Source organism: Lynx rufus, unplaced genomic scaffold, assembly GCF_022079265.1.
Source record: "Lynx rufus isolate CCGP_SWC_20201006 ecotype Redwood Valley unplaced genomic scaffold, mLynRuf1.p SCAF_8, whole genome shotgun sequence".
NCBI lineage: Eukaryota > Metazoa > Chordata > Mammalia > Carnivora > Felidae > Lynx > Lynx rufus.
The window spans coordinates 91,279,081-91,423,259 of record NW_025814896.1 but is presented as its reverse complement, the minus strand read 5'-3'; the positions used below and the strand labels follow the sequence as shown (position 1 = coordinate 91,423,259).

The window sequence follows — 144,179 nt, the reverse complement described above, 5'->3', positions numbered from 1 at the left end:
CTGGTACAGCCACTCTGGAAAACAATGTGGAGCTTCTTCAAAAAATTAAAAATAACTACCCTACAATCCAGCAACTGCACTACTAGGTATTTATCCAAAGGATACAGGAGTGCTGATTCGAAGGGGCACATGCATCCCAATGTTTATAGCAGCACTATCTACAATAGTCAAAGTATGGAAAGAGCCCAAACGTCCATCAACTAATGAATGGACAAAGAAGATGTGGTATATATACACAATGGAATACTACTCAGCAATGAAAAAGAATGAAATCCTGCCATCTGAAACAAGATGGATGGAACTGGAGGGTATTTTATGCTAAGCGAAGTAAGTCAGAAAAAGACAGATATATGATTTCACTCATATGTGGAATTTTAGATAATCATGGGGACGGGAAGGAAAAATAAGATACAGAAAGGGAGGCAAACCATAAGAGTCTCTTAAATACAGAGAACAAACTGAAGGTTATGGGGGTGGGGGGTTGTGGGGATGGTGAAAATGGGTGATGAGCATTGAGGAGGGCACTTGTTGGGATGAGCACTGGCTATGGTATGAAAGTGATGAATCACGAAAATCTATTCCTGAAGCCCAGACTACACTGTATGTTAGCTAACTTGACAATACATACATACATAATAAAAACTTAAATAAATTAAAAATTAATTAAATTAAAAATTTAGTTCCTCAGTCACGCTAACCACATGTGTGGTAGCCACATGTTGCTGGTAGGTGGCTACAGCATGGGTACAGAACGTTTCCATCATTACAGAAAGTTCTCTTGGACAGTACAACATAGAAGGGACTGACAAAGCAATTGGATGGAAGGAGCCTAGATCCCACAATGACCCCATGGACATTGGATATGACTACAGTGTTTGAAGGCACCTGAATGGGACAGGATGACACAGTTGGTCAACAGCTCGGAGCACTAAGGTTCAAGCTACCCTACCTAGTGGAGAATGAGCCCTATCAATTTGTCTCTGGGACTCCTTCTTGTTGTTCATAACTAACCAGTGCCCTCTACTGACTGGCAGATTCTTCTTGATATATTTGATCAGGTGTGAGTCTGGGAGCCATTTAGCCTCTGAAAAGCCTTAGAGGTTCCACTTTCAAAAGGTAATCCTCCTAGCTTATTTCCAAATTCCTGGGGAGATCTACCATCACTCACATACTGGAGCGTATTATTATGAGCAAACGGCTTTGATCATGCACTTCTGAGCAGAGCCTCATACTTGTTTCCTTTGCATTTCACCAGATCTTGCATACAGGGACAACACATGCCTGAGGTTCAGGTAGCTTGCAGTGAAAGAGCAGCAAGAATTCTATATTACAATTGATACACTATTTAGCGTCTGGAGGCTTCTGGACCAGAATCCAGAGGAAAAGTGTAACTGTCATTTCTCAGGAAACTCCAAGGAAAATTCCTAAAACTGTCACAACCTTAACCTCATCTGGCAGAAGAGAACACATCTACCAAATGGTGGTCTAATGGTGGCTGCCTTTACCAAGGGCTCAGGGAGTCAGCCTCCTCCTACTGGTTATGGCCCAGGAATGTAGGAGCCTCTGAATTCCTAGGTCACCTGCAGGCTTTATGGCAGCATTCCAAGACCACTTCTTACCATGACACTGGCTATTTTATAAATGATGAATCAGTTCAAAAGATATGCATGCAGGACTCATGGGCCAGGTATTGCGCATCATGAGTACTGTATAGACAAGAAGTGTCGATATACTAGAGATCACCAATACATTAAATAGATTCAACAAACAGCTTTGCAGACTGTCTCACTGGGGCCCTCCTTTGGTTTGAATCTTTCTCTGCACCTTTGTGTGCCCAGTCCTTTCCGTGATACAGGACCTTCACCGGTGACCTACAATATCTGGTGTTCCCCTCTCACTTTTTGTTTTGTTTTTTTTTGGGGGGGGGGGAGAGAGGTAGCACGAGCTGGGGAGGGACGGAAAAGGGAGAGAACCTCAAGCAGGGTCCACATCCAGCAAGGAGTCCAACACCGCAGGCCTTGATCTCACAACCTTGAGATCACGACCTGAGCCGAAACCAAGTTAGAGGCATAAGAGACTAAGCCATCCAGGTCCCCCCTACCCCTTACTTCTTAAAGAGTGGTGGTTGTTTTCCTTCACTTCCTCTCTATTCTAGACATTCTACATACTTCATCTCCCCCTGCCCTTAGGAGGGAGATTTACATTTTCCTGTAGACTAGTCTGTGAACCAGTGGTGGGAAGAAAATTTCTTGGGGAATTTGTTTGAAAAAAAATAGTAAGAGAGATTCTTGGAGCTCCACCCCCTGAGATTCTAATTTATTAGGCCTAGGGGTCCTAGAAATGGGCATTTTAAACAAATGCCACAGATGAATCTGAAAAACGATCAAGTGTTTAAATCAGCTTCCTGCTGCTCTCTTTAACCACTATTCTCCAAGTACTTTGCCTCCTTCCTGCTAGATCACCCAAGCCTTCCCTTAAAAAACAAAATTTAGCAGGACCTAAGGGAGGGGAGAATGAGCAGTTATTATTTAATGGCTACAGTTGCAGTTTCAGAGTATGAAAAATGTTTTGAAAATGGATGGTGGTGATAGTTGCACTACAGTGTGAATATACTTAATGCCACAAAACTGTACACTTAAAAATAGTTAAAACAATAAATGTCACGTGATGTGTATTTTGCCACAATTTAAAAAATAAAAAAAGGAATGGGTACTGATACATACTATAATATAAACAAACCCTGAAAACATTATCTAAGTGAAAGATGCCAGACACAAAATACCATAAATCATATGATTCCATCAGTATGAAGATATTTTAAAATTGAGTGTGGTGATAGCTGCACATATCTGTGAATGTACTAAAAACTACTAAAATGTACACTTTAAATGGGTGAATGGTACAGTATGTACATTATATCTCAATAAAGCTGTTAAAATTTTAACTGATTTCAAAACTATGATCACATTTATTTAAACTTCTGAAGAACTTAAGTGGCATCCCATAAATCCTGGAATCACATTCTGGTGACATACTGGGGGAAAAAGAAGCAAATAAATCAAAGGAATGAGGTGTAGAACAGCTGGCAAGGAAGATCAGAAAGATCTGTAACTGGGCATGGTGGTCCTCTGGTCACAGCGACAAGGACAAAGGCAAGATTATAAAACACACTATGTTGAAATTGATCAGAAACCTTTATTATGTTCCTCATCATTCATTAAGCAACCTACACAAATCATTTTCTTTTTCTCTGCCTCAAACAGCATAGGCTGCATCCAAGCCTAAATGGAAGACACAGTAGGTGGAAGACCTTGTAGAGAAAAGCTAACATGTGAGATCTCTGCTTATCTCGGCTTAGGTGAAGGTAGGACAGGAAAAGCATATAAGTACAATATTCCAAATACTCCGTTCTTCAAAGATGAGGCCTGCAGGAGAGGGGCTGTCCGAAGGACGCAGGTGAAGGCTCACAAAACTGCCCAGCTCAGCAATCAATCCAAAGGCTCACAAAACTGCCCAGCTCAGCAATCAATCCAAAGTTCCTTTAAAACAAAAACAAAAACAAAAACAAAGAGCAACATGTAAAGCAAGGTGCCTCAAGAACTGGATGAGTGTCACAAACTGGGCAAAGTTAGAGTAGAAGCTGCTCTGGTACTGGCAATTCTCTAAGATCAAATTACTCATTTGGGGGAATATCCATCCAAAAGATCTCAGAGAAAGAACATGTCACTACAGAAAGTGGGCAGCTGAGAGTTAAGCACACAGGTCTAGAGAGTTAGAATGAGATGTGGGGAACAGAGCAAAGAAGTTGTTGTGTTAGTTAATGAGCATTTGGGGATTCCATACAAAGTGTGATCAATACAGAATAAAGGAGAAAAGTTTTCTAAGCAAAAAGTTCATAACCTTTTGAGAAACTTCCAGTTCAAGATGGGAGACTGAGCTCACAAATTTGTATGCCCTCCCTTCCAAGATTCCATTCAAAAGAAATAAAAGGTTTTAAAAAGGTATAAATCCACAATAAAGAATGGGGCCCATCAGCAGTTAAGAGATTTCAACAAAAAGCTGAATAGAAATCTGATTAAAGTATGTTTATAAATAGAAAAACAAATCAGCCTAGAATGAATAGAGGGGGGCAACAGAGGTGGGAGCCCATCGCCTAGGAGACCCTTGGGGAAGTTCCAGCCAGACTCAGACACCAGAAATGACAGAGAAAGAAACAGGTCAGAAAGGGTTAGTGACCTGAGGGTCTACATAAGAAACAGCTGGCCCCATCTCCCTACAACCCTTCCAGCATGGAGCATTACCAGAAAACAAAATGGGAAAAAATCAGGGGTTCTCTTCTAATAAACTAAATGAATTACCTGAAGAACTACAGGAGCCTCTGAAAATGCCAGCTCCCCAAAGTAAGGCTTTCCGGACCCCAGCTTAACATCTGGTCCCACCCCAGCCCACCCTAAAGTAAAAGTGCCAGGCAAAAACCACCTTCCCATACACACACACACAGCTTCCAAACAGACTTCTTAACTACCTCATTCCTAAACGGAATGGAAATTACTGGGCAGACTAGAGAGAAAGGAAAAATTAAAATTTATTAAAAAAAAAAACCCTAGAATAAAACAGATAATTCAGAAAAGAACACAAGAAAACCAAGCAAAAATACCTCTAAGTTAAAAAAGAAAAAAAGAAATAGCCTCTGTGATCAAGGCAAATTCCTGCTGAGATCAACTGATAAACCTGATTGAAATATTTTTAAAAAGAAAATCCTTCAAGCACTGAAGAGGCACCAATAAAAGTGAAATCTAAAATCTAGAGAAGGCAAGAACACAAAGTAAACCCAGCCTCCAAACCTGTTTTTGCCCTAAGATCATTTGCCGTCCAAAAGATAGAGCTGAGAAATTTTGGCTGAGCAAATCAAGAGTCAAATCTAAGAGTGTGCCCAAGAGAGAAGGTCTGATTTTTTAAAAAGCTACAGTCCCAAAAAGTGGCACCCTCAGAGTAACACTGCACTAGAATTAAATCAGCCCCTTCGCAGACTTGCCATCAGGGTTCACATAGATTACCACAGAGAACCAAGAATCCTCAAGTCTTGGATCTGGATTAAGGAGATTAATACATTCCCCTAGGTGCCTTGCGGCAGCAAATGAAAATCTTCTTTGGAGAAAGGTTTCATCATACAAGCCTCAAAATTATCCAAAAAATAATTTATTCAAGTACATTGACCAATACATCAAGAAAGCTAGGCATAAAGAGGAAAAAAGACTATGAAACAATATCAACAGAAACAAGTCAGGAAAAAAAATAAAATAAATCGGCCTCAAAAATGCTTTGGATATTAATTAGACTGGAGACTATAAAACAACTACACTTACTTTGTTTAAACAAATAAAAGACTAGCTTCAAAACACCTGGAGCAAATACAAATAACAAACAAGCAAATGGAATTCACAGAACTGAAAATACAAAAACAAACTAAAAAATTAACAGAAAAGTTTAAAGGAGACAATTCACTGGAGAGAGAATTAATAAACTGGGAGATCAGAAAAAAACTACACAGAATGCAGCACAGAGAGGCAAAATTATGACTGAGGTTTAACACACAGTTAATGGAAATCTTAATGAGAAAGGAGAAAGAACAAAGCAGAGCCATTATCTGAAAAGATACAAGCTGAGATTTCTCCAGGACTGATAAAAGACACCAATCCCTAGATTTAAGAAGCCTAAGCAGCAGATACATAGAGGGAAATCAGCACCCAGATACATCCAAGTAAAACTACAAAAATATCAAAGACAAATATAAAAATCTTAAAAGTATCCAAAACAGGGACAAATTAGCTTCAAACAATTAACAGATTAACAGTGATTTCTAAACAGAAACAATGGAAATCAAAACACAGAATGAGATCTTCAACACTATAAAATTAACTTTCCACCTAAAATTCTATATTCAGCAAGATGCCTTTAAAAACCAAAGTAAAATATAGGAATGCAGGCACTCTGGAAAACACTATGAAGGTTCCTCAAAAAATTAAAAATAGAACTACCCTACGACCCAGCAATTGCACTATTAGGCATTACCAAGGAATACGGGTGTGCTGTTTCAAAGGGGCATATGCATCCCAATGTTTATAGCAGCACTATTGACAATAGCCTAAGTATGGAAAGAGCCCAAATGTCCATCGACTGATGAATGGATAAAGAAGATGTGGTATATATACACAATGGAGTATTACTCAGTGATGAAAAAGAATAAAATCTTGTCATTTGCAACAATGTGGAATTGAACTAGAGGAATTCAAACCCCAAATCTGGCTCTAGGTCTCGCTCTGGCTCTGCGCTGACAGGGCAGAGCCTGCTGGGAATTCTCTCCCTCTCTCTCTGCCTCTCCCGGCGCTATGCTCACCTGCTCTTTCTCTCTCTCTCTCAAAAAAAAATAAATAACTTTAAAAAAAAAAGAGAGAGTATATACTTTCCGGATAGAGGGAAAAATGAAATAACAAATTATACTTAAAACAAGGGCAAAAAACTGAAAAAAAAAAAAACCATAAAATAGGACAAATGGGAAACACAAAATAATATGGTAGATTTAAACCCATATATATATATATATATCACTAATTGCATTAAACATAAATGAACTAAGTGCTGCAAAGACTGTCAGCCTAAAGTTTTAAAAATAATCCAATTATACCGTTTATAAATACAGAAAGGTAAAAATTTTTTAAACGAGAAAAATACACACCATTCAAATACTAACAAAAGAAAGCTTGTAAGTTTTAAAAATATTAAACAAAATAATCTTTAAGGCAAAAAGCACAAACAAAAGTAACAATGATCAATTTATAAATATAAAATGTTCAAACACTTAACTGCTAATAGCCTACTGCTGACCAATAACACAGTTGATTAGCACATATTTTGTATGTCATATGCATTACTATACTGTATTATTACAATATAGTCACCTAGAAAAAAATGTTAATAATAAAATAAGGAAGGAAAAATACATTTATAGGGCTGTACTGTAAAAAAAATCCACATATACTGAAGCAGCTCGAACCTGTACCATTTAGGGTACCTGGTTGGCTCGGTCAATACAGCATGTGACTCTTAATCTCAGGGTCATGAGTTCAAGCTCCACACTCGTCATGCAGCCTACTTAAAAAAAAAAAAAAAAAAATGCCCACTTGGGGTGCCTGGCCGGCTCAGTCAGAAGAGCAGATGGCTCTTGATCTTAGGGTTGTGAGTTCAAGCCCCATGCTGGGTACAGAAAGTACTAAAGAAAAAGAAAAATAAACTTTAAAAACAAACAGAGGCACCTGGGTGGCTCACTAGGTTAAGCATCCAAATCTTGATTTCAGCTCAGGTTATAATCTCACAGGTTTGTGGGTTCAAGCCACACATCAGGCTCTGTGCTGACAGCACTCAGAGTCTAGTTGGGATTCTCTCTCCATCTCCCTCTCCCCTTCCTGCACATACATGCTCTCGCTCTCAAAATAAATAAATTTAAAACAAACAAAAAACCTGTGCTATTCAAGGGTCAGCTGTACTATGAAGAACTTTATGCCAACAAACTTGAAAATTTAGATAAAATGTAAAATTCCTAGAAAAACTACAACTCTTATGGGGGGAAGCAGGGCAAGACGACCTCAAGAAAATAAAATAAAATCAGAATGGTCCCAATACCATCCAAAAACATCAATCAAAAATCTTCCCACAAGGAAAATTCTAGGCTCAGATGGCTTCACTGATGAATTATACCATTCAAATAAGAAATAATTCCAATCTTACAAATTTTCTAGAGAACAGATCAAAAAGATATACATACTCTCCAACTAATTTGTATGAGGCTCACATTCGATATGAAAAAAATCTCCAATCTCTCTTTATAAACATTGATAGAGCATTTGCAATCTATTAAAAGTAAACTACAAAAAACCTTAGAGTTAAGTATAATTAATGGGGAAACACTGAAAGCTTCCCCTTTGAAATAAAGATGACTGCTATCAGCACATCTATTCAACATTAGACTGGAGATTCTAGGGCAAGAAGAAATTAAAAAGAAAAGGATTGGGAAAATTTCACAAAATTGTCACTACTAGTGGATATTACTGTGTAACTAAGGAAATCCAAAAGAATCAACAGAAATCATTAGAGTTAAACAAGATGCTAGGCACAAAATTAACACAGAAAACCAATTATATTTCTATACTATCAACATTCAGAAAATTAATTTTTTCTTAGAAAGATACCAGTAACAAGAGCATCAAAATTATTAAATACTTAAAGAAAAGCATCTAACAAAATACATCAAGATTTCTTCCCAGAAAATAAAAAACCTTAATTTATGAAACATTAAAGGGGCACTTGGGTGGCTCAGTCAGTTAAGCATCTAACTCTTGGTTTTGGCTCAGGTCATGATCTCATGGTTTCATAAGTACAAGTCCCGCATCAGCCTCTGCACTGACAGTGTGGAGGCTGCTTGGGATTCTATCTCCCTCTTTCTGCTTCTCCCCCACTCACGCTGTCTCTGTCTCTCTCAAAAATGAATTTAAAAAAAAAAAAGGTTTTTAATCATTAAAGATCTAAATAAATGGAGAAATATACCATGTTCATGGACTGAAAGATTCACTATTGTAAAAATATAGTTTCTCCCCCTAAATAATCTACAGATTCAATACAATCCCCACCGATACGCTTTTTACATGGAATTTGACAAGCAGATCTTAAAATACGCATGAAAGTGCAAAGAACTTAAAATAGTCAAGACACTTAAAGAAGGTGGGAAGATTTGTTCTTTCAAATAAAGCAACTATAATTCAGACTGTGTGCGATGGGCATGGGAATAGACACAACAGAAAGCCCAGAAACAGCCCTGATTTCTAACAAAAGTAGCACTGCAAAGAAAATAATATGGAAAAGTATCTATCTAAATAATAAGAAAAAAAATAAATTGACCCTCACTTCAGTCTGATACACAAAAAGTCAACTAAAGTTTTATGAAAGACAAGAAAACTACAAAAATTTTAGCATATAGGAGAATGTCTTCATGACATGGGATGGGGAAAAAGTCTTAAACAGGAAAACAAAGAGCATTACCTGTAAAGAAAAACATTAATACATTTGACTATCTTTATTTTTGTTAATGTTTTAATTATTTTTGACAGAGCACAAGGGAGGGCAGAGAGATGGGGACATTAGATCTGAAGTGTGCTCTGTGCTGACAGCAGCGAGCCTGACATGGGGCCTGAACTCACTAACCATGAGATCATGCCCTAAGCCTGAGTCAGGTGCTCAACCAACAGAGCCACCCAGGTCCCCCACATTTGACTATCTTTAATTAAGAACTCATTTATTGGGGTGGCTGGGTGGCTCAGTCAGTTAAGCATCCCACTCTTGATTTCAGTTCAGGCCATGATCTCATGGTTAGTGAGGTCAAGCCCCACATCAGGGCTTGCCTGCTGACAGGGTGGAGCCTGTTTAAGATTCTCTCTCTCTCTCTCTCTCTCTCTCTCTCTCTCTGCCCCCTCCCACTTGTGCATGCCCTTTCTCTCTCTCTCTCAAAATAAATAAACTTAAAAAAATAACCTCATTTATCAAAAAGCACTCTAAACAGTGAAAAGCCAAGTCTAAACCAGGAAAAGATACCTGCTTCCCATATGCTGAAAAAGATTCATATCCAGAAAAAAGAAAAAGAAAAAGAAAAAGCATATACATATATAATTACAGTTATAGTTATAAATCAATAAGGAAAAAGACAAAATATCCAAGATAAAAATAAGACACCACCTCACCCCCAAAAAAGGGACACATGTATGAGAAGATGTCACCAGTAATCAGGGCAATGCAAATTAAAAGTACTATGCAATTATCATTAACATCCCCACCAGACTGGCAGAAATTAAATCCCAAGTGTTGATGAGAATGAGGAACAATGGGAATTATCATATGCTCTTGGTAGAAATGTCAATCAGGCATGCAAGAAGTATGGGCATGGGAATAGACACAACAGTATCTATTAGACAGCAGTATCTACAAAAGATGGAGTTATACATATCCTGTATCCCAGCAATTTTATCTATACCCACATACATACATACATACATAAACACACACACACACACACACACACACCTGGAGAAACGTGTAAGAATGTTCATAGTGAATTGTTTATAACAGAAAAAAAAGTTATCCAAATATCCACATTAAAATGGTTCAATTGTGGGGCACCTGGGTGGCTCAGTTGGTTATGCATCCAATTTCAGCTAGGTCATGATCTTGCAGTTCATGAGTTCGAGCCCCGCATTGGGCTCTGTGCTGACAGCCTAGAGTCTGGAAGCCTGCTTTGGATTCTGTGACTCCCTCTCTCTGCCCTACCCCACTTGCATTCTCTCTTTCTCTCTCAAAAATAAATATTAAAAAAAAATTTTTTTAATGGCCCAATTGTAATACTGTCACACAATCGTATGCCATACAGCACAAAAAACAAACGAGATATGTACAACCACATAGATGATTTGGTTACATTTTTAAAATTTCAAAAAAATATAAAACTAAATCCCACTGTTAAAGGATACATGCTTGGGGCGCCTGGGTGGCGCAGTCGGTTAAGCATCCGACTTCAGCCAGGTCACGATCTCGCGGTCCGTGAGTTCGAGCCCCGCGTCAGGCTCTGGGCTGATGGCTCAGAGCCTGGAGCCTGTTTCCGATTCTGTGTCTCCCTCTCTCTCTGCCCCTCCCCCGTTCATGCTCTGTCTCTCTCTGTCCCAAAAATAAATAAACATTGAAAAAAAAATTTTAAAAAAAAAAAAAAAAAAAAAAAGGATACATGCTTATGTGCTAAAACTATAAAGAAAAATCAAGTAAGTAATTACCAAAAAGTCAGGATACTGTTAAGTCAGCAAAGGGGATGGAAAGAAGATCTATCACAAAGAAGGAATATATATGGAACTTCTGGGGGCTGATGCTATTCTATCTCTTAACCTAGCTGGTGGTTACAATGGTGTTCATTTTGTTATTTATTGCCTTTACATTTGTTATCTGTGTTCATAAGGAAAGGCTTAGAATATACATATATCAATACCTTTGCATATAACATCCAGAAAATTACCCAAGAAACTAATAACAGTTGCCTGCAGGGAAGACATGTCTAAGAGGGATTAAAGGACAGGAAGGGTAGTGGTAGTGTCCACATTACTGTTTTTCAACTACTTGACCTACAGGTAAAGCATGGGGGATTTAACTATGACAAGAAGATATGTTATTAGCCTTGACAATGTCAAACTATAAGTATAAATGACACTAAGTGAGAGTTAAGAGTGGGTTAAAAAATGGGAAAGGAAGAGATAGGCTCACTGATAGTCATACCTTCCAAAGTGGAGAGTTAACCAAAAAAATAGATATTTTAGTGTTATGTAAACTGTAAAGGTAACAAAGGAACAATTTGTTCCTTTTATAATGTCCAACATTATAAAAATAATGACATAACTACCAAAAATCAGAAGGGGGGAAGAGGGATTTATGGAGCAGTACAGGTTACCCAAATCTTCATTTATCACAGCAGGAAGTTAGCAGATAACATGTATAGTTCAAAAACCAAAGATGAAGCATATTATTTAGAAATGTAAGTGACCACTTAAAAAGCTAAAAAACAGAAACAACAAAAGGGCATGGAGCATCAGCTGCATTTCATTGTAAGACATTAGATATTTGATTTTCAAGCATGGATATATATCACCTTGATTAAAAAAGAAAAAAAAATAATTTTCTACTTAGAACATATACATCTAAGGACATAAGAACATTTATTTTACCAAGTACAAAATAAGAGAATACTCAATCTACAAATGCTAAAATGGCCAAAATTCAGATATATTAATGTAGAGAGAACAGACGAATGCAACTACTGAGATTATTGGATCAGAAGATGAAAATGAATACATCCACCACTCAATAAATGACCATTTATGAAAAATCCAACCTAAGGGGCACCTGGGTGGCTCAGTTGGTTAAGGGCCCTGACTCGGTTTAAGCTCAGGTCATGACCTTGCGGTTTGTTGAGTCCAAGCCCCCCACCCCCACCCCCCCACCAGCCAAGGCAGGCTCTGCACTGACAGGCTCTGTCAGTGCAGAGCCTGCTTGGAATTCTCTCTCTGCCCCTCCCCGGCTTATGCACGTGCTCTCACACTCTGTCTCTCAAAATAAATAAATAAACTTAAATAAACAAATAAATTAATAATAAAAATAAAAATCCAAGCTAAGTACTATGCCATGGAAGAGGATAGAGGGGAAAACTACATAAGATCTCTCCACTTCTATTCTGTGGTACCCTCCAATTCATCATCCACAGGTCTATAGTGTTATCTCTTTAAAATATGTATCTTATTATATACTCTGAAAAACTGGTCACTAAAAGTGAGCTGGTAAAGCAGGCTCTGAACATTTTTGGAGAACTGATGGGAAGTCTGTCACAAGAAGTTGCCTTCCTTAGGTAGGCAGGTAACAAGTTACTAAGAAAAATGAGTAAGCAAAAAAAGGGTTAAGACAGACCTACAAACTGAAAGAATACTCAATAATCTAGACTTAAAGCTAGCTATGAAAATGTATCTTGAAACACATTTAAAAGAATGTATCAAAAGGGTGAGAGGCCCAGATTGATATGATGCAGAACAAAAGAGAAAAATAGTGATATATATGACACAGAACAAAAGAGAAAACTAGTGAAATAAATAAAGCCACAAAGGATTTGTGGAGATAATGAGGCTTGAAAGAGATAATGAGAACACCCTGGTATTGTAAGGGCAAGAATGAACTGCAAGTGCACGGCTTTCACATATTCAAGCAGAATTTGTGCAGGGAACAATAAGCTGATCAGATACAGTAATTAAATAGGAGAAATAGCCCTGAAAGAAGATAGCTAAAATAAGGTATCTCACATATTTTCTATTTCAATGACAAGACTTAGTACACAAGTTAATCCAAAATTCTTAACAACAAACAGGCAAGTACATAATCTCCCAGTGGCAAAATAATAACTATAGGGCACCTGGGTGGCTCAGTCGGTTAAGAGTCCAACTCTTGATTTCGGCTCAGCTCATGATGAACCCCGCGTTGAGCTGACAGTACTGGATTCCTGGGATTCTTTCTCTTTCCCCCTCTCTCTGCCCCTCTCGCTCAAGCATGCGAGCTCTCTCTCAAAATAAACATTAAAAAAATTTTTTTAAATAATGTTATACAGACTGAAGAAGAAAAAAGAACAAGAAGCAACCCTTTAAATGTTGGCAATTGTTTCTGATCTCTAGCATTATGATACAGGGAAGATTATATCTAGGAATGGAGATTAAAGTATGAATCAAACTTTTCAATGCACCTAACTCCACTGGAGTCCTTATATTGCCTCTCATTTTTTATAATTAGCAATTTTCAGGAAAAAGTTCTAATGACCCAAGAGAATTAGAATTGCTAGATCTCACCAGATTTAACATATTAGTTTTTCCCATCTTAATGGGAAGTAGAAAGAATTATCACTATACAGACAAGGAAGAACCAAATAGCAGTTTTATAAGATTTTGAACTCAGCTCATTAGCATGGGAAAGACAGGTGGAAATGATTATCCATCCATAGAGAACTCACCTTCCAGAAAAGCAAATTCATCCACGGCTTCTATTGCATTATCTGAAACACAATGTAAAGGGACACCTGACTAACTCTGGTCATTTGGACACCAACCTCTTAAAAAAAACCACAACCCACATAGTGAAGGGCGTGAGGCTTTATGCAAATGAGGGCATTTATAAAATTTGTCCCTTGCTTTTGTGAATCCATTTCTACTCCACCACTAAATCTTACATATCAGCTGCCTCTCTAAAAGAGTAGAAAAGCCCAGGTAAACACTGTTCGGTAAGGGGAAACCCTTTGCTCTGAAAGTCATCAAAGAAGAGTCTGGCAAAATGAAGGGAAAGTGGAATTAAGGTACACAAAAGTTTACACATGTACAAGGGTTACCAACTAAAAAGAAACAAATCAAACCCCGAGTTTCTATGGGAAAAAGAAGTGTCAAGTCTGATTCAACATAGCAGACAGCATAAAGGGGTATAATCAGCTTTAGCAACACATGGACTCCTTTCATTCCCTACCCCACCACCTATATAGCCACCCAAAGCACTGGGCCTCTAAAGGTAGGCCTTTCTATCACTGTGGCAGTCCAAAGGGATGTGGCACCTTTCATCTTACAGAGGTGGCTTCCCCCAGCCCTCCCTTCTTTGCCCCCAGATACCAAATACCACAGTGACACTCTACCCAAATCTCTCCTCTGAAGGGTTTTCCTCTTTCCTTGTTGAGCACAGCAGTAGGCATCTTTTGCAATGGTCTCCACAAATAATTCCTGTGAGGCACAAGGGGAGAGTTGTAGCAACGGGTTCTAGCACAATTCTTGTGAGCTCTTCTATTTGAGTGGTGGGAAGGAGGTGAGGGGTGCTCAGGTGCATGGAAAGGTTCTCAGTCTGGACTTCATGACGATCTGCTCCCATTCCCTCTACCCCAGTAGGACGTGACACGTTCCTGCTCCCTCACTTGTAAATTCTCCAGACTCATTCACTTGAGATTCCCACAAGCTGTGTCAGGCATTGTAAAAGCAATTTAAAGTCGTTGTCCGTGCCCTAATGAAGAGGCAGGTGTGTTAACAAACCAATACAACTACTGAAAGTATGTGTCTCTTTCCCCTAGTGTTCCCTCTTAGACTTTTATCTCAGAATCTGGCCCCGGCCCCTCACCTCCGCATTCTTCGCACACCCAGTCCAGACCCTCTTCCACCCCGGCTTCCCCCTCTCCCCAAGCCTCCCAAGACACCGCTAAGCCCCGCCCCCAGGAAGGTTCCCCCCCAGGCCCCGCCCCTCGCCACGGCCCCGCCCCTCGCCACCGCCCCGCCCCTCGCCACCGCCCCGCCCCGCAGCCCCGTGTGGCCTTCGCGCTCCCGCCGCACCGCTGCTCGTGCCAGAATGAAGATGGCTTCCTGTCCCGCGAGGGTCACGTCGGGGTCCGCCTTCACCAAGGCCTTCACTCGCGCTAATGGCAACCTCGAGAGACGAGCTCCGGGCACACTCGTCGGGGCCTGCGGCGGCGGGGCCGCTGCCTCCCCGCTGGGCCCCTCCTCCTCGCGGGGTGTCCCATTTCCAGCCGCCACCGCCGCCATCCGGGCCCCAAGCGTGCTGCGCGCGGCCGCCGACTGTGCGCGCGCATGCGACGCCGGCCCCTTTCCCGCGCGCGCCGAAGGCCACGCCCCCTGTGGGCGCGTGGCTCCGCCCCTTACGCGGCTGGAAGCTCCCGGGACTCCCGGCTGGGCGTGGCGGCTCTCCCTGCGCCGTCGCCGCTCCGCTACAGCGCTACCGCGGACTCTTTTCCCGGTACCGGTGAACCTGTGGGGCCTAGTTGGGCCCAGGCACCGTCCCTTACTGGTTTAATGTGGTTGGGCCCGGCTAGTGCGGGGGAGGAGCATCCTTGGTCTGGAGAAACCCAAACCTGGCCTGCAAGAATGTCTCAGTCAAGTGATAAGCAAGTGATAGCCAAAGCTGAGAAGGGCAGGTGCCCCTGCGAGGCCTGGGCTTTCCGGAGGGCGCAGTGGACTGGGGAAAAAGGGTACCGAGAAGGGCGCGAAATCTGGACCAGTGTCAAGGAGAACAAAATGCCCTAAAAGGAGGTAGGACCTTGACAGGCAGAAATGGGAGAGTTTCAGTCCTGACTGGAAACCATAAGAAAAAAGCACAGAGGCTGGAAAGTATGAAGTTGTGGCGATCACAAGCAGTCCACGCTTGTTCAATCGCGAGTTGCACCACAGTGTTGGCTTTCAAAGTTTTTGTTCACAGGCTCCGTTTACACTCTTAGAAGTTACTAAGGATCGCAAAGAGCTTTTGTTTCTGTAGGTTATATTGATATTTATTGTATTCGAAATTAAAGCAGTTTTAGAATATTTAATACATTACACATTAACACAATGTTTTTCATGACAAGTGAACATTTTTTATGACAAGCACAAAGTGCTTCAAAAAAAAAAGTTTAATGAGGAAAATCTCTTGAATGTATGGCTTTAATAGAAAACAGTTGGATTCTCCAGCTGCTTCTGTATGTTAACGTTATCACTTTTCACATAGATCTGGAAACTCCTCTGCATCTTCTTGAGAAAATGAGAATGAAAAGGGCAAATAGCATCTTAGTATTATTAAGAAAATAGTTTGACGTCACAGACACCTGCAGAGATCAGAACACACACCACCCCCCATTAGTCCCCACACCAAAGTTTGAAATCTGGCATAAAAGATCAGTTCACGTTTGCAATAACAGTTTTAACCTAAGTCTGTTGTTACAATAGCTCACATTTTTTAGCGGTTACTATGTGCATGGTTCAAAGTGCTTTACATTTATGTGTTTATCAAGTAACGATTTTTGTAATCCCCTTTTTGAAATAGGTGATATTTTAATCTTTATTTTACAGTTGAGGAAGTTAAAACACAAAAGTGGCTAATTTATCCACTGCAGAATGTAGTCAAACTAAGATACAGTTGAATTAAAGAATATCTAGTGTCTGCATTCATCAATGATGTAGTAAATGCTACATGACTGGATTAGCAGAGGCTCCAATAGAGCAGAGCAAGAGGCTGGGCAAGATTAAAACCTTCAGAAAGGAGTCTCTGGCACTGAAAATTTCACTACAATCTCCTTTAGGATCTCAGTCCAGAGTCCACCTTCAGATTACATTTGTGGACACTCCCGCACAGGGAAAGCTCCACACAAAATTCGTAAAAGCACAGCCAGATTCTTGTGTCCCCTTACAGTGGGACACTCCATGGAGCAATATTCTAACTATGTCAAAGTAGTTAAATACTAATGGCTGCCTAAATTCTGAGTTAACATAATAAATGAATTGACCACTGTGGGGACAGGAATTAGTTCAGACTTCCTGAAGGGTAGAGGCAAATTGGCTTTTGGAGGATTCTCTTTAACCCCTCTTTCTTCCCAGTTTTCTCTGTTATCCATATTTTCCCTACCTTCTTCCACTTCCTCCTCTTCCTTTCCCTTTCTTCCCCTAGTTCCTTTCCACCCCCCCCATCAGTTGTCCACTTGGCCTAGTTCCATTCTCCTTTCCTTGGTTTTACCATCACAATAAGAAGACATTTATTTAGACCACACAGCAGTTCATGACTATGAGTGTTGAAAGGCACTATGTCGTGTTAAAAGGGGAATCGTGTTTTACTGTCCTTGAATTTTAGTGGTAAAAGCGCAGAGGAAACAGGAAAACAGGGGTCAAAAAAGCCACACACACACACAAAAAAAAGGTTTGCATTTCAACCATATAGGACGAAAGGCTAAAATTATCTTTAAAGGCTACAAGAAGAAAATTAATGCAAAAAGGAAATATTATGTGAACATTATATGTGATAAACTAATGATTTAAGACAAGTTATCATCTACCCTCCTCGGATAAGAGTTGTATCCATTAGATACATATTTTGTGGAAATACATTTCACTTATGAATTATTTTTTTTTAAATAATTTCATATTGGGACACCTGGGTGGCTTAGTCAGTTAAGCATCCAACTTCAGCTCAGGTCATGATCTTACAGTTCATGAGTTCGAGCCCCGCATTGGACTCTGCACTGACAATGCAGAACCTGCTTAGGATTCTCTCTGTCTCTCAAAATAAACTATAAAAATAAAATAGTTGCATGTGTGTTGTATGTTGTTAAAACTCAGCTGAGAACATTTTAAAGATCTTACTGGCTTTATTCAACACTTCATGAATTGAGCAGCATCCAACCTAACAGATAGAAAAGAGCTCAGAGGAGCTGTACAAAATGAAAGACTTATGGCTGGAAGGGAGCAGGAACGAGGAAGTTGTGCTAAGCACAAAAGCACATTGGTTATTGCATGGTCACTTACCTTTAGGAGATGGCAGGTATCTATCAGGCATATTACCTAACTAGTGTTAATCAGATGAATCTTGATTAAGATTCCATTTCCGGGAGAGCCTAAAGTGTCTTAAGTTTGCTGACATTAGCATTAGTGACTCCATCTTGGGTCTTTTGCTTTTAACACTGTGTTAAAGAGCAAGATTCACCTGAGTAAATATTAAAGATCTTACTGACTTTATTCAGCAACTCATGAATTGGGTAGCATCCAACCTAGCAGATAGAAAGCAGCTCTGAAGATCTGTACAAGGCGAGAGATTTTTACAGACCAAAGTAAACAGGAGTAAGGAAGTTATACTGGACATTTGCTGATTGGTTAAAGCAGGGTTAGTTTCCCTATATGGAGCAGAGAGAAGTCTTAGAGCCAGGTTAGAAAACGTGTGTTCAGCAGGCAAGCATTGATGGGCTTCTAGAAAAGCCCTCCTTTTCTGGAAGAACGGAACATAGAAACTAGTTAAGTTTTGACTTGCTGACATGGGGCTTAGCATGAGCAACTCCATCCTGGACCTAATCTGGTTGCTTTAACATATACATATATGTATTTTACATATATGTATGTGTACACACACACACACACACACACTTCTGTAGGGTCAAATGTTAAGTAAACCATAGGGAACACAAGGTAAAAAAAATCCATAGGACTGTTTTAAAGAGAAAGAAAAAAATATCATGAACCTGGCCATGGAAACCTTGGGATGCAGGAATCGCTTAAGCACTTGAAAGTCAACTCATCAGAAAGAGAAAGCATATGGAGAAAAAGAAAAGAAAGAAAGAAAAGGAAAAGTGTTTTGGGGCGCCTGGATGGCTCAGTCGGTTGGGCGTCCGACTTCGGCTCCAGTCATGATCTCGCAGTCCGTGAGTTCGAGCCCTGCATCAGGCTCTGTGCTGACAGCTCAAGCCTGGAGCCTGTGTCTCCCTCTCTCTCTGCCTCTCCCCCACTCACACTCTGTCTCTCAAAGATGAATAAATGTTAAAAAAATTTTTTTAAGTGTATTAAATCTTTAAAAGATACAAAGGAATAGTTTACTCTTAATTCAGTATTTAAAGATATTGTTTAGGCAGTGTTCCCAATCCTTCCCTTCTAACTTTGATTGAAATGATAATAATTTGGAGGGGAGTTAAGGTGGTGGATCAGCATGGAGACCCTGAGTTTGTCTCATCCCTGAAATGCAGCTAGATCAGCACTAAACCATTTTGAACACATAGGAAATTGATCTGAGGATTAACACAAACATCTGCATAATTTGAGCCACAGAACTTCACAAGTGCACAGTTCTGAGAGGTGAACTGGGGAAGAGAAAAGCCGTGGAGGGTAGGGAGCTGTTTTGTGGAGAGAGGACAGAGGAAGAGAAAGGAAAACTTCCAAACTCTTTCAATGAAGCCAGCAGTACCTTGATTCCAAAACCAAAGACCCCACTAAAAAGGAGAACTACAGACCAATTTCCCTGATGAATATGAATACAAAAATCTTCAACAAGATACTAGCCAACCAGATCCAACAACACATTAAAAGAATTATTCTTTTAATAATTTTATAATTTTAATAATCCCACCATGACCAAGTGGGATTTATACCTGGGATGCAGGACTGGTTCAATATCTGCAAAACAATCAGTGTGATACATCACATCAATAAAAGAAAGGACAAGAACCACATGATCCTCTCAATAGATGCAGAGAAAGCATTTGACAAAATACAGCATTCTTTTTTGATAAAAACCCTCAAGGAAGTAGGGATAGAAGGATCATACCTCAAGATAATAAAAGCCATATATGAAAGACCCAACACTAATATCCTCAATGGGGAAAAAATGAGAGCTTCCCCCCTAAGGTCAGGAACAAGACAGGTATGTCCACTCTCACCACTGTTATTCAACATAGTACTGAAAGTCTTAGCCTCAGCAATCAGACAACACAAAGGAATAAAAAGCATCCAAATCGACCAGGAGGAAGTCAAACTTTCACTCTTCACAGGTGACATGATACTCTACATGAAAAACCCAAAAGAGTCCACCAAAAAACGGCTAGAACTGATCCATGAATTCAGCAGTCACAGGATATAAAACCAATGCACAGAAATCAGTTACATTCCTATATACCAATAATGAAGCAACAGAAAGAGAAATCAAGGAATTGATCCCATTTACAATTGCACCAAAACCCATAAAATACCTAGGACTAAATCTAACCAAAGAGGTGAAAAGTCTATACGCTGAAAACTATAGAAAGGTTATGAAAGAAATTGAAGAAGACACTCACACACACAAAAAAAAAAAACCTGGAAAAATATTCCATGCTCCTGGATAGGAAGAACAAATATTATTAAAATGTCAATACTACCCAAAGCAAACTACATAGTCAATGCAATCCCTATCAAAATAACACAAGCATTCTTCACAGAGCTAGAACAAACAATCCTGAAATTTGTATGGAACCAGAAAAGACCCTGAATACCCAAAGCAATCTTGAAAAAGAAAACCAAATCTGGAGGCATCACAATCCCAGACCTCAAGCTGTATTACAAAGCTGTAATCATCAAGACAGTAGGGTACTGGCACAAAAAAAAAAAAAACAGATCAATGGAACAGAATAGAGAATCCAGAAATGGACCCACAAATGTATGGCCAACTAATCTTTGACAAAGCAGGAAAGAATATCCAATGGAATAAAGACAGTCTCTTCAGCAAGTGGTGCTGGGAAAACTGGACAGCGACATGCAGAAAAATGAACCTGGACCACTTTCTTACACCACACACAAAAATAAACTCAAAATGGATGAAAGACCTCAATGTAAGACAGGAAGCCATCAAAATCCTCTAGGAGAAAGCAGGCAAAAACCTCTTTGACCTTGGCTGCAGCAATTTCTTACTCAACATGTCTCTGGAGGCAAGGGAAACAAAGGCAAAAATGAACTATTGGGTCCTCATCAAAATAAAAAACTTCTGCACAGAGAAGGAAACAATCAGCAAAACTAAAGGCAATTGACAGAATGGGAGAAGATATTTGCAAACAACATATCATATAAAGGGTTAGTATCCAAAATCTATGAACTTATCAAACTCAACACCCAGTAAACAAATAACCCAGTGAAAAAATGGGCAAAAGACATGAACAGACATTTTTCCAAAGACATCCTGATGGCTAACAGACACATGAAAAAGTGTTCAACATTGGTCATCATCAGGGAAATACAAATCAAAACCACAATGAGATACCACCTCACACCTGTCAGAATGGCTAAACTTAACAACTCAGGCAACAACAGATGTTGGCAAGGAAGCAGTGAAAGAAGAACCCTTTTGCATTGCTGGTGGGAATGCAAACTGGTTTAGCCACTCTGGAAAACAGTATGGAGGTTCCTCAAAAAATTAAAACCCTACCCTATGACCCAGCAATTGCACCACTAGGTATTTATCCAAAGGATACAGGAGTGCTGATTCGAAGAGGCACATGCACGCCAATATTTATAGCAGCACTATTAACAACAGCTTGGAAAGAGTATGGAAAGAGCCCAAATGTCCATCAACTTATGAATGGATAAAGAAGATGTGATGTATGTGTACACACACACACACACACACACACACACACACACACACACATAAATACACAATGGGATATTACTCGGCGATGAAAAAGAATGAAATCTTGTCATTTACAACAATGTGGATGGAACTAGAGTGCATAATGCTAAGCCAGGTAAGTCAGTCAGAGAAAGACAAATATTATATGATTTCATTCATATGTAGAATTCAAGATACAAAACAGATGAACATTGGGGCACCTGGGTGGCTCAGTCGGTTAAGCGTCCAACTTCAGCTCAGGTCATGATCTCGCAGTCCGTGAGTTCGAACCCCACGTCAGGCTCTGTGCTGAAAGCTCGGAGCCTGGAGCTGCTTCGGATTCTGTGTCTCCCTCTCTCTCTGCTCCTCCCCCACTCACACTCTTTCTCTCTCTCAAAAATAAATAGACATTAAAAAAATGAAAACAAAAACAAAACAAAACAAAGAAATAATAAAAACTCAATGTTATCTACAAAACTTTCCATATTTAGGTTCTTCTAACCTTTCTAATCCCATTTCATCTGTGTGCTCAAGCCATACAGATTTTGTTTCCAGTCTATAGCAATTCTGCCATGAAAGTTTTTCTCATCTTCCTTCAAATTGCAAAAGTCTTCCCCTATCAACTCATCTTCCCACAGAAGAGGTTAAGTTACACATACCACTAAACACCTGTCCCTCATAGTATTGATCACAGGTTGCAATTCTGCATTTACCTATGCGATTATTTGATCAACATTTGACTTCTCTCTTCCCCCCATCCTCCACAATAAGCTCCTTTAAGGGAGTGTCTCTGTCTACTTTTGTTCATTGAGTCTGTGGTACAGTACCTAGCACTTAGTGGGTGCTTAATAAATATTTAGTGAATGAATGAATCATTAACTGTGGCTCATCTGGAATTGCCAGCCCCTAAGAAAGCATGTCAGAACCCGGAGAAAGAATTGTTATTTGGAAATGTCTACCAAGGGTACTAGTACTATTGACTCTCGAACAGCACGGGGGTTAGAGGCACCGATCCCCCTGTGCAGTTGAAAATCCATACAAGCAGCACCTTACACAACTATGCTAAGCTTGCAACCTGCATCTATAAGGTTTGCCTCCACTATACTAAACATTGTGAACCCATGTGCCTTCCTGGGCCAAGATGATAATACACATCAGAGCCCAGCAATCTATGGTCTGTGGGCCAAGTCCAGCCTGCCACCTGTTTTGTGAATAAGACCATGTGTTTATGTATTTTCTATGTAACTTAAAGGTGACTTTAGCAAAGATTTATCATTATGGAAAGAAAAGCACTATGTCTCAGGATTGCTCTTATTGCCATTTACACTATTCTTGTGTAATCATGTGACCAGGAAGAAATAATCAGTGACCCAATTAATAAATCAATAAGTAGTAATTAAGATGAAAATTATCTACAAATGAGAAAATAAGTAATTTGACCTAGTACAAAGATGGCACAAACAGTGTCTGATAAGAAGTTCCCCCAAATATATATTTTCAATGAAGTAAGGTAAGGTAAAATTATAAGAACAGAAAATACTTATTTGGTTATTGGGGAATTTGGTGAGGTGAGGCCTCCCTCAAGTACGTGTAAGTTAAAGAAATAAAGTTATGCTTTATTTGTAGAGAATTAAACCCTACAACTACACAAAACAGATCAGAACAGATACAAAGTCATCTTAAGGAAAAAGAATAAGTCTGAAAGTTTAAGCAAAGATAAAGATTTAAAGGGTCATCAAAGCAGGACTGGTTGGGAATGAAAGCATAGAAAAAGGGGCATCATGACGGTAAACATCAGCAGAGCCCTTTTAAGAAATGCCCACTAGAGATGGCCTCTCAGCTAATGGTTGTAAATATTCTAGTGCCATAGGTATGACCATACCTACAGTAAAAAATGACCGTGTCAGGCTTTCTCGGCTTAATGCCACTATAAATTTCAATCATCTCACTTGTTCCCCTCATTTGGATACCATGCTCACGAAGCAACCTGCTGATAATTTGCCTTCCTCAGAGGTCTGTCTTCAGTGAAAGAACCTGCCAGCCATGTGGAGACAAATATTCCAGACACAGAAGTGGTTCTAATCCTCTTGTGAATTGATAAGTAGACATTCTGGTTTCATGCATCAGCTCTGAGCTTAATTAAAAAGAGAACAATGAGGTGGATCCACACTCAGTGTGTTGACAGATCCAGTTTCTAAACCAGTGGGGTGTGGACCAGACCCTTGGCAGAGGGAATGCCACCTTGTGAGGTATCTTGGGAGATGACCAAATACTCACCCTCTTATATCCCTGCATTGCCTTTGCAATGAAATTCCTCTAAGATTTGTATCTGTCTGGTGACTCTGAGAGCATTGATTTATAGGGAAGGAACCAGATGTGGATTGGCAGATCTCTGATCCTGATTAGAGAAAGGATACTAGAGTGAATTCAGAGCAAAAACGACCCTTTTCACTAACCAGCTAAAGCAACTCCTAATGTAATTGGTGCCTGAACATGTTATTTGATTTTTTAGTTAATTTTGATCAAGAAAATGCCATTTGTATCTCTGGGTTGTGATTATTTAAGTATCTTTTCATATCTGTCAATTTTCTCCACTATAAAATGAGGATAATAACACTTCTTATTGATTTACTAATCATTCATTCAACAAATATTTATTGAGTGCCCACTATGTGAGAGGCACCATGCCAGGCACTGGTGATATTGGGGAAATAGAGATGGTACTGGGGAAATTGGCTTCTAAAGGGGCAGACATAATTTAAATCAGTTGTGTTGGTCTGACTAGGCTGCCATAACAAAATACCATAGATTAGGTGGCTTAAACAACAGAAATTTATTTCTCACAGTTCTGGAGGCTGTGAAGTCCAAAATCAAGATGTTGGTTGATTTGTTTCCTACTGAGAGCTCTCTTCTGGGCCTATAGACAGCAACCTTTTCGCTGTGTGTGCACATTACCTCTTATTTGTGCATGCACAGAGAGGGAGAGCTCTTTAGTGTTTCGTCTTATAAGGACACTAATCCTATTGGATCAGGGCCCCACTCTTATGACTTCCTTTCACCTTAATTACTTCTGTTAAAGACCCCGTCTCCAAATATAGTCACCTCTATAAAGATTCTATATCCAAATAAGGTCATATTTTGAGGTACTAGGGGTTAGGACTTCAACATATACATTTGGGAGGACACACATTATTAATACCAATTGAATCCACCGTAGCTACACCTTGATTTCAGATGTCTAGCCTCCAGACCCAGTCTATGGCACTTTGTTATGGCAGCCCTAGCCAACGAATACACTAGTGTTCTAGGGTCCAACCTTAGTATCAATATCCTCTCCATCAATTTACTCAAGTAAACAACGCTCCTTAAGGCCTGCCCTGATATACCAGGACTCTCAAAGTCCTCATGTGGATCAGCCTTTCTCTCCACCATGGCTGTCCCTTCGTTGTTAATGCACTCCCCTTACTGTCCATATGACTACCATCTCCTTGGGAACTAGGGATTAAATGAGTGAGACTCAAAGTTTTGAAAATATAATGAAATCTTGGATTTTTTTCTTGCTTTTATTTCCTTTTTTTTCTTGTTTTGTTGCTGTCAAATGATCCTGTATTGAAATATTCTCCTTTGTAGTTCTTAACTAGCTAGGCATTCCAGTGAAATTGATGTCATCTATGATGTCATGAGAGTGGCAGACATCAACATTATAGCCCACAGACTGGGTGGTCCCCAGAATCTCTTTAATGTTTCCAGAGAGTCCTCTGGCTAAAAATCGGTGCCGCATCTGCCAGGCAATGTTGATAATCTCATCAAAAGTGATATTTCCACTGTGTTTAATGTTTTTCTGCTTCTTTCTGTCTCTTGGAAGTTCCTTGAGGACTTTGATAATCAGGGCAGAAGCAGGAGATACCACTTCAGTCTGGAGCTGTCTGTTCCGAATGATCAGTTTCACTGTAATCCTCAGACCCTGCCAATCACCAGTTGCTTTGGCGATATCATCACCAATCTTTTTTGGAGACAGACGCAATGGGACAATCTTTGGGGCCAGGATAGATGTGGCACCCACTTCGCCATCGGTGCACCTCAGGTATACAACTTTGATTGCATTGGGGTCAAACTTAGGCGGCATGGTGGAGGCCACTGGTGTAGGATACACCTAGATTCAGGACAAGCAAAGACTGTTGCACCCTCACCTCCTCTGAGCCAAAAGTCAAAAGTGCTTTTCTTTGTTTCTGAAACTAAGATAGTACCAGGGAAGAATGGAAAGGAAAGCTTACTATAAAAAAATTACTAACTCTAATGGGGATTGACTATTAAGGAGTAAAGAGAAATCTAGGGGTGCCTGGGTGGCTGTGTCGGTTAAGCCTCCAACTCTTGATCTCAGCTCAGGTCTTGATCTCAGGATCGCAAGTTCAAGCCCCGCACTGGGCTCTGCACTGGGCATGAAGCCTACTTTAAAAAAAAAAAAAAAAAAAAGGAAAGTGTAAAGAATAGACGAATTGCATGTATAGGGAGGAGTCACTACCCCCAGGGCTAGATAAAAAAAACCCAAGGGTGGAACGAACATGGGACACCACCCTTACCACTGGACCTGAAATTGAAACCTTGTTGGACAGGGTGCAGACCTATGACTCAATGAGCAGTGAAGTCATTGACGTGTCTGCTGGAAAGACTTGCTGGCAATTCACCTTTTGTGTGCTTTGGGAAGATGCCTTTGAAGAAGTGTTGCACACTGCCCCGCCACTGTGTGCTACAAAAGCCTCCTCCAAAAAAAGCTCATAGGAACCAGGAAATGCCCCCTTTTTCCTCTAGTTCCCTCTACTGATGAAGCATAACATCATATCATCTGGCTAAGGAGGAACGTGCCAACATCACCATCAAGTAGTGAAGTTGGATTTGGAGCTGAGAGGCAACAGACTAATAACAGCGCATTAACCCTGGTTAGATCGAATCCCATGCCTATGCTACGCTGACACTCATGCAGTTATGTGTGAATAGAGAAAACAGTATCAATAACAAAAACCAAACTGACTGGTCTCACTAGTCTTGTCAGTCTCAAGTGGGTGTCAGGGCAGCTAGCAATCCTACCACATTTCCCTGGCCTGCTCCCTCACCTCCTCAGCCAGATGGTGATTCCTCACTCTCATCTCCTCAAACTTGTATCACCTTCTCACCACACACTCACTGTGCCACTGACCTCACTTCCTGTTTCATGGAGAAAATAGAAGCACTGAGAAGAGAGCTTCTGCCAACTCACCACCACACCTACACACCGGGTAGCACCTGTACCCACATACTCTGCCTTCCTACCTGCTACCAGGCTGAGATGCCCATGCCCCTCTCCATGGCCAGCCCCACAACCTCTCTCTATTAGATTCCCATCCCTTCTTTCCTACTCAAGGAAACTGCTCTTGCTCCTACAACATCAACTTTTCCTCCCTCTGCTGAATCATTCCTTTCAGCATACACTTAAAAAAAAAAAAAAAGGCAACTCTTCACCCCACACACCCCTCCAACTTCTGCCTCATTTCTTTGCTCTTATTTACAGCAAAAGTCTTTTTAAAACTTAGTCTATATTCATTGTCTCCAATTTTTGTCTTCTCAGTCCCTCTTGCACTTACTCCAATGAGGTATTTATTGCCACCAGTCCACTGCAAGAATTTTCAAGACCACCAGTGACCAAGGGCACCCCTGCTGTGCAGAGCCCTGGAAAAGCATTGTGTCAGGGTCCTTGTCTATCTAAACAATTTGACTTTAAAATGTATTTCAAAATTTATTGGCTCATGTGAGATGTTGACATCAATCAATGAAGATTTAGAATCATCAGTAGCAAAGAGGCATTTACATATTTGTTTACTGTTCTATCACTACATGTGAAGATTCTTCATAGAGTCCAGGCACCAAGTGGTTCTGTTCAGATGCAGGAAACATCTCTTTGTGCTCTTTTGGCTAATGTTCTATCTCTTCCAGCAAGAAAAAGACAGCAACACTGTTACTGCTCACAGTGTCATGCTTTGAAACCTGTTTGTATTGAAACAAGATGGTTTGGGATTTGGGCTGTTTGTTTTTCTTTTGTGCCTCTGCAGTTCTCTGATACCATTTATTTAATGCTGATTGCCTCATTACTTATGATGTTGCATCATCCATCATGGCAGCTGTGCATGCTGGCTTCCAACCACTCTATCAAAGGCTATTTCTGTGCTTCATTGATGAAGACCAAATAATGCAAGCCTTACCCAGAAAGTGCAGGAAAATATGAATGATAATCCATTTTCTGATTATGTTAAATTTTCTGATTGGAATTTTACAGTATTAACATAGAACAACATGTCTTCAAACCACATATTCTCTTTAATTCCTCAGACCATAATCACTGCATGTTTAGAAGCCAGGGTTGCCTGTACTCCTGCTTCCACGTACCACTACCAACAGGGAGGAAAGGCAGGGAGACATGGAAAGGGCAAGAAAAACAGTCTTGTTCACATAAGGAATGTCCATTCCTTTTGGGGGGTCACCATACAGCCAGCCTTCTGGAGTCCCCACCCAAATAAGCACTCCTTAGCCAGTTCAAGAAGCAACAGAAGTCAGGGTATGGGGCCAGTGCTCTATAGCAGCATCCTGTGGCGGAGAGGGCAAGAATGGCTGCAGCTTGCAGGCTGGCCAGGGCACCATTTGCTTAGACAGAAGCCTGGGGGAGCTCCGCTCAGACTTGCACAGGCCCCCAGTGTTCCAGCAACACATGTGAAGGAGGCAGGCTTCCAGAGATGAACACTGGGCCCCCTGCCCTGTCTTGGCTGATGATAGGGGCAGGAGGGGGGCAGGGGAAGAGAGAGCTGGTTACATATTAATTCTAGAAAAGCCCAAATGTGATGTTTCTTCACCTTGTTGCACTCGTTAATTTTAGGCTTCTTCCCAGCTCTGCCCACCACCATCCCCTCTCCTATACTCAGACGTCTTGAGTTTACTACCCTTCATTTTAATGCCTAATACATTTCTTTATTTAAACCTTTTCCTATGGAGAAATTCAGATAAATGTAGAAGCAGATGGAAGAGTACAGTGAACACCCTCCCTCCCCCCCCCCCCCCGCCATGTGCCCTTCATCAAAGCTCAGTACCATCAGCTCAGAGTCAATCTTATTCTGGCCAAACTCCCACCTATATCTCCCCTCCTATATTGAGGCAAGCCCAAGTTTGATTTCATCAATAAATATTTCAGTGTATGTCTCTTAAAAATGATCCTTTAAAAAAATATGACCTCGATGCTCTTACCACATCTAGATTTTAGAAAACACCTTAACATCATCAAATATGCAGCCAGTGTTCTCATTTCCATATCTACTAAGTACCACTCATGGTGCTTTGGGAAGGGCACTGGCAGAAGCACAATCTGTGACAGGACAGCAGTGGACCTGGCCGTGGCCCAGACCACGTGGGTGCCAAAGGTTTGAATGGGGGAGGAAATAGTGAGAGATGTCGCATGAGGACCATAGGCGAGTATCGAGCAGAGGGAGATGGAATTCTCCCCCATTGCTTCCCAGCCCAGTGGGGGAAAGGGGGGTGGTGGGGGACTCGAGGAAAAAAGGGTTGTGAGAGAATAACCAAGTGAATTTTTCTCCTTGAATGCTGGGTAGTTTTTATTATCAGTGAAGAGAAGTGTATAAGTGTCATCTTGGCAGGTTCGGAGGATAAAACTGAATTTCCTCAGGAGGTAACCAATGTGCTGGGGAGGAGACAGGGCAGAAAGAAGTGTTGGATTTGGTTAGTGAATAAGTGTCAAGACCTAACACTGCCCCTTTGGAGAGGGAGACATAAAGGGAAAAGCATGTAGACTTTGTCCTCGCACCATCCTAGGCTTAGAGGTGTGCCAGTTACCAGCTGTGTGACCTGGAGCAACTACTTAACCTTTCTGAGCCTATTCCCTCATCTTAGAACATAAAAGGCCCGTAAAGGAATAGATCCAGGAACACAGGTGAAATGCCTCATCAACCCTTAGCCAGAACCTGTCAGTTCTTCCCCATCCTCTGTCTTTTTTCTGTTGATGTCTAGATGCAGTCACACAGGTAGCTAAGGAGGCCAGGCTCTGAGAGGGCTCACTATGACAGAGATTCTCACGTCTTTGTCTACCAGGCCGTGTGGTCCAGATGGCTTTCACACAGGTGGGAACTCCAGCCTTTCTCCTCCACTCAAGAAAACCTTCCAGAATGCAAGCGAGGCTGGAGAAATGTCGTCTGGGACTGGGATGTTATGGGATAGCTGAGGACAGCAATGGTGGCTGGCCAATGGAAAGGGCAGGAGAGGCAGCAGATCTGAGGCATCAGGGTGATCGGATAGCCCTGGAAGCTCTGCAAAGCGGGGAGCTATGTCTAAGACCTAGCACAGAGCTTCAAGGGAGTGTGACCTGTACAGTCTCACCCAGTCCTGTGCTTGGAAGGGCCTGCACTTGATTTAATGCTTTGCTGTCACCATCTTGGAATTGTTAAAAATCTTAACAGGGACCCCACATGTTCATTTTGCACAAATCAGGTGGCCAGTCCTACCTGCCACCAACCTTCCAGCTGTGTGAACTCCTGCAGCATCCCCAGGGAAGAGAGAAAGCAGACTCCAGCTGATCCAGCCTGGCAGACTTGGAGAGCAGGTGTTGACGAGGAGACAGAAAAGTTGAGGGACCATCACAGGGTTCCAGTGATCACCCATGACATCTAGGATGGGTGGGGAAGGAAGCAAAGCCAGCAGGGGACTGATGTATTAGAAGAAAAGGAAAGTGGGGCGCCAGGGTGGTTCAGTCAGTTGAGCGTATGACTTTGGCTCAGGTCATGATCTCACGGTTTGTGAGTTCGAGCCCCACGTCAGGCTCTGTGCTGACAGCTCAGAGCCTGGAGTCTGCTATGGATTCTGTGTCTCCCTCTCTCTCTCTGTCCCTCCCCTGCTCATGCTCTGTCTCTCTCCGTCTCTCAAAAATGAATAAACATTAAAATTGTTTTTAAAAAAAAGGAAGAAGAAAAGGGAAGAGTCTAGAGTCTGCAGGTCTTATAGACACCACTAATTGGAGTGAAGTAGAAGTGTGACTGAGCCAGAACGAGTGATTTTATTGTTTACTGATAATAAAACCTACCCAGCACTCAAGGTGGGGCTTAAAGATTTCAGAGGTGGAGCAGATGGTATGGCTGGGCTGCGGCCTCAGAAAGCAGAGCTTAGTGGAGGACCAGGCAAGCTGCAGCTGTAGATGATGGGGTCAGGATGGTGATGGGAAAGTGTGGGGAGAATGGGGGCAGTGTGTCAGTTGGTTGTATAATAATCAAGTGCAGCAGAGTCCTTGATATCCAGAAGTCTAGGCAGCAGGCAGCTCTGGGGAAGTTAATCAGTAAGCACGGGGGGCCCAGCACTATGCAAGCGTTCCGGGACAAAATTGGAGAGGGGAATGCCTGAGCCCCAACAGGTTTCCAGTGCCAAGATTGATGGACAAAAAAAAAAAAAAAGACCAATAATAGGAATGGGACACCAGAAAAAAGCCAGGCAAGCTGCCTGGGAAGACAGGGAAAAGGCTGGCATCTCCATTTCCGCTACGTGTCCCTGGGTACCTACTTGGCACATCCCCCTCCCAACACTTTGGTCTCCCTTGACAGCAGGAGGCTCCTGAAAGGCAGATGCTCTGTTTCATTCACCCGCTTAGCCCTAAGGCAAAGGAAGTACTTGGCACATGGTAGGTGCTGAATAAATGCAGTCTGGTTGGCTGGGCATTAGATAGTTGGACAGCTAGATGGCCACTCAGCTCAATAGTGAGAGAGAAGCCGGCTTGCAGAGTGAAAAGCCTGCATATTCTGGTACCAGTCGGCTGGGGTTCTAACCCTACCTGGGCTACTTGTTAAATGAGCAATCTTGGCCAAGTTATTTAACCTCTTATACCTGAGTTTCCTCACTACAAAATGTAAATTTTAACTTTTTTAATCTTATAATGAGCCTTTGAATTAATGTATATAAAGTACTTAGAACAGTGCTTGACACCTAGCAAGTGTGGTGGACAAGTCATGCACTTGTTATCATTATTTTGACCAATAAATAACATTTTGCGTGTGTGCACGTTGCAGCTGTTAGCCACGGGCAGAGATGTGCCTCCTTCACTTGCTTACACCGGAGGCTTAGATAACACCCAAGAGGCACCGGAAGGCAGCAGCCCCTTCCTCCCTCCCTAGTTAACATTCCTAAAATATCTGCAAGGAGGCCCAAATGCACAGGGAGGCCATGCACCTCTGACACAGGCGGCACTTTTGTGGAGAAAAGGCAGCGTGGCCACCCAGAGGCGGGGACCTGGCCTCGCCCCAAGTGCCCGCTCCTCTGGGCGGCGGGCGCCACCTGGAGGCCGTCTCAAGAAATGCGGGGATGCTTCAGGCACTTGGGAAGGTGGCAGAGTCCATGCCTTCAATTTTATCCTTTTTTTTTTTTTTTTTTTTTTTAGTTGAGCCACTGCTGTGTGTTAGACTGTGATAACATGGGTAGTAAAAAGCTAACGTCTCGTCTCCCACGACATTTGTGGCTTAATGGAGAAGACAGACCCCCAACAAATAATTCAATGTGCATCACTAAGGGCTGGAAAGAGATAGATACAAAGGAGGGAATAACCGAAGTGGCCATCCCCAAGGTGTTTATTAGTGCCAGAGGCCGTTCAAGGCACTAAAAATAAAGGAACAAAACAAGCTCCTGCTCATGAGGAGCTCATCGCGGGAGGGACAGACAGGCAAACTTAGAGGTAGGGGACAGACCTAAGAATGAGCTGTGCTGACAGCTCAGAGCCTGGAGCCTGCTTCGGATTCTGTGTCTCCCTGTCTTTCTGCCCCTCTCCTGCTTGTGCTCTATCTCAAAAATAAATAAGCTCTAAAAAAATTTTTTTAACAAAGTAAAAAAGAATGAGCCGGCCCAGGATCAGAGGTGTGCAGAGTGAGGTCAGGGACATCCTCCAGGAAAACGTATTACTTAACTTGAATTTTAAAGAATGGGCAGAATTTCTCAGAATTTCTCAGGGAGGTGAAGGCGGGGTATCTTTTGTGAAATTGTGAGAGCAAAAAGAAAAGACATGGGTTGGAGAGTGGCAAGTTTCTGTGTCTGAACTACAAGGAGGGTGGAAGGGAAGTGCTGAGACACGGAGCTAGAAAAGGAGTTTGGAGCCAGATCGTGAAGGGCTCCATCTGATGAGTGAAGAAGTTCGGATCAGAGCCAGAGGGCAACAGGGACCACCCAAGGTTCTACAGCAGAGACCTGCGCGGTGGAAATCTCAGCGCGAAACGCAGAAGTGAGGGCAGGTGAGGATACTAGCAGCTCAAACTCTCAGGTGCCGAGAAACAGCTGAGCACTTGGCACCCTCTAAATGCATCAATGGGGTAAGTACTATTATTATTCCAATTTTACCAATGGGAAAAAACAGGTATCCGTCAAGTGCCGGCTGCCTTGAAGCTAGGTTCCAGCTCATGGGCCGGCTGCGGGGCCTGAACTCTTCTACGGGCTACGAGCAGAGTCAGCTGCGCCAGGGGGCGGAGGGCTAGAGCCAATTCCCGCTCAGTGGGGGCAATCAACACTACATAATGACTGTCCAGTCTGCAAGATGAAGAACAGCAAAGAGCTGATGGCTAGATTATTAGGAAAAGTTCGCTTTTGAGATAATAAGTTGTTAGACCTGCAAAAAACCTTATTGCTCATCCAGAACAACCCCCTGTTCTGCCTTCCATTCGGGCACTGAATCAATGCACGGGAGTCTGAGCCACCTCCTCCTTCCCCTCCACCCCTCCACCCTAGCCCCGCCCCCCAGAAGGCAGGGGCCCTGAACCTTCTGAAGTGCAAGCGTCTGCAGGATCAGCAGCCTTATGCGACACCACTTCATCCATTGGCTCCTCTCGCACTACGTGAACAATTTTTTCTCTCTCTTTTTCTACTGAAGGAAACATGCACGTGTTCCCAAAACATGTGTATGTACTATAATTTTTTCCATCTGGAAAAAAGTTTTTAATTTAAAAATTCCTTTGACCCGAAACTTCTCCCACAACCATCATTCTATTACATCAATTCTCTTCAAAAGAGTTTATACTCAGACTGCACTTTCCCTCCTCCTAATCTTTCTTGAACCCACTTCAATCAGTTTCATTCCCCTGATGCCACCAGAATTGCTCTTGTTGAGGTTACTAATCACTCCACATTGCAATCTCAAGTCAGTTGAGAGTTCTTACCTTGGTGACCTGTCAGCAGCATCCGACACAGTTGTGAGTCTTACTTTGGTGGCTTAAAGCTGTCTACACTTTTCTCTACCTGCACTCACTTCCTAGTGATCTTACCTGGCCTCCTGCTCACAACTCCCGAGTGTATTAAATGTCCAGCCTGACTTTTCCCCAGAAATCAGATCCGTGTATCCAACTGCTGATTCAACGTTTGCACTTGGATGCCTGATGCAGGATATGAAGTTCAAACTCAGTGTGTCCAAAAACAAGCTCAGAACTCTCCCCTCAAAACCCACTCCTCCCACACTCCCTCTTATCTCAAGAAATGAAAAACTCATCTTGCGGTTGCTCAGAACACATCCTGTTATCTGAATTTGTCAGGATACATTCGGTTATGCTGCAATAACAAAGACCCCCAAATCTCAGGGGCAAACACAACAAATGTTTATTTTGTTGCTCATGTCTAGCCTAAGTTCGTCGGAGCTCTACACCTCATGTTCACTTAGGGACCCGACCAAATATTTCCACAGTCTTTGAGGCAGGAGAAGGCATGTTGCAAGGTCTCGCTCTCACACTTCAATGCCATACACATCTCTTCTGCTCATATCTTGTCCAAAGCAAGTCGTGTGGCTTGAAAATGCAACAGGTGAAAATGCAAATCTATGTGCCAAAAAAAGAAAACAGCCCAAATACCATGCACAGCCCCCACTCTCCTCCAGCCCTCTCCTCCCCAGCACTGCACTTGCAATCCACCAGTAGTCCTGGCCTTACTTTCAAAATAATCCAGTCTGACCTCTTCGAACACCTCCGCCAAGGCACCCACATCCTTCACCTGGATCATTGCGATAGCTTCTTTACTGAACTTTCTGCTTCTGCCCTTGCTCCCCTTAGTCTATTCTCAGCACAGAGAATCACCTGAGTGATTCTTTTAAATCACTATACAATAATTCTTTTGAATCACTCAGGTGATTCTTTTAAACACGCCCCCTCTCTTCTCAGACCCTTCCAGTAAGGTAAGTAATAAATAAGTCTAATAAAAGAGGACTTAATACAAGTGTTTATGGGGGAAAGGTGTGTTGCCAAAAAATCCACAAGGGCTAGAGCTCCTCCAGTGACTTCATCCCCAGCACCTGCTCTGGTCTCAGCTCAGCTTTCAGAAGTAAACCCCAGCCTTACCTCCGGCTTCCTCCTCAGACCCAGAAGCAGGATCTCGACTTCCTGTGCCAGCAGAGCCTGGCCTCAGCATGGACTGTAGTGCTGACCAGCTGACTCTCCCCAGGTCTTTCTGCAGCACATGGCCTGGCCATGCCTCACCACAGTGTCCTGCATCACAGCCACAAGGAGCAGCACAGCAAGGACACAGCCTAATTGGAATCAAAAGTCATCAATTCCTTCACGGTTCCACCCAGTTTGCAGGAGTAAAGGACTTTGCTAAGAATGTGTACAGGTTGCCCAAGAAAGTATCTCCAAATGTACTCAACCTGGGCTGATGCAGAACCTCACAAAGCACCCTGTGCTGATCCTTGAGTCCTACGCTTGGGGGGCCCCCAACTTCATGCCCCCACTGTGGACTCAGCTCCAGAATGGCTATATGAGCATCAAAGCTACATCAGCACTTTCACGGAGCCCCTGGGAAGGCCATGGGCTGATATTCAGGCTTCAGAGAGTGAAGTGTGTGTGCATAACACCAAATGCATTGTAGTTAACCTGATCATGAACCTGTTTCAGACCCACAGGGGTGATTCAGGACATCCTGCTGGTAACTGCCTCCTCCCTTCATCATTATTTATTCTGTCTATTCATGATTCCCACCAGAATAAAAACATACTGTAACTCCTCCCACCTTGAAAACTAACCTGTCATCCCTGTACCCCTGCTCACATATCTGTGTAATTTTTCTGCTGCTCTCTTGCAAAATTCCTCTAAAGATTCAACCATGCTCACTGCCTCTGGTCTCCTTCTCTGCCTTCCAGAAATCACTGCAACTTTCCCCAAACTGCTCTGGTCCAGGTCAGTGATGGCCACCCTCTGCCAAATGCAACGTTCAGCAGAACACCTCCTTTTCTGCCTCCTCTTCCAGACCCTCAATTTCGGAAATCCTCAAGATTTAGTCTGTAACATCTCTTTTCTCTTATTCATATTCATTTTTTTTTAATTTTTTTTAACGTTTATTTATTTTTGAGACAGAGAGAGACAGAGCATGAACAGGGGAGGGTCAGAGAGAGGGAGACACAGAATCTGAAATAGGCTCCAGGCTCTGAGCTGTCAGCACAGAGCCTGACGCGGGGCTCGAACTCACAGACCGCGAGATCATGACCTGAGCCGAAGTTGGCTGCTTAACCGACTGAGCCACCCAGGCGCCCCTCATATTCATTTTTAAGGTGATCCCAACCAGTTCCATGATTTTCACACATATATAAATTTAGGACTCCTTAATTTTTTTTTGTCTCAAACTTTAATATTGTCCTGAACTTCAGGCCCACATACCCAACTACCAACTTGATGTTTCTGTCAGGACATCAGATTAGCAGCTCCAACTTCACATGCCCAAAACACAACTGTCTCCTTCCTCTCCTTTCTTCCTCTCTCCTTCCCTTCTCCCTTACCTTCCTCTGTTCCTTACTTTCTTTTTAAATATGCTCTTTTACTTATAATGGGAAATTTCAAACACCTACAAAATCGATAGACAGATTGGTCTAATGAATTCCCATATACCCATCACACAGATTCAACATGACTCATGGCCAATCTTGCTTCTCTTCCCCTTGAACCTTGCATTATTTTGAAGCCAGTCCCAGACATACAGGCTGCATCATTTTATCTGTGCATATTTCAGTGTGTGTCTCTAAAAGATAAGACATCATTTTAATTTTTTTAAATGTTTATTCATTTTGAGAGAGAGAGAGAGAGAGAGAGACAGAAAGTGTCCACAGGAGCAGGGGAGGGGCAGAGAGAGAGGGAGAGAGAATCCCAAGCAGGCTCTGCGTTGTCAGCACAGAGCCCAATGCAGGGTTCAGTCCGAGAACCCGTGATATCATGACAAGCCGAAATCAAGAGTCAAACGCTTAACTGACTGAGCCACCCAGGCACCCTGATAAGACCCCATTTTTAAACATGACCATCATATCATTATTGCAATCACAGAAAATAACAACTCCTTAATATCATCTAATACCCAGTCACTGTTCCAATTTTCAATGGTCTCAATTTTTTGTAAGATTGCTTGTTTGAATCAGGATCCCAAAAAGATCTACAGTGTGATTGTTTGATACACCTTTTAAGTCTCTTTTAATCTATAGTTTCTCCCTCCCTCTTTTTCCTTTTCAATGTACTTATTAAAATAAGACCATTTGTCCTAGTTTCCTTAATTTAAGATTTTTCCTAACCCTAACCCTAACCCTAACCCTTAATTTAGGATTTCCTTAATTTCCTTAATTTCCTTAATTTAGGATTTTGCTGAATGTCCCACCTGTGTATTACCTACAAATTGGTACTGAGATTCTATATGTGGTGGTATAGTTTTCCATCAGAAGGCACATAATGTCTGTTTCTCTCTCTTTTTGTCATATTCAAAGTTTATGCTCACTGTCTGGGTCTATTACTTCATTAGGATTGCCAAATGGTGAATTTTAAGTTCTATAATTCTTTGTTCATTAGCTGGAATACTTCTGTAGAGAGAGATGTCCCCTCATCTACTATTTGGTTATTCCAAGGTATCGTTTGCATAGGAAAGGCAGTATAAATGCTTGACTTTTTTCCTGTATTAACCAGTTTTCAAAATAATGAGTTGGCTCCTTACCATTCTCCACCAGAGACCAATGAAGTGACCAAATTTACTGTCACCATAAACTTTTGGATGTAAACATTTTTGAGGCTGTTTCAGTCCATTGCAGTTTTATCTTTATTGGTGCTCACATTATCCCACCTTTAGCACGTGGCTTAGTCCTTTTGACAGGCCCTGAATTATCTTTGCTATTCCTTGCTTTCTGGTATTTTAAGATGCTCTGGAATCGTGTGGTGAATTTCCTGCCCCAGATCTGGGACCAGCAAACCTGGAACATGGTATTTCAAGACCACAATGTGTTGCTCCTGAGTTGATTTAAAATAGACCTCTTGATTTTGCTCTTCAAAACCAACCCCTGTCCCGGGGGTTGTGGGTGACAACTCCATTCTTTGAGTTACTCAAGCCAAAAACCTTGGAGTCAGCTTTGATCTTCTCTTCTTCTCTTCCCTTCACACCCCCTATCCATTCTGTTAACAAGTTTATTGACTTTATCTTCAGAACATATCCAGCTTGGGGCACCTGGGTGGCTCAGTTGGTTAAGCGTCCGACTTCGGCTCAGGTCATGATCTCACAGTTCATGAGTTTGAGCCCCGCATTGGGCTCTGTGCTGACAGCCTGGAGCCTACTTCAGATTCTGTGTCTCCCTCTCTCTTTGGCCCTTTCTCTCTCTCTCTCTCTCTCTCTCTCTCTCTCTCTCTCAAAAATAAATAAACAGTAAAAATATTTTTTTAAAAAAAGAATATATCCGGCTTGACAGCTGTCACCACTGGTGCTGCTGCCTGCCTGGTCCATCATATCTCACCTGGTTTACTGCAGTAGACTTATAGCTGGTTTTTCCATGTCTGCCTATTCTCCGCATGGCAGCTAATGTGCTCTTTTTGAAAACATAACTCTTGGGGCGCCTGGGTGGCTCAGTCAAGCGTCTGACTTTGGCTCAGGTCATGATCTCATGGTTCGTGAGTTCAAACCCCGCATTGGGCTCTGTGCTGACAGCTCAGAGCCTGGAGCCTGCTTTGGATTCTGTCTCCCTCTCTCTCTGCCCCTCCCCTGCTCACACTCTGTCTCTGTCTCTCTCTCTCAAAAATAAAGATTAAAAAATTAAAAAAAAAAAAACATAACTCAGATTTTGGCATTGCTTTGCTCAAAACCATTCCAATGACTTCTTGTTTCACTTGGAACAAACTCCACGAGGCTTATAATGGTTTCAAGGCCTCACCTGACCTGGCTTCCAGTTACCATCTTACCGTGTCCCCGCCACTCGCCTGTCCATGCACTCTGCCAGCCACACTGGCCCCTCCGATGCTCCTCAACAGCTCTTGCCATTGCCTCTGTGTGGGAAGCTCTTTCCCCACACATGCACGTGGCTCCCCCTTTATTTAAAAGGCTTTCTTCTCTCCTCTGTATAGAATAGTCACACTGCCCCACACCATCATTCTCTATCCACTAACCCTGCTGTATTTTTCTTCATAGCACCAACCACATGTGACATAATATATGTTAGGTGCTCACTCTCTTGCTACAAGGATGTAAGGCAGGAGTTTATGTATTTTGCCCATGGCTGTATCCTCAGTATCAAAAACAATGGTCCTAATAATTGTTCAGTCAATATTTTTGAATGAGTGAATTAAGGCAGGAGAGAGGAGGGAACATCTGGGGATAAGGTTGGGCATCTGGGGTAATTTGCTGGTTGAGAAGTGGAAGGAATGAAGGGTTAGACCAGAGAATGAAACTGTAGATCTGAGGATGTTGGGGAAACTGCAGATCTGAGGGAAGGCCTCCAGGGTGGGGTCCACTTTCCCACTGCCCCTAAGCAGGGAAGATGCTGGAGCTAATGGACAGAAGATTTGACTCTCGCCTCTATCGGGTGTCTCTGCCCACTGACAGTGAACTTGTGCAGGGAGGGGCCTGGAGACCTCTGCTTTAGCCTTTGGTGGCTGTGGTGTCATTCCTGATCTCACTCTACTTGGTGAGGTGTTGCTAACGGGAAAGAACACAGAGCTCTCCACTGTCCCAGACTCTCTGATTAAAATGTCCCTTCGTGGTCTTCTACGAAAGTATCCCTCATCCAAACTACAGACAAGTCAGGATTCAGCACTGAACCATAAGAAAAAAAAATTATTCCAGAGAGCTGGAAGAAACAATGCTACAAAGACAACAGAAACAGTGTGAGCCAGAGAAAAAATAAACACTCCTGCATTTCCATAAACACCAGAGAGCAAGAGAGCCCAGAAGTGTCCGTGTTGGCTAGATGTCAAACAAAGCTGGCGAGGCCCTTGGAAGCGTCCCAGTGAGAGGCCCAGTGCCGTGCAGATGCGAATTTCTCTGAGCGCACTTCTCCATAGCCAGCCTGCTCTCAACTCCCACCACAGCATTCAGGTGGGAAATTTAAAGTATTGATTTACAATAAACCTAACTGAATATGAATTTACTACATTGTTGATTTACAGTAAATAACTGACTTTTCTTTTAGACTGTCCAAGGTAGACCACTTGCCTTGGGAAGTCTGACTATCTCTTTAAGACAATCAGCTCTCTCTAGTCATGGACTCGTGCTGTAAAGGCCAGCTGTGCAGGATGAGAACCTGCAAGACAGGGACCCAGAAGTACTGGGGTAACGGTGGAGCGAGGTGGGGATGGACAGGGCTCTGAATGCCTGTTCTCCTCAGACCTCACCACCCTCATCCCTACCTACCCGTCCATCTTCTGGAGTGTCCAAGCCTTCTTACCGATTTCTCCATCCTCTTCCTTTTTCTTTCCTCTCCTCCTTTGAAATATTGTCTATATGGACACAAAGGAAACATGCATGATTTTAAAATAATCTGCTTGGGAGCACCTGGGTGGCTCAGTCCATTGAGTGTCTGACCCTTGATTTTTGCTCAGATCATGATCTCATGGTTTGCGAGTTTGAGCCCCACGTTGGGCTCTGCGCTGACTGTGCAGAACTTGCTTGGGATCCTCTCTCCCCCTCTCTCTCTGCCCCTTCCCCCATGCTTGCTTGCCCCCTCTCTCTCAAAATAAACAAACTTAAAAACAAAATAAAAAAAAATAATCTGCTGGTTTGGGAGGGAATCTAAATACTCATCCAGTGTCTAAGGCTGGAGCAACCTTCAGTCTTCAAGGTGAGTAGCAGACCCAGAGAGGAGTCTGGGGACCAGGACAACCAGGACACACACTCTCTGGTGGTCCCTTGGGGGTGGGGAAATGTTCCCCTTCATGACCACACGAGGGCGCCTCTGAGGCAGAGCTGCTGACAGCGCAAGGATGGGTATTTGCTAAATGGCACATGGGTGCTGCCTCCAGGGGTGCCATCCCCTCAGCAGGCTCTGGGCCAGCCTCTGGTGCCAAGTGAGGTGGATACTTCTGCAGATGCCCTGGCAGGATGGCGGGCACTAAGGCTTCTCCAACAGGTCACCTGGGCTTGGAAAGCAGGGGTGCTCTATGTGTTCAAAACTGAAGCCCCTTTCTCAGGTGTTTCTGGACTGTGTCGTCTCCAGGGACTCCCTCTCCATCCTGGCAGGGGGGAAGGGCACCCCAATAATACCCAATATCAGACTTATCATCCTCTCGGTGAGGGAAGGCTCAGAGCTAATTTCAGTGCTGTGACATTTCTTGCATCCAAGTGTTGTGAAGCAAAGTCATACGCTCTTCATGTATAACGTATATAAACTGAATAATACCCATGCGCACAAACTGCCCCCCACACACACACACACACATTCACTCTATGGAGCATGAGAAAATGGACTTAGGGCAGCATCTGGGGCTTGTAGATGTGTAGAAATTTTCCCAGGAAGGGTGGCTTGGTTTTGCTGATAGAAGGAGGAGCTGACCCCTGGGGCAATTCTGGAATCCCAAGGTGAGGACATTCCTGCCTGGCCTGACTGAGTTAAATAGAAAAATAGAAGCTCAGAGGCCTACTAGAACACCCTCCTCAGTCCCCAGGGTCAGCAGACGGCTGCGGATCATTCTGACATTTCCCACTGCTTATTAAGAAGGAATACATTTAATAAAACAGAGAGCACACATTTGTCCCTCAGCAGGCCTGAAGTCCTAGCACTGCCAAGGGTGCTGATAGCTATTTATTTCAGCATTCTGAATGGCATCTTTCGTGCCTCCTTTTCCTGAAAACGGGCTTGCAGCCTGGAAAACAAAGAACATGATGAAGAAAGAAACACGTTTATCACTAAGTGAAAGAAGGGAAAAGGCCACATCATCTCCTGATATTGCAGTGAGGAAGGCCTCATCCCTCGCCTGCGGGTGGGATCATGCTCTCCCTCGAGGGCCAGGTTCGTGAGGTTTCCAGCCATGCTGGCATCTGAGCCTGGACCATGGTGCCAGGATTTTCAGGTAACCACGCCAGCAGCAGATGGAGCTTACAAACAACACAGCATAAATGTTCAAGCTGGGTGGGAGCTTAAATCCTTTCATTTTACAGACCAAGATGGCAGGCCAGGAAGGATACATGAGCCACCCACATGATGTACAGGGGCAAATGTCACCCTTTGTCCCTATCAGTGCCCTTACCTGAGGGTGGGGGGGAAGTGTGTGAAATCTTTGACATCGATTTCAAGAACATTTGGAAACACAGGCAAACAAAAACAACTGCTGTCCAAGAGGAAGAAAATAAAGCTGTACTTCCACCAAGCTCAAAAATGACTTCTGTTAATGCTGTAGAATATATCCATGTTTATGTCTCCCTCTCACTAATTCTGGCCCAGCACCAGAGAATGAAAACTTCTTAGACACATCTAGAAAGCTTGTGGCATTGCCCATATAGTACGCCATAAAGGATGATTTAATAATTCTAGGGGCGCCTGGGTGGCGCAGTCGGTTGAGCGTCCGACTTCAGCCAGGTCACGATCTCGCGGTCCGTGAGTTTGAGCCCCACGTCGGGCTCTGGGCTGATGGCTCGGAGCCTGGAGCCTGTTTCCGATTCTGTGTCTCCCTCTCTCTCTGCCCCTCCCCCGTTCATACTCTGTCTCTCTCTGTCCCAAAAATAAATAAATAAACGTTGAAAAAAAAAATTAAAAAAAAAAATAATAATAATTCTGAAGACTCAGTATTAAACTGACCATTTCTCAGACCATCATCCCAAAAAATCAGAAACAAGTAACAAAGTGATAGTTTAAAAAAATATATTACTGGAAACTAAAGAAAAGAATATTAAATTTTAAAAGTTGGAAAAAAAAACCCATTTGCCAAATTACTAATTACTTAGAAATTCCAATGCAGTAGGGGTGCCTGGGTTGGGTGCTCAGATGGTTAAGCATCCAACTGGCTCATGTCATGATCTCACGGTTCATGAGTTCGAGCCCCACTCAGGCTCTGTGCTCCCCCACTCATACTCTGTTTTTCCCTCTCTCTCAAAAATAAATAAACATTTTAAAAAATTAAAAAAAGAAATTTCAATGCAGTATGTAGACAGAGGGAAACTTAACTTCAAAGACAAACTACACAACTCACTTAAAAAGCTGGAACAGGAGCAGCAAAGCAAGCTCAAGAAACAAGGAAGAAATACAAAAGGGCAATCATTAATGAAGGGGAGAAAGAAAAAAAAATTAACAGAACTCATAACCTGATTCTTTTTTTTTTTTTTTCATAAGCTAATTCTTTGAAAAGATTAATGAAATAACATTCTGGCAAGACTGGTCAAGAAAAGGGATGAGAAAGAGAAATTATCCACTGAAATAAACAAATATACAAGGAAGGGAAGGCATAAGTCCAGACACAACAAAGATAAAGAATAATGCAATGACCTCTTTGAAGTAGGCTTGCTAACATGTCATATGTACATCTAATCAAGAGTTGAGATTACATCACCAGTTTACAGGAATGCAGAGGACAGGAAAACATGACAGACCAGAGAGGCAATCATGGGAAACTAGACAAAGGACATGATTTTTTCAGATGAGAGGAAAACAGAGAGCAGAGGGAGCAGCCTGTTATGGAGAGATTAGAAGACAGGTCAATCAAGTGCAATACATAGACTTTGCTTTGATTCTGATTTAATTTTTTTAATGTTTCTTTTTGTTTTTGAGAGAGAGAGAGACAGAGACAGAGACAGAGCACAAGCAGGGGAGGAGCAGAGAGAGAGGGAGACACAAAATCTGAAGCAGGCTCCAGGCTTTGAGCTGTCAGCACAGAGCCCCAACGCAGGGCTGGAACTCACGAACCATGAGATCACAACCTGAGCCCTGAGATCACAACTTGAGCTGAAGTCAGACGATAAACCAACTGAGCCACCCAGGTGCCCCCTGATTTAAATTTTTTAAATGACATTTATGAAACAACTGGAAGTTTAAACACTGGCAATTTCTTGATGTTGAGAAATTATTTATTAATTTCTGAGAGGAGGTGATGGCATCATGGATTGGTTGAAAAAAGAGTCATTGTCTTTTGAAGATTTATACGGGAGCATCTGCAGTTTTCATGATACAGTGTCAGATGTTGGCCTCCCATTAATATGAGGGGCTGAGTGGGGGGTTATAGGCGAAAAAAGGTTGGCCAGGAGTTGATAAGTATTGAAGCACAAAGGATCCAGTAATCCTTCTACTTTTGAATATGTTTGAAAGTTTCAAAAATAGGGGTGCCTGTCTGGCTCAGTCTGTGGAGCTTGCAATTCTTGATCTCAGGGTTGTGAGTTCAAGCCCCATGTTGAGTGTAGAAATTGCTTAAAAATAAAATCTTTAAAAATATTTTTTAAAAGTCTTTAAAGCATTATGGACATGTGTTCTCTAAACAGTGTAACAATCTAGACGTTATTGATAAGTTTCTTGGGAAATATGAATGTCAAGATATAGAATACTTGACTAGACCTATAAGTAATGTGCTCCACTCAACTTTCCAGAGACAGATAATCTTTATCCCATCACAGATTGTTCCAGTAAATGAAAAGAGAGAAGACCGCCCAGCTTTTTTTGCGAAATTAATGTAACCTCGAGTCAAAACCAGATCAGGATGATACAAAGGGTAAAAAATGACAGACCTCTTTCACTTATGAATGAGAATGCAAAAAATAAGATACCAACTGCACTGATCCAACAATGATGGAAAAAGATATACTTTATCCCAGCAGTAAAAGATTTGCCAGCAAATGCATTGATGTTATTCATCACAGTAAAGACCAAAGGAGAAAAACCATGCATCTTTTTCAATAGATACAGAAAAAGCATTTAGTGTATACAACATCTATTTAAGATTTCATAATTAAAAATCTTACAAACTAGGAATAGAAAAAGTAAGTTCCTTAAATCGATACCCAACACCTACATCAAACATTTTTCCTTTTTTTATTACATGTTTTAATGTTTATTTATTTTTGAGAGAGAGAGAGAGAGAGACAGCACAAGCAGGTGAGGGACAGAGGGAGAGGGAGACACAGAATCCAAAGCAGGCTCCAGGCTCTGAGCTGTCAGCACAGAGCCCAAGTGGGGCTCGAACCCATGAATAGTGAGATCATGACCTGAGCCAAAGTCTGACACTCAACCGACTGAGCCACCCAGGCACCCCAAACATTTTTCTTAATGGAGAAAATTTAGGCATGTTCCTTTGAAGACTAGGAATGAGACAAATATATACTATTACTGCTACTGTTTAACAAACAGTGCTGGAGATCCTAACTAATGTGGTAAGAAGAGAAAAAAAGAGGTAGAGCAATTTGAAAGGAAAGATAAAATTTCAATTATTTATAAAATATATGGTCATCTACATAGAAAAACCAAAAGAATAAAGAACCTATTATAATTAATAAAACTGAGCAAGGTTATCGGAAACAAGATCAACCTACACAGATTTCTAATGCTTATCTACACCAGTGGCTCTCAATGAGGAGCGATTGTGCCTTTCAGGTAGGGTTGACAAATTTACCAAGTAAAATTTAAAAGGACACTCAGTTAAATTTGAATTTCAGATAAGCAATAAATAATTATGTAGTAAGACATGCCTGTGCAATATTGGGAATAAAATACTGGGTGTCAGTTATTTATGTGACAGCCCCATCCCCAGAGGACATTTGGCAATGTCTGAGGACATTTTGGCACAACTGGGGAAGGGGTGCTACTGGCACCTGATGAGTGAAAGGCAGGAATGCTGCTAGCATCCTACAACGCACAGGACAGTCTTCACAACGAAGGATCATCCAGCCCCAAATGTCATAGTGCTGAGGCTGAGACACTCTGCAATAACCAGCCAGAGAATACAATGAAAATCAAGGACCATGTCCAGCAAGTATAAACTGTCTGGGGATTAATTTCACAAAGAATTCACAAAACTACTACAGAGAAAACTTTGAAACTCTTAGAAAAGGCAGAAAAGATTCGATGAATACGCAGAGACATTCTATGCTCCTGTGAACGTGCAAAAAGGTCAGTTCCACTCTGAAAATCGCTAAATTCATTGTAACCCTAATCAAACTTTGAGCCAATTTTTCTTCAGAGATTTGATAAGCTTATTCTAAAATTTACGTGGAGGAATAAAGGACCATGACTAGCACAGTCGAGTCTGAAAAAGAAAAGAGGGAGAGACTGGTTTGCTAGATATTAAGACACGCTAGAAAGTCATGGTAGTAAAAAGTGTTACTGGCTCCAGAACAAACAAAAGAGATCGACGGGGCAGAAAGGAGCACTCAGAGACAGACCCTTGCAAACTTCACGCACTTCAGAAAAGCTGCCACAAATCAGTGGGGAAGGGCAGACGAACACTAATGGCATGAAAAACCAAACCCAAACAAAACTGGAACCTACCTGATACCACAGGGAAGATGGATGACCACAGGGTTTTTTTTTACATTAACCCTTTTAAGTAAAAAGTAAAACTATACATAAAATTAACAGAAGACAATGTTAGTGGGCTAAGGGTGAGAAAGGTCAGAAGTACCAGCCATACAGCAAAACGGATGGGTGGATTTGCTTACACCAAAAGAGAGGGACTCCTATCACGAAAGGATGCTGTGAACAAACATAGCATACTGGGAGAAGATATATGTAACACCTAAAGCAACAACAGACTAATATGTACATTAAACAAGGGACTCTGGTAAATCAGCAAGGAAAATAAAAAAACCCTGGGTAAAAAATCAGCAGAGAATGAACAGGCAGTTGACTGAGAAAGACCATAGGATGCCAAGAAAGATATAAAGAGATGCTCACCCTTATCGTAGAGAAATGTAAATTAAAACAACCTTACAATCTCACTTTACATTCAGCACATTAATAAAAATTAGGAAGCTGGATAATGCCAAGGGTTGCGGGAGATTCGCTGTTGGGGGACTGGAGGCTGAGGCAGCCTTTCAGGAGAGGAGCCTGGCAATATGGGATCAGATTAAGCAAATGCACCACCTGTGATCCCGCTAGCCTGCTCCTGCGGATGTGCCCAAAGAGATCATCCAAAGATGATTACGGGGACATGTGTAAAGATGATCCCCGCAGTGATGATTGTGCTGCCAGAGCGGGGTCGAGCCACACGCCCAGCACTGGGAGCCTGGGTGGGAAAACGGTGCATGCGCACATGGGAGGTGGTGCAGTAACTATAAGTAATGGATTAGCTGTATGCACAGCAGCATCTATGGGTCTTTAAAAGCGTGATGCCTGGTGGAAAGCAAAAAAAGACTTACAGCCAACATTTTTAAATTAAAAAGCACGCTCACAAAGCAATAGATGCTACATAAAGACACACAAGTAAGGTGCACATCAACACAATAACACGATCGCTGGTCATGAGTGGAGAATGGGAAAGAGAAATGAGGATAAAGGGGACTAAGTAGATTTTTTAAAAAGCTAAGTCCTTGCAAAGCCTAGAAAATAAATGCGCTGAACTGAGGAGAAGTATGAGTAATTTAGCCTTCTGCACCTGGGGCCTACAGAAAACAAAGCAGCAAAGAAAGAAAGAAAAAAAAGGTGCAACGGGCTTGACAGAAGCTGGAAAAGCTATTTCCCAGCTTCAAGCAACTTGGGTGCAGACTGTCCATTGTTTGAAGGAAATGGTTTTCCCCGGCGGCTGCGAGGGACCCCCTGGAGGAGAGGCGGGAGCTGGGCAGAGAAGCAGCGTGAGCACAGGGGTGGGGACTGCTGAGGTCTCCAAGTGGAGGTGCCCAAATCCCAGAGGGGTGGAGGGCCAGCTGAGGGGGTGCTACAGCTGTTACCACAGAGGTGGAGGCCTCATTTGTGTCCACTGTCCAGCGAGGTAGAGGGGACATTCAGGGTAACACATTAATCCTGTTGTAGATAATAATTTCCTAACAAAAACAGGATCATAATATATTGTTGTGTAACACACTTGCATCACGAAACGGCATGTTGTCAACATTTTCTATGATATTAAATACCCTTCTACAACACTGTCATGGTTTTATGGGGTCCATGCAAGTTACCTATTGCTCAGATCCAGGCCCCACCCTCCACTGGTCACAGTCTCCCTTTCCAGCTGGCTCCTTGCCAGGTTCAGCCAATGGAGACACTGCAAAAAAGTAGAAGATGGGAGGGAGAAGCCAGGGTATTTCTAATTGACTTCCTCCCTAGTCTGTGGTTCCAGCTCCTGTACCGCCGACCCCCCCACCCCCCCCACCCCCCCCCCCAGCTTTTGGACTTGGTCCAGCCAGTGGGATGGAAATGGATCTTTTGGACATTGCTAATCTCTGGGTTGCTTCTCTATACTCTGGCTCCTCAGCTCTTTCATCACCTGTATAACCAACTGGAATAGATTGTCTTCCTGACCAGACCCTCACACAGGGTGGGCAGACCCATTGTATGGAGTGAACGTTTTTTTATTATAAATCATACAGTAGCCAATACCCTCGAAGTGAAATCTTGGTCTCTAACTATCCATTTCCTCTGCACAAATTTCTAGAAAATTACACAAAACATGCTTTTGTTGTATATTGCCTGTTTCCCCCTAAATGGTTGTACCAGTTAGCACTTGCAACAAGAGTGTATGGGATGCTTCCATAATTTCACTGTCAATCAGGGAGGGCCATGTCAGTGGGTGTCAGCGGGGTCTTGTGAGGAATGGATTGCCCAGGTCTGTATTTTGTTTATTGGAGAGAGAGGAAAGGTAAGAGAGAATAGATGCGCATGTTTTTTAGATGTTCACGTAAGTAAGGGCTTTATATCCTGAATGTGAATCACATGCCTACAGAGACCAGCCACAGGCCCCTGAAGGCTCTGCTAATATCTCGGCCAAACTCCCTAAACAGTATTCTGCTGCACCAGTCATGGTTCTTCACCGATGCTTGAAAGTTATAGGCTCAAAAACGGCCTAGGAAAGGTCATCTATCTTCCAGTTCCATTGGAACGGAGTTTCTGAGAAGAGAAATATCTGGGGTCAAGACCAAGTCTTGGCCACATGCCTGTCAAGCAAGCACATACAGTCAAAATCAAGATACTCATTAATTACTCACACCAGTTAGAACATCCTCATATGCCCAACAGATGAGTACATTCTTCAAAATTCTCAGGAATCACACACTGAATATTTTGAAAAATGTTAAAATTTATTAATAGTTAACATCACATAGTTAATTCAACTAGTTCCTTATTATACATGACAACATCTTTACTAGACTGAGTGCTCAATAATTTGAGATTCAACACATCCCGGTCAAAGATTGAGATTCACCATATTTACATCAGGCAAAGCAGCATCAGCAAGGAACTGTCACCTAACTGTGGGGACACAAACATTCAAAATGCATATTCCAGCATTCCTTTTTGGAAACCAACAACACATGTGTAATAGCCACACACACAGCTCTACCTTTAAAAAAGGTGCAATTTCATACACAGTGCCTAATTTTCAAGTTTAAAAGTTAAAAATCATCTCTACTTCTTGGGCATTCTTTAGTGATACACAAACTTAAACATTGTTCTCAGTACAAGTGTGAGAGATGTGCAAAAACTGGGTGATACTGAGTCGTGTCTTTCCTTCCTTGTTTTGATCCTTGATTCCTACTCAATAGTGTTATGGGGCCATTCCCTCTTTACCATGTAGTTGCAGTGTGTGTGGGTGCATATTTTAGGGAAGAAATGGGCTTTTGGACTCAGAATTAACTGCACTCCTGAAAAGTAAGAGTATACAAGATTTTATGCCACCCCACTCTCCCCAACCGCACCAACAGTTTGAAATAAATATTGTGTATAAAAACAGCTCAGCCTAGAGAAGCCCTTGGACAATGCCTCTCATAAAACATTTATGAAACAAACCGATTTTGCTAGGAGGGCACAAATCCACCAAAAGTGTTGTCCCTGAGGTTTTCTTTGTTTGATTGTTTCATTGTTCAGTTTTGGTTTGCTATTAACAGATACTTTTTTTTAAATGTTTTTGGTGGCTTCCTTTATCTTCTTGGAGAGCTTAAAAAATACTACTGACTGCCCTAAGAATGACAATTCCTAAGCAGTGAGTCTGTCTGAAATGATTCCTGTTTCCTTTGGTTAAAAGCCTGGGTAATATTGCCCCAGGAAGGTCTAGACAGAGCAGCCAGTCACTATGGTTTTTTTCAGTCCATAGACCCAGCTTCCCTCACTGTTCCCTGCCTTCCACGTTTCTGAGTCTGCAGGTTAAAAAGGAGCCGGGAAGGAGCTACTTGGCCATTCACTCACCTTGAAGAGGCTTCCCTTCTCTTCCCGTAGGCGAATGAGGTATTTCTAGTAACCTGTCAGTATCTTCACCTTCCATCCTGAAATTACACTCATCTACTACAGAGGCCAAGTCTGAAGACACCCTGTGTATTTATACACATAACAAATTGACATATAAATACATTACATACAGCCCATCGTTACATACAGTGTCAAGATAAAGGAGCAGATGTACTTCATGAAGTAAATAAATTTCAAACATAAATTAAAATGAAAGTAGGGTTGTTTCCACTTCTGCAGGAAAAATTTTAAAAACAGACCAAAAAAGTCTCCCCATCCCCCCAAAGGTCCATTGCTCATGGATGACTCAGGAACCCACAAGGAGATAAGACAAGCCCACTTGCAGGATGTGTCAACTCATGGCTTTGATTTTGCTTGCTCAGATTCGGGATGCTTTAATTCCAGGAAGAGCATCGCTGGAACCCATCAGGCTTGAAAAGTGAGGTTAAAGAGGGGCCGTCACATGGCTATCCATGGATTTCCCTCCATCGCTGCCTCTTCTCCCACCCCGCCACTTCTGCCTGTGGAGGATCAGGCTCAAGTTATTGGAGATCCCCACAGATCTCAGAGCAGAAACGACATCCACCTCCATACTGGGGAATGCTCTTTACCTAGAAATGTCACGTTCAGGGTCCATGGTGAAGCAACTGTATCTTTTCATTAGTGTCCCCATTCTGTGAGATTATACAGGGACATGGAATTTGGCCAGGGGGATTACTAAAGGTTAAAATTTGCCTTCTTAAGTTTTCAGAGAACCAATAGGAAGAGTTGTGACAAGTATGAACAAGTCCTTACTTCAAAACCTATTTATCTCAGGAGGGCTAAGTCTTGGGCGCTGAACTCTGCAGTGAGTACACATAGAGACAACACCCAGTCCGACGGGTCTTCCTCTGCCAAAGAAAACCCAAGGGGTCTGTCTCTGACACAGGGGATGACATCTTATAATTTAAAGGAGGGAAGTGAGGGAACTCCAGGAAGTCCCTTCCAATTTCAGGGACTCTATCGCTGTCCAGCCTCACGGATGCGGCAGGCCACAGCAGTGATGAGAGCTGCCCCCTTCCCGCTGCCATCCTCTGACTCCAGGAAGGACACATCACATTTCGGAGCCAGGTCTTTCACCGTCTCATGCATGACTTTGGCAAAGCTGTAAACGTGGGGAGGAAGACACAGGAAAAAAAACTTCCTTAGTCATGATTGATTTGTGTCCTCAGAGATGAGACCCTAAGAAGTTATGCTGGAAACCCAAGAATTATTAAGATGAGCAAGAGGACGACAGCTACCATGTATTAAACACTCTGTATTGTGTATCTGAAAACCAAGGCTTGTGAAGGCTGGCAACATGCCCAAATTCTATCTCATAGCAGGCAACTGGGGAGCAGAGATCCTTGTAAGACAATCATCAGAGATTCTGGAAGCTGTGTTCTTGAAAGTAATCAGGGGCGCCTGGGGGCTCAGTCGGTTAAGCATCCGACTTCGGCTCAGGTCATGATTTCGTGGTTCGTGAGCTCAAGCCCTGCATCGGGCTCCGTGCTGACAGCTCAGAGCCTGGAGCCTGCTTCGGATTCTGTGTGTGTGTCTCTCTCTCTGCCCCTCCCCCACTCACATACTGTCTCTCTCCCTCCTTCAAAAAATAAACATTAAAAAGATTTTACATGCTAATTTGGATGTAAATTTTTACAAATAAAAAATAAAATTAAAAAAATTAAAAAAACAATAAATAAAAATAAATTTAAATTAAAAAAAAAGTAATCAGTGGAAGAGAAGTTCAACAGTCATAGGTATCACAAGTATACCCTGCAGAAGGACATATCTTGTCCTTAAATTCTGGAAGATAATGCCCCATGCACTTGATACTTCATTTTCCAGGGGTATGGACTCACATCAGATCCACATCTAATCCAAAATGACACTAAAGATAAAAGGAGCAGGTTCATGGGTGGCTGTAGGCCCCATTACGGTGATCACAGAGCCTTTCAATATGGGACTAGAGAAAGAGATGGTCACCATGTACCCCAACATAGCAGGGTCAGGAAGGCCTCCTCATCTATGAAGCAAGCCTCAGTGCCAGTGGCTTGGCTTCTGTCCCCCTCCCAACTCTCCTCTGGGACCAAGATTCCTACTCTTCAGTGACATTGACCATCAAGACAAGGGACTTGCGACTTCTCAAGTTTCCCTCTTTTAACTATCTGTGTAAACTCTGGGCAAATCCCTCAACTCCTCGAGAAACAGTCATGCTGCGAGCAGGCAACATTTCAATAGAGGCGTCTCTCTTTCCTCACTCTGCCTCACCTACTGCCCAGACCAGGGTAACAGCTCTGTTCTTTTAACTTTGAGCTAAAAAGCTTGTAGGGGGGAGGGGCGGGGGGAAGGGATTGGGGTACTTCCTAAATTAAAAATGATTCATTCAAAACAAATGCAAATGAGTGAAGAAGGGAGAGGAACAATGGCTGATGAGAGAAGAAGAGAGATGGAGAAACAGGAAAAAGCGTAGAAAGAAAGGAAAATTCAGTGCTTCCACATTGGGGGAGTTTGAAGGACACGCTTTATAAAAAGGGCCAGACGGGGGTGCTGGGTAGCTCAGTCAGTTGAACTATCCAGACTCTTGATTTCAGCTCAGGTCGTGATCCCAGGGTCCTGAGATTGAGCCCTGCCAAGAGCTCTACACTGAGTGCGGAGCCTGTTTTGAGATTCTCTCTCTCTCCCTCTGCCCTCCCCCATGCTATGCCTGTGCATGCTCTCTCTCTCTCTCTCTCTCTCTCTCTCTCTCTCTCTAAAAAAAAAAAAAAAAAAATTTAAGGGCAAGACAGTAGATCCACTTTCAGCTTTGTGGTAACTACTCTGCCATTGTAGAGTGAAAGCAGCCAGAGACAACATATACATGAGTGGGCATGGCTCATGTTTACAAAAACAGTCATGGCTATAATCTACCAGCCCCCACACCAAACTGCAGAAAATATCTCGCTCCAGAGTTCCCCTACATTTCCTAGAATGTTCACAGGAGCAGTGTTTGTAACAGACAAAATCTAGAAATAACCCAATATCCATTAGCAGAACAGTAAACTATAGTATACTCATTCAAAGGTATGCTACGCAGCCCTGAAAATTAATGAACTGCAATTGCATTCTTCCATGTGGATGCATCTCAAAGCTATAAATGCTGTGTGGGGAAAGCCAGTCACAAAAGAGGAGATGCCATAGGACTCCCCTTATGGCAGGTTCAAAATTAAGTAAAATGGAACCATAGCGATGCATACACAGATAAGCAGGGAAAGGAAGCAAGGGACTAAGTCACCAGAGTACCTTCCCTGGCAGGGGACAGGGGCATAGCGCCTGAGTCTTCCAAGCTGGGTGGTAACACACAGACCTACTTCTGGTTCTTAACCTTTAAAGTAAAGCATATATATTATAGACACTCATTTGGAATGTCAGGTGCTTTGCTATAAACTAAGAAGAGAGAGGAAGGAAGGAAAAGCAAGGAAAGAACAGATGGAGAAAGAAAGTTGGACAAGGAGAGTGGAGGTCAGGCACTCACTGAGGATGTAGCTTGTAGAGGGTCCCATCCACGCCTACTGTCACTTTGAGGGTGTCCAACCCACGGTTTTCTCGTATTTTGTCCACCACGGCGGCCATGCCCGCACCACAAAGCTGGGCCGCCCGCCGTGCCACCACCGTGCACACCTCTTTGACGATGATGCTGTCGTCACAGGTGCTCTCGAGCCCCAGGTGGTGCAGGATGGCTCGGACCTGCAGCAGGGCTAGGCAGTCACTGGGGGGGGGGGGGGGGAGGGGGGGGCAGACAGGGAGTGGTCAGTCACATACACCAGGGGCTGGTGGCCCACCCACCACTCCAGGGGACTGGTCATGTAGGAGCTCCCTGAGAGGTGGATCCTGTTCTTGAACTCAGTTCAGGAACCCATCCTCATCCCACTGGACCACATGGAGCCCACCTGAGTGTGACGGGAACGTAAAGAAACGGGCTCCTATTCCAGTTTGCCCAGGCGAGGCGGGGCACTGCTACCAAACAACTGGCACTCAAGAAAAAAGGTAATTCACCATCTACGTATTCCACTCATTTGGAAAGAATAAAGACAGTGACAAGGCTTGTAGTTGGCATTTTCAGCTCTTTCTTATCCATTTTCTTGTTGCTGTTCACAGGTCAGCAGGACAAGCATCACCTGCCAGCAGAGACCCTGTTCTGTCTCTGCTCCCCCACCCGGGGTGGTCTGATAACTACTCGCGGCTCAGGAAACAAATGTAAATACAATTGTAAGAAAATAAATATTATATAAAGGGAGCTGTTTTAGAACCCTGGAATCAGCTTCCTGCACACAGACAGACATGCACACTAGAACATATTCTTTCTATTCACTGGTGCAGATGTCCTGGGGCCCCACTCATGCCAGTCATCCAGTTCCTGTTTTCCCATACACCTGACAGTAATGCATAGCATTAATTATTAAAGGGCTCCGAAATTCACTATGGTAATTTGGAACGGTCTTTGCTTCCATTAGACTGGAGGAGGGGGGTTTTGCTTTAATGAGCCACCACATGGCCTGATTTCTTCTGCATTGCCATTGCCTGGCATGCCCATCTTCACTCGATCCTGGCTGCCTTATTACCACAGCAGCAGTTAAGAAGCACCTCCCCCCAGATGCAAGCACTTTAATAGGCTAGCTTCCTTTGTGCATTCCAGTTTATATCCTATGAGCAGGTATCTTTCTACCTTTGATAGTTGATCTAAAACCCACCCACATTACTTTGCATGGGGGGAGGGGGGGTGCCTTGTGCCAGCTCAGCAGGATTTTTCATGAGAATGTTATATATTTGCCCTTAAAATGCCAACTATCCATAACTTTAAATAAACACTATAGACAACAAATGTGTTTGCTACTAAACTGACCTTTATGTAAGCCATGCCCCGACCTTACTTGAGCTACGGAAATCCTTCAGCTTGTCTGTCCATGAGAAGGAGGATACGGTCCCACCCTACCCCGGGCCCTAAATTCTCACCTCTCAATCTGAGACAGGAACTTGGTTTCAAAGATTCCTCTTGTCTTGAGTCGTTCTGAGATGCGGCCACGGAAGAGCAGCCCACGCTTGGTGAAATCGATGAGGATGTTACGGACAATCTCGCCCAAATACATGCCACTGATCATTTTCTCAAACCTGCAATGCAGATAATGTGCATGGAGGTGAAGCAGGAAGGTGAGATGCCCAGCACATTAGAAAGTAGAGGGCATGCAGGTTCCCCCTGGTGGGAAAGGAAGTGCTATTTGATTCACTTGGGCAGGATTCCTGGTATCTGCATACATTGACCCACAGCCTTCGGCAAAACTGGCTACAGTGCCTGAGGCCCATGGGGTTCCCTGGGATCATCTCCATCTTCTGGGCTCATCTCCCTTCTGGTGCTTACTCCCAACTCCAAGAAGGAAAACACACTCAAACCCCATCTCCAAGAAAACGGCAGGATGCTGAGTCTTAATCCTTAACTTCATCAGACATTCAGCATGTTTTCTCTCCAAACTAATCATTATCACTTTACTTGAGTGCCAACTGGAGAAGCCCTGTCTTGGCCACCAGAACTGATGTGACAGCTCAGTGGCTTGAGGGCCTTTTGGCCCTCAATAGTGCCTTTAAAAAAGCTGAGGCCCCCAGTTGCAACCAAGACCCCCATCCCCACTCCATCTTGTCCCACCCTTTCTTTCATTAATGACACTTATCTGGCCCCTAGAGGCATTTTCGTCTGTGACTTGTACTCTTGACCAAAGTATATTCTGCAGAACTATGGTCCCTGATTAATCCAATTAGGAAACACTACACACAACATCTTCCCAATGGGAAGTGTGCTTGCAGCTCAGAGCACCTCCCCATCATGCTTTGTGAGGCTAGGGCTGGCCCTTGTCCAGTCCTGACTATAGAGGATGTTACATAATGAATGGATGAGGAGGAAGAGACTCCTGTTTGCTTCCTGTTCCTCTCTGTTACACCAGCTTCTTTACCCTACTATCAGCAGATGACTCAACTGTCTTTCCTCACAGTCCCAGACCTAGGTTTCAACACCATCCCTTCCTGTTCTCACAGGCAGTGGTAAGAAGGCATTTCCTAGTTCTGACATTTCCTAGTTCTGTGTTCCTCAGTATCCCCTTTACATCTTTTCATCCTTCTAAAACCTGTGTCACCAGTTCCCTTTAAGAAATGCTCCTCAAAACACAACTCTTGTTTTCCCAACTGGATTTTGAAGGTGTCATAGTCCAAGCGGTAGTACTTCCCGGATGTTATTTGAAAACCCTTGCCAAGGAAATTTCTTCTATTGACGTCTCAGAAACAGGTGTCCTGGGACTTGCTGTTGCAGAGGATCTGACCACTTGCTACAGTGCAGCCGGGGTACATGTACCAGGACTCGCAGGCACTGGGGTACCTACCTCTGTTTGCCAGGGTTGAGAGAAAGCTCATCCACAGCCACATCAAATTCTGTGCGGAAGTCATCCAAGCACCCGTTGTCCCCGAAGGCCCCCCACTCCATGTTGACACACATCCGGCCCTCCTCCCCTTCCACCAGCTCCACGTTCCGCATCTCCTCCATGTAGCAGGCGTTGCTGCCCGTGCCTGCCAATCACAAACACGTCAGGGCCTCACTCTGCACCGTCCCCACACCCGTCTGAGGCCATGGGTCACAGCGCAGGAAGGACTGCTGGGGCTTTACCAACAATGAGGCCGATTTCACAGTGAGGGTCTTCATAGCCACAGGTCATCATCGTCCCAACTGTGTCATTCACCACGGCGACCACATCCAGGTCAAACTCCTGAGAGGGCAAAAGCAGATCCCCAGTCCACCAAAGAACCACAACATGTTCTTTCAGACCCTTGCAAGGGAGACTGATATGTATAGAAAGTGTATTTGATACAGCCTGGCTCATTCTCACTTTTTGTTCAAATGTCACCTCCTCAGAGACCTTCCCCGGTTGTGCTATTTAGGAGTGCCCTTCTCCAGCCCACTCACTCTGTCCTCACCTGACTTCATGTCTCTTCACAGCTCTAAGGCACCTGACATTAGCTCATGGGTTTGTTTATAGTACCAGAGTTTGTTGTGGTCATTCCTGAAGCCCCAGTGCCAAGAGCAGGGCTCGACACGCAGCAGACACTCGGTCACCACCGGAGGACCACGCTAATTCTCCCCCTAACCCACGCAACCACACCCAACACTTCCCCACTTTCCGAACACGGGTCATTCTGGGCCTCGTGGCATGCCTCTCCCACCTCTCGCCGGTGAATGGCTTCCTTCAGCAGGGTGACCACATCCTCTCCCTCGCAGCCCGATGCCTTGAAGCCTTTAGTCCACTTGAGGAGGATGCTCTAAAAGTCACATAAGAGCACAGATGAGGACAGCAGAGGAGGGTTCCTGTGTCATTCCTGGGGCCCAGCTGTGCCTCTTGTTCTCAACCTCACCAGGTAGTACAGATTCCCTTTAATGACCAATCATCCCTCTCACAAATGATTGCATACCCCCTATGCGTGTGTTCCATTGTTTAATACTCACAGCAAACTGGTGACATAGTTATCATTATTGTGCCCATTTTCTAGGTAACTGTGGCTCTGGAGTAACTTGCCCAAGGCCTGAAGCTTAGGGGAGAGGAGCGGGACTCACCCCCAGGCCAGCTGACGCCATGGGCCCCTAAGTACCACATCACTGTCCCTGCAGGGAGCTAAGTTCTATACAAGTGCTTCTTTTGCTGGGAAAAGCAGTTTGCTCTGCCCTGTCCTATATTCATATCAGAAGGGTCAGAGTCTGTCTCTTCATTGTCAAATTCCAAGATGGTGTGAGCAAGTGCCCTGCTTGGGTGACAGTTGGGTGACAGCTAGGCTTCACGTCATCCCAGTGAGGGAAGCACTCTAGGCTCTTCAGAGTCACCCATAAGCCACTCGTCTTTAATGTGGCCGTCTGCCGTGTCACAGGGCCCTCTGGGGAATACACACATGGAGATTTTACATATGGGAGAAGTGTTTTGGTTATTGTCCCCTGGTTTCCTCTTTGCTGCTGGAACCCATCGGAAAACAGCATCAAGAACTATTGGGCCACCTCCCTGCAAGGCCAGAATCCATAAATGGACTATGTGCTCACTACCCACCCTCTTTCATGGTTTCTCCAGGCCTTGCTCAGCCTCACCCCTGCTTGGCATTTCATGGCCCAGGAGTTTAGAGTCACAAGTCAACCTGGATGTGTCACGCTGTGTTCAGATCCCAGGAGATTTGGAAAAATAAGACATGATCCCAGCAGTGTCTTGGCTTACATACCTACATCCAAACAACTGTGTGCTCATCTCTAGCTGTCTTGCCTACAAATTAGCTTCACATCTCTAATGAAATTTTATATTTAGCACTTTCAAGTTTACAGAATGATCAAATAACATTATTTCAGGTGGTCCTTAATAATAAGACACGCAGAGAGGCCCGTGAAGCTGGGGAGACTTGACCAGGGCCACGAGGTGGTCAAGGCAGCTTGGGGCTTCTGGGCCTCAGCACCTGCTGATTTTCCACTCAATAAGACAATCTTACCAGAGCAGATCCCGGCTCACAGACCGATTGAACAACAGAGAGAACGCAGCCTCTGTTTGATCTGCTCTTAATTTTCACAGTGCTAGATGGAACACGTACTCCCTACAGAAACTTAGAACGTAAAGAATGAAATCTAACACAATGACCTGGAATCTTACCATGCAGGTAGAAACAGTGAATATGTTGTTGGGTTACCTGATAAACTCTTAAAGATAGATACATGCTGGCATGAAAAGTAAGGCATGTCTATTTAAAAATATTTCAGCAGGAAAATCCTAGAAGCAAACACACTGGAGTCCTATGTTCTCATCTTCTGATGATGAAGGTATTTTTTGTGGGTTTCTATACTATAGAGACTATCTTTTTCTTAAAAACATTTTTGTTAGTCTTACCACCAGTTTTTTCCCACATCATTGAAATTTCTTCCAAAAACATTCGTTGCTGATACCCGGCAGTGAATGGCTCAGAACTTATTAACTATTTCCCAACTGTTGAACAATTGGGTTAGTTTCTAATGTTTTCATTATAATAAGCAATGTTTCATTAAGAAACATGTAAATATTTATCTGCACGTTTGGTAATTCCCTTTGGTAAACTGATGTAAATGGAGAAGCCTTTGAAAACCCGGTGCATTGACACTGAGAAACATAATGTGAAAAGACAAAGGAATCAGAAAAACTGGGGAGAGGGAATTGGTATAAGCTTCCAGTGACAGGGTAAGTGAGTACTCAGGATGGAATGAACATCATGATGGCAACAGCAAGCACTACCATAGGGTATATTAGAAAGTTAAGAGTAGATCCTAAGAGTTCTCATCACAAGGAAAACGAACCACTTTTATTCTTTTTCTTTTTTTGTATCTGTAGGAGATGACAGATGTAAACTTATTTGTGGTGATCATTTCACAACATATGTAAGTCAAATCACTGTGCTGTACACCTTAAACTTATACAGTGTGCATGTTAATATCTCAATAAAACTGGAAAGGAACAGAAAAGTGAAAAGCAACACTGCACCCCTAACACTGGACAAATGGTGACACATGTTGGGAAATACTGGATTAGGCAAGGGTTTTTATTGCACGACGTCCTAAAACCTTCACTGTACTGGTGCACATGAATTTAACTCAGAGGGGAGGAGGAGGAAGCATTTACAAAACTCAGCTGAGCAACAGGAGGGTTGCTATTCCGGGGATCCTGTGGGAAATGCTGGCCTTTCTTCCCTACTGGACCAACCTCCCTGCACCTGTGACATTTCCCACCTACGTGCCCTCCTCCACACTGCCAGGCCTGCCTGCCTTTCTTCCCCATCAACTCATGCTTTGGACTTGGAAGATGATCCAAGTATTTTTCATGCCTTCCAGGTATGTGCTCGGGTGACATCACACTGCGCATCCTCGGGGCCTTGGAACCCCATCAGCACCACGTTCCAAACAGCAGCTCATGCCTTCCTGAGCTTGCTTACATCACAGTTTGTTTGTAAGCACCTCAAGTAGGAATCATGCCTTTTGTACCCTGGCCACTCTGTCTACCACATACTGACCAGTTGTGAACATGCATGTGAGCTTCTAGAAGACCAATGGAGACAGAGGAACAACTGCTTAGACAACAGTATTCTAACATCTAATATGCTGATAATCAATGCAGAATAAGCCCAAGCATGACCTACTCAGCTCTCCTACATTCTCAACACACCATGTCCGGGATATGTGAGAGCACCAGCTCTTTGCCCACCTGCTTCATTCCTGCATGCCAAGTTGAAAGGGAATGAAAAGCAAAGCTAAGACTAGAGAAGCACCAGAGCATCTTAACAACAGAAGATTAATGAAAATGTCCCAAGCCCAAAATAGGCCTCAGGAGCAGGTGAGCATCACTGAAAACATGGCTTTGGGTATCGGGAAACCAGAATTCAAATCTTGTCTTGGCTATTCCCAAGCCTTCTGATCTGAAGCAAGATACTTGGCATCTCTATAGACTTTGTTTTCCTTTCTGCAAAATGAGCATATGAACACCTATCTTACACAGTTGCTGTGAGCGTTAAGTAAGATAATGCACATAGGCAGCCTAGCACAGTGCTTGGCAGATAGTACTTTAAAAATGTTCGTTGCTAATATTTGGTTAGCATCATCATCATCCCTAAGATTGTTACCTACTTTACCTCTACCAGTTCCAACTGAATCATTCCCATCAACAGGCCCCTCATCATAACTGCTTACTCATGCCCTTCTTTTCCTCCTCACAGCTCAACTTTCTGCCCCGCTCCAAACTCTGGCTGGTGGAGAGTCCATTAAGCCCACAGGCAAGCCCTCTGGGAAGGCGGTTACCTCATCCAGGCTGTTCTGCTGGCAGGGGAAGGAGAAGGTGAAACCCAGAGGCAGGGACACACCCTTCATGCCCATGTACTCAAGGAAGTCGGCGATGCACTGGACGATGTGGTCAAAGAGCTGCAGGGAGAAGACAGGCTCTGAGGGAGGGGCCCTGGCCAGGGCAGGCTGCCCCCAGCAGCTCCTGTCAGGAGAAATGCAAGCTCAGGCACTAACATGAGTGAAGACAAGGCCAGGGCCCTGGCCCACCTAGCCTTCCCTGGGACCATGGCTGAGCAGAGAAAGCACTGTCCTCCAGGGTGAGAAGTGAATGTCTGCTGGGGTCCCCTCCCAGAAGCCACTTTGACTCACCTCATCCCCTGTGCCATGCATGACCTCCTGTGGGATAGAGTAGATCTTGTTGTGCATCTCCACTCCGCGCCTCTTCCCATTCCTCACACGCACCAGCAGGACGCGGAAATTGGTACCCCCAAGGTCCAAGGCCAGGAAATCACCTTTCTCTGCAATATAAACCCGGGAAGATGACACACTGGGGCACAGCAGAGGGTGACAGTCTAAAGCACTTTCCCCTAATGGGGAGCTCTCCTGGCAGCCCCTCAACACCCTCAGGGATGATGGACTGTGTGCTCCACCTAACAGGAAAGAAAAGTAAGACCCCTGAGGGCCAGAGCCGTGCTGTCTCCTTAGCGGTCCTCAGATGAGTTCAGGTGGGTCCCAGAGGTCACAATGAGCTCTGCAGGAAACCAGAAATTGTGATACAGTATACTCAAAAATATCTAAACATGTCATTTGTGCTAAATCAAAGGCCACCTTATGTTAGCTTCTAGAATAGAATAAAAAATAGCAGAGTTCAACTCTTTAAAGGAAATTGAAGGGAAATCTTTTCACATGAGAAAACCCTCCTTTGTTGGGCAATCATAAGGTGCTACGTGCCTCAAACATACTCCTCACGCAGCCCTCAGGCAGCCATGAGAAAGAGGCACTGCATTTTCCTCTGATGGAGGAGGGAGACCTGGCTGACCTAGGCTGAGTCACTCGCTCAGGCCCACAGAGCCAGAAGAGGGTAGAGCAGGGACCAAGGCCCAGTCTTGGCCCAACTGCTACACTGGCTTACTCAACGTCAGTTCTCTCCGAATTGGGAAAAGATCTCCATTTCTTAATTTGTAAGACCTAAACCACAGGTCAGCAATCTTTTTCTACAAAGGGCTGGGCAGCAAACATTTCAGGTTTTGGGAGCCACAGTCCCTGCTGCAACCACACAACTTTGTCATGGTGGTGCAGAGCAGCCATAAATAATATGTGGACAAATGGGCATGGCTGTGTATTAGGAAAACTTTATTTAAAAAAATAGGCAGTGGGCCAGATGTAGCTCATGGGCGTTAGTTTGCCAACCCCTGACCTAGGATTTATAAGAACTGGCCCTGGAACCAAAAACTCCTGGGTTTGAATCCCAGCTCTGCCATTTTTTAGCTGTGTGAACTTGGGCAGGTTTCTTAATTTTTCAGTGTCTCAGTTTTGTGCCAAGCATATTAGTTTGTTAACAAAATTAATTACTAATTGCTGTTAACAGTTAAAAATTAAGTTTATATGTGTAAAGCACTTACAGAAGTGTCTGACACATAGTAAACATTCAGTAAGTGTTGATCATTATTACTATTCAGTTTGTAGCAGGGGAATGCCTTGCCTGAGCTTACTGAACACTAGAATTGCCTAGTGCTAGAGCTGAAGAAACATGTTCTGGTCCAAATATCCAAAGCCATGGCTAAGGGAGTCCTCCTGGGCATCAACACCATGAAACAGGCCCAGCACCGCGAGCTGGGAGGCAGCCTGCCGCATACCTGTGCCATCAGGGGTGGCACACACGTAGGTGGGCAGCATCTTGACGGGGGCAATGGCGTGGGTCTCCTTGCTCAGACCTCGCTCCATTTCTACCTTCATCCTCTTCTTAACCTCCAGCAGCTGCTCACGGTTCAGCTTCAGAGACTCCAGGGTATTCTGGCGGGCTCTGTGTTGGTCAGCCAGCCGGTAGGCCACTGCCGTCACCATGGCTGCCCCCTTGCCACTGCCATCCTCGGAACGCAGGAAACGGACGTCGCAGTCGGGCACGAGGCGCCGAACCGTCTTGTGAAGACGCTTGGCAAAACTGCAGTCACCAAGACGGGGTAAGACATGGGTGTCCGCGGTTAGGGTCAATGGTGCAAAGGGCTCACCGCCTCAGCTCAAAGGCCGGGAGGCACCTGCAGGAGCAGATGCCACCCTGATCATCCTCTCCCCACTCTCCCAAGTCAGGGTCATCACCGTGTTAATTAAAGCTCAGCTATGCAACTGTGACCGCCCTGGCTGGGTGAAGGGAAGGACTGTTGTAGGAAGTCACTACCCACCGCACACAATCACAGTAAGTAATGTAGTAAGACCCTGTATCTCAGGCCGAACACTACCGAATCAGAATCTGCCTCTTAACAAGATCCTCAGGTGATTCATGTGCACTAGACTAGAAAACCAGGGAATGCTAGGCCTGAGACCTTCTGCATCAACCATTCAGTTAATGAAGGCCCGTTGACCCGGCGCTCCTATTAGATAAAAATGATTAGATAATGAGTAAGTACAATAGAGAGATGGCCAGGTCCCAACTGAAATTTGAATATCTTGGACCCAAGGGATCCAAACATGGAGGGGAGGGCAGGATGAATTCAATACCCAGATCAGCCAGAGGCTGAACTAGGGTGTCCCCTGGCAGAAGACACAGTACCCGCAGAGCCCACCCAGAATCATGAGAGAGTCAAAGAAACAAGTACAGAGAAACCCTAACTCCTAAACAGGAGGGTGGCAGAAAGAGCACTCCCCCTCCCCCGCCCCCCACCACCAGCCAGGGGGGCCCTGGATAGAGCTGGAGTCATCGAGAGCCTTCAGAGATGGCTTGAACCCCTGCCAGGGACACACCTTCCTGATCCTCACATGCCCAGCTGGGAGCTAATTCTACAGAGCTCCTCAACTCCGCGTCCCTCCCCACTGTGCCAGAATGCAAACCAGAGTTGGCTGGGCAGTCACTAGGGTCTCTCTCAGGCCTGTCAGTGGTCTCCAAGTGTTCTGGGGGCCCTGTCACTATGGGTCCCAGCACGCTGACTCACTGAGGGTGCTTCTTGTAGACAGAACCATCAACCCCAATGGTGGAGCGCAGCCTCTCCTCGCCCTTGTTCTCCTTGATGCGCCGCAGCACGGCTGCCAGGGTGGCTGCACACAAGCTGGCTGAGCGTGTGGACACGATCTGGCACACCCGGTGAGTGGCCACGCAGTCCTCCTGCGTCGGGTCTATGCCCAGCCGCACTAGCACCTCACGGGCCTTCCGGATGCCGTCCTTCTCCCTAGGAAACAGAAGGACAGTGTGTGGGCATGTGTCCAACCCACTGTGGCCAGGGGGAGGGGGTATGTCAGCTGACAAGGAAACCGTTCAGCTCCAGCCAATACCATCTCCCAGTGAGGGTAGAGAAAGGGGAAAACACAACAGAGCCAACATGAGGCTCATCTCACACACACACACATACACACACACACACACACACACACACACACACACACCACACACACTGCTCAAGTACCCCTTTTTCCCACTGAGAAAAACTAATATTTTTTATGGGTACATGATGTAAGGACAAGGCCTTGCTCTCATGGCTTCACACATCAAGGTGTGTGTGTGTGTGTGTGTGTGTGTGTGTGTGTGTGTGTGCATGCTGTGTTTGCTTATCTAGGGGTAGATGGAACAGTGTCCCGCGGTGGAGCCCACCCCATTTTCTCTCTGTGAAGCAGCCAGCTCATTGCCTTTCACGAGGGAGCAGGCACTGCTCTAATCTATGCGAGAGACTGTGCTAGAGTCTGCTGCAGTGAGCTTAGCACTCTCCTCAGGGGAGCTAAGTGCCTCACCAGTATACATCCTTCCATCCCCTCAGGGCTTAACAAGCAGGCACAATCCGCTCAAGAGTTTCCATCTGAAGGTATAGGAAACTGTTTCACTGCTCCCTTTAGCACCCAAACCCCCACCTCTCCATCATTTGGTCCCTGAAACGACAGGGCCAGCTCAAGCAACAAGTGGAAGTCTCTAGAACAGGAAAGTAGACCCAACTCTTTGGATACTGTTAACTGAAAAAACAAAAATCAGGCCACCCTCACTCCCACCCATGTCGCTCTGGGAAATGCAGGCCTCAGATCTACCTATTGGAACTAAGTGGGTAAATTTTAGAGCCATGCAAGGCTCTAAACAGGGACCTCTCCTTCTGTTATGAAGAAGATGTCAAGAGAGAGCCTTTTTGGAGAATCACCAACAGAGAAATAAATGTCAGAGCTTCTGAAGGGAAAGAAAGTAGATGCATATGGGTCATCAGGGGGCTCCCTGGGAGCCTCCAGCATTCAGCCCGGCCCGACACCCACCCATGCAATACCATGAGCCACTTAGGTAGTGCACAAGAGTGGAGACTATCTGGAAAGTGAAGTCAAGCTACAGGCCCGCCGTGGCCTATGTTGAGCAAGGCCCTCCTGCTGTCCAAATCTGAAGGGTCAAGGGTCAGTGCCCCTTCCTCATTCCCCAACAGCCTGTCCACTCTTCTGGGGATCCAGTGAACAGAGAGACAAGGACCAGGAAGCTTACCCTTCAATATCTGAAACATCTTTGGTCTCAAAATGGCCAGTGGCGAGGAGCCCTGGGCTGAGCTTCCCCCCAAAAAGCAGCTCCTCCTTGGCCATCTTCACCAGGATAAGTCTCACCAGTTCACCCATATACATCCCACTGATCATCTTCTCAAATCTGCAGGGAGATACAAACCAAACAATAAGTACATGTAAGCGGAGGCACAATGACATATTAACTTGATGGCGCTGCTAGGAGTAAGATGTGCAGACAGGTGACAGCTCAGGGGAGGCTGCAGGATCAGGGACGTCTGGGCCATCTCTGTAGGCCGGGGGGGACTTGAACTATGGAGAAAAAAGGCCTTTAGCAGCCAAACTAAACATCCAGGGGATGTGCGACATATTCTGGGACAGCCTGAATTTTAAATAAAGTAAGTTACATGCAGTAAAAGTGACTTTACATTTTTTTTTTCTCTAGCCAGGAAATACTTTTCTAAGATGAAACTTTGTATAGAACCTCAATATTTATATACAAGAGGAAAAAAGGTCAATACGATTAAATCAGGGGTGCAGGCCCAGCAACTCAACATCTCATACTGTCCTCCCTTTGCAAGATCATTTGTGGATTTCTGGAAAACAACCCACAACCCCAGGGGTGGGGTGATGGGCAGGTTGAGCCAGATTAGGAGCTTTAAATGTCAGATGGTCTGGGAATCTGGGAGTGGGACATTTTGGAAGTCTCTGAGCAGGGAGGGGACCAGATAAACGCATGTTTTAGAAAGGCAGAGGCCTGCCCCCAAGCAATCGGCTAACTTATTTTTTCAACACTAGGTGATGCTGTTTTCTTTAGAAGCCAGTCTTTCCGGCTCAAATTGTGTCAGAGAAACTGAAGCTTCACCATTCTTTGTGGCAAAGAAGGCCCTTCCTTGGCATCTAATGATCCGGAGCCCAGAGAGGTGGCCCCCAGGGCCAGCAGACACTAACTAAGCTGGGCTCTAGTGACGAAACCCAGAGCATGAGTGTGGAAGGGACTCTGAAGTCACCTGGTACAACCCACCTGGTATGGCCCTCAGGAAGTGACTGGCTGAAGACCCAGGACAAGGTACGTAGAGCAGAACTGGAGCTAAGTGCAGAGCTCACAACATTGTTTGAGCAGAGGATTCAAGCACCAGCACAGGCACACTGCCTGGGGAGGCAGCCTGGCTCTAACACTAAGGACCTCATGTGTCTGTCTGCCTCGACACCTTTTCCAAAATAGCTAGGAGATAGAGATAGGGGAGGGGTCCAGTGGGGCTCCGAAGTGTGAGTAATTTATAAAAGCTTTCACTCCAGCTTTTTAAAAACACTCTGTTTCAGTCAACATTTAGAAAAATATTTGTTTAGGGGTGCCAGGGTGGCTCAGTCGGTTAAACACCCGACTTCAGCTCTGGTCATGATCTCACGGTTCGTGGGTTTGAACCCCGGGTCGGCTCTGTGCTGATAGCTCGGAGCGTGGAGCCTGCTTCAGATTCTGTGTCTCCCTCTCTCTCTGCCCCTCCCTCACTTGTGCGTGCACACGCGCTCTCTCAAAAATAAACTTTAAAAAAAAAAGAAAAAGATTTGTTTAGAAACACATAAAGAGTGAGAAAAGTTACTCCTGGAGCCCAATAATGACCTCAGGGCTACCTTAGCTGACATTCTGGTATGTTAGCCCAACCTTTGATTTGTCTAAGTCTGAGACAGTGGTGTGCTCCCAAGGCTGGGCTGGCAATTCTGTCTTCTGACCCTTTAAAGGGCATATGGCTCCTCAGAATGGCTTGGGTGTGCCTTGTTCTTAGAGGCAGACATTGAATAAATGACTTTTGGGTCCATAAATTTTCACCGGCCATGGCAGACACAGCCAGTGTGTGCCTATGAAAATTGCAAGTAAGTGGACTCATGCTTGGATACATGGGAGAAGCTTATGAGTTAAATAAACCACGCTTTGAAGAAGTAAGGACTCTCCCTGTAAAGAAAAAGGGTCCCCGTTGCCGAGCTGGCTTATAGAATTGGGCTTTCCTCCCCAAGCAGAGATCTATGCCAGCGGCTTTCCTGCAATAGTCATAGCAACATAGCATAGACCAGAGGGGGCCTGAATTGCTCAAAACATTTTGTAATTGCCTTCGGAGTTTACAGCAATCCCTGTTTCAAGATTGCTAATAGGGGACATTGGGCCAATGTTGGTGTAATAATGAGAGTGAAATAATATTTCGTAACAGTCAAAAGAAACTAAAAATCAAGTCTAGCCAGGCTGGAGAGTATAACACTCAGGGTGCAAAATGTTGGAGGCCCTCCTGGTCCTGTCCACCCAAGAATGCCTGCTGGGCCACAGGTCTAGGAAGCGGCCAAGGAGGCTCCTTAGCTGGCTTTTCCACAGGCCTTGGGTTTGCCTAGAGCTGGGACCGGAGACCCTAGGTCTCCATGGGGCCCAGCTCAGCCCGCAGGCAACTCTACCATATGTCTGAGTTCAGAGCCTCAGCCAGTGTTGAGGAGACAACCGTCTGGCCTCCTACTCTGGGCAATGGAAGAGATGGAAGCTACGACAACAGCATTCAGAGACCCTCCCCCTGGCCACCTCAACATGACTTTTCTTCTGTGACTCACAGACTGTTTCTATGGACAACTTACAAATTTAAGGTGGCAGAAAGAAGAGCAGGGCCAACACTTAGAAAAGGACCTTCTAAAATGAAAGCTCTAAAGGACGTAGACAAATTATTACCTACACTCTGGTTTGTCTGCTTGTTTTATCTGTTTTAGAGCCCTCTCAGCAATTTATAGTCACAATGCTTGTGATGAGCACACCATTCCCATAACCAGTGGCTGCCCCAGCAACCTTTTGGGGATATAAGACTAAAGCAAAAGTGAGAACCACCCCCACCCCAGCCCTGGCCGGATCCCACCTCAGCTCCTGAGCCCACACACCCCCCACAAGCCCGCCACACACAAGGGGTGCTGCTCACAGTTGCTTCCCAGGGTTCAGGGAGCCCATGTCGATCTCCTGATCAAACTCAGTGCGGAAGTCATCAAGTGTGCCGTCGTCCCCAAAGGCCCCCCACTCCATGTTGATACACATCCGCCCCTCGTCGCCCTCCACCATGTCAATGTGGCGCATCTCTTCCATGTAGCAGGCATTGCTGCCCGTGCCTGGCCAAAACAAGGGACTGCTCAGCACCCACCTACACCAGCCTCTCTCCAGCCCCCAGCTCCCTCTTACTCCCCCATCTTGAGACCACCTAGGGTGGTTGGGATTCCCCAGTGCAGGCTCCTGGAGTATCCCAACATGGTCCAGTCCACAACCACCTCCAACCCACAAATCCTGGCTCAGCCCTCTGAAGTGACTGTACCACTCTCTTCTAATATGAATTACAAAGAGTCACGCAGGCCATGGAGCCCTCCTCCCTTTCCAGCCCCCACACCCATTGTTCACTCACCCACAATGAGACCAATCTCACAATTCTGGTCATCATAACCACAGGTCATCATGGTCCCAACTGTGTCATTCACCACGGCCACAATATCAATATCAAAGTCCTACAGGGATAAAAGCGGAGCTCTGACCTTCACCATCACAGAAAGGTTGCAATTGTGAAGATGGAGATAAAAAGCAGCAAGGCACAGAGCTCAAGTGCATTAGGGCTGCCTCCTTACTGACCCTACTTGAAGCCAAAGAAGGTTAGAGCTGGGAATTGGGCTCAAATGCAGTCTGACAGCAGCAACTCACTCCCCACCCTGCATGTCCTCAGCATGGAAGCCACCGCCCTGCAGTCTAGTTTACAGACACTACTGCACTCACAAGAGCCCACTTTGTCATTGTTGTCCCCTTCTCCTTCTCTCTCTTCTTTTCTCTCTCTCCCTCCCTCCCTCCTAACTTCTGTGACCAGGCCTTTATCTTGTTCTCTCTCTGCCTCATTCCATCCTAATGCCAACATCATCCCAACCTTCTTAATTGAAAATGATATTCAAGTCTTCTTCAGGTTAAAGACTGAAGGGTTTTTCCTGTACTGAGACTAAGATTATTTATCCATCGTGATAATCTGAAGACCCAGAAGCATCTGATTATATGTAAGATTATCAGTGTGGCAATCATTTTGCAGTATATGGATGCAAAATCATTATGAGACATGTCTTAAATTTAGCTGTATGTAAACTATATCTCAATAAAACTGGAAAAAAATTAAATCTTATTAGGTAAACCTAGCAGAGAAGGAAGAGAAAACCTCTCCTTAAGAACCACAAAAAGGTTCTCATGCTGATTTGGGAACAGACTAGGAAAGATTTCAGAGTGGACCCATAAGAATGTAAAGAGCCTCCAGACCCCAAGCTCCTGCCTCCCCAACTCACCCCTCTCCTCTGGATGGCCTTCCGGATCAGAGTAACCACGTCTTTGCCTTCCACGCCACTGGACTTGAACCCCTTGGTCCAGGAGACCAGGAAACTCTGGAAAAGGACCAAGGAATGAACACTGACCACACTACTCAAACAGCCATTAGTGAGTGGAGACCTCTGCCATGGAGCTAAGCTAAACTACAGCCGTGCTTAAATATTTGTACTGCTTCCTGACTAGCCTAGGAAAACGAAACTGGGGCCTCATCAAAGACCCAGAAAGAAGATTAAATGAATGATTCCTTCATGACCTACTGCCCCCAAGAACTGAAAAGAACAGGCTATAGAAATGCCAAAATCAGATACTCTTATCATTAACTCCCCAGGCATCTTTCTTCCAAGGATCTTTATTATGATACTCTAGATCAAAGGAGTTCCTAATTTCTCATTCCTGTTTCCCTACAAGGGATAAAGATAATGTACTTCATATTGTTCTTTGAGGGAAGAGTGATAAAGACCCTCCCCCCCCCCCCGCACTTCTGATACTTCACCATCCCCCCCCCCAGACCTACATACACTCACCCAGAAGGACAGAACTCTTAATACTCAAACCTCATCCAAACAACCATCAGAGCCGCCTCTAAAACCACAGCAGCAACTGGCTCAAAGTTCATCCCAGACCTCCCAGCCCAATGAATGAAGCAACAAGGGTCTAAAGAACTCATCTTACCTCATCTAGCTTCGTTTGGACACAGGGGAATGAGAAAGTAAAACCCAAGGGGAGCTTCTTGTCTTTGATTTGTAGCTTATCCATGAAGTTAGCCAGGCATTCAGCAATGTGGTCAAACAGCTAAGGGCACACAACACAAGAAGATGAGAAGGGAGGGAGAATAACATGGAGATTAAAAGCATACATACCATACATACACATTGGGCTCGGCAAGGAACTAGCTGAATGTGTGCAAGATACATATCCCTTCTGAAGTCTTAATTTGCTCATCTATAGAATGAGGGTGACAACTGTACCTGCCCTCAGAGTTACCACAGGGATTAAATGAGTCACACATATAAGGACTTCACAGCAGTTAGTGCTGATTAAATACTGTCTTCCACTCAAACTATTTATCCAAACCACTGTCAACATAACCCTGTGAGGCAGGGGAAATCATAGCTAAAGCTAGTCAGAAAGTCATCACATACCCTGGGAACAGAACATCCTTTGGTGGCTCTGCCAGAACACTCCTTGTCATGGGTGCACAGCTGACTGTCTCAGAAAGGACAGCCCGTCTTACTGCCAAGAAGTATTCTAGCATCCCTGTCTCTTGTGACTGGGGAGGGAATGGGACATTCTCTGGTTGGCATTCATAGAATGAACTTAACAAAATAATAATAATAATAATAACAACAACAACAACAACAATAACCCATATTTTTCTTCCATTCTAGAAAAGTAATTTCCTAGGAACATTTCAAAGAAGTATCTTTGTTTTTTAACTTCAAAATGAAAAACCCAGTAAGTCCATGAAGAGCACTGAAGAATGTATAGGGTTTTATGGATGGGCAGCCTCACAACTGTGACCATGCCAAGCAGGACCCACAGCTTCTAAGAAAAAGCTGTATTTACAATTATCCAGGCTTTCGATCAGTCCCAAGGCCTATAGCCCCATAGCTTCCTTCTTGCCCACTGAGCATCCTCAAAGAGAGGGAGTGACTCCCTCCAGATGCTTAGAGGCTGAGGCCAGGGGCATTCTGGTACAAAAAGTAAGCAGAGGCCAAAGAGACTAAATAGGTGCCATGGGCCAGGTTGACCAGATGGCAAAATCTAAAAGCCAAGGGGGATGGATGAAAATATAACTTTTCCTTTCCAGACAGAAGCAAGGAAGATCCCACTAAACCAGAGGTTCCCAAAATGTGGTCCTAGACCAGCAACAACACCACCATCATACTCTAAACATAAATTCTGAAGCCCAAACCTAAACCTACTGAATCAAAAACTGCAGGGGTGAGGCCCTCCAGGTAATCCTGAAGCAGGTTTGAGAACCACTGCCCTAAACCCCAAAAAGTATTTGCATTTACAAAGGAATTAAGAGGTTGCAGGTGGCAGGGTAGGCTGAGAGGCCCACTGGCTCCCCAGATGTCTGGGGTATGCTCAGTGGGAGTGATCCAGGAAGACAGGCCAACCCCATCTAGAAGGTGGCCAGCTCTAACAATGTCCTGCATTGATCCTGCCCCTCTGTCTAATCACATGCAAAATTAACCTCAGCTGATGCTGAAACTCTCAATCTCCAAACCAAAACATTCTCAAGAGCAAAAAGATTGGGCAATGACAAAGCTCTCTCACGAAGAGGATCACCAATGCACAAGTGCTAATTACCTTGAGCAGAAGCCAAGTATTTTAATATGACATAGGGTTTTTAGATAGATACTCAACAAGTTCTGATTTTCTGTTGGGAAGTTGATCAGAGACAAAATTTACAAATCACCAACTCCCAGCACCTTCTTCCTGGTACTCTAGTCATCAGAGATGAAGAGGGGGAGCTTTAGAAGGGGGGAAAAGCAAAATGGTTTCCCTCATCCAGCCCCGATCCACTGCTCCCTTTCCAACTGTGTTGCCAACGAGGAAAGGCAGTGAAGAGGCACTAAATTATATGCTGCCTGATACAGTAGCCACTAGCCACCTGTTATCTTAATCACTTAAAATGCTAAAAAATTTAATAGTTACTTCTTGAGTCACAACACTAGCCATATTTCAAGTGCTCAATGCCACTAGTAGCTAGCTAGTGGCTTCGATATTGCACAGGGCAGATACAGAACAGTTCTACCATTGCAAAAAGTTCTACTAGACAGTACTTGGTTAAGCAAGAAAGAGCAGACCATCAGCTTCCTTAATTGGAAGACTATCTCCTTTTCTATTAGCTGATGATCTAAGGATAAGATACTGGGAGAAAGAGCTAATACCTTCCTGCCATAAAAAGTCTCAAAGGGCATCATTTCATAAGGTTAGAATGGTTTCCTTTTCCTTATTGGTCTCAGAATCTGTTCACTCCCCTTCCCATAAGATACACTTTAAAAATCTAAAGTGGCCACTATTACAATTTGCAATTCACTGCTCTCAAGTGCAAGTTCATGTGCCTGAAGACAGATTTTATCCAGGAACCCACACTGTCCAGGTTCACAGATCCTCAGAAACCTTTGCAAGTTTAGGGTTTGGTGATTTGGTCTTGGTTTTAATGAAACTTTACGTTTAAAATCCATTTGTTCTCCTCCCAATTAAAAGACTGATACCTACCATCCAAAAAAAAAAGGAAAAGGAAAATATAGGGAGAAAAAAAAGCACCAGCAATTCCACCACTAAAATATCCACTATAAATTTCGTTCCAATCTTCTTACCAACTGGTTTCTGCTTCAAGCGTATAGTATTCTTTCCCTTCCTTAGGGTGAAATAAACACCTATATTTTCTCCTAATTTTCTTAGGTTTCATTTTTATTTAGCACTTTTCCACTTATTCAAAACTTTTAAAATATCACAATAGCTTTATGTTTCTTCCCGGTGGATCTCAGATGTTTTGTTTTGTTTTTTTTTTTTAATTTGGACTAAACATTGTCTGTATGTCCTGGAGCTATGTGAGAGCTCAAATCTCAGTCTCAAGGACTTTGCCTCCCTTGTCCAACCCCAGCATTAAAACAAGGAAAGCAGATTTACCCTCAGAGCTGTACCCAGGGACAAATAAAGAGTCTAAAAGTATCTCCCCCACATGATCTACTTGTGGTCTGAAATTTCCTTCTGAGGAGGTGGCCCAGTGTGGTGAGAACCATACACTAGGCCCCACCTCTTCTAAACTCTAAGGCCTAAGAAAAGGTGACCACACTGGAAGGGCATCTTATTGGATTTCATTTCCTCCATTCACTCTTTTATTGCGTACACACTGGGTAGAAAATACAACAGGAATAACCACTGCTCAAGCTGAGAGTGATCCCTATAGCAGTGCTATCATCCAGGAATGTCTTCAGTGATTGGACTGAGAGAAGTTGAAGGAGCAGGAAGAACACCCCAAGGAAGGTTCTTGCAGAGCAGCTGAAAGGGGAGACCAGGTTCCCTGGACACCCAAGAGCAGAGAATAATGCTGGACCCGTGGCTGATACCCACCACCTGGCCAGATACTTCTGGTGTGGTGGCAGTGAGAGTCCCCTCTCTAGAAGGGATCCCCTGGGGGAACTCTTGGGAGGGACAGCCCCCAAAGGGCCTGCCCCACAAGATTTCTTGTCTGTAGGAGCACCAGCCCCTTCAGGGGGCACCTCCTACTCTGGAAGCAGGGCAGGTAGTCAGGATCTAGGACCACCATGTTGCCTAATTCCAGGAAGCACCACTCACATGGACCACATCGTGTGGCCTACCAAGTGGACAGAGCCCCCTAGAGTTGTGCAGATGCAGGTTCTAATGTCATCAATCGGGCTTTGTGTTGTGCCTCTGGCCCCAACCACCCCTATGACCTAAAGCCAAGTCATTCACTCAATCTTTTAAAACGCAATTCCACATCTATAAAGCAGATAACATGAACACTCAGCCTCACAGGGCCAGCATGAGGACAAAAAGAGGAAATGCATACAAAAAGCTTTTGCTCAGCCTGACACACAATGGGTCATCATGTGTCAGCTCCTCCTCCTCCTGACAGTCACTCATCCACTTCAACCCACTTATGACCTTCTGTGAGGGGTGGGGTGTGTGACCTGGTGGTCCAGCTGTGCTGTAAGCCCCGGAGGGGAGAGGCCAGGACTTTAATTCCCAGCAAGGATCACTGCCCAATGCATAGTAGAAGCTCAACATATGTTTGGAGACTATCACAGTGGCAATTCCATCCTTGCTCCTTTTTTTCTGGCTGTTACTGAGAGGATTCTTTCTTGGATTTCACATTTCTTCTGCATTCACTCCTTTGATTGTTTAGATGCTCTAGAAGCCACAAAGATATGGGGATGACCAAGCAGGATTTGGGGCAATATGTCCACTGCAGTGCCAGGTGGGACAGACTGGATTTTGATGCTTTCTCAATAGGCTTCCATCCCTGTGTGCAAAACCTCTTCTGTTTTAGACAGTCAAGAAGAGAAAGAGCAAATAACCACAAAGGTAAAGGGCCAACTTCCATTTTCATGTGATGCTACGGTAGCAAGTATACACCAAAGAGGGCTGCAGAATGACCACAGTGGCAGGTGGCGGTGTCAAACCACAACTGTGTCTTCTGACTTGCTATTCAGCGGCACCACTGCCAATCACAGGCGTCCGGCAGCGTGGGCCCAGCGTCCTGACAGCAGATTTTCACTGGTAACCAGCCCACGCAAGCAGACCTCAAAAGACATGGCAAATCAAAACACCACCTGCTATGGTACATCTGGACCCCGGGGCCTCATTCACACGTTCCCTGCTCTCTGGCCCGCATGCACCTCTCCTGATGGAGGCGCCCCACTCAACCTCCAGGCATAGAAAGGGATCACCAGGCAGACATACGCCAGGAAACCTGAACCTTAGTCAGGGTCTCCTTCCCCCAGACAGAGGAAGAATAGAGTCTGCTCCCATGGGGCCCAGAGTCCCAGTGGCCGCTCTGAGAGAAGGGTCATACCTGGGTGCCGCTGCCTCGCATGAGGTCCTCAGGGATGGCATAGATCTGGTTCTCCATCTCGACCTTCTGGAGCCCATTGTCTGTTACTCTTACACGAAGCACACGGAAGTTGGTCCCCCCAAGGTCCAGAGCCAGAAACTCTCCATGTTCTATAGAGAGAGGAAAGGCCACTATTAGTTTAGGAAAGACAAGATCTCCACAGAGACCAAGACTCAAAACCCATGAGTCCCTCCATAAACACTGGTCATCCCCCAGTGATGGAGTGGCCAAGGGGTCTTACTTTTTTCCATAAACAATTATGATGATCTGATTCTTTTTCTTAATGCACCTTTATATTACTTTTAGAATTCACACAATGAGGGGTGCCTGGGTGGATCAGTCGGTTAGGTGTCTGACTTCGGCTCAGGTTGGGATCTCGAGGTTCGAGAGTTCAAGCCCCGCATCAGGCTCCATGTTGACAGCTCAGAGCCTGGAGCCTGCTTGGATTCTGTGTCTCCCTTTCTCTCTGAGCCTCCTCCACTTGCGCTCTGTCTCTCTCTCTCTCTCTCTCTCTCAAAAATAAAATAAACATTAAAAAATAAAAAATAAAAATTCACACAATGACACAGCCTCACATCCAATGATAGGGTACCTACTCCCTCACAAGAGCTAACTATTTCCCAGGGACTTTCAGCCAAGTCCCCATCAAGCTCAAGGGGCCCATCAAGCTCCGTACCAGGAGTCCACGCCTCAGTTTTGCTCTTCGTGCCCCAGGACACCCAGCACACTGCTATAGGCCTATGGGCCCCTGGGTCTTCAGCCAAATTGTGGTCCCCACACAAAATTTACTTTTTAACGTTTGAATACAATGATAGCAATATCCTATGGCAGGATAAGAGGGTCATGTGATGACGCGACTGGGATCCAATGGCTATAAATTAAGAGGCCTAGCAAACCAGCCAATCAGGTGCCCCCCAAAAAGATCCCAGGCTTATTAGAATGTGAGAGAATGCTGACCCAAGGGTATGTAAGACAAGAGTCAGGCCACTCAGCTGATCCACGCAGGCAGGCTACAGAGAGGGGATAAAGGGGGGACAGGGAGACTCCACAAACACAAGTGGGTCAAGATCTTCAGGTGTCACCAGGAAGGCACAGTCCCTCCTCCCCAGGAAACGAGCAGTGTCGACAGGAAACATCCAGATTCCAGACAATAATACAGCTGGTTGCAGGGACACGCTCCATTGTATGGCACAGAACAAAAGTGCTGAAGAGGCGCGGAGGCCAGAGCCAGGGCTGGGGGCTGGCAGGGCAGGCAAGGGCTGGGGGAGGTGGGCTCACTCCCTCAGCAGCCTCCCCCACAAGCAGTGGTTCCACCAGTCTTCCACTGCCCTGCCCCACACCTTCTCGAAGGAAACAGAATTATTTCCTAGGGAATTCACTTATTGGCATATTTGTCAACACTCAGCCCATTTCCAGGTGGGTGACAGCCACTTAAGTACAGCAGAATGGATTGGGAGGGGCAGGGAAAAGCTCGGACTGAATGAGCCAACATGGATCCATTCTGTGCCCAGGCCCTCTCAGCAGCAATAACTGGCCCTGAGAAAAGCTACTTCTGCCCGGCTCCCTGAGGGCACAACCCACAGCCTAAGAGCACACAACTGTGGTCTGGGAGTAGCAACATACAGAGCCTGGCTCTGGAGCCCACGTTACCTGTGTTAGAACTCTGGCCATGCTGGCCATGGCAAGTCCCTGAGCTTCAACTGCCTCATCTCTGAAATGGGAACATCATAGTTCAGGTGGTTGTTATGAGGGGAAAAACTAGACACTGTGCCTTAAACACCCAGCACAGTGCCGAGAACTTAGGACACACTCCATAAATACTAGAAACTTTCCATCCAGGCCTCCACACACTGCCCACCCCCACACCGGCGTCCCCCAGGCCCACTGTTAGGGCTGCCGCTCAGACTGAAAAGCTAAATCACCCTCACCAGCGGGGACAGAAGGAACCTGTCCAAGAAAAGCCATTGGAACCTGCCCCAGTGACTTCAGCATTCCTCCTCTGGGGCGCTACTTTTCAGTCCCCTCTCTGGCATCTGGAGAGCCTCCCAACCCCACCAGCTACAGCTGTTAAATAGCTGGGGCAACATCAACCCCACCTGGGGTGACTCTGCCCCTCTCGTGGCCATGGGCGACTTTTCCAGGCACTCCAGTTCTGAGCCTCCCCTGGTAGTGGGAACCCAGCCAGACTGCAGGAAAAGCTATGTGGTGGTTGTCATGGGGGATGAAAAGGAAAATCAAAGATGAACTGCCTGCATCAGCACTCTGTAGCCTAGGATGCATGCAATGCGCTGAATCGGCGACCACGGGGGTCATGATTCAAGGCCAGCCCAGCCTCCGTTCCCAGGAAGGAATGTCATCCCTTGCTTTCTTTTCAGACTCTGCCGGAACAGACATTCCTCTGCATCCCTCCTCCCCGGCACCCCTTCTGCAAACACATGGGATCACAACTACCACAGCCAAGGACTGTACTCCTTCCAGGGTCTAATGTCTCTGAGGCAGACCCAGCACCAGGACTCCTGGAGCTAAATCCTAAGGTGACCTCGTGGGACAGTGGACAGACCCTTCCTAGTGCTCACCCCACACCATGAGTGAGAGGCTCCCACAGAGCAGTGGTGAAGGGCTGGGCCTTCAGAGATGGGCAGACAGGCTTTGTTTTGAATTCCAGCTCAGCTTCCTCACTACCTATGTGGCCTCTGAGCATGTCACCTCACCTACAGAACATGGCCCCTAATGCTGACTTCTCCCACGGGTTGTGAGGCAGACATGAAATACCAAACACACTATGCACAAATATGTAGGTTCACAGTAAACCATCAATAAAACTACTGTTCTATTCTTTTGTTGATTATGTAGTTCTTCTCAGGCCCTCCAATCCCTACCTATACCTACTCAAGTGGCTCAAGTCCCACCTCCACCGTGAACCTTCTAGGACATTCCAGAAGCCGAGAGCAGACAGAGGAGTGTATGATGGAGCATGAAGGAGCATCACATCTATGGGCCTGGGACCGTCAGACTAGACAGGGTGGGGGTGGGAGCAAGGCTCTAGGGCCGGAAAACATGCCCACAGTAGGTTTCTTAAAGTGCACAGCCATGTGACAGAGGACCCAATAAGGTCCAGAGAAATCATTCTGCTGAATTATAGCTGGTAACATATTTGAGGCAACATATTAAGAAAACATCTCCTATTGCATTTGCTCGTTGATGGTTCATTTGTTAAACAAAATGTCTGAATACCAACCGGTTTATACATGAGACCATCAGGTCAGAGGTAAGGTTTCTTTCATTGTTGAGCATGCTGTTATGTCTGGAAAGCAATTTAACTTTCTAAAAATAGTAAAATATGAACATCTGATTTTTTTCTAAAAAAGCTCAAACAGTACAAAAGTGGGAAAAACAAAAAGCAAATCTCTTTTCTTCTCCAAATAATCACTATTAATGTTTCTTGGGTGTCCTTAGGTACATTTATTTTATAAAGACAGTGGAGGCTGTTAACAGACACATTCAAAGAAAGGGGTTGGAATTGCTGGCTCTAAGGATGTTGTGTTTTTAATTTGGAAGACATTGCCTACAAGTTCATGCCTAAAAGTTCTCAACAATTTCCACACAAACCAACAGCTAAGTTTTGTTCTCACCAGGGTCTCATGTTATGTGGCAATTAATCTTTGCCAACTTCTTTGGTCTAAGTGGTATCTCCTTTTTTAAACTTGGTTTCCTTCTTTTGTGTAAGGTTACACTTTTTGAATTGTTAACTGGCCTTTGGAATTCCTTGTTCTGTGAACTTTCTAGTCACATCTTTTGCCTTTTTTTAAAATACATTCATTATTTTCTTAATAGCCTAAAAGAACTCTTTGTATATTAAAGAAAATAGTTTTTTGGTTGTATATTTATAATTATTTTTTCCAGTTGGATATCTGTCTTTTCATTTTATTTGCGGCATTTTTGGCATGCAGAAACTTTTTAATTTTTATGTTGTCAAAGTATTTGTGGTTTCTGGGTTTTAGGTTTTGTCCATAGAAATTCTGAAGATTACAGTAGTAGCCCTCCCTTTCTAACACCCCCCAACTCCTAAATGTGGCCACCACCGCTGCTAAAATAAAGGAAGTGAAGTTCCACTTGAGGTTTATTTGAAAGATCAAATTAATCTTCTGTATTTCTTTGTTGTTGTTGTTGTTGTTGTTGTTGTTGTTGAAGCTCCCCCACCCCAACCATCGCTCACAGTAGGCACTTTGCTAGGGGCACCCAGCTGCTCGCCACATGGCCACCATTTTCCCTTGGCCACCATTTTCGTGTAAATTGGCCCAGGTGGGAGAACCCCCTTCATAAAATTCAGCTGTGGAGAATGTGGGCATTGATCCCACTACTTCTCACATGCTAAGCAAGCACTCTACCATTTGAGCTAATTTCTCAGCTCCCGCTCTATTTTTTTTAAGGTGATTTTATAGCAAAATGAAGACAGAACCCCATCTTCATCTCTCTCGTCCCTGGGACAGAGTTCAGACTTCATCATTGGCATCTGGATGACTGTGGTAATGAAACAATGGAAAGGCAGAGGCAGGTATAAGGGAGATTGAGTTGACTGAGAGCCCAACACGTAGGTGTTTTTAATGGAAGATAAACTAACATTTGTTAAATGATGGTCACTTTGTTTATAAGCATTAGCTCATTAATTACCTCAGCAACCCTATGGGGCATTAAAATCCCAATTTTCCTGATGAAAAAACCAAGACTCAGGTCAAGTAACTGAAACCAAGATTCATAATTCAGGTCTGGTTCTCTAGCAAAGTTTTTCTATTGTGATGAGCAAGGAGGTTCCTTCATGGGAAAGTTGTAAATCCTCAAATAAGGAATTCTTCTTTAATAATGCCAAAAGTATATAATGCCAGAGGTCACCAGCAACCTCCAAGCTGGCCTGGGTGTCAGAGGAAGTGATACTGTAGTTCATAAATTGAGTCATTTGATTAAGGTCACGCAGGGATAAATGACTGCTGGGTCCATCTGACCTCAGAGCCCGTGCCTATCCCACTGCACCATACCCATGTCTCTCGTTCCTGGAAGCTGAGGAGGACCTGGCACAGAATCCAGGATGAGGCAAATAAGCCTCAGAAAGCCTGAAAAAGAAAGCAAAGACACCCTAATCTTTTATCAGTGACTGCAGTCCATCTCCACCCCCCACCCCCAGGCCTGCTGGATGGCCAAGTGCTCTCAGACTTGAATGGGAGCTGGCAGACACACATCCTCTGGCCAGAGGTGAAGCGTCCTTCTCCCCCAGGAGCCCAGAACCTTCCAAAGCTTGTTAATGCAGGCTTTTTTGTAGCCACAAGTTGCTGCCATCTCAGACAATCACATAGAAACTCTGTTCCCACCAGGCCCTCTCTGCTGAAGGTCCTCCTAATTAAAAGCATTTCCCTCCAAAACCAGACAAGAGAAGAGATTCCAACCCTCTTCTGAAAGAAAACAAGGACTCAAAGAAGAGCTGCTGGCACCCAGTGAAGAGGAACTGGCGACAGGGGCATTAAGTCACACCACCCTCCAATCCCCATCAAACTGCCCAACAGTTAGGATCCGAGGTGTTCTGTCTGGCAGAGTGTGTTTGCTGACTCATTTCCCATCCTGGACTACCATTCTGCCCACTTGCAGTGAGGCTCTTATCAAATACATAAGGTCAGCAAGATAAAAGGGTTTCAATTTCTCCTGGGAACTCACCTGTCTCAGGGAAAGGCTGAGGAAAACTAAAATGGCATTAGACTGGCCACCTGAACATGACAGTCCCCATCAGGTTCGTGGATCAGACACCAGAATGTGTCGGAGCAGGCCGTAACTCCCTCATTGTTAACAGCACACAAATACGTGGCCTGTACCTGGCAATGTCCACACAATTTTTGAGGAATGAAAGGCAAGGGCCAACTGAATTTTCCAACAGGATCTATTTTCAATCATTAAGTACTTGTCACTAATTAAAATAGCTCTACCACCTGTTCCTCCCAGCAGCACTTGCAGCACTGCGCCCACCAGTGCTCTAACAGTGACTTGCAAACAGCTTTGGTTTGGTTTTGTCTTTTGAAGCAACAGTGACCTTCGTCAAAGGCAACCACATTCGTTTAGAAGGGGCAGTGCCCTGCAGGGTTATGGTTGGAGCCAGAGCCCAGTCCCCTCACCCCAGAGCTTCTTCAGAACCACAAGCTCCAGAAGCCTCTTTCTGAATAAGCGGCTTTTACGCAGCATTCCCAGAGTTCTGGGATCCTTGAAGGTGGTGAAGTCTGGCCTCGGTGGGTCAAGGAAGGCCAATCAAGGTACAACCTCACCCCCCACCTCCTCACTTCCAATTACATCTCTTTCCTCTACTTTCACTGTCTTAGATATGGGGTTCTACATAAGATTTCATTTTGTTTAAGGTTGGGAATGGGGTCCACTACTAAAACCAACATTTTAAAAATCACTATGTTGAGAGTCAAACACTGAAAATCTATTCTAGGCCCTGCCAACAAAGTGCCTCCCAGTCTGCAACCAGCTATTTCAACACTGGGCACTGAACACAACACTCACCGCTTCTCGGCTACCTGGTGCTGTGTGCAACCCAGTACCTGACCGGACGGGGAGAAAGGAAGTAGTTAGATGCACTGTGGCTAGTACATGGTAGGAGCACCAATAAGAAGGAATGATTGGTTGCTTGGACAAGGACGGCTTCTTGGGAAGCAACACAAGACAGCCAGGTCTGAGAGGATGGGATGAAGTTGCCAGACATGGAAAGGGGGACATACATAAGGGTGCGGAGGTTGATGGTGTGTTCAGGGAATGGCACATCAGGAGTGGTTGCAACGTAGGGATCCTACAGCATGGCTACATATATGTAGCAAATGCCAATGCCAAGAACGCCGGATTTTAAGCACAGGGTTGGCTTTGTTTTCAAGAGGTCTTCAGTAGCACTGTGGACGACGGGTCTAGAACCAGAGCTGGTGAGGAGGATGCCACAAGACTCTTGGGCCAAGCAATGATGAAGCCCTGGTTTCCAGGACTATGTACAATAGTCAACCACCTCTGTTTGCTCAAGATTGACATGGGACTTTCAGTGCTAAAACTGGGAGCGTGCCAGGCACACCAGGATGGCTGGTCACCCCAGGGCCATGTTATATCCAACCATAAGGTCATCCCTTCTTGTCATCTAATGCCAGACACATGCAGCCTTGAACCATGAGGTAGGTCAAAGACACATATCCACACTTTCACATCCAGTCCCTGAAATGGCCCTTTCATAATTCAATGCCCCAAAAGGGAGTAGCTCCTGCCTGCCCTGCCATAGCAAGAACACCTCCAGGGGCCCCAGATGACTGCACTGAACATTCAATCTTCTTCCATGGAGTAGCCCTGGGTTGGAGATCCTGTTTATTCTTTAGTTTTCAAGGGCCTGCTAGCATACTGCAATAGACTGCTCTAAGAATGTATGGCATGGTCTCCAACCCAGGTCCTGGATAGGTAATCCAGCAAAACTATCTTTGGCAGACACAGGTTTTGAGGCATGTTATTTCCCATGTACCTGGAACCACCACAGCCACTACCACATCTGGCAGCCTTTTTTTAAGCCCCAAGATCCCTGCTACCCCATTACCATACAATGCTGGACCCCACTCAATAGCTCAGAAATAAAGTAACTCCATGTTATTAAAGGTATCAAATGACACAGTCAATGCTGGGTCTACAGCAATCAAGGAATGGGGTAATCTGATCTTCTACGCCATTGGTCTTCTAATCATTTAAGCAATAAGATGCCAAATGCCAAAATGTAAAACTGGAGAAAAACAGAGCTGCACCAATTGAAGGAAAGGGGCTGGAGGACATAAACACATTAGGTGCCCCCCAAACCTCCCAGAACACCACCGGAAAGCACCATCCTGGTGTTTTGATACTCAGGAAACGTTTCTTAAGCTCGAAATATGTTCCAGTCACAGAAGTGTTGCATTCACTCCATAGATGTGAAACCACCCTTCAAAGGATTAAAATATGTTTCAATACTTTGTAGGCTCTGAGTGTGTTAAGATTTTCAGGCAGGCAGACCAGGGGTTCAAATCCGGTTTTAACGTATATTAGTCATACAATTTCAAGTAAATTATTAGAAACCTGACACTCGAGTTTCATCATCTGTTAAAATGGAATAGCAATAACCTTCTCTCTAGCCAGCACCACCTCTCCACTCCCCAAGGCACAGGGTGTGCACGTGCGCGCACACACACACACACACACACACACACACACACAGTTTTGGGCCAAGATCCAATGCAATGAACGTGTGAGGTGTTTGGCACAATGCCGGCCACATGTAAATGTTTAATAAACTCTAGCTACTATATTATATGAAGGCCTCTTATCAATACAATCTTTGGCTTATTCCAGGCACCATAAAAATCCACTAACTTGTGTTGTGTGCTGGTTGATCTGACTCCACTGCACGCCTGTTGATATAATGCTGAGCAACCAAGATAAGGACTCCTTTCAGGTTTTAACAGCCTCTGTGCAACCTATCAGCAGCCTAGTTTTTATCATATCATGTGCTTGCATTACATGACTGAGTATCATTCTATAATCATTTCATCTGTGTAAGCCTTACCTCTCCAAGGACGATTTTCACTCTTCAGAGGCAGGGCGCAAGGCAGCTCAGCATAGTGCTGCCTCACAGAGGACCAGACTCGGTGGGGACTCTTTGGAGCCAAACTGAAGAGGTAGACCTGAGTTACTAGGAGAATGAATGCACTGTGCTAGCAGGGGGTGGAGGGTGAAGGTGGCAGATAAGCATAAAATGCACTGCTTGGGATGTGCCTAAGTACCCAAGCATTGGCACACAGCTGGCTGGCTTAAAATCAAACCCTTCCATTTGTTCCCTATGTGACTTTGGGCAAGTTGGCTAATCAAACAAATCTGGTTTCTTTTTCCATATAATGGGGTTCATAGTGCCTCCCACTGGGTCACTGTCAGAATTAATGGGATTGCTCAAATACAGTGCTCAGCACAGTAGCTGGCATTTAATAAGCCTACAGTTGTAATATCACCATCACCATCATCATCATCATCATCATCATCATCATCATCATACCCTACTCTCCAAGGAGTTCAATCTGGCTAGATAGTAAAGATGTAGTCACCTGTGAAAATAATTAACAATTTAGGGAAGTGGGGAATTATCAGATGATCAATACAGCAAAGCCTTCAACTCACTCTGCCTTACAAGGCATTTTTATATCTAAACAATCTTGCCTAACAAGAGGGTGATAAAAACACTACAAAGATATTTTATTTCTAAATTGGGACTTGCATCTGAAAAATTCGTAGATTCTCGTGTGGGTTGTACTTGAGCTTCTTATTTTGACGGTACAAAGCCAACCCGTATTTATGATGTATTTACAAAGATGCTAGTCCAATTTGCTCTAGGAACTTTTGTTCAGCAACATGAGCTGATGTAAATTATGAACCTAATGGGCATGGAGTGAGGACTACATCTGCTTAAATCTTTAAACCCAAACTCTTCACCTCTGCCATTCACTGGCCATGTGTGACCTTGGCAATCACCAACCTTCTTTTAGCCTCAATTGCCTTATTTTTAAATTGGAATGTCTCTCTGACAGAGTTTGCATGGAGAATAAAACTGATTATTTATGTGAATAGCCTATCACAGACATTGTGGATACTCATTAAATGGTATCAATTATTCTTACGTTAACTCTTAAGATGCAACTGTCCTCTGAAAGCCACATCCCTGTGATGTATGCAGTAGGCCCCCCGACAGGACTGCGGGTGGGGCCGCACCACAACACAAGCACAGCCGTAGTTTAGGTTAGGGCTGCCTCCAGAGAGGTCACAGATGATGGGGTCCCTGGCAGATACAAATGAATGCTTTCTTTATTCAATGCTGTACTGCAAAACACAAAAGAAGGGAGGGGAAGGGTATAGAAAACAAATATTGGTAAGGATAAGGGAAAAGCAGAACTCTCACATTGTTGGTAGGAGTGTAAAATATAAAATGGAATGGGGTTCAACCACTTTGGGGAAGGTCTTGCAGTTTCTTAAATATACACCAAACTTTACGACCCAGAAATCCCACTGCTAGTTTTTGACCTAAGAAAATGAAAACGTGAGTCCACAAAGAGGCTCGTGCAAAAATGTCCACAGCTGCTTTAGTTCTAATAGGCGAAACCTGGAAACAGCCCAGGTGTCCATCAGTATGCATGTCATATAGGATTCCAATCATACCATGAAATCAGCAACCAAAAGGAATGAAATACTGATTTACACAACATGGATAAAGCCGACATTATAATGGATAAATGAAGCCTTGCACAAAGAGTAAATACCGAATGGCTATATTTATGGAAAGTTGTACAACAGGCAAAACTAATACACATGGAAAATTTTAACGTTATTGCTTCTGGGGTCAAGGACAGGGATTGCCTGGGAAGGAACATGAGGGAACTTTCTGGGCTGATGGTAATATCCACTATCTCAGTGGAGGTTGTATTAGATATATACACTGTATTACAAGTATTATGTATTTGTCAACTCATCAGATGATACTTACAATTTGTCATTTCATTGTATGTAAATTTTACATTAAAAACAACAAATATTGAAATCTAGTTAGTAATGTGCATATTGAAGTTTTAGGGTTGAAAATAAACTGATTTCTGTCATTTACTTTGCAAATGCATCAAATAAAACAAGAGGGACTGATGGGTTAGGACTGAGGAGTTTGGTAAGGCAAATCTAGTAAAATACCAACATAGAAGAATCTAGATAGTCCGTATATAGATGTCTGTTATAGAAATCTTTCAACTATTTATGGGAGGTGGGGGTGGGGAGGGGGAAGGAGAGGCAGAGGAAGAGAGAGAATTTTTTTTATATACCCTGACAGTCATGTGAATAAGATATTCTTGGCCCATCTACATATATTTTATCTTTATCTCTGCCAACTATGTTTCTTTGCATTGCATGGTCCACACAATCTATGAAGTGTAGATGTTTTAGTATCAGTCCCCACGGGCTCATTGGCCACGGCATTCCCTTCCTTCTCACACAGAATTCAAACCATGACTTGGAGGTTCATTTTTCTTCAGTGTTAATGGAGGCCTCCATCATAAATGGATGGCCTGAAACTTCCTGAAGTCTCTCCCACACTTTCTACCATGAGTTTCACTACCATTAGACAGCTCGGGCCCATACAAACAAGAGTTGGAACCTGGTCCTCGCTCCAGAATGCAGGGACCTCTCTCAGTGAACTTGGTGCTGGCCATGCCTTACAGAGGTGGGTTGTGGCCACACAGAATCGTGTTTACAGAACATGAGACGGTCACATATCCAATTCCCCCTTAATTCATGGATCACCAACCCCCTGATGGTTCTTTTTACAAGTGAGAAAATGGAGGACCAGGGCACACACTGCTCTAACCCGTTCTAAGCCGCTCTAAAGCACACAGCTTGAATTCAACCCCATTTAAACTAGAATTCTATCCTCACCCCTCATGACACACTGCCCTGAAACCACCTCCCTCCCCACCAAGTAGTCAATTTTACAAATGCCAGTCTAGGACAAGACTGGGTGAGGAGCCTTTAAGGCAGTAGCTTTCAAACTGCAAGCTGGAAAAAACTCAGCAGCTCCTGACTAGCAGCTTTTTTTAAAGAATGGACTGCAATGTATCTGACTACATCACACTTAACAATAGACATTCGCCCCTGAAACTTGTTCCAGCTGTACATAAATAATTATACATATGTGTTTCTTGGTATGAGCCTGTAGTCCAGAAAAGTTAGACAGCCACTGACTTAAAGATTAGGTCCTTCTAGATCAGAGATTTAGATCCCAGGTTTAATCACCCAGATTCAAAAGATAATACTGGCAAGGAACAGGCTGTGGAAGGACATTGTGGAAAAGTCATCACTTGAGTAAAGCCCCTAGCCTTCTGTGGGAGAGACACATAACCACCAGTAGCAGCAACAGAACCCAGGCTGCGTCCTGGGCCAGGAAGCAAACACAGCAGCAAGGCCCCATGGGCTGTGTGACCAATCTAGGGGAGAGGCAGAGATCCCTATAAACAACTGACCCCAAGGTCTCCCCTCTCAGCCCTTCACTGGGGTGCCAATAACAAAGCAGAAATTTCATTGTTTAAATATTTTTTTAATGTTTATTTATTTCTAAGAGAGAGAAAGAGAAAGCATGAGCGGGGGAGAGGCAGACATAGAGGAAGACACAGAATCTGAAGCAGGCTCCAGGCTCTGAGCTGTCAGCACAGAGCCTGACATGGGGCTCAAACTCACGAACCATGAGATCATGTGAGCTGAAGTCGACGCTTAACCAACTGAGCCACCCAGGCACCCCCAAAAATTTCATTTTTGATAGGCTTTACCTACTGAAGAAGTCAGTCCTTAATGCCACATTCCATAACTCTGAGCCAGCACTAACAAAGCATAAAACCTTGATGTTGACCATTTTAAATTGCATTCTCTCATGTTCCCCTCCCCAATTTCATTTTCCTTTCTTGATTTCCAAAAGCAACCCCTATCATTCATCTTGTGTATATATTCCTTATTACAGCCTAATAATTTCATGATGTGTGTCTGTCCATAAGCAATGCACGACATTGAGGGATTTTTTTAAAGTTACATCCAACTAGGAGGAGGTATGTGTCCTTCCCCAATATTTCACTCACCGTTTTTTAGAAGTATCTGTATTAATACATGCTCATTTATGTAACATGCCACATAGTTATTCCATCCACAGGGATATTCCATAAACTGTTTCCAATATGCTGTCATTATAAGCAACAGTATTAGGAACATTCTTGAACATGCCTCCTTGGGTTCATATGGAAGTCTGTTCAAGTGACAATATAGTTGGACATAGTATTACTGAGTTATCAAATACACATACCTTCAACTTGACTAGTTATTGCCAACCTCGTGTACCAGGAAAACTACTATTAATAGTTCAGTGTGCGTCCTTGGGACTTTATGTACCTGTACACACACACATAAATATATGTGAGTTTACAGAGTATGAATATAGGTAAGTCTATCTCATGCTTTATAATGGGTGCAAAGGACTATTTTCTGCATGAAGTGACCAGAGCCCAACTGATGGACACTAAGGGGTTTTCCCCAATCACAGTATTTCAGAGAACTTTTTTTGCGCATCGATAACTAGCACACTGGTTCTAGTACAAATGTAGAACAGATTGGGACTGCCAGCTCCACCACTTAATTTTACAAAGGAGAAAAAGCCGAGTCCTGGAGAGCCAAGGTGAGGAGCTGGCCCAAGGACCCCAGCAAGTGAGAAACGAAGGGGCTGAGGGCTGGGGTTCCTACAGTCTGGTCTATAGCACTCTTAGGCGGAACTTGCTTCTGCTTAAGTGAATAAAACATTCCAATACACGTCATCCCCATTTACCCTGTAGAGTTTGACATTATCAAGAGGCACTCTGTGTATCACAAAAGTCACGTAAAATCTCCATTTCCGTGTGGAAAGGAGGTCAGGCAAAAAGGATCTTGCCCTAGATCCTTCTGCTCCAGAAGGCTGCGAGAGTCAGCCTCTGACTCTTATCCTCAGTCCAGGCACCTCACGTTCACGGAGGCTAAGTACATGCTTGCTGCTTCGGCCTGGCACGCAGACGGGACTCCCAGGACTCCAGCCTGAGGTCAGGGAAGAAGAGTCAGTGACCACATAGCACAGTAATCGATGCAAACTCTGAGGCAGAGGGAGGTGTCCAGGCCTCCAAGCTCAGGAAAGCAGTGAGAATTTTAAACGCCGGTCTCAAACCTAGTTCTCCTCAGCAAATTTATTCACCTACTTATACTTAAGCCAGACATCCAGCCCCAACCACATTTCAAACAATTTCAGCTGCGCTTGTGTTCTCTGGTGCTGAGTGCACAGGCTCACGCGTGCACGCACACACACAATGGGCTGGGTGCAGTCTTGATGCCTGACCTTTGGCATATATGAGTTTGAATCCTGACTCAGCCTCTCATTAGCTGTGTGACCTTAGGCAAGTTATTTGACCATCCAAGCATCAAATTCCTCCTCTTAAAAAAAAAAAAAAAAAAAAAAAAAGTAGACAAAATTTGGACTTACCTTATAGGGTTTTATCAAAAGTAAATGAGTTACTGCATATAGGTGCTCAGAAAAGCTCTTAGCCCACAAAAATTTAGTAAATATTCAGGGTACTTGCCTTGTGGTGGTATCTGAAATAAAACAATGTCCCTGGCCTGAAGGAGCTAGTAAATTTATCAGAATGTCAAATAAAACAATAGAAGCGGGTGTGGCTGCAGGTCAGAGGGAGTGGCAGGTACAGTAAACACTGACAATCTGGAGGGTATACGAGGGATACCCAAGAACTGGAGGAGGCCACTCACCTCAAGGAACTCATGGAAGGGCTGAGACATATACTCAGAACAACCCTGAACAAGGTCACACCCTCGGTGCCGGGTCCAGGCTGAGTCCCAGGGCAAACATACTTGTTTTACAAATCGTAGGAAGGTACAAAGTCTTGTCAGACAAACCAGGCCCCCAGAGGCTCTCAGGCAGGTTAGCCTCAAGGGCCCACATGGGATAGAAAATCTGAAGGCATGTGGTGCATGGATAAGCCTCTCCTCCCTCAGGCTCTCGGGAATCTGTGCTTGCTGGTTCCTCCACTGCCCTGGCAGCTGCCCCTGGGGCTCTTTCTCCCAACCCTCCACATGTGGGTAGTTATCCTACACTGCTCACCCCTCGCGGCCCCCACAGGTACCTCATCCCTAAAATGAACGGATACTGTGAGCAGTAAGTGAAACAAGCTGTGTGAATGTGCTGACACAACTAAGTTGCGTCCCCTCTCTGAGGATGTTGCCGCCCCTAGACAGCAGGGTTCGACATCCCAGCATCACCTCCGAGTCCTCTGTGTCTGCCCAGCACATCCCACCAGGGCCACACTCTGTCTCTACCAGCTGCCCATCATCCACTGCTGCTGCTGCCGTTCTGCCCACACCCCGTGAGAACTTGGTTACTCCCTAGTGCTCACTGAAGAAAGACTCACGGTTTCAGGTGTGCACGCAAGGCTTTCTGTGATCTAGCCCAACCTACCTTCCAACTTCTACCTTCACCATGATCTTTTACTCTGGTTTCCTGGATGCTGCATCATGAAAGCTAGGGTCTATATCCAAATAAGGGGATTAAACAAAGCCTGGCGGGGTCATACGCACACCTTCAGAGCCCTTAATACCTTAAGCTGCACCGTGGCTCTTCGTGTTGTCCCAAGTGTATGTGGACCTCAAGTATTCTTTTCTCACAGAGTTCAAGAAACAATCTAGGACAACCTGTACTGTACTGTTTCTCCAGCAAGGCTGTGGAATGTGCCACGTAGAGTGACTTCCCTGGCCCATGGCTGTGACCCCCCTAAATGTGTTTGTCCTCCATCACCCTGAGGACAGAGTGTGCCAATCAGCCTGTTCAGCACATGGACAGGAAACAAATGGTTGCCTGCTTGCCCCATTTTCCTCTCTACCCCACCCTACAGACTTCACTAAATTTCCTGTATGCTTAACCTAGCCAGGGCTGGTTTCTGATGCGTGAAACCAAAGAACCTTCACTGATACATCGCTCTTTGGGACCCTGAGCCAGGCCACCCAAATCTTCCCCAAGCAATGGGCCACCCAGAGCCAACACCCCCTACCCCAGGGCAGTACCTGTCCCATCTGGAGTAGACCTCACAAAGGTGGGCAGCATTTTCACTGAAGCAGTGGGGTGGGTGGTGGCTCCAAGCCCTTTCTCCATCTCCTTGCGGAACCGCTGAGAGATCTCCAGAAGGTTCTCATCAGAAAGACGCATGTGGTAGAGATACTGGTCGACCTGCAAAGGGGGAAACAAGAGTACAGACCTGTAGTTTAAATCAGTTGGTACAGAGATCTATGTGGTAGAACATCACTCAGTCCTTCGAAAGAATAAAGTCTATTATATACAGAAAATTATTATTAAAGACCATTTACTTGGAATCTATTTGACAAGACTGTTAAAAAAAATACTAAATTTAAATTTCTCAAATGAAAAAAATAAGTTTAACTTTATTTCTGGAGAGTGGTGAAGTTGAGGGGAAAGGCACACTGGGGAAGAGGAAGAGTTCTTTCCAAAAAGGCTGAGTTTAAAGGTCTGTGACAATATCCTGTGAGCTGGGGTTCTTTACTGACCCCCACACACCTCAAGGCCAGTCATGGCAATCCTATTATTCCCCACCCTAAGCCGAGCAGCCGGCTCCTCTTGCCTCACTTACACAATCCCCAATTCTGCCTTTACCTCTTTCATCTAATTTCTACCCCTAGCCAGACTCTAACCATTCCCCTGCTTAAACCTTCCAGTGGCTTCCGATGAGAACCAAACCTGAAATCCTTCCAAGGCCCCACATGATCTGGCCTCTCGCCACCTCCTAAGCTCACTGCATGTCTCTGCACTCCTTGTGCAAACCCTACCCTTGGTTCAGTCCTTCCCTGCCTCGGAACCCATGCACAGGGGCCCTCACAGCTCTTTGTTCCATCCCATTTCTTCAGCCCCCTCCAGACCTCTCTCCATGGAGGCTTCCCATCCTTCTAATGAAACAGTCAGGCCTCCCATTATTCCAAAAACTCAGAGTTTTCCCTTCACAACACCATCCATAATATGAATTTCTTGGTGTCCAAACCATAAGCACCAAGGCCAAGAAGAACCACATCTGTGTGTTCACCCCTGCATCCCTGGCATGTGGCTGACACAGAATAGAGCCTCTACATAAATAGCAACACAAGCTCTCCTGTCCTCAGAGGCAGAGACAGCTCTCCCTATTTATGTCATTGATCTTATTCCCAACATAAAGCTACATGTACTTGATTTACTACTCAAAGAGGCATTAGGAGTCCCTCTCACAGTTTCCTCCTTGGAAGTTCTAGTCTGCCTTGGCCATGGTTGGTCCCAGTTTTCTCCTATCAGGAAAAGGTCTGATAGACTTCCATCCAAGGAGGCACACAAGTTTCCTCAATACCCTTATCCTCAGCAGCAGTGTCCAGGACAGGTGACACTGCTGGCCATGGAAGGGTAGACCAGACACAATCAGGGACCTCAGATCAAGCCCCAGCTGCCCCCTCAAGGGGTGAAGGTTACGGTCCTCTCAGCATCATCAGCAAACTGAGAGACTTCAAGCAACCCTGCTATTCCCTGCTCTGAAATGTCAGGGTCCCCAAGGGCAAAGCTTGGCTGATGACCACTGCCCCTGTTATTCCTGTGGGAGACAAGTAAGCACCCGCCTGCCCCTGCCCTTGCTCAACTTTGACAAAGAAGCACACATTTTTATAATTAGAGTTTCCAGACAAATATGCTTGTTAGCATTATAGCCTGTTACAGTTTCCAGCCTTTTTTGTTGGGCCGTCTAGAATTTCTTTTTTAACCAAACTTGCAGCCTAAGATTTCCAGAGGAACAGCAAAAGGTGCTTAATCCTTTGAGAAAAGAACTCAGTCTGTTCAGCAGAGACAGTCCCCCTACTCACGTCTTCTCTATTCCAGGCTGTATCCTAACTCCCTATGGGGTCTGGGGCACATCCTCCCCTTTGGGCCTCTTTCTGCCCCTGTGAACAAAAAGATTGGCCCTCCTTGGATCATTTCAAATATCCTGCTCAAGACTCATCTTTGATCATTCTTCAAAAATCCCAAAAGGTGAAAAATTAAAAATAAATAAAATCCCCAAAGGTGAAAGATCAGAGTGTGGAGTAAAACGCTAAAAATAGCCACAAGCCAGGCCAAGAGTCTCTGGTGAGTCAGCCCACCTTGCTCCACAACCACCGTGTGTTAAAACACAACACTGAGACACGACCCTTGCCTACACAGGGTGGGCAAGAGCAAAGTAGGAGTAGAGAAAAGCAGTCAGCCACTTCTCTCCCTCCCCGGCCAACAGAGAGGAACTGAGCTTGTCAGGCTGGGTTTCAAATTTGCAGAAATGAGGATTTCCCTGAACGTGCTTGTGGCCAGCATTTATTGAAAAGCCACCACAGACTATCCAAGTGTATTGGTTGAAATCAGGAAGAACCCAATCGCCCATTCTGTTTGCTGACCTCAGGCCCCTGGCACGTCATTTGCCATGAGCCCACCATCAGCCTCAGCCTCTCAGGGCTGTGTGGACACCAGCCCCACCACTGATCCGGGTATCCTATAACACTGGACAGCCAGAGTGCTCCTGAGATACCTGGCCTCCCTCACAATGTTTGAGGCTCTCCAGGAGGTAAAAGGGCACAACCTCAGCCCTACACCATTCAAGTCCCCTCCCTGTTGGTGGGAGGCAAATCCCCGGTGACCCTGGGCCCAGGGCAACTTTAATCACCCCAGAGGCCTCCTGCTCCAGATACGGGGACACCTGGGCTGGCCCAGAACACTGCCTCCTGGCTGATAAAGCTAATGTACATAACCCAGGGCCACCAGACCACGGACCAACACCAGGCCATGTCCAAGAGCAGCCTGAGTAATAACAATAAACCCATACGTGGCACAGACGCTGTTCTCAAGGTTTTACATTCATGAATTCATGTAACCCTCACAGCAACCCTGTGAGGTAGGCAATGTTATCACCTCCACTCTACCAGAAAGGGATAGCAACGTGCCCAGTCACAGAGACGCAAAGGGCCAGGCTGGGACTAGACTATACAGGCCAAATGGCACTACAGTGCCATGCCCACTAAAAAGGCCATCTTCTATTCAGTCATCCCCTGATGCAGATACAAAGGTCAAACAGCAAAGAGCATGGCCCAGGGGAATGGTCTGGCAGATGAGAGGGCAGTAGAGGCAGCAGACATGTCTCTGGACATTGTCATGAGTTTGCCTCATGATAAAACTGGAGCTCCCATATTACTACTTTTGCAAAGAGAGAAGTAGAGTGCCAGAAGCTTCACTGCGACCCACTCCCCTACTCCCCACCCCGCCCCGGGATGGCTCTGGGTGTTACAAAGGAAGCCAGCCAGGAAAGCAAAGCCTGTGCTGCTTTATTAAGAGGCTGCATGGACACGACCTCGGAGGGCGAGGTCATGTACACAAAAGAGCAAAGGTGGACTGGCCACAGTTCTACAGCCGCCATTGTTCATTTAACTTTGATGCTTCAGCTGTGACAGGCTGCTTGGAAATCCAGTCTATACTTCTCATCCTTAACCCTCAAAGACTAACAAGTAAACAGCCTTAATTCAAGTCACACTGCCTTTTACCTAAGAGTATGTCATCTTTTAGTGTCCGGTGACAGACGAAAACAATGACGATGATTGTTACAGTAGCTAAACACGTACCGAATATTTCTTACCTGCCAGACACCATCCTACGACTTTACTGACTTGACTGCCATTGCCCTTTTGTAAAACTTCTACACCCCTGTTTTACAAGCCACTTGATGGTGAGGGGCAGAGCTAGGATTCAAACTGAGGTGCATCTGACTCTAAAGCCGGGCACTTGGGACCACCACCTTTACTTCACCTGTCCTGTGGTTTCTTGGATGACCCTGGGGTCTTGATTTCCTCTCTAACACATGAGACCAAAGAAAGGATATGGGACAGCTCTGAAAAATGCAACAAGAGCACCTTGGCCCGAACTTCCCCTTCTTCACAGCACGATGATATGGCCACCCTGAGTTTAGTAGGAATGAATGCTTAATCGCCTAAAGTTACAGCTTCCTAAACACTCTGCGGGGCTCACCCAGCCTTGGCTGGCACCGCTGGGTTGGGTGAAGGGTGGCCGAGGGAAGCTAAGAGCCAGAAACAAGAAACAGCTTCCATACAAAGACGATTTTCCTAGATTGGGAAGAAAGTGAATGCAACTTTGCAAGATCCTGCCAACCTCTCCCACTGTGCAGCCAAAGGGAGGGAGCACCAGGCCCAAAATCACGGACAAAGTCATTTAAGAGGTATCAGATGGACGCAGGGCAGTAGGACTGCAACTAAAAAGTACCCTTAAAAATGCCCTTGGGGCATCACTCGGTTTTTGTTGTTGTTGTTGTTGTTGTTGTTGTTGTTGTTGTTTTGTCTAGTTTGTCAGGTTTGTCTCTCTTACCCCAGCAACCATCAGGCCTAGGTTTGAATGCTTCCAAGCATGACAGGCTCAGTACTCTAAGGTGGTTAGCTGCTACTATTGGTCAGCTCTAGGTGTTAAAAAATGTTTCCTCAATTTGAGAGAAATCTACTTTCTGAGAACTTCTGTCTAGTCTCCATTCTACCACTTGGGATAAGAGTTCCCAAACTTGGTGACACATCAGCATGACTGACATGAGGAGCTTTTTAAAAACATTAAGAATTCCAGAGATTCATTCCAGACTGACCAAACTGACTGATACCTTTAGAAGTTCAAACATCTTCCCCTCTCCTTAGGCTGGTACCACCATGCCAATAATGTGAGAATGGTGGGCTATATTCCGGTCAACACTGCCTAAGGTCATTTCTACCATTTTTCTACCTGCAGTCTTTGGAAGTCAGTAGTTAATAAGACATTAGGCCAAGTGTGAAATAATCCTGTGTCGATCCTGGGTGCTGGGAATTGGAAAGATTAAACCCGGTATACTTGTTGGAAACATTCAGGTGGTTGGAAACTATCAAAGCAGAATCACTCAGGCCAACCCTCATTTCATAGTTAGAGATGGTCTAGCCAAGCTGTGGCATCAGAAAAATCATTCAAATCCTGGCTGTAGCATATGTACAGGTATGTAACACTGGATGAGTCACTCTCTGAGACCCAGTTTCCTCCCTGTAAAACGGGATGAATGTGCCACACAGCAGTCACTGGCATAAATGGCTTTATGATGGACCTAAAGCTCTATCTAACCGTTCTCTTTTTCTCCTAGACTCCCCACTGGCCAGTGGCACCATCAGCAGATCAGTGACACTTCTTAACCCTACCTTAGTCACATTCAGGGTTAACAAAAGGAGAGGCTGTTTCCCCAAACTGTTCCTTCTCTTTCTGTGGTGGATGTGTGACCTATCACACTGGGCTGCTTCTCTTTAAAACTCTAGCAGGGAGAAAGAGGGAAAGAAGAAACTGGGGAAACAGAGGCAGGCTGAAAGCAAAGCCTGGCTGAAGTATTAGAAGGCCACCTGCGTGCCTGGAGGCAAGCACGTGTGTTAAAGAAAAAGTGGTAACAGTTTAAAAAAATTTTTAGTGTCTATTTATTTTTGAGAGAGAGAAAGAGAGAGAGAGAGACAGAGCACAGGCAGGGGAGGGGCAGAAAGAGAGGGAGACACAGAATCCTTAGCAGGCTCCAGGCTCTAAGCTGTCAGCACAGAGCCCAACGTGGGACTTGAACCCACAAACTGCAAGATCGTGACCCGAGCTGAAGTCAGATGCTTAACCAACTGAGCCACCTAGGCGCCCTGATAGCAGTTTTAAATGACATCTCTTTAGCAATCTTGAGACTAGAACTTCCTCATTGGGCAATTTTGGTCAGTTTCTTCCGCTAACACACCAGTCCAACATCCCTGTTTCCTCTAGAGGATTGTGAGTAGAGGCAGGAGAAGTTCTAAAGAGAAATTAATACCACACTCTTTATGAAATGAGGTAACACCCTAAATGAGAAGCCTGTCTCCTTCAGTGTCCACATTTTCCTCCAGACTAGCCCTAAAAGGAGGGGAAATTATGGCACAGCAATGATGCAGAGAATGGAGAGAGCAGGTCACCCTCACAAAAGATCCACCAAAAAGTGTGCAGTGTCCTGGGTGGAGGAGACACAGCCCCGGTCAGGCATGGGGAAGTCCTGAAAGGAAAGGCCTACAGGTGGAAGCCAGAAAGGGACCTTGGAAAGACTGAGGCCAAGGGGGCAGACTTGACCAAGGTCACACAGCTGAGACTACGATCTGAATCACCCAGACACCTTCTTCTATTGTCAAAAACAATAAATGACAATCCTGCTGCTGGTCCACAAGGGCCCATGTCATCTTGCAGGCCAATTCCAACTGAATGGCTGGTGGCCACTGACTACATCCTAAAGCCGCCCTGTCTGATCCCAGTGGGAAAATAGTCCTGACCAAACTGGTCAGATCCAGAAGACAACAATATTCTAATTTTGACAGTTGATTATACAAAGTATTACAAATCCTAAGTTGAATACCTTAAGAGGTTTCAAAGGGAAGTGTGGAAGAAACCTTAAATTTCAACATCTGTCTCTGTAAGATTTATATCATTCAACCCCAGAACTCTGGCCATTGCTTCAACCCCAGTTTCTCCCATTATATAGCCTGTGATGAAAACCAGTTACATGCAAAGCACTACAGTGTACAGGAACATGATTTTAAAAGAAATCAGGGGCGCCTGGGTGGCTTGGTCGGTTAAGCGTCCAACTTCAGCTCAGGTCATGATCTCACAGTTCGCTGAGTTCGAGCCCCACGTCAGGGTCTGTGCTGCCAGCTCAGAGACTGGAGCTTGCTTTGGATTCTGTGTCTCCCTCTCTCTCTGCCCCTCCCCAACTAATGTTCTGTCTCTCTCTTTCTCAAAAATGAATAAAAAATTTTAAAAAATAAATAAATTAATAGAAGAAATCAATTCTGGAAATGAATAGTAATGATGGTTGTACGACAACGTGAATGTACTGAATGCCATTGAATGGTACATTACATATATACACACACAAACAAAATTTTTTTAAAAGAACTCAAGATTCCTATTCTCTAAGACTTTACAAGATAGCACAGAACTCAAATCATATTTTAGACCCAACAAATGAATGTCTCTGAAATGAATGGAGGATGGATCCCAGTAGATAACAAAGGGAGCACAATGCAAGGCAGCCCCAGAAGTGTCACAGGTGTGAGTAAGTGGCCAGTGAGACTGGCATGCAGGGGAGACTGTTCTGGGCTCAGAACATATATCCAACATACATTTCAGTGGATAGATGTTGACCTGGAGAGTAGGGATATTATGTGAAAAGGCTCAGAAGGTGTGGGCCAAGATCTTGGAAAGACATTATGAATTCTAGGACCAGAAAACTACTCACCTCACTGTATTACATTAACTCCCTACTACAATGTCTTCATATTAGTATGATTTAAACCTACCACTTTTAGTCATGGGATCACGGGAAGGAAGGATCATAAAGGTCACCCCACTGTATAAAGTTGCTGTGTTATTTACTGACCATTTACATTTCTGTAGGGTTTGGTGCCAGGAGAAAGTCTGGCTGCCCAGAGTCACTGCTTCCTGCCGCAGGCCAGTGAAATGAAAACAACTGCTTCAAGGACAGCTGTCCTTTTTGCCCAGACTGCCGGGAAACTCAGAGCTCTGCTCTCCACTCCAGTGAACCGTCCCTGGTTCCATGCATGTTGGTAGTCACCCTTGTCTATTCCTTTTACTGAAAGCTGAACTAGATCACCTAATCCTTTTAGTAAGCAGAAATAATAAATAATACATGATCAAACAAATGCTCATCAGCCATCCCTACAGGACACATCCTCTTCAACAGAAGTGTGAATTCAAATGAATAAACTGGATAAGAAAGCAACTCCACAAGCATGTAACGTCAGGGCCACCCGGAAGCACTGCTGGACATTCTGTCCCCAGGCTCCAGGAGGTGCTGGAGGGACAGCAGCTGACTGCTACTCTTTAGCCTCTTCCAGACCCCAAGCAGACCAACTGATTGAATTTTAACTTTCCTAGCACTCACGCTCTTGTCCCAAAGATATAATCAGGCCATCTACACAGATGACATGTATATTTGTATATATACAAGTTTCTGAAAAGAAATTTCAGAAAGTCTGCACCCTCTTGAAGGGCTCTGACTGGTCTCACCTGCTTTAAATCAGACAGTTGAAACAGGGTTGGGGGTAGAGGAGAAGGGATACTATACAGCAATTGTTAAGAACCACCACCTACCCACTGGGTGTTATACGTAAGTGATGAATCACTAAATTCTATTCTTGACATCATTATCACACTATATATTAACTAACTTGGATTTAAATTAAAAAATCAAAAACAAAAAACACCACCTACCACACATATAGCAACATACATAGATGAATCTCACAATATAAGGTTGGGTGAAAGAGAGGTGCCTGGGCGGTTCAGTCGGTTAAGCATCCAACTTCAGCTTAGGTCATCATCTCTCGGTTCTCAGGTTTGGGCCCGTGTCAGGCTCTGTGCTGACTGCTCAGAGCCTGGAGCCTGCTTCAGATTCTGTGTCTCCCTCTCTCTCTCTGCCCTTCCCCAACTCGAGCTCTCTCTCTCTCTCTCTCTCTCTCTCTCTCTTTCTCAAAAATAAACATTTAAAAAATTTTTTGTAATAAGAAATAAAAAAATAATAAAGTTGGGCGAAAGAAGCTAGACACTGAAAGGGACATACCTTATGAGTCCATTTATATGAAGTACAGAAACAGATCTATGCTGACAGAAGGTAGGACAGTGATTACACTTAGTGCTGGTAATGATCGGTTACTGTATCTGGGTGGTGGTTACCTGGTGTTTTCAGTTTCTTGTGTATATTATACTATAATTTTATTTTTTTTTCTAAGAAACTTTATTTTATTTTATTTTTAATATATGAAATTTATTGTCAAATTGGTTTCCATACAACACCCAGTGCTCATCCCAAAAGGTGCCCTCCTCAATACCCATCACCCACCCTCCCTCCCACCCCCCATCAACCCTCAGTTTGTTCTCAGTTTTTAAGAGTCTCTTATGCTTTGGCTCTCTCCCACTCTAACCTCTTTTTTTTTTTTTTCCTTCCCCTCCCCCATGGGTTTCTGTTAAGTTTCTCAGGATCCACATAAGAGTGAAACCATATGGTATCTGTTTTTCTCTGTATGGCTTATTTCACTTAGCATCACACTCTCCAGTTCCATCCACGTTGCTACAAAAGGCCATATTTCATTTTTTCTCATTGCCACGTAGTATTCCATTGTGTATATAAACCACAATTTCTTTATCCATTCATCAGTTGATGGACATTTAGGCTCTTTCCATAATTTGGCTATTGTTGAGAGTGCTGCTATAAACATTGGGGTACAAGTGCCCCTATGCATCAGTACTCCTGTATCCCTTGGATAAATTCCTAGCAGTACTATTGCTGGGTCATAGGGTAGGTCTATTTTTAATTTTCTGAGGAACCTCCACACTGCTTTCCAGAGCGGCTGCACCAATTTGCATTCCCACCAACAGTGCAAGAGGGTTCCCGTTTCTCCACATCCTCTCCAGCATCTATATACTATAATTTTAAAATACAGGAGGAATAAAGGTCAAGGCCCTGGTCTACCCCCTACTCATGGTCAAGAGGGCCCAAGAAGATCAAAGAAGTCTGTAAGAGGTCAGACCAGAGGGGGGAGCCATAATCTAAATGCAGCCACACACAGCCTTCCAGTGACTCTACATGCTGACACAGGCTTGCAACTTAGTTTCAAAAGAATTTATTTTTGCATTATTCCTTTGCCAGTGTTACCTCAAATCTTTGACAAGGAAACCAAGGCTTGGAGAAGCTTCCCCAAACCACAGGCCAAGTCCCTGGCAGGCCCCACAACATCCAGTGGTCAGCTGAGTGCCCTAACCTAGGGCACAGGTGTGCCCATCCTGGGAAACCCAGGTAACTACTGTCAGTGACCTCATTAATAATAATGCCTTCACAAACTTCTCCTGGGAGGACCAAGGCTGTGCAAAGAGCAGCAAGTTTATCCTGTAATGTTGCCAAGCCAAGGCCAGATGTTTCTGATAAAAAAAGAAAAGAAAAGAAAAGAAAAGAAAAGAAAAGAAAAGAAAAGAAAAGAAAAGAAAAGAAAAGAAAAGAAAAAAAGATAAACTGAGGAGGCAAAGACACAGCAGATCCTGGATTCTTTAAGGCTCCTTCGTCTGAAAGGCAGCCAACCAAAAGTAACAGATCTGCCAAAACACTTTCTTCAGGATGGGACAAGGCAGAACCTCACTGGGGCCACCACGCCACCTCAGGGAGATTCCAGCTGACGCACCACGCACTCACAAGCCTGAGGCGTCAGGCTAAGTGAGGAGCTGACCTAGAGGCTTATAGGCCACTCCTCCGGGATCCTGCTGCACCTCCGTGAGTCACAGGGTTTCCTGTTCTTCCAGTTCTTGCCTCAGCTGCCTGGAGTTACAGCCAGACAGACCTCAGGCAACAGCACCCGTCAGGGGTCCAGGAGATGGGATTTGGGACATGGATGGGTCTCGGGACCTGCCTGTCCTCAGACATTCTGTTCCAGCTGTTGGGCAGCATGGTGATGATATGTCCCAGGTGTACATGACCCTGGCACAGTTATTTACACACATTAATTGAGTGCTAAATGGAGTGTGCTAGGGGCAGAGGACGCCAGGGGAAAGGAGACCCCAGTATTTGCCTGCAAGGGGTTCAGTCGATTGGTAGGAGGCAAATATGTCAGCAAGTAATTACAAACTGAAAGTAAGGGCAGATAGTAGGCAGTTCCTTTCACCGTAATAAAATACAGATTTACAATCCCTTAAATCATGCACACATCAATAGAATTCTAAGGAGTGCCTCAAAAAGGTTACAAAGGTATACATGTTGACCCCACACCTAGAAATGTTCTCCTCCTCTGGTCTAACAAACTCCCACTTGCCCTTCAGGGCGCAGAACAAATGGTGTCTCCCCAAATTCCCAGCTGCCAAAACACTTTTGATACCTTGTGTCTTTCCACCCTCACTGGTCCCAGAGGACTAAGGGCACTCACACAGGTTCCCAGCTTCACACTTGTGATGCCAACAGTTATCTCAGTACTGAGATACACTAGGTGTTCAAATCATATGTCACAGTCACATACAAGGGGCTACAGTGTGCCGAAGCAGTGGGAGAGTAACCTGGGTAAAGGGGAGAGCTAGCCATTCTAGAACACCTAGGGGCTCAGAGCCTAACCCTGTTTTTCACCTGAGCCCTGACGGCACATGACCCTGGCAGTAGCATGGCTTCCTCTACAGCTACCTGGCTGCCCTGGTCAGTCCCCCAGGTCCCCGAAGTGTCAGATTCTGCCTTCCCTGGATAGCCCCATGCCAGGGACCTGAGTCTACCCCTGAGCCTCGTGTCTAAACGACCTACTCCTGCCTGCTGCCAGGTGTCCACCTGCTGCACTGAGCCCCTGTAGATCTGTCCCTGCGCACCATGTCCTGCCCCAGACCTTCCCAGTCTGCCCGCCCACCCCACAATCACAGCCACCACGGACAGGGCAACCATATGTCGTTAGCCTAGAACAAGCTCAGTTTACACTGAGGTAGCAGCTTAAGTATTAACAGTGTCCCCTTTTACCCAAAGTGGCCCAGTTTGGACAATAAATTATAGGGTTACTCTAGGTACAGGCCGCAAGGCAAATCCTGCCTCTGTTCTTGAGGAGCCCACGCCTGACTGATGGGAAGAGCTCATGCTGCACAACTGGTGCCAAAAGGGAAACAGGGACCAAGAAACTGGGTTCTTGCTCTGGGGCTTGTCCTATATAAACTTGGGCTGGTCACTCGGTACACAGCACCTGGTTTCCTCATCTATAAAATGAAGAACTGGAACTAGATGATCCAAAGGTCCCAAATGACACCTGACTCACAGCCCCATGAAACTGAAACACAAGTGGCCATCTCCAGTTGTTCCAGGCAGCCCCAGGCTGGGCTTAAGGGTCTGGGTTCTGGGGTCAGGCTGCCTGGGTTTGAATTCTGGCTGGCCCTTGAACAAGGAAGGTGCTGTCCCTTTCTGTACCCTACTGTCTTTATCTGAACAATAAGTAATAATAATGTCTACCTGAGAGGGCTGCTTCAGGATGGCCTGAGTGTGAGTGCATAGACAAAGCCCAGCACTTAGAAATGTTTGTTATTTTAAGAGCTTTAGGTATTGATGGAGGAACTGATGAGACGTGGCTAGAAAGCTTCCCTGGAAGGGGTTGAGACAGGAAAATTTGGGAGGAAGCAGGAGGAGGAAGTCTCTCAAATGGGAAAAAGGAAAAGTGTAGCTTCACATGCCCTCATTTAACCCTGATGGCTTATCTGGCTTAACTCCTCTATCAGACAATATGAGATGCCAGAAGGAAGAGTCTGGGAATAAGGCCTTTGAAGCACATGAACCACCTCCAGGGTGGAGTCACTGAGCTAAGGTGAGAAGAGGCAGGAAGGCTGGATGGGTGGGCACCAAGGGCCAAGGTCTCAGCCCTGACTCACTCTCTTGGTTAACTCCAAGGTAAGTTTTAACCAAGGTCACTCCTAGGAAGGAACATCAAGGAAATGCTTAGAGACCCATAGACAAAAGTGCAAAAAGCATGGCCACCCTTAAAAGAGAGCAGCATTTCAGGGCAACAAAGCCAAGACTCCCAACTGGGTTTGGACAAGACAAAGCCTATACAGGGATCGGGGAAGGCAAGTGTGGGTTCCACAAAGAAGGTTGCCTTGGGCTTTGTCAAGAAAGGGCCCTGGGTACCCAAGTGTCAGGAAGGGCCACACTAGACAGTCCAGAGTCTGTATATGAGGGGCAAAGAGCTCTCTGCTGAGACCCAAGATGGCCACAGATCCTCTACCCGATGTGCCAAAATAACATGAGATTGATGGTTCCTTTCAGTGAAACTCCAGGGATCAGTGGGACCAAAACCTACCATGACTCAACAGCCCAGGGCATCCCCCCACCCCAAGCGGCTTCCCAGTGGGAAGTCACAGTCTGGGGCAGATGTAAGGAAGGGTAAACAAGCATCTCATTGGCCAACTGCAGCATAAGTGGTCTCAGCAACTGCCCTGGGAGCCTCTGCCCTTTGGGGGAGGGACTAAAGAGGAGGGGACTAGGTTTCTACAGTGAAAAGGGTGGAACTGATGTTGTGATCAGTCATGCCTTCCACGGAGGATGCTTCAAGCTGTGGTACACCAGTGGCCATGGCATCCCCGAGACCCTCCAGTGGAGATGCTACTTCCCAGAGGAAAGCAAGTTAGACAAAGAACTTAAGGATGGTTCTCCTATGCCCAGGAAAGACACAGTTTTAGATGGCAGAGAGGGCAGGTGAGGATGCTTCCTTAGTCCTCATATTTAGGGACTTCCTATCCTTCTGCCCTCCCTATCTTCTACTCCAACCCGACATCTGACAGAAAGCACCAATGTTCCAGAATCCATATGCCCTAAAAGCCCTCGGGGAAAAAAGAAAAAGGGCCTCTTTTGCTCCTGCCCAGATGACAGCACAGTAGGATATCTAAGAGTGTGGTACTATATGCTTGTAGTTCTCTATGTACTAATATTTAAAACATGAAGAACTGACTATGTGTCAGGCACAGCTCCAAGAGCTTCCTATATATGAACTCTCTTTAATCCCTACAATAACCCTATTAAGGCATTAATTCCAAAACTCTCCATTTTACAAGAGGAAGAAACAGTGCCCTACAAAGGTTAAATTAACTGGCCCAAGTTCACAAAGCTGGTTACATAAGCCAGAACTCAACCCTAGGAGACTGGCTCTATCACTCACCACACAGCTTCTCCCAATATGACTGCTGGACTGGCCCTTGGTGGGTATCACTGGCCTCTCTCTTCTGCCCCCATCTATAGTAGCTCCTTTACTCATGTTCTGTCAGCTCATCCGCCTGCTTTGTTCAGAAGACTGATGGATGCCTGGCCTCCATGAAAATCCCAGCAACAACCAGGGTGAGATTCTCTTGTGGATAACTGAGCAGACTTCTCTCCCATGGGCTTCCTGGAGTGCTTACATTGCCCACATTCTTCTGGTTAAATACAGAAAAACAGTAACCCAGGTAACCTACCCATTATCCAGGGGTCATGGACATCTGCTGACTGCCATGGTCTGCAGACTTCACCTCAAATTCAACTTTTGTAAAAGACCACTTCCTACCATGACTGTCCCATGTCCTGGCACCCTGAGAGCTGACAGCCAAGGTCCTAGTTACAGATGCTATTAAGTAGCTCTATGACTATGAACAATGCGCTATAAAACTGAAGGAGGGGATGAACTATGCTCTTCTAACACAGCTTCTCAACCTACAGATATCTGGGGCCAAAAAAGTATTTGTTGCAAGGGGACTGTCCTGTGTGTTGTAGGATTGAGCACCTCCCTTGCTTCTACCTACTAGATGCAATAACGTATCCTCACCTACCTAACCTGTGACAGACAAAAATGTCTCCAAACATTACCAAAGTCCACTGGAGGGCAAAATCACCAATAGTTGAAAACTATGGTTCAAAAGAAGTAGTAACAAAAACAAAACCAAACAAAGAAACAAATAAAACACAGGCTTTGCCACTGTCAACTTGGGTACAGTGGGAATCCTTGCTCTTTACTATAGATTGGGATCACCCCTCACAAAAGACTGCATGGCCCAAAATGCCAACAGCACTTCAGTTGAAAGACCTGCTTGAGAAGCAAGCAGAAACAACCACTCCAGTACAAGAAAGCATAGCCTGTGATCTGTGGTGTGCGATATTAAGACTCAGCCAATGAACTCTGGGATCTGATCTGTTCAACCCCCAGCCCCCCACTGCTTTGGAAAGGAAAAGACAGACAACACACAGTGTTGGAAAACAAACCAAACTTGCTGACTGCAAAACTCAACAATGATAATGAGGAACCCATTATCTAGAGTCGTCTTTTAAAGAAGTATCTGAACAAAGGAAGCCAGTTTTCTGGGGTTCCTGAGGTCTTTTAGTACATCAGATCTCCTTACTCTGGCTGCCAGATTTTGAGAAAACTGTTGCAGTTTGTGTTGTTTTGATTCCCCTTGGAAAAGGGCCCCTAACTGCCCTCACCCTCCTCACAGTGCTGGAAAAGTTCAACTTTGAAAAGTGATGTTAAAAAAAAAAAAAGTTGGCTTTATCTGAGGAGCCTCAAAGGGAATTTTAATTAGTTCAATGGTAAAGAAAAGTGCTTCCCGGAGCTCTCTGAAATAGAAATTTGGGGATACAAAAAAAAAAAAAATGGATGATTAGCAAAAGTTACAAAATATTCCTACCACCATCAACTGCTCCTGAGCAGGGATGAGACAGTATTAGGATGCTAAGTAGTACATACAAGCTGAACAAACGCAAAACTGTACCTGTCAATGTCAGTTAACTCAGCCAAAACTAATCTCAGTAAGGTTGTGATCAGTACTGAACTCCTGGTATTTTAACCCCTTATCTGAAGATTAGTGGCACATAGCAGGTGCTCAAGGCATACCCATTAAGGTTCTCTGGAGGTCTCTAACTCCTCACCCCATGGTAAGGCACCCTCTCTTCACTACTAACTTATCTCACCAGACAAGTGAAAGGGGTCTTAGTTTCAGTTTCCCACGTAGTAGCCAGAGGGCTTGGTACCCACAATAAGTTCTCAGAAAACATTAAAACTCTTGTCTATCTTGACTTTTAGGGGCTCTGCTGAATTTTCTGCTTCCAAGATATTCCTCCCACTCTTAAGTCCAGAGTTGAAAGCCACCCTTCACTCACACAGAAAGAAGCCCGAATGAGCTATCTATATTCCATAACTGGAGTGAAAATATGTCACCAGTCTGTGCATGTTAAATAATTTGGCCAATGGGGCGCCTGGGTGGCGCAGTCGGTTAAGCGTCCGACTTCAGCCAGGTCACGATCTCGCGGTCCGTGAGTTCGAGCCCCGCGTCGGGCTCTGGGCTGATGGCTCAGAGCCTGGAGCCTGTTTCCGATTCTGTGTCTCCCTCTCTCTCTGCCCCTCCCCCGTTCATGCTCTGTCTCTCTCTGTCCCAAAAATAAATAAACGTTGAAAAAAAAAATTTAAAAAAAAATAAATAAATAATTTGGCCAATGGCTAAAGGCAGGCATGCACACTTCATTTCACTTCCATGGTTAAAACTGATTCTCATTCCCAAGCGGCAAAAACCCTGTATCTTGAATATTAATTATACCACAATTAATAAAAAGAATCCTCTATCTCTCCACAGACAGAGCATAAAGCCTTGATTGCTGGAAGACAGGAAACACCCTTACCCTCTGCCTTTTTCCCCCGTGCCCCCCAGCCCCCCCACCTTTTCTCAGGATCAACCTTGGGTCTTGACGAAGGAAGAGCCCACTGCCTTTCTCTCTTAATGTCTCCCCATCCACCCATCCCTTCAGCCCAGAACTAGCCATCCCCCAATCTGCCTCTCACCCTCCTCCCCTTCCCACAGCCCCTGCTGAGCTGCTGTCTCCAGGAAGGTCCCCTCCCTCATCCTCACACTCATTGAGTACATCAGTAGCCAGAAACTGTGGCTACAAAGATGAACAGCCAGGATTCTCCCTGTCCTGAGGAAGGAACTGGAACTGAAAACTACCAACTCTGATGCATAGTGGGATGATAAAAATGCCATGATAAGGCAAAAGCCCCTAGTGTGAAGAGTGTGGCATTCAAAGGAATGGCCAGGCAAGTCCTTGGGGAGTGAAGATACAGAATATGAAGGAGTCAGGGGGCATTCAGCATGCGGTGTTAAAAGGCTTCTGAAATGTTCCAGTCTGGCTCCAGAAAGAGAGTGGAAACAGAGAAACCCTAGGAGGCCTCTGAAGTAAGCCAGACACCGGTTGACAAATGTGTAACAATCAGAAAGGAAAGTCAATGAAATGAGTCCAAAGCTCCCAGCCAGAATGGCCAGAGGGTACTGGTGCCATTAATGCAACCAAGAGAAGAGCTAGTTGCATTTCTGGGCATGCTAAGTGAGGGTGCTGCCAGCATCCAAGAGTGAATGCAGACACAGGCTAGGATGGAGTCCAATATTGTTCCCAGAAGCAGGTGAATGTGGTCAAGAGCATGGGACTCTGGAGCCCAACTGCATGGCTTTAATTCCCACGTTTTACAAAAAAGCTAGTGACCCTGGACAAGTTACTGTGCCTTCGTTCCTCACCAGTAAAACAGGAATGCTGTCAATAATTGCATCTACTTTGTGAGGTTGTTATGAATGTTAATAAGCTAACAAATGTAAAGAGCTTAAACCAGTGCCTGGTACACAGTAGATGCTATAAGTATTTGCTCTTGAGTTTCAAAGCATTAATCGGCAAAAGTGAGCAAACGATGCTTACTCTCCTCCTAATGGTACAAAACACTGGGCTTGTCCATCAGGATACAAATTGGAGGCGGGGGGTGGGGGAAGGGAGGCGGGTGACAGTTCTGGGCAGGTGAGTCTATGTTTTCCATGCCTCAGACCACAACCCAGAATATGTAAGATAATGGGGATTTCAGAAGAGTCCAAATCAAGACCTTTTCAAAAGACTCTAAAATTAAACTCAAGCTTCATCCTTCTTTCCTAACTCATCCTTGTAGCAGCAACTTGAAAAGATGCTTCCAAAATATTCTGATTCTCTTCCTACTTCCTATCTAATTGCAGCTGGAATCAAACAGCTTTGCTCACCTAAGCCAGGAGGCCAAGCCCCAAGTTCTCACACCTGGTAAGTTAAGGGCCTGACTCTATTCTGCCCCCATTGGTAATTTAGAGGAAATACACCTGTCTCCCCCCAGATACTTCACAGGGTAAAAAAAGTTGTGAGTGTAGGTAAGAGTAACCTACAAGAAAGACATTTCTACATTACTGTGCTTAATCATCACAACTCTATAAAGTGGACAGGACCACTGCTGTCATTCCCCTTTTACCAAGAGAAACCAGGGGCACCTGGATGGCTCAGTCAGTTAAAGCTTCCAACTCTTTATTTTGGCTCAGGTCATGATGTCAGGCTCCGCACTGAGCGTGGAGCCTGCTGAAGACACAAAAAGAAATCAGCAGGCCAAAGAGGCAAAGTGACTTGCTCAGGTCCTGAGGTTAATAAACCATAAATCAGAGATTAGAACTCATTTCCAGATACCCTGGCTAGTAATCTCTCCACTCTGGGACCAAAGAGATGGCCCCCAATCCATTCCATGACACGGTTCAGGTCTTAGCCTCCCTCCCCTGGAGTAGGAGACAATTTGTAAAAGAACTAAAATGTCCTGGTCTGATATTCACACATCCGAGAAGACCTCCCCTGGATTAATAATCCTCCAGCTTCCTGCTTTAGAATTTGCCAAGGGATGAGTCTTCCCCAAGGGTTAACTCACTTCTTGGGCAGAGAAGCCGAAAGAAGTTGCCAAGATCCTGCCGGCTCACAGACACATTCTTAAATAAACTGCATTAAAGTGCAGAGCAGAGCTACATCCCAGGAATGAGAGAGCAACAGCCGTTTTATAAGCAGAGTAAAACTCAACTAAACCAGCCTCCCGCTGCTTGCTACTCCAGTCTGAGGCTGAGTATGGCCATGTTTTATATGGGGGTTCATGTGTCTCTGCTCTGAAAGCACCATAATGGCAGCCCACCTTTGCTCTCACAATCCCCAGAATGGGAGTAAGAGCAGGTCCCCGCACCGAATTTATGTCAAGACATTCTCCCAAAATTGTGTTCCCTGTAAGACACAGAAGCTTCAAGTATGCAATTGAGCAACGCTGTCATTGCCTCACAGGTCTGGACACCCCTACCTCCGCCTCAGCCCATCCCCTCTTCTCAAGTCCTATCTGAGGTGCATGGTCAGGTGCCAATCCAGAAATCCCCAGGATTTCAGAAACTCAATTCTCCCTAGAGTGATTGCACCTTGGGCCGGGCCCCACCCCCACCCCCACCCCATATCCCGAAGCACCTAGAGCTTGGTCCCGGCGGGGCCAGAAGCTCTTTCTTATGGAAATGACCTGGCGAGAGACGGGGAGGGGGGGGGCGGGGAGAAGAGAGAGAGAGAGAGAGAGAGAGAAGAGAGAGAATATGAACCTGCCGAGAACTAGGTAGGCAGACCTGTCGGAGCCTAAGGCAGGAATAAGCTCGTTTACATAACAAAAACTTTTCTTAAAAAGACGGAAAAGTGGGGGGCGGGGGGGGGAGATCCTCCTCGAGCAAGTTTTAGGAGCACCAGAAGTATCAACCAAAGTTGGCCCTCTTCTTGGAGGCGGGCCCCGGCCACTCCAGGCCTGGCGGTCCAGAGGCCGATCGGTGGGGGATGTACGCCCCTCGCGGGGCCTCAGTTCCGGGCGCCTCAGTTCCGGGGAGGGGGTGCGGCGGGCGGAGTTACTTGGCCCCCGTCCCAACTCCCTCTGGCGGGGGAGGGGGCCTCTCCCCAAGCCCACCTGCGCAAGGCCATGAGGAACGCCGAGGGGAACTGCACGTCCCCAAGACGCGCTCGTTCGGCGCGGGAGCCCCCTGGCAGTCCCACGTGGCAGAGGAGCCTCCCCCACCGCAGCCAAGATTCTCCACACGTGCTCTCGCCGGAACTCCGGCGGCCAAAGGGGGGCTCCACCCACGTGGACTCCGCAGTCTCAGACTACGTGCTGGCTGACCCGCCCCTCCAGCGGGAAAAAAAAAAGAAAAGAAAAAAGCGCGAGCGCGCGCAGGGTGTCAGGAAGGCGGAGAGCCGCGCGGAGCGCGAGCCCAGGCGCCTCGCACGCGCGCACACGCCTGCCGGTGCCTAGCGGACGTGGCTCCTCGCGCCCTGGAGTTTCCCGGCAGCCCTGACTTTTTCCGCACCCACGGCCCCGAATGGGGTGGAAGCGGTCCCCCGCAGGGTCAAGACGGAGAGTCCGCGGCCGGCCGGGGACCGCCCAACTTTGTCAGAAGCGAGCCAGCCGCCCCTGCACGCGCTTGCCTACCTTCTGCACTTGGTCATGGTTGAGCTCCGTGAAGAAGTAGGCGAGCAGATGTGAGGCGATCATCCTGCCGCGGCCCGTCGGCGCCGAGTTGGGAAACCGAGGCTGGAGCGCGTGCGGGGGCGGAGGGCAGCGCGGTCCGACCGCTTTGTATCCGGGCTTGGCGGCCCGGCCGGGAGCAGTGAATCCGGGCGGCACAAAAAGAAGGCGATGGCACGCCTGGCAGGAGAGTCTAGGGTCTCCAGAAACAGGTTTTGGGAGTCCGAATTCCCAGAAGGCGCCCAAAAATCACTCCTGGCGACGTGTCGGGGTGGCCCCGCCGCCAAGGCGCTAACTTCACCACAGAATCACCAAAGGCTCAACTTGGGAAGAATCTCAGTCCGGCCTCACTTGAGCGAGCGGGCCTCTTCGGCTCAACACGCGTGCTGCTCTTGCCCACGGATCTTCGCTTGATGACACGGCGGCGCTAGCGGCGGCCCGGGACTCCTGCTCCGGAGTTTCGTGCAACAATGTGGCTTATTGAGGGGCTGCCGGCTCGAGGGCCTCCCGGTCAGTGACGCGCGCACTCCCATTGGCTGCACGGGGAGGGTGTGTGCGCCCACGGGCCGCCCGCCGCCGCGGCGCAGCCAATCCGCGCCCGCGGCTCGCGGGCGCGGCCCCTCCGACACCCGAGCCGGCAAACTGGAGGGGCGCGCCCGGGGCAGGGGGCGGGGCCGGGCGGCAGGGATGGGACGTGTGGTCCGTGGCTAGAGGCTGGGGCGGAAAGGCGCATGAGCCACCGCCGCGTCAGGCTCAGCTATGGGTGGGGGGCGCGTGATCACAGATCCAGAGTGTGGGCCTACTGGAAAGACAGGTCACCCGGCTCGCACGTGCCTTGTTCGGGGAGAGAGACACCTCTGGTATCTCGGGGTCATGTGAGGGGCCCCCATTGCCGGGTCACATTTCTGAAGCATCTCAGTCCTCACCTGTTGTGGCTCAACAGGGAGCAACGGTGAAGCAAAATGAGGCACCGTAGCTGCTGCTCAGGCATCGCAAAACGGATAGGGTGTGTTTTTTACTAACCTCATTTTACAGATGAGAAGACTGAAGCACGAGCCGTTAAGAGACTTGCCCAAAGTCAGACAGCTAGTAAGTGGCAGATGCAGGAAGGAACCCACACCCGCCTGACTTTGAGGCCCAATTCTCTTCCCTAGTTTCCTATCCTACCTCTCTAAGGGGCCTGGGGAAGGAGAAAGCAGGAAAGGAGCTTTATCTGCATCTGTGGGACGGACGTGTGGGTGAAACTGGGTGGGTGTTGATTCGTGTGTAACCGAATCCGTGTGTGGGGCGGGATGGGGTGGCTTACAGATGCTGAGAGGAGTGGGAGGTCATATACGCGGTGGCAGCTAGCGAGAATGAAATATAGACTGCTGCAGACAGCAGATTGGTGCTTGTGGAGAATAGTGAGCCTGGGGTTGGAGAGGTAGCAAGGGAGGGGAGATGAAGGGCTTCCGTGTTGTACTGAGGAGTTTCTCCTTCCCCCAAAGAGTGGGGTGCTATCTGCAAAGTATGTATTATTGTAGTATTATGTAGGTATTAAATGTTCATGGTTGGAATACAGAGACAGAAATAACAAAAACATCCATGATCCATCCTCTCAGCAAAACTTCTTAAAAGCTATGTACCCTTGCCAACTTCAGGCCTGGGTCCCAAACTGCTTTTGCCATTCTCATCATAACGACCTGCATGTTGCCAAATCCTGTGTTCTTATCTCACTTCTACCCTTGTCTTACTGCACTTCTTGTGATACCTGTGCATAGTTGACCACATCCTCCAGATATCTGGACACACCTTCCTCTGTGGGAGTTCAGGAAGCTCCACCCTCCTGGTGTTCCTCCAGCTCCTCAGACCCTGTTTTCTCTACTGGTGAATGCTGGAATATTCCAGGGCTGTCCTCCACCCTCTGATCTGGTTATGCTCTCTCCCGGGGTGATCCCTCCCAGCCTCATGACTGTTACATTATCTACATGCTGGTAACTCACAGATATAAATCTATAGCTCTCCAGGAGCTCCAGACATTTCTCCAACAACCATTTGTCACCTCCACTGAATGACTTACATCTCACACTTAACATGTCCAAAGCCAAACACAACTATTTTCCCCTAATCTATGCCTTTCCCAGTTGTCTCAGCAAATGACATCACCATCCACCCTAAGTCATCCTTAATTCCTTCCTGCCACTCACCCTCATATCCAGTCACTCCATCAGCAAGCAGTCAGTCTGACCCATAAAATAAACCCTGTAATTGATCGCTTCTCTCCATGTCCTTGGATACCTCCTAGCCAAGCCATCAACAACCCAGCCAGTGCCAACACTACATCAGCCAATTTTGTCGCAGCTTCCATTTATGCCTGCCTCCATCACGACCCCTACACAGTCTTCTTACTAAGGGACCAGAGTGACCTGTTTAAAAGATAAACCATTCTGTGTCTCTCCCTCCCTGGCTCAAAGCCATCTAATGGATTCTAACCCTAGAATAAAATTCAAAATCCTGACAATGGTATGATATAGCCCCCGGCTCCCTTTTCACCCCATCCCATACTACTTTCCCCAGCACACTGCCTGGCATTCATACGGGCATGTTGTCCTCAAAAATGCCAAACTCTTTTCCCATCCAAGGGCCTTTACTCTTTGTTTTTCTTCTATCTGGAATATCCTTCTCCAGATCCGTGTTTAGCTGACTCTTGCTCCTCATTGAAGTTCAGCTTAAATATCACCTCTTCAGAGGACTTTCTCCTGACCAGTTTATCTCAAGTGGTTCCCCCAGTCACACTCACATGGTCCTGATGGATTTCCTATTGATTTTCTGTGTGTTCTTTCTTTCCTAACTAGACAGTGAGCTGTTAGAAGGCAAGACCTGTATCTATGTTGTTCCCTCATATCTGCAGTGCCTAGAATGGTTCCCAGCACATGGTGGGAACACAATAAATATTTGTTGAATATCTAAATGAATAGAAGAAATTTTAGAAATAACCATTGTTCATGTTTTATATAACAGTACACACATGCATACACAGAAAGGGTTTATAGTTTTAAATATTTATTTGTCTAATCTTTTCTACCTCTAGATCTTTCCTAGTTCACACACCCAACATCTCTCACCTGACTGAAACAGCCTCATAACTGGGCTTCCCTCTTTAGATATAGAAATACCAAAAAAAAAAAAAAAAACAACCCAAAAAAACATAGGTTTAGACATCCAACAAAGCTTCATAGAGAAGTGATGTCATCAGATTTGCTTTTTTAGGCCAATAACTGTCCTCCATGTGGGGGCCATGGGGGAGGAGGTTAGAGACCAGAGGCAGAAAGAGCCCTAAGCTGTAAGGTAGGACCAGGGCCTGAACCAAGGTGGGAGTGATACAAGGTAACAGGCTACAGGTTTAGATGTTTTAAAGTCTGAGGTAGAATTGATGCCTTTGGCTAGAAGTGGAGGATAAAGAGGAGATGCCTGCTACCTGGAAATACTTGGAAACCCAATAGTCCAGTGTTATAAAACCTGTTAGCCCCAGGCAAGTGGGACTAAACCCAGTGGGTCAAGTCAGCTCTGATCCCTTCTCTATACACTAACTTTAGAGCCTCTTCTCAACTCCCCTCTCTGGTCCCACTTCATGTGGACCAGGTAATAATCACCGGGTGTCTCAAATACAAACTATCTCTTCTGAAGCCCACAATCCCAGGAGGTAGTTAAGGTAGGTATTGTTATAAGCCGCAGTTTATACATGACAAACTAATGGTGGTTTGCTCACAAGGCTAAGACTTGTGTCTTTGACTTTTCTAGCTCCAAAATCCATGCCTTGAGTTTATGATTTATTAACTCTCAGACCCCTCTCTTTCTGTCTCTCCCCTTCTCACGCACACAGACACACACACATACACTCACAGACATTTTAGAATCATGAGATATCCATTAATTTACACTCCACAGCTCCAAGAGAGAAATCAATCAGCAAATATTTATTGAGCAAACCCTTACAATGTTCAGGACAGTCTGTTCAATGCTGTAATAAATATAAAAGAAACACAAGACATGGTCCTTGCCCCTGAGGGATTAATTGTTTAATCAGAGATATAAAACCAACACATAAAACAATTAGTACAGAATGGAAAGGTTGATTGCTGAGAGCTAAACATGTATGTGTTTCTATATGAGTTTCAGAAGAGGAAGAGACAGAGCTGCAATACAGAGACAGAGTCAGCCAAGGGTGGCATGATGGACACAAATGTCAGCTTTTATATCAGGCCTCACATAGGACTGACCTGAGCCTGGCCATCAGCCTTTAGGGAGCCGTCCTGGGAAGGGACCTCTTTGCCAAAAGATCTCTATCTCCCAAATATTTCTTTTTCTTATTAGGATTTATCAAGTTTGCAGCAAGTTATAAGTGATGAGGTTATACAGAGGATTTTAAGACTGAGGGTGGTCCTTCCCTGAATGTAAATACTTGGAACCTTGCATTGTGTTGTCTTTAACTTTGGGCCCTAATTATTTCCATAATCGCTTGTGTTTCATAGTTCATAGTTTCGTAGTTATAATGTATGAATTTGGGAGATTGGGGAAAAAAGGCATTGAAAGCAGTTAAAACAGAAAAATGTAAGCCACAAGATACACAACTACCTCATTTTATCAGTCAGATTTACAAAAAGAACCTAGTCAAGCTAGTTTAAGCAGAAAAATAGTTAACTGATGTATATTTAGCCCCTTTCAGGATCTTCTGGAGGGCCAGAGAATCAAGCTCTTGCCATTCAAGAGTAATGCCCAAATTATATCATCAGACTCTGCTAGTGGAAATGTTCTTGCTCTGGCCACTGGGCTCAGGCATCTCTGCCCACACCCCTGATGCGTCCGACTTCAGCCAGGTCACGATCTCGCGGTCCGTGAGTTCGAGCCCCGCGTCAGGCTCTGGGCTGATGGCTCGGAGCCTGGAGCCTGTTTCCGATTCTGTGTCTCCCTCTCTCTCTGCCCCTCCCCCGTTCATGCTCTGTCTCTCTCTGTCCCAAAAATAAATAAACGTTGAAAAAAAAATTTAAAAAAAAAATGGAACATCTGTACTGGACGGGAGTTAAACTAGACAGAAAATAGGTAGTAGGCCAAATGGCACCAGGAAAACAATTATAAATAAATTGACATGTGCTGGATAATTCACCCTCTCCACACACATTCTGTAACTCAGTCCCTGCCCACAGATGTATTCAGTGTCCCAGCAAATAAGGAAAATAGGAAATATTGCCAGGAGGCCCCCCTCCAGTGCCATCCCAAACATGAGAGCTATGGAGTCTGATGCTCTCATCTTGAAAGCCATAGAGCTATATATCCCCCAAACAGTTTGAGAAGAGCATGGGGACATGCTGAGGCTCGCATGACAACACTGTGTGGCCTTGGACCTTTCTGAATCCCAGTTTCCTCATATGCAAAGTGGAAATCAAGAGATAGAATATGCAAAGACTCTAGTTCAGAAACTGATACACAGTAGATCCTGAATACCAGTTTCTTAAACACATCACTCATAATAATCCAGTCTTCTACGCAAGAAGAGTTCAATGATTAAAAAAATCCCAGGGGCGGGGCGCCAGGGTGGCTCAGTCAGTTGAGTGTCTGACTTTGGCTCAGGTCATGATCTCGCAGTTTGTGAGTTCAAGCCCCGCATTGGGCTCTGTGCTGACAGCTCAGAGTCTGGAGCCTGCTTCGAATTCTGTGTCTCCCTCTCTCTGCTCCTTCCCCGCTCATTCTCTCTCTCTCTCTCTCTCTCTCTCTCTCTCTCTCTGTCTCTCAAAAATGAATAAACATTAAAATAAATAAATAAATAAATAAATAAATAAATAAATAAAAATTCCAGAGGCACCTGGGTGGCTCAGTTGGTTAAGCATCCGACTTCAGCTCAGGTCATGATCTCATGTTTTATGAGTTCGAGCCCCACATCAGGCTCTGCCTGGACAGTGGGATTCGCGCTCTCCCTCTCTCTCTCTGCCCCTCTACCCCTCCTCTCTCTCTCTTTCTATCTCTCTCAAAATAAATAAGTAAATAAGTATTTTAAAGTAAATAAATAAATATTTTTAAAAATAAACAAACAAACATTAAAAAAACAAATCCAGACGTCAAGAATAGTGAATGCAGAGTCTCTGGGACATGGGAGAGATTGGTTTGTTCCAAATGGTATGTAGCACTCTGGTCTAAAGAGCTGATCTCAGTGGGGAATGACAGGAGGAAGGTTGGGCAGGTAGGCAAGGAGTGTTCAACAAAAAGGAAAATATTAGAATCCTGTTGGCACTCAAAGTCAGAGCACCTGGCCTAGAAGCAACATGGAGGACAGATGGTGAAGAGTGAGACCAGAGTCCTGAGGAAAGATGCTGAAAGCCTCTACGCTGTTTATGGCAAAAGGTTGGGGAAGTGAAAGAAGTGAGGAAAGTGAGAGGTAGCTCAAATAGAACATGAGAGATAACTGAATGCAAGCGGTGGGGACAAGAAAGACTCTAAAATGGCGATTCTCACTCTTGGCTGCTCTCTGGAAGAATGGTATACTGAGGGGTGGGGGCCGTTGGCCCTGGGGACAGACAACAAGGGGTACCTTGCTGTAGAGAGTGTATAAATAATAATAAACCTTTAGCCTGTCTGGGTTTTTATTATCTCCATGGGCTGGCAATTCTAAACAATGGCAGTGACAAAGTATGCCTTCCTGATTACAGCTAACCGCCCTCCCTGCAACCCCTCTTCCTGCCCTTATATATCTACTGTATTGGAATCATCTGGAGAGCTTTTACAAATCCTGATGCCATATAAACAATCAACAGATGTTAATGGCAACTTTTCCTCTGTCGTAATAGTAAACAAAAAGGCAAAAAGTCTAGGAGTTAAAATTACAAGGAATTCAGGATGCCTAGAACAGGTAGGGAGGCTTAATGTTGCTTCCCTGGATTTCAATTCCTCTGGTAAACTTGTAGCCTTTAAATGTGATCCAACTGAAAGTAATGGATTTTAAAAAAATAAACAGGCTGATTCTAGCATCATGTGGAAACATAAACAAAACTATCCTCCAAATTCTGGAAACCACAGGAAGAAGCTTGTTCATTTGCTTTTTTAATGTCAGAGTAATGAAGTCCTTCCTGAGAAAGGCTGAAAATCTAAATGTCATGAGAGAAAAGACCCATAAAAGAGTATCTATTGAGTAAAGTCAAAAGACAACCAAGACAAAAATACATATCAGATACAAAAGTCTTATTTTTCTACTGTATAAAGAGCTTCTTCAAATTAATAAGAAAAAAATAAAAATTAAAAACCCTTGGGTAAAGAATACAGACAGAGTTCACAGGAAAGGAATACATGGCTATTTGACATATGAAAAAAGGATAAACTTCACTCCAAATGGTGATAATACACAGTTAAAACATACTGATGGACCATTTTTCGCCCATCAGCTTGGCAAAAATCAAATAACGATAATACACCTTACCATGAGGAAAGAGATGCTGTTTCACCCAGCACATTATTAATGGAAAAACACAGCCTCCATAAGGTCCGCTTGACACTCTCCAACTGCAAGTACACCTGCCCATTGACCCTGAGAGCCCATTTTTCTTACAACTATACCTACACATGCTGTGTAAGGTTATTCACTGGGGCATCATTTGTCAAAACAAGACTGGGACCAACTTAAATCCTATCATTTGAAGACTGGTTAAGTAGAGTAAAGCACATCCAGATAATAGAATCACTTGGCTGCACATTAAGAAAAGAAAAAGATACTCCCTAAGTATTAAAATGGAATAATCTGTAAGATACAGTTAAGTCAAAATGGAACATGTAGAAAAGTGTGCATACAAAGTCCTTTCAGATAAAAAGGAATAGGAAATAAAATAAACATATTATCTGTGTTAGTTCTAAACTATCCTCTAGGTAGAGGAACTGAATGACTGGAAGACAAGCATGGGAGAAGACTGTATTGTGTAGTAGTCATCTGTACCGGGTACAAGTATTCACAAAAAAAATGGGATGAAATTAAGAAAAGAATCTACTGGGAAACTAAAGGGACCCCATGAGGGGCACCTGGGTGGCTCAGTTGGTTGCGTGTCCTATTCTTGATCTCGGTGCAGGTCATGATCGCTTGGGTTCGTGGGATGGAGCCCCGTATCAGCCTCTATGCTGACAGTGTAGAGCCTGCTTGGGATTCTCTGTCTCTGTCTCTCTCTCTCTCTCTCTCTCTCAAAATAAATACATAAACCTTAAAAAAAAATAAAATAAAGGGACATCATGAAAAACTGCTTTTTTTTCTCCTTTTTCTGATTCTGTTCTTCCTAGGACCTGCACCCCTGCCTTACACACACCTTATGAAACAGGTAATGTATGTCCTCCTTGTAAACATCAAAGGGTTAATGATTTCTTTGGAGGCTTCCAGCACAATAGATAACATCTAAGGAGTGACCAGGCAGGGTTGTCAGGAACATTTTCCTAGACCACTGACTCACCAAGACCCCTGGCTCCAGAGCATAAGTGACTTATGGAGGACACCTAAATACTCATCTGTGTCCCTGGATGCCTGAGAAGACACATGAACTGGACCACAGTCCTCAATAAAAACCCCAGACCCAAAGCAGAGATGAGACTCACTCTCCTTTCTGAGTCTCCCAGATGTCCTGTCTGCATCAGCTCTCTCTACGTATTCAATAAACTCTGCTCTCACTTCCTCTTGGCTTGAGTTTGATTTCTATCCTGCATGAAGCCGAGGACCCTCTTGGCTGGTTCTGTGAGACTGCACTCTAGGTCCTCAGACCCAACCAGCCTGCATCAAAGTCAAAACAATAGAGTAAAAATGACATCGGGTGAGACACCTGAACCCACCAAAAAATTAAAAATTTTAACTTAAAAGAATAATGCCCAGGCCACACCCTAGTCCAATTATATCAGGATGTCCGGGGGTGGCACCCAGGCATCAGTATTTTTTAAAGCTCACCAGGTGATTCCAATGTGCAGCCAATCACAAAAACCATGACTGCATCGTGGCTCTGGGTATTTTAGTCTCAGTGCTTGGAACATCTCCTGAACCTATATCAGTTTTGCATCTAAATCTGACTCCTCCACCTACTAAGCATTATGTCTTTGCACTTACTTCTCTGATCTTTTTATCTGTTCCTTCCTGGCCCCGTGGTATCTGGTCCTTATCTTTATAGATGCCTCATTTCTTCCCCTCTAGACAGTAGGAGCTCAGTTTTCTTCTTATCAACTTGCCAAAACCCAATTAAATTCCTAACCTCCTGTCACTTCAGTGATGGGAAATGTATTACTTTTAAGAGAGCCCTTGTCCCAGCAGGAATGAGTGAGGGCCCTACCTCTCTCTCTGCCAGTTGGATGGTTTCAGGTGCAAGGAACAGAACACTCTGACTCCAACAAAAACATATTTGTTGGTCAAATGAAAAGCCACCCCAATGGTGGACTGGACTCCTGGCTGGGTGCATCAAGGCTCTGGCCATACTTCTCTGAGAATCTCTTGGCTCTGCCTCACTTCCTGAGTTGGCTTCATCTTCATGCTGGTAGTAAGATGGCTACAAACATGTCCGGGTTTCAGCCACAAACTACAAGATCCAGAGAAAGGGAAAGGGACTATCTCCTCTTGGGTCTTTTTTGTAAGGAAGAAAACATTTCCTCAACCCACCACCCTCAGAAGCTTTCCTTCCCCCAATCTCATTAGCCAAATGGTCACATACCCATTTTTTTTTTAAGTTTATTTATTTGGGGAGAGAGAGCATAAGCAGAGGAGGGACAGAAAGAAGGAGAGAGAGAATCTCAAGCAGGCTCTGTGCTAACAGCGGGGCTTGATCCCACAAACTAAGATCATGACTGGAGCCGAAACCAAGAGTCAGATGCTTAACCAAATGAGCCATCCAGGCACCTGGTCACACACCCACTCTTACACTAGTTATCTAGAAAGAAGAATAGGATTATCATGGTTGGCTCACACCAGTGGTTCTCAATTAGGGGTGGTTTTTCCTCCCAGGAGATATTTGACAAGGTCTGGAGACACTTTTGCTTGTATCAACTGTAGTCAGGGTGCTACTGGCAGAAATGCTGCTGGACATCCTATAACACACATGACAGCCCTCACAACAAAGAATTACCAGGCTCAAATGTCAGTATTGCCAGGACTGAAACAGCCTGGCTGAGACTAATCAGGGCCCAGCCCTAGAGCTGAGGATGGGGTCCCCCTCCCTTAGTTATTTGATGGCTCACAAACAATATCAGGGTTTTTTTTAGGGAGAAGAAAGGATGTGCTAGGCAGCTAACAATCTTCCTTACATTGCTGCTTCATAGGTATTGGGGTCGAGCATAGATTTCCTGCATTATATTAGCTTCAGGTGCACAACATAATGATTCAATATTTGTGTATATTGCAAAAAAAAAATGATCATCACAATAAGTTTAGCTAACACCCACCACCACACACAATTTCTTCCTTGTGATGAGATCCACTCTCTTAGCAACTTTCAAAATATAATACAATATTATTAAGTATTTCACCATGCTGTTTATTACATCCTCATGATATTTATTTTATAACTGGAAGTCTGTACCTTTTGACTTTCTTCACCCTTTTCACCCACTGCCATATACCCCTAACATTCTTGATTTAATATGCATGTTTCTGCAGAACTAGAAGGCTAGGCACTCAAAATGGCCACAGGATACTTGCTCACTGGCCAATCAAAGAACATTCTAAATGAACTTTTCTAAATCTTTTCAGATGGATTTTAGCAATCAGGAAAAATGTGAGGCTGGCTGCTCCCTTTCACAACATTGGTTGGTATCTGAAGGAGACATGGGAGTTCAGGGAGTCAAGATTAAAGTATCAGCTAAACTACCCAGAAGAACAATATATCCCTGTTCTTTGTTTTTTGCTGAGACAATTATTTATCCAATATCTCTTTGGCTTGAAAACAAAACCATTAATTGCAAAGACCAACTTTTTAGAGCAAAGAGCAGGGTTGACATGCCATCCCAAGAACCGTATATATGTGTGTAGATTTCCGATTACTAAGCCTCTGGAAATATATTGAGAACTAATTCATGCCCATGGAATGGGCACAGACTTCTGGTGTCATCAGGACTCAGTCACCCTCCAGTGGACAGCAGCAGGTCTGCACGCCAACATAACTATCCCAGAGTTCTCTTCTGAAACTTAAAGTCAGGTTAATTCACCCTATGTCTCACATCCCTATAAGTTAGTCACTACCTGTGGTAATCATTAATTCTAGCCACCCAATATTTCTAGTTCTCCCTCCAGGTCCATGATAGGATGGACTTGCACAATCCTGTCCCTTTAAATTTAGATGTGGTCACATGACTTGCTTTGGTGAATGAAAATTCCAACAAGCCCACACACAAAAGAATTGAGCTTTGGCTATCATGGAAGAACAGACACACAGCCTCCGTCATCCTGGATCCCTAAATAAGGATGACATGGAGCAGATTCCACATCAACCTATAATGGACAAGTAGTATAAGCAAGAAATAACCTTTGTAGCTTTCAGCCGCTTAGATTTGGGGTCATTTGTTGAAGCAGGATAGCCTATTGTATACTGACTGATACAATTCCCCACATGTTGACCCCTGTCCAGTCATTTGTGTCCTCCATCTCCTCCCTGTATTTCTCAAACCAAACTTTCTATTTCTCTTTTCACATCCCAATACAGTGTGCCTTCTGGAGCCCCAGATTTGCACCAAACAAATTACCCTGCATCCTTAGCTTCTCCACAGAGTGTGCCCTTCACCTCTGGGCCTTACCTGAACCCTGGCTCTCCTCTAGAGGCCTCTCCTCTCCCACACGTCAGACCTGAGGGTTGGGAGGTGATATTGGTATTCCCGGTGTCAATGCTGCTTTTATCCTTAAGCAAAAGGTCCATTCCTGTAAGACTCATGGCCACCAGCTGGATCACCCCAGGCCTTTTCACATTTCATTGTGAAATTCACATCCTGGTCACTCCTCCTCTTTCACTGCCCTTTTGGGTGCCTGGATCATAGTTTTCCTCTCTTCTCCAAGTCCTACAGAACCCTGGGAGACTTCAGTGACCCTAGGGACAATTACAAAATGCCCTAGCCTCACCAGCTTCCTGACTTTTCCAAGTCCAGTGGTCTCCACCCTCTTTGTGCTCTGAGGTTACATCCTAAACCTTGTCACCACTGAGGACTGCTTCCACTCTGCAGTCAAAGCTGTGATGGCCACCGTGGAGGGACAGTGAGGTGGCTCAGGAGGTTGAACTGCACTGGATCCGAAGCAACCTTCCACTTCCCAAACAATGTCCTAGAGTAGAGGTTCTCAAAATTTAATGATTTAGTCTAATCACCTGGGGATCCTGTGAAAAGTCAGACTCTGATTAAGCGGATCTGGTGTCAGACCTGAGTTTCTGCATTTCTGACTAGCTGCCAGGCAATGGCCATGCCCCTGGACCTCACTGTGAGTCACATGAGTGAAGTGTCCATGAGATGTGGCTGTCCTGTGCTTCCTAATCTTCCTCTGAGAAGAGCCCGCCACTGCCTCTCCGAGCTCTCTTCAGTCGCCTCGGAACCCACCCAACAACCCGAGCCCTGTCTCAGGGAGTCCACGCAACTATGAGTTCTGCCTGGAGTCTTACATTTTGACTTTTAAGTTTTTAAAGGATCTCAGATGCAAATGGTTCACTGATCTTCACTGCATAGCACACTCTCATCAGCCCATTAAATGCCCCTCTACTCGTGGTTTATTTCTTTTTGTTTTCATTTTTTGTAACCCTTCAACCTTGATACTGATTTCTTTTTCCTCCCCAATCCTTGTCATAAGTCAGCACTCTAATATGTTTGACATAGGTCCTTAAATATGCATGCATTCAACCTTGTAAAATGAGTCTTGTATGCTTATGTTTTTAAATCACAAAAATGATAAGCAACTTATCAAAAAAAGAGAGAAAGAAACAGGAAAAAAAAACAAAATAAAAGAGCTTCCTATAAGGTCTTATGGTGTGGCTTCTCCTGAGGAGGTGGCTGACATTTGTCCCTCTTATTTATATAGGAAAATAAAGCATCCCTTATTATTTGAACCAGCCCCAGTTCTTGCAACCAAAATAACCTAAGGAACACCTTACTTCATGAGGGTGGTTGTGAGGCTTAACTGAGAACAAAATGTGGCGTCTAGACTTCCCAGGCCCATTGCCCCTTAATGTCAGAACCTCTTTTGTTATAGTTGGCAATGGACTAAATAAAGAGTGATTTAGGCCAGGATTAAGGATTCAGTCTCCATATGGCCCAGTTAGTTTTGCCAGATATGAATAACACCCCTAACACTAGCCTAAAATATTGTTGCAACCCCTTTGACATAAAGATAGAAGTAAAAAGGCTTAAAACACGCAGCCAGACTTGATTAGACAGACAGACCCCAGTGGGCAAAGTAAAAAGCCCAGAAACAGACCCAGAGACATCGAAGGGTTTAGAATATGCTAAGGGTGGTTTTTCAAATTAGCAAGCAAAAGATGGATTAACTAGTAAATGTTCGACATCAGGGTGACCATCTGGGCAGACAAATTAATATGGATTCTTATCTTACTGCTTATAACAAAATAAATTCCAGATGAAGCAAAGATTTATATGTTAAAAAATTAAATTATTAGAAAAAAATCTTGGGAAAATTGTTGTGATAATCACCAATTAAAGCTTAAAAGCATCACACAAAAAACCAGATACCTCAAAAGAAAGATGGATTTAGGTACATTAAAAAAAATTTTAATTCCTCAAGACAAACCCACCATAAATAAACTTCCTTAGAACATAAATAATAAATCACAAATCAATAAGAAAAAGACCATCCTCCTATTTGAAAAAAAAAGGAGGGGGCAAGAATATGAAGAGTTCATAGAAAAAAATACATAAGTGCTCTAAATATATGAAAAAATACTTGAGATCACTTACAAAAAGAAAAATGATAATCACAATGGCAATGCATTCTTCAACTCACAGACTGACAACATTGCAAGATTTAGAAACTAAGCTGACAAAGATGTATGGAAAGAGGTGTCTTCACCAATTTCTCCAGAGGATCATTTGAAAACCTTTATCAAATTAAAAATGTCCTTTGACTTTTAGGAATGTGTTCACAAATATACTTGAATATATGTGACATCATATGTGTATTTTATTAATGTAAATTATGATTTGTCCAAGTAATGGAATACTACACAGCTATAAAAAGTGGTGGAGATTTTGGATTATTGATGTAGAACACGGCACTTAGAGAAGAGAGCAAGATACAGAACAATGTAGAGTGGGGGTAGGAGGAGAGTGAAAACACATGCCTGCTTGTAAGTGCATGTAAGATCTCCAGGAGGCTAAGAAAGAAACTTAGAGGGAAGTGGGGCAGTGCAGACATGGGAGGGAAACTTAACATTTGTGTTTACCTTTCATACCAATTCAATTTTATAGCATGGGCACCATTATAAAATGTAATAAAAATTTTAAAAACAATAACAAATAAATATATCAAATGCTACGTTTTTTCAGCAGAAATGTTTTGGTTCTAACATCTGTTGACTATATATACAAACAAATAAAAAAGGAAGTTTAAAAGGAAGTAGAAAGAAACTGTAGAGAAAGGGTCTGTTTTAAACCAGAAATTTGGTTTTTCTAGGTATTTACTAATGAAGTAATGTTCTCAAACCACAGGAGCATGAGGAGTGGCTCTCCCTCCCTCCTGAGAGATCGCTATGTGTAGCCTCTGAGAGAAGGTGTCAGATTGCCAACATGACACAGGGATCAGTGAGAGTCCGTGCTGATTAGTGGGGGCAGGCAGACAGCAGGGGCTCTCTAGCCAAGATAATTGGCTAGACCAAAGGGAAAGATGGGAGCATAGAGGCTGTCGACTCAACAACAAGTCAAGGTCCAGAATGCCTGAGACCCCTATGGAATATAGTTTACTGAAAAGAAAGGGTAGCCTTCTGGGGCATTGAGAAGGGAGCACCAAAAAAAAAAAAAAGATAAACAGCAGAGGCAGAACACAGTGGCTTGAGAAGGCAAAGAATATCAGGGTTTGGAGTGGGGGCGTAAGGAGTGGGTGAAAAGGCAAGGGTTCAATGTGACTGAGGCAGAGACTACTGATCTCTCTTCATTTTGTGTGTTTGATGATCATGTCATGAGATAAAGCCTTCAACTAGCACTGCATAGCTTGAGTTCACATTCAGGGTAATGATAGCATGTTAATATTTATCCCCACTTAGAAAACGATCAGCACACAGTTCTAAGAGCTTTCAGGGATAGGACTCTCAGAGCAGCACTCAGCATACCGTGCCCTCTAGCTTCAAGCTTCCCTCAGTATTGGTGCCGTGCTGCTGCTTGATTTGTCTTTACCCAGCCCCCTATCACCCTGTGCCACTTTCCCTATAGACTTGCATTCATTCATTCATTCATTCATTCATTTATTCATTCAACATCAAGCACTGTATCAAGCCCAGAGAGATAGTGGTTAACATGACAAACATGATCCCTACCTTCATGGAGCTTACAGTTTGGGGAGGAAATGGACAGTTAAAAAGCAAAATCCAAATAAGTATGTGATACAAATTATGACATATGCTATGAGGGTAAAAAATGTGCTCTGAGAGTGAGAAGCTAGCAGCCCAATATAATTGTGTGGTCAGGAAAGAGGGCTGCCTTGATGTACAGTTCTAGGGGACATTGCACATGGAAAACACTGGCATCCCCAGATATCAACCAGGCAGACTGGGACCAAAAAGCCTTGCAGGAGAGGGGAAAGCATACTCACTGGCATGAGAATAGGAAACATTTTGGCAAGCACAAGCTGCTGCAAGAAGTACTGATGAGGGCAGCATAGAGGAAGGGAGGCATGAGATGAGCCTCAGATTCATGGAGAATACGGGAGACCATGAGAGGAAAGTGGAATTTTTATTCTAAATTGAGTGGGAAGACTCTAAAGAATACTAAGCAGATGAGTGACATGGTTCAATGTATATGGTTTGTAAGCCACTCTGGCTACCATCTGGAGCATGGGTTGGAAAAGAGTAGAAGTGGGTACGCAGTTAGGGGGCCATTGAGTCAACCAGGCCAACAATGAAAGTGGCTTGGTCAAAGATGACAGCTGCAGAAAGAGAGACAAATAGATGGAGTAGAGAGACGTTTTGGAGATAGAAGTGAGAACACTTGCTAGTAGTCTGGATGTGAGAGGTGAAGAATGACTCCAGGTTTCTCACTTAAGCAAATGGGCAGTACCACTTATTCAGACAGGGAAACATGGGGAAGAGTGGATTAGTGGGTAGATCCTGAGTTCCATTTTGGACACGCTAAGCTGAAATAATTATGGTAATCTAAGTAGAGATGGCAAGTAGCCAGTTTTATGAGCTTGTGTTCATATCAGAAATGTGGTTGGAGATACATTTGGGAGTTGTTAGCATAAGGTTGCATTTATTTTATTTTTTAAATAAGTTTATTAATTTTTGAGAGAGAGAGAGAGAGTGTGCTAGTAGGGGAGGAGCAGAGACAGGGAGACAGAGGATCTGAAGCAGGCTCTGCACTCACAGACCATGAGATCATGACCTGAACCAAAGTCAGACACTTAACCAACTGAGCCACTCAGGTACCCCAATATAAGGTTGCATTTAAAGCCTTGGGAAAGGGTGAGATCCCCTAGTGAGGGAGTATGCACAAAGGAGTTTTATTTTCTAATGTGCTTGAAAATTTTTCAAGGTCTCCCATACATTGAGGACCACACCACGTAGTTTTTCAGGAGCAGCTAGCAACAAGTCTTCACCTTTGTCTCTAACAGTGCAGACAGTGAAGCTAACTTCTCTCCTTACCAGCAGATGCTTGATCAACTCAGTATTTGTAGTGTCCTGGCTAGAGCATAATGCCTCATTCCCAGCATCTCTGCTCATTCACATGTAGGAATCCTTCATTTATTCCCTACCTCTGACTCTGGGTTTAGTCACACACTGATTAAAAGGCCTTTTAATTATCTTAGGACACAATATTACAGTACAAAATTTCAAGGATAGATCAGAAACAGAGATGATGGTACAAGGGAATGTGAGGGCATGCAAGATCTGTTAATCCTTAACTCTTTAGTTTTCCTGGGTTCCAGTGAATCCTGGACTTGGATGACCCATAGCTTTGCTTACCAAGGGTATGCCAGCATCCGTCTGGGGATATGACATTCATACTCTTCAATAGAGAGGATTTGTTTGGGCTGGTTTGTCACACCCAATGTGGGTCCTGAGCTAAGTTTTTCTCTAGTCAACCTGCCATAAGTTGAGCTCCATGACATCCAATCTATACCTAGTTGCCTATAGTAATGGATAATGATCCCCATTGCAGCCAGTCACTGTGATGGAAATGAGGTTAGTTTCCCTCAGTGTACAGGCCTGAACCACTACAACAAATGCAGCCTCTGTTTGAGTCTTCCAGCCTCTGAAGGAGCTGAGGATATACGCTTTAAAGAACTGGCTTGAAGTAACTACAGTTCCAGGTCCCATCTTGCAGGCTATTGCCACAATTCATCCTCATCTGAAAGTGCCAAAGTATGAATCTTCAGTCTGGCTAGGTTATAAAGGAACAAGACTGGTGGTTAGAAGGACCTTTTAGGGGCACCTGGGTGGCTCAGTCGATTGAGCTTCCGACTTCAGCTCAGGTCATGATCTCACGGTCTGTGAGTTTGAGCCCCGCGTCGGTGCTGACAGCTCAGAGCCTGGAGCCTACTTCGGATTCTGTGTCTCCCTCTCTCTCTGACCCTTCCCCGTTCACGCTGTCTCTCTCAGTCTCAAAAATAAATAAACATTAAAAAAATTAAAAAAAAAAAGAAGGACCTTTTAAACCTAAACCTTCCTAAAGGAAGGTTATTCTCTTCAACTGCCTAATAGTGTCCAGGAGGAAAGAGATAGGGAGTGAAGGGATGTTATCATCCCTCCAGGTCATCATTATCAGAGCCTTGTCATTTTAGGAAATAACTCTCCACAGTTTTCTGGCATTTCTGCATATCTTGGGGTCAGAGGACTACCTGACTTTATTTGAGACTATCTTTTCAAGGATGTTGGTATAGCAAACCACCTTGGAAGACAGAGATAATGTCTCCCTCTAGAGCACTGGCAAGTTTGTTTACTGTTTGGTGTAATAAAGATAGCATCTCCCTTCAGGGCAAAGTTCAGGTAGGCTTAGTGTCCGTTATAAAATATTCAAGTTCCCCAAACTTGGGATTCCTCTCTTATAATGTAGTCCCCTACCTGCGCAAGCATTACCTGGTCCTTTCATGTATTACCCTATGGAAACTGAGGTTTGAGAAACAAATGCAAAAGTGATGTTACTTGAGTTACTGCTCTTGCTATAAGTAATAAGCTGTGCTTTATCTCTGACACAGGAATCTTGTGTCTTCTGCCAGCATCCATGAAGCAGGCTTATTAGCTTGCAGTAAAGTAAAATCTCAAACCCTTCACAATTCTTGACAGTCAGGCACCCATGGTGTATGTAATAGGACTCAAGGCCAGTTGGATCTTCCAACTCCCCAACAGCCCAAGTGGAGGGATCCTTTTACTTCTGCAGATTGTCAGACCGCATGAACATAGTATTACAATTCTCATAAGACTCTAAATTTGAAGGTTTATTCCACAAATTCATCAAAAAAGTCCCAGCACTGAACAAAGTTAGGGGTACAGGCAGGAATGACTATCTGTGACAGTGGTCACACAGCTGGACCAGATATTTTCTAAGTCTTGCTCCCTGGCGGCAGCCAAGAGCCTCATCCCACCACACCAAAACCCCTCCTTCCTCCATCCTGCCTGAGGTTGGGTTCTCCCCTCCCCTGCCTATTGCCTCTCCCTGCTAAGTTCTTCAAGTCCACCTTGTTCCCTTCATCTCTGCTGCCTCCTCCATAAGCCAGTATCTCTCTCTCTCTTTCTTTCTTTCTCTTTCTTTCTTTCTTTCTTTCTTTTAGAGAGAGAGCATGCACATGTGAGTGCATGCAAGCAGGGGAGAGGGGCAGAGAGGGAGAGAATCTCAAGCAAGCTCCATGCTCAGTGCAGAGCCTGACTCAGGACTTGATCCCACAACCCTGGGATCATGACCTGAGCCAAAATTGAGAGTTGGATGCTCAACCAACTGAGCCACCCAGGCACCCCTCGTCATCTCTTTCTAACCCTGACCCCAGCTCTTCCGCCTTCTCCCCCTCCAGTCTGGATCCCCGTCACCTCCACCAGTGGCTTCCAAGACAGGCAAACCTGGTGGCTACTTGTGTCTGCCTGATATGTTGGACTTCTGCTAAGATTATTTTAGTAAAAAGGGTTCTACTGCTTTACAACCTTTTGAAAAAAACGCTAGCTGAAAAGATAACACTTAAAACCTTTAGCTTATCACTCAAAGCCCTTCATGATAGTGCCCTACTCCAATCCTCCCCCACCCTCAGATGTCCTAATGTGAGCCACTGTTCCCACACCCATATCACCTGAAGTTGTTTGTTTGTTTGTTTGCTTGCTTGCTTGCTTTAACCATACCATTGTTCTGATCAAGACTCACTACCCACAAAATCTGGTCCAAACTACTTAAGTTTGTATTCATTGCTCTCCCTGTTCTGCCATGCGTCCTTCCTGACACAAACCCTCCCACAAACACATTCTTACCAGAATAAAAGTAACTTACCCATTTTTATTTTACTTCTTAATGTACATATCAATCTACCAACATTCTCTACCTTAGTCTTCCCAAGGAGTAAGGAAGGACTGGAAAGAAAAGGAACTGTGGGTCTCCTGATCTTTCCCTTTCCTTCTGCGTCATCATTTGCAGAATAAGTGGCTGGCTGATACAATAAGAAAGGATATGATTAGGGGTCCTTGACTGTTTTTGCTCCCTAAAGTACCTTCTTCCTGCATTTGAAGCAAGTTCTAGTGTAACAGGAAGTGTGGCCGTGGGGCTATAAAAATCCCACTTATTCAGACACAGAAATAACAGACTTACCTAGTATTCATTTTAAGTCTCACAGAACTCCCACACATCATGTGTCCCCCAAATTCCTTTTTTATGCAGCACCATGAGTGCAATACACATGGGGCAGTGAGGAATGGCAGACCCACACGTTGCATGTTCACATATTGGACTTCACTTGCTAAACACAAGTTCAAAGACAAAATTATTAAGAACTTCAAGATGGGGTGCCTGGCTAGCTCATTCAGTAGAGCATGTGACTCTCGATCTCGGGGTTGGGAGTTCAAGACCCACATTGGATGTAAAGCCTGCTTAAAACAAAAACAAAAACAAAAACAAAAGCTTCAAGATAGCAATAGTAGAGCATTAAACCAATTGGGGAACTCTTCTGAGTGTGGAGCCCTGGGTGACTACCCAGGTCACACCGATGTCAGTGATGAGACAAAGTGGCAGAATCAGATGGCATGATCCTCAAAAGAGTTGGTTTCTGGAGCCCCTGGCTGGCTCAGTCAGAAAAGCACACAACTCTTGATCTTGGGAATGTGACTTTGAGCCCCACATTAGAAACACAGATTACTTTAAAAAAATTTTTAATGACATCTGGGTGGCTCGGTTGGTTAAGTGTCCAACTTTGGTTCAGGTCATGATGTCGAACTTCATGAGTTCAAGCCCCACCTCAGGCTCCCTGCTGTCAGTGCAGAGCCTGCTTCAGATCCTTTGTCTCCCTCTCTCTCTGCCCCTCCCCTGCTTGTGCTGTCTCTGTCTCTGTCTCTCTCAAAAATAAATAAACATAAAAAAATTTACAAAACATAAGAGACTCTTAAGTATAGAGAACAAACTGAGGGTTGCTGGAGGGGTTGTTGATGGGTGACTTGGCTAAATGGGTAAGGAGCATTAAGGAAGACACTCGGGATGAGGACTGGGTGTTATACATAGGGGATGAATCACTGGAATCTACTCCTGAAATCGTTATTGCACTATATGGTAACTAACTTAGATGTAAATTAAAAAAAAATTTTTTTTTATTTTAATAAAAAGAAATAAAAAAAGAGTTGGTTTCTGAAAAACAAAGGAGACAATGGAGGAGTGCTATGTTAGGAAAGAGTTTGAAGAACCGTGATAACTTCTGCTTCTTGGTAAATACCCCCAGGAATGCCAGATAATACAGTACATTCTCTGTAAGATACAAAATTTAAAATAGATCTATTTGGGGCGCCTGGGTGGCGCAGTTGGTTAAGCGTCCGACTTCAGCCAGGTCACGATCTCGCGGTCCGTGAGTTCGAGCCCGGCGTCAGGCTCTGGGCTGATGGCTCAGAGCCTGGAGCCTGTTTCCGATTCTGTGTCTCCCTCTCTCTCTGCCCCTCCCCCGTTCATGCTCTGTCTCTCTCTGTCCCAGAAATGAATAAACGTTGAAAAAAAAATTAAAAAAAAAATAATAAAATAAAATAAAATAGGTCTATTAAATCAATCATGAGATCAGGGAACTTTGAGTCCAGATATAGGGTAGATCAACTGCATAAAGTTTTCCAGGATGACACAGAACTTGAGCTGGGCGAAAACACTGTGACCTGAGTTTCTAGGACCTCGAGGACTAGGCAGAAGATCCACAGAGCACGCGGGAAAAACAGGTTGGTACTTCGCCAAATGACAGAGAGTTCCAGACAAGGCAGAGGAAAATTTGGGGGCAAAAGCAGCAAAACACTAGAAGAATTCTGACAACCTGCCTCCACCGCCTAAATGGGAATTGGTCAATGAACAGCCCAGTGCTCTCCAGAAAGAACCAGATATCAGGGAAGCATGGGAAGGTTTTTGTTTGTTTTTAAAGAGATTTGGGCCATAAGGAGGTTTGTTTACCATAACTAAGGGTTCCAGAGATATGTTGGAATGGGACTTGAATTCTGAGTCTAACAGACATCTGAGGCTTGATTGGACTAGTTAGGCTCGAGTCCAAAGAGAAATCGTGCTGTTGGACATGCCTTGACCCACACAAGCAAAGACTTGGTGAGGCTCTGTGAACTCTCATAGGTATCTCCTAACCGGTCTTCCTGCCACCAGTCCCACTGCATGCTCATCCACCAACTAGTTTCCTACCAGTTATTGTCTTCCTGAAATACAATCCCCAGTACCTTTGCATGACTCACAAGGCCCATCTCAATGCAGCCACCCATCCTTCCATCCAGCCTCAGTGCCTGCCACTGACTAGTCAGCCCTGTAGGACAGCAGAGGATTGGCTTTCCCAAACAAGCCGGTGCCTCCATACCTACCTGCTTCGTCTCTCATAATTCCTGCCTAGAATGTTCTTCTCTTTACTCTGCCAGGTGAGAATCTACTGATGTACTAGTAAATTGGCTCTCTTAAAAATAAATAAGGCCTGGGGCGCCTGGGTGGCGCAGTCGGTTAAGCGTCCGACTTCAGCCAGGTCATGATCTCGCGGTCCGGGAGTTCGAGCCCCGCGTCAGGCTCTGGGCTGATGGCTCAGAGCCTGGAGCCTGTTTCCGATTCTGTGTCTCCCTCTCTCTCTGCTCCTCCCCCGTTCATGCTCTGTCTCTCTCTGTCCCAAAAATAAATAAACGTTGAAAAAAAAATGAAAAAATAAATAAGGCCTGACTTGTACCTTTTCCTGATTTCTGTAGTATAAATACTCCCACCATGGCTGATTGCAAGCTACCCACATGAGTTCACTGAAAAGGAAATTGAGACGAGATGGGCATATTCTTTTCTTGGGAGCCAGGATGAATTGCTCCAACACACCACTGTACCTGAGCAGATCACCTTCCTTGCTTAAAAATTCCTCTCAGCAAAGTCTGCACACCGGATCATCATTAAACAAAACAAATATACAAGCTAAATCTATACAGAGAATGCACTGGAAGGATATACTCTAAAGTAGTCAACAATGTTAGCTTTAGGTAGCAGAAGCATGGGAGATTTTATTCTTTGGCAAGTTGAATAATGCCTGCCTCCCCAATTCGTGTCTATCCAAAACCTCAGAATGAGACCTTATTTGGAAAAAAGATCTTGGCAGATGTAAATAGTTAAGGATCTTGAGATGAAATCATCCTGGGTTTAGGGTAGGCCAAAGAGATAGAGACAGAGACACAAAGTCAAAGGTCATGCGAATAGAGGCAGAGAGATTGGAGTGACACATCTACAAGCCAACAAAAGCCAAGCCTTGCAGGCAACAAGGAGACTTGGGAAAGCTTGGTGAAAGGCATCGGACAGTTTCTTCCTCAGCGACTCCAGAAGGAGCCAAACTTTCCCACACCTTGAATTCAGACTTCTGGCTTTCCTGAACAATGAGAATAAATTTCTATTGCTTTAGGCTCCCCAGTTTGTGGTAATTTGTAATGACTGCCCTAGGAAACTAATCCAGTCCCATGTTTCAAATTTTTCTGTATCAATTATATATAACTCTTTTAACTTGAAAATAAAAGTTTTATAGTTCTCCTTTTGCCTACCTGCTAAATTTTGTGTTCTTATCTGCCTACCCCTCCTCACCTCAGAATTAACTCTTACTGTTTTCTTGCAAAGTGTCATTTTGCAGTTCTTCTAACATGCCATGTCTTTACATGTTCTGGCCCCCAGGGCTGTCTTCATGAGCACGTGGACCAGTGTTGTCACACAAGTTTCCACACTCAGAGGGCCCTGTGCTTGGAGTGTAATGCTCTATAAGTGCTGCCTTAAATTTTTTAATTGTCTCTGAATTTATAAGGGAAGCCAAATGGGGCAATGAAAAGTACACCAGGGGCTTAGAGCCTCAGCTCATGTGTGATCCCACCTCTCTGACCTGCCCCTGGAGTCTGATATCCCCCTTCCCACTCCATGGCAGCTGCTGCCCTCTGCCTGGGTGACAACTGAGTCATTCCTCCATTGCCCTCCATCCTCGGCCAGGGTCCAGGTGCATAATCCCTTCAGGATATGGAAGCAGCCATCCCTGCCCTGGGCTGGGTTTTGGCAGGTAACTCAGTGGGGGTCTCTCACCTATCCTTGATCCAGGATTCAAACGTGGCCCTGTGCAGAGATCACAGTCTCTTGGGAGTGGGGGGAGGGGGTCACCATCACACATGGGGTGGGCCAGTGAGCCCATGGGAAGGAAAGACTGATTTCCCAGCTCCCTAGCCAGACCTCACATTCTCACTTTGCACCAAGATCTGAAAACTATATAGCCTACCACCCTGTTCCCTCTGTCTGGGATGCCCTTCCCCTCTTCTCCTCCTATTTAATACAAAATAATAGCAAAAATAATAGTAGTATTATTTAATGAGCTTTTTATTATTTGCTAAGCACTCCAGACTATATGGAAGACAAGACATACAGAGATGGTTATAATACCAGGTAGTTTGGGAGTAAAGTAGGTATAGGTGAAGCAGAGATGCCTTCCAGGTGAGGGATCTGAGAGTCCAAAGTTTGGGGCTGTCCCTGAGTGAGTCAGCACTTCAAAACACTGCTGGCCTCCTTGTGGGAGGCCAGGTGGGAGGCTACGTCCTTGGATAATGGGAACAAGCAGAGAACAGCCACAGAGTCTGGAGAACCATCAGGAAACACAATGTAACACCTCAGAACCAGATGACCCAGTGCCTTCTGAGGACCTCTTTTGGGTAACTTCTAGATCTTTTTAACTCAAAGAGAGAAGCAACTCATTTAAGCAAGCACTGTGAACCTGTTCCTCCCAGATGCTTCTCTGACGGTAAATAAGACCTTAACTAATCACTCAGAGCCAAGCCCTCACCTCACTGCTGCCATGCCAAGGAAAAGCACCTCTCTAGGGCTTAGACAACCAACCCAGGGGACCCGCACAAGAGGCTAATCGATAATCAAAGAAATTGGGTCTTTTTTGCTAGATCACTGGGGGCAGAGAGCTTTGTCCCAACTTGGGACCACTTTAAACCAGTGGTTTTCAGGCTTCAACATGCACCAAAATCACCTGGCACGTTAATAAAACAGAGCTGGGCTCTATCCCCAGGGTTTCTGATGTAATACATCTGGGGGATGGGACTAAGAATTTGCATTTCTAACAAGTTCCCAAGTGAGGTCAATGCTGCTGGTCTGGGGAGCACACTTTGAGACTGACAGCTTTAAACTGGGAGCAAAACAGTATAGGGCCTTTGGCAAAATGATTCTACAAACACAGTCTCTCATCATCAGGCTCCTGCCCCATCTATGACTTCCCCACACACCCTGCCTTCCAGCCACACCTGACATCTTTTGGTTACCCAAACCCTCTTCACTATGTCAGATGTCTATGCCTGTGTTTTATAAAATGCAGAACCATATAGGGGCGCCTGGGTAACTCAGTCAGTTAAGTGTCCAACTCTTGATTTCAGTTCAGGTCATGATCCCACAGTTTGTGGGATCAAGTCCTGCAATGGACTCTAGGCTGAGAGTGTGGAGCGTGCTTGGGATTCTCTCTCTCTTCCTCTCTCTTCCCCTCCCCTGCTCACTCACTCTCTCTCACAATAAATAAATAAACATTAAAAGATGCAGAACCATATAAAAATACAGTAAGAATCAACTTAATTCTGTACCCAGAGATAACTGCCACAGACCTTTGGGTATGTCTGGTAAGAAAACAAAATTGAATTGCCAGCAAGTTACTTTGGAGCAAGTCTTACAAATAAATCTCTCAAGTGCCTGCTTGTAAATGCTCAAGCATAAGCAGTAGCACCATTGCCTCAGGAAAGGTGGTATAAGACATTCTCTCACTTCACAAGGATTGCCCTCCTAAATGAAGGTCTGCCAATTTTTGCAATAATGTCTTGTTCTTGTGTGGCATTTTACAAAACACTTCAGCATATGTTGTCTTATTTGGGTTAAGGATTTGCTGAAACAGTTCGTGACTTGCTCAAGGTTTAACAAACAGAAGTCAAGACTGAAATTCTGGGGTGCCTGGGTGGCTCCATCAGTTAAGCATCTGACTTGGCACAGGTCACGATCTCATGATCATGGGATCAAGACCCACATCCAGCTCTGCACTGAGCATGGAGTCTTGGGATTCTCTCTCCTTCTCTCTCTGCTTCCTCTCAAAATAAATAAACTTAAAAAAAAAAGACAAATTCTGGTCTTCTGGCTCCAGAATCTGCTCTTCCACGGTGACATTTCCTACCAAGGTCTCACAGTTGTGACCACAGCATGGTCGACCATTTCCTGGGGTGGTCTCTTGGCAACAACAGACACACTCTCTGCCACTTCTAGCAGTTTCTTCTCTAGTAGAAGTGCACCCTCCCCCACTCTGTCCCCACTGTCCCCACTGCAGAGACTGCAGGGAGGTCAAAATCCTCACCTTCGGGGCGCCTGGGTGGCGCAGTGGGTTGGGCGTCCAACTTCAGCCAGGTCACGATCTCTCAGTCCGTGAGTTCGAGCCCCGCGTCAGGCTCTGGGCTGATGGCTCAGAGCCTGGAGCCTGTTTCCGATTCTGTGTCTCCCTCTCTCTCTGCCCCTCCCCTGTTCATGCTCTGTCTCTCTCTGTCCGAAAAATAAATAAACGTTGAAAAAAAAAAAATTTTAAAAAAATAAAAAAAAAAAAATCCTCACCTTCAAGACACTATCTCCTTGTCACCTCTGTGCCCTGTTGCCAGCCCCTCTCTCCTTCCCACCATTTTCCTCCTCACCTTGATAGGTGGTCACGATTAAACTACCAGGTAGCAAGGGGTGGTGGGAAATTATGGGGACCATCTGGCCCCAGGGACCCTGGAGCTGGAGGCCTGGAAGCCATCCCCCCACTCAATGAGTAATCTGAGGCAAGAAACCTGTTTCTTTATCTGTACACTGTGGATAATTCTAAGGGTGTGACACTGAGGAAGCATGCAACAGATTTAAGCAACTCTCATTAGTATTTTTACAGACCAAGGAGAAAGGATAAGCTTGTGACAGGGGAGAGGCTTTGGAGTCACAGGGGAAAAATGGTCATGAAGGTAGTCAGAGCTAAAGATAACCGATTATCAGCAGGCCCTTAACACTCCCGAGGCGATTTGGGTCCAGGTGATCTGTGAAGGTGTCACAATGTCATACATTCTTCTCCCCATTCTACTTATAAAATGTCCCTGCTCCCTTCCCCCAGCCTCCTCCCAGCAGACAGACACACAGATAGCACCTCGGCATGCACACACAGTACCTGCTGCTTCCTTGCTGCCGGAAATGATCCTCCTCTAGGTATACGCATGGCTCCTCACTTGCTTCCTGGAAGATTTTATTCAAGTGCTCCTTTGCACTTAGGCCTTCTTTGGCCACTTTGTCTAAAATAGCAAATGCTCTCACTGCCCCCACCATATACTGCCCATTTCTCTCCCCTGCTATTTCTCTTTAGCATGTTTCACCTTTTAAATACTACATATTTTATTTCTCATCTTAATGATTAAGTCCCCCTACAAGAATGTAAGCTCTATTAAGGCAAAAACTTTTGTCTATTTTGTTCACAGTTATTGGCACAGTGCTAAAAGAATGCCTGACCCGATAACCATTTGCTAAATAAATTAATAAATCATACAGTAATTTTTGTTCAACAGCTCATTCATTCCCCAACTGTTCTTTCTGTATTTTGCTATCAGACGCTGGTTAAGAATCATGAAGTCGAGAGATGGCCCTACATTTCTATACACCTCACTTGCTATTTGAGAAGCTCTCAGACAGAAGCAGCATCAGAGTCACCGGAGGGTGTGTTAAAACAGGTTCCTGAGCCCCACCCCAGAGTTTGTGATTCCGCAGGTCTGAGCAGGGCCTGAGGTTCTGCACTGCTGACAGCTTCCCAGGTGCCAATTCCAAGACCACACTGCAGTACAAGTGTCCAGGTCAGGAGTGAGACACGGTTCTTGGTCCCACTGAGCAGCAGTGACTATGTGTTTGGTCTCCTTCTAGCTTAGGACAACTTTCATCATTCTCCCTACAGAATGGGTTTCCTCCCCACCCACCTTAGACCCCCATTTGAGCTTCCTTTGACATGCCCTAGAAGGTCCCAGAGGACATCGGGTGACAATGACCTGCTTTAGTCTCTGGCTGAGCTGGCTCCCAGGCCCTCTGAGCACTGCATCTCTGCCACTGTCACCAGCCTCTTCCACAGCCTCAGCTACACTTCTAATTCATCCCTTCTTCCCTTCCTTCTTTTCTTCTTTCCCCTGCCTATGGCTTTTTAGCCACTAAAGTCCTGCTTGCATTACTAACATGCATTTGCCCACTGGGCTCTCCAGGTCCGTGGCTAGTTCAAGCCCAAAAGCAAGTGCAACATGCACTGGTCTCAAATAGCAGCAGCGGGTTCCACCCCAGCCCCACTAAAGCAGCAGGAGACTGGAGGGAGGCTGATGGGGCAGTGCCTTCCCAGGGCCCAGTACGAGCAAAGGCTGGGGGTTCTGAAGTAGAAGAAACAGGGGATGGATGGAAGCAACCCCAAAGGGAACTGGAAGAGAGTTTGTGATGGGGACCAGTGATACCAGAAGGTTATAGAAGGAATGAGGGAGTCAAATGGGTCAAAGGATTTTAATCCAAAAGACACACATAAAGAGTTGACTATGTGTAAGGTACAGCTTTAGAGCCTCACATATATTAACTATCTCTTTAATCCCTACAACAGCCTTATCAAGGTGTTTTCACAGCGAGAAAGTTTTACTTTAAGTGCTAACCACCCCCCACCCATGAGACTCCACTCCCTACTCGGAGTGTCTGGCTCTGAGCCAGTGCCTTGAGCTCACCCCATCCCTCACAATTAGGAGAGGGATGTCCTGAGGGGAAACTGCATTTTGCACTTTGCCCAGTAGAGACTCTGCCTTTCCGGGACATGTTCCGTCTGCCTCCCTCACTCAACAACTCCAACCTTAGCCCGTGTTGCTACTTAACACCAGCCTCCCCATCCGTGGACAGAAAGTCCTGGCTTCAAAGGGCACCTGCTTTTTACCTTACTTAGCAGTTGCCTGGCTTTGGAGCCAGGTGAGGTGTGAGCCGAGCACAACTCGTGTTTACAACTGGCAGATCTGTCGGTCCCATCAGAACCAATGGGGGGACCCTAAAAAAGTACCTGTTCCTGGACCCACCTCAAACCTCCTGAAGCCAAATCAGCAAAACTGGAGGGAGCTTGACAAAGCCCAGGGGGTGGAGTTCGGTGAGCCAGGGAAAGAGCAGGGCGAGACGAGGGAGATAGTCTACACATCCATCATGCAAGCTTTTGGCAAAGCCACTCTGTGACTGGCCATTGTTATCACAATAATGATAATAATAATAATGACAATGATAACTAACCATTTTTATTTTGTTTCAGCTATGAGGCTAAGTGCATTCTCCATCATTCTATAGCACTCAGCTTTCAGCCTTTATTAATCATATCTTGGCCTTTGAGATTGCAGCCAGAAAATCATAAAGGTCAGGGGCTCTGGGCAGTATTCATCTATTTGGAACCTGTGACTTAAAGCCACCTCCAGGGTCAGAGTTGGTAGGAACAAATTCATAGAGTATAAGATAGTTTTAAGCAAGTTATTTCTGGCATATTTTAGCCCCAATTCCATACCCTTTATTTTATTTACTTTAAATTATTGACACAAAACCACTTTGGGAATGTGTAGCTGAATGCCCTCCTGCTACTGAGAATTGAAGGCAACATATTCTTGTCTATGCTGCTGATCTTTTACCAAGAGAGGTCTTACCAAATCAGCCCAATTCCTAATTATTGTCAGAAAGCATGACCCAAACAGAATCAACATTGTCATTTATGTGCACTCCTACACTTAGTTGGCTCATTTTCAATAATTGTATTCAGTAAGTTCTATCATTCAGTTACTCAGTGATTCTCAATCCAGGGCAATTTTGCGCCCCCCCCCCCCGAGACACTTGACAATGTCCAGACATTTTTAGCTGTCACAGGTGGGGAGAGGGGCAGAGGATGCTACCGGCATGTAGTATGTAGAGACCAGGGAAGCTACTAACATCCACAGTGAGCAGGACAGCCCCCACAACAAAGAATTATCTGGCCCAAAATGTAGAGTGCCAACGTGGAAAATCCTTGATTTACCTGGAAATACATTTTAAGATGACTGTATTTTGGGAGATTCAACAGGAGATTTCATTACTTAATATTATAAGTTCCCTGAGTTCTTTGTTGATTTTTTTTTAATGCTATATTAGGCAATTGGTCACATCTCTTTGAAGCTTTTCCAGACAAAATATGTTACAGTCATGCATTTGTGTGAAGAACATTGAAGCTTACTCCACCTACATGTGGAGCCTGTCCTGGGTGGGTACTTCTCGGAGGGGAATCTTGGCTCCCCCTGTATGGCAGGCATATGGCCTGATTACTAGCTTTAACTTTCATAGAAGAATGTCCTCTCTGTCCTCAGCTTGGCTCACAGAATCACCCTTAATCAGCTTCCCTATCTACACTCAAGATATTGCCCAAGAACATCCATGTGGCAGGGTCTGCTAATAATCCAACACAGACTCTCACTCTCTTCCACAACAGAGAGCCATTGCCAGACAAATGACAAAGCCACTGTCTTTGTCAGCATTCCCCCACACAACCCTTTGTGTCTAAATGTGGCCCAGTTGTGTGTGCCCCTTCTGGGCTGTTGTGGTTGAGAAGGAAGTGCACCATCATCTTGTCTTCCCCCATCTGCTACCTGGGAGTGGAGCCACCAGGTGGATAGAGCTCAAGTCCCTGAGTCACTCTTTGGAGGAGAGCCGCCCACTCATTAGGAACACCTGCTTGGACAGTACAGTAGCAGAAAGACACTTCTGGTAAGCTGGAGACTTTGAAGGCTTTCTGTTATGGGAATCATAGTTAGCAGTATAGCAGTTATAGCTAGTGTTCTCCAAACTAACCTCAAACCCTTCACCTTTCACTTTCTTAATCAGTTAAAAATTACTCTTTATGGAGGATCATCTGAAGCAGAAGTCGGCAAACCATGGCACATGAGTCAAACCCAAACTGCTGCCCATTTTTGTACAGCTATAGGCAAGCTAAGAATTTTTACACATTTGAATGATTGAAAGAAAAAGGAACTCTAAAGAATAATAACATTTGGTGACACATGTACTTGATTGTTCTGTCATCAACCTGGCTGTGCTGGGAACTCTGTATCACAAAATTTCCTGACAATCTGGTCATGGGTCTCAGGGGCAGAAGCAGCAGCCATTGCCTCATCTCTTAGAAGAGGTGAGAGATACCCACAAAGGTACAGGCGGCTTTCCCACTCTGCGACCAGCTTCTCTTGTAGCTTTCTGTCCCTATTGCCAGTCCTGTGGACCAGTAGTGATGCCACCTCCCACCACCAGGCACCTTGCTTCAAACCCGCATAGCAATAACCATGCTGAACCCTCTACCTTCCACACACTCCTACACCAGCCTCCACCATGGGGTAACTCCAGCTTCAGGGTGTGCCCTGCCTCCAGATTTCCCTGCAAGTTTCAGCTCATCTACCAGCACTAGGGCTGGTTAGGAACTGTTCTGTGATACCTCAAATCCCCTTTCCAGGCTCGTGCTCTCCCAGTATCTCCCACAATTGGAAAAGACCTACTTTCTCCAAGGTGCTTACTCCACAATCTTCACCCTGTTCAACTTCCCTGATTGAGCCCGGACCAGTACAAATGATGGAACATGTTTCATTACACGTAGAATTGTTAGTAAAGAACACTTCTCTATCCAAACTCCTAATTTCTGATCTTGGCTGCATGCGACACTGTTATTAATTGAAAATGTCTTCATTTCTAGACCCAGTCTGCAAAAGAATTTCTAATTATGCAAATTTCCAGTGCTGAGAAAAGTTTTCAAGCTTTGGGAAAACAGGAAGGCGTGGACTGTGTTAGACATGGGTCTGCTGTGTGCCACTTTGAGCCACTTCCTTCTCCCCGCCCCCCACAAGACAGGTAGTGTGCCCAGTCCCCAAGTTTTTCCTTTCAAGGAAACAGAAGTTAGTGATTTAACTTGCTGTTTCAGACTAAAAACCACCCTGCTGATGTAATATTCCCAAATCTCCTCTCAGTCCCAGCAAACAGCAGCTGAATGGGGTCTTGGGTAACCTTGCCTTTATTGTATATTTCGAAAGATATTGGAATTCAGTCATTAGTGATTAATTCTTTGGGACTATTCACAGTAATAAATACATCTGCTTTCAGAGTGTTTTAAAAAGACAAATGCTTCTCGGAGGGAGCCAAGGTAGCGGAACAGCATGGAAGTTTTTTATGTGTCTCCCATCCATGAAATATGGCCAGACCAACACTAAACCACCCTGCACACCTAAAAAACTGATGTGAGAATTAACACAGCAATATGTACAACATGAACCACAGAATTCAGCAGAAAGAGAAAAAATTCATTTTTATTTTCAATTTTTATTAAAAATATTTTTCTTTAATATTTTTTACCAAATTTTTTACTTTTGTGTAAATTTTTTCAAATTCTATTTTAATTCCATCATTTTATCTTGGTCCACTACAGTGTATTCATTTTTTCAAATTTTCAAATGATTTCCTTTTTTTTTCTTTTACTCATTTTCGTTTCTTTTCTTTTTCTTGAATACAGAAGGAAAAAAGCTCATTTTTATTTTTAATTTATATTAAAAATATTTTCCTTAATTTTTTTCTACTATATTCTTTACTAGTGTGTATATTTTTTCAAATTCTATTTTACTTCCATCATTTCATTTTAGTCTGCTACAGTGTATTCATTTTTTCAAATTTTCAAATGATATCCTTTTTTGTCTTTTTTTCCCCACCTTTTTCTCTAATCTACCAAGCAACTTTCAACACCCAAACCAAAACACACCCAGGATCGACCACCATTTATTAGATTTTTTTTTCTGTGTGTGTTTTTAATTTTTTAATTCTAATATTTTTTAATTTTAATTTTTTTAATTTTAATTTTCTCTACCTCATTAATTCCTTTTCTCCCTTCAAAATGATGACTTGAAGGAACTCACACCAAAAGAAAGAGCACGAAGAAATGACAGCCAGGGATTTAACCAACACAGATACAAGCAAGATGTCTGAACCAGAATTTAGAATCACGATAATAAGAATACTAGCTGGAGCCGAAAATAGATTAGAATCCCTTTCTGTGGAGGTAAGAGAAGTAAAAACTAGTCAGGATGAAATAAAA

At 44.7% G+C, this 144,179-nt stretch overlaps 3 protein-coding genes across 4 annotated transcripts; all 3 read right to left on the bottom strand.

Moving 5' to 3' along the window:
- Positions 1-3,175: 3,175 nt before the first annotated feature.
- Positions 3,176-15,213, bottom strand: POLE4 (DNA polymerase epsilon 4, accessory subunit). 2 transcript variants are annotated; one of them, XM_047069564.1, is made up of 5 exons: positions 14,976-15,213; positions 14,294-14,378; positions 13,628-13,669; positions 13,040-13,186; positions 3,176-3,539 (listed from the first exon to the last, which is right to left on the bottom strand). In XM_047069564.1, the coding sequence occupies exons 1-4, from the start codon at positions 15,183-15,185 to the stop codon at positions 13,083-13,085; spliced, it is 441 nt and encodes a 146-aa protein (XP_046925520.1). In that variant the 5' UTR covers positions 15,186-15,213; the 3' UTR covers positions 3,176-3,539; positions 13,040-13,082. The 2 variants fall into 2 exon arrangements, with proteins under 2 accessions (XP_046925520.1, XP_046925521.1); XM_047069565.1 differs by lacking the exon at positions 13,040-13,186.
- Positions 15,214-25,159: 9,946 nt separating this feature from the next.
- LOC124502895 (60S ribosomal protein L12-like) lies at positions 25,160-25,669 on the bottom strand. The gene has a single exon (XM_047067504.1). The coding sequence runs from the start codon at positions 25,646-25,648 to the stop codon at positions 25,160-25,162; it is 489 nt and encodes a 162-aa protein (XP_046923460.1). The 5' UTR covers positions 25,649-25,669.
- Positions 25,670-48,966: 23,297 nt separating this feature from the next.
- HK2 (hexokinase 2) lies at positions 48,967-111,651 on the bottom strand. The gene is made up of 18 exons (XM_047068398.1): positions 111,152-111,651; positions 91,310-91,472; positions 75,578-75,726; positions 70,696-70,815; positions 69,984-70,079; positions 69,074-69,173; positions 68,603-68,786; positions 65,647-65,802; positions 64,136-64,369; positions 62,846-63,150; positions 61,359-61,507; positions 61,008-61,127; positions 57,389-57,484; positions 56,835-56,934; positions 56,554-56,737; positions 55,142-55,297; positions 53,664-53,897; positions 48,967-51,275 (listed from the first exon to the last, which is right to left on the bottom strand). The coding sequence occupies exons 1-18, from the start codon at positions 111,212-111,214 to the stop codon at positions 51,131-51,133; spliced, it is 2,754 nt and encodes a 917-aa protein (XP_046924354.1). The 5' UTR covers positions 111,215-111,651; the 3' UTR covers positions 48,967-51,130.
- Between the last annotated feature and the right edge of the window lie 32,528 nt (positions 111,652-144,179).

Bases quoted from the DNA above. Each gene is read 5' to 3' on its own strand.
- POLE4 (XM_047069564.1), bottom strand. From the start codon at position 15,185: ATGGCGGCGGTGGCGGCTGGAAATGGGACACCCCGCGAGGAGGAGGGG. The intron at 14,379-14,975 runs GTGCGGCGGGAG...TGTGCCTCACAG, and splicing joins TCATTCTGGCACGAGCAGCG to GAATTATTTGTGGAGACCAT. The intron at 13,187-13,627 runs GTGAGTTCTCTA...GTTTATTTTGAG, and splicing joins TGAATTTGCTTTTCTGGAAG to AGAGAGCTCGCATGCTTGAG.
- HK2 (XM_047068398.1), bottom strand. From the start codon at position 111,214: ATGATCGCCTCACATCTGCTCGCCTACTTCTTCACGGAGCTCAACCAT. The intron at 57,485-61,007 runs GTAACCGCCTTC...TGTGACTTTTAG, and splicing joins AGCAGAACAGCCTGGATGAG to AGCATCCTCCTCAAGTGGAC. The intron at 53,898-55,141 runs GTGAGAATTTAG...CCCCCCCCCCAG, and splicing joins TTCCTGTCTCAGATTGAGAG to TGACTGCCTAGCCCTGCTGC.
- LOC124502895 (XM_047067504.1), bottom strand. From the start codon at position 25,648: ATGCCGCCTAAGTTTGACCCCAATGCAATCAAAGTTGTATACCTGAGG.